Source organism: Cryptomeria japonica, chromosome 2 (genome assembly GCF_030272615.1).
Source record: "Cryptomeria japonica chromosome 2, Sugi_1.0, whole genome shotgun sequence".
Taxonomy (NCBI): Eukaryota; Viridiplantae; Streptophyta; class Pinopsida; order Cupressales; family Cupressaceae; genus Cryptomeria; species Cryptomeria japonica.
Window position 1 is genome coordinate 66189486 of NC_081406.1, and position 144179 is coordinate 66333664.

The following is a 144179-nucleotide window of genomic DNA, read 5'->3' on the forward strand; positions in this document are numbered from 1 at the left end:
ATTGTGGCCCAAGGTGTCATTTTTGGCATTGCAACTTTAATAAATTGTTCGGGATCATAGAATCTAGACACAACATTAACCAACCTATATTTTTTAAGGAAATTTTTTACTTCATCAAAGGAACTCCTACCAATGGTAAAATCAGATGCAACCCAAAGCCTAGGAAGAAGAGAACCCTTCCTGTGTTTATCAAGGTATTATTTTTCAACTAGGGTCAACTGCCAGATAAACTCCATAAAAGAAATCCTAACTGGAACAAATTTTGGTAAAATATGGGGAGGCTGAGGACACCCATAGACTCTCATCACAGTAAAGTTATCAAAAAAATAAGTCCCCCCAGTTATGTGAAATACACTAGTTTGGAACAAACTGGTAAGGTCTCAAAACTCTCCTAACATTAATTGATAATCATTCCCTATTTATTCCTAGCATTTCCATAATTGGCGAAACAATCCAATTTTCAAAGAAAAGGAAAGAAGAATGGGGAGAACTACTATCCCAAACCTGGGTCCATCTTTGTATTGGCATTAAGACACCCAATTATTCTTTGAAAAACTCCAATTCTTTATCCATGAACTCAACATTATAGAAGAAGATTAAATGCATTAGCAATGAATAATGCTTGAATGTAGGGCTGGGTGCACCACCACTCTGAATTTCAAATAGAGCATTATGAATGTGTTCAACCACATAGCCCACATAATTGTAATCTTTGTTAACATCTGGGTGTTGAATGTCCATGGCCATAGTCAGTAATTCAGCTGACACTGTTGAATGTCCATCAAAACCCAACACTCTGCATAATCCATAGATTGTACAATGCATATAATGGTGGAAAGGTGTGATGTCAAATGGTGGTTTGATACTCTTTGGAATTATAACCAACTTCCTATTCACCCTAGGCATGTATCTAGGCATTGCATGCTTCTTGATAACACCTTTGTTTGTCATAAACCTCTGCAATCCACTCCAAATCTATATCTGTACATGCAACACTAGTAATTTGGAAAGCTTCAACAAAGCTAGCTCTGTTAATTGAAACTAGGGTAGACTGGTTCTTTCTTCTGATTACCCTAGATATTGGGTGATAGCGTTTGGCCAACTCTTTGATCAAATCCACATCAACATACACATCTGGCACAATTAACTTTGCCATATTTAAATCCCAAGGGATTGACATCGGGACACCCTTAACCCTATTTTTCCAAAAATAATGAAACAAAGTAGAACCAGTCATATTAAGCGTGGTAGGGTTTCTGCATTGGCTCCATAAATCTCTCCATGCCAAATGATTTGTATTCAAAGCAACGGAAGTCCCTAGCATCAAATCTACAAATTCTTCTTTGTATTTCTTAACCATCATTTCCTCATTAGCACTGGCCTTGGAACCTCCAGGTCCTCTTGCTCCACTTGTCATGGCCTTGGGCTTGGAACCTCCAGTACCACTCGTCGCCTGGCTCATTTTAGCTGTAGGAGAAAAACTTAACTAATTTTTTGAAATTTTCTCACACCCAACACTCTGAATTCTCCAATGTTGTTGTAGAGCTCAATTCACTGGATTACCTCAAAGATAGAATGCATTAATGCAATTATACAAAACCTCGACTCAATCATGCAATTTATGGTATTTACTATTTGGGTGCCGTCACTTCTCTCAAGTCTCAAGTCTCATTAATTGCCACACTTGCATGAACTAGCTACTGTGGCATTAATTCAAACTTCAAACTAAAGTACTCAAGCGAAATTTGAATTCATGTCCTTCTATTTGATTGGCAATTGGCATTCAAAACTTTTACAGAACCCGACAAACAAGTCCACGTGTTAGCGAGTTAGCGACAATGCTACCAAATCCTCTTAATTGCAAGCTTGCAACCCCTTTTACGAATCCTCAAAGAATCTCATGAGTGAGTGACAACCGTTGATCTAACAAAACAACTTATTTCATCGCAAGCTCGCAACTAGAAACTTAACTTGACTTAAACCCTTGCGATCCCATGACAACAAGACACTTAAACACCATCGCATGCTCGCAACACTTTTTGAATTAAGACTTACAAACTCGTGAGCATGTGATGACCACAAAATCAGACCAAAACTTACCTGTCACAAGATCGCAACTTAAAATGCTAAACAACTTCAAAACCTGCAAGCAAGAAACTTAACTGCATCACATGATCGCAAATTAAAATGACTTAACCGTGAACACCTCGCGACCTTGCGATAACATAAAATCACACCCATTCACAACCTCGCAACATAAAATGGTATTTGGGCATCGTCACTTCTCTCAAGTCTCATTAATTGCCACACTTGCATGAACTAGCTAGTGTGGCATTAATTCAATTAAATTGATAGAATGCATTAATGCAATTGTACAAATGTCAAAATCTCGGCTCAATCATGCAATTTATGGAATTTGGGCACCGTCACTTTTCTCAAGTCTCATTAATTTCCACACTTGCATGAACTAGCTACTATGGCATTTGATTGGTGATTTCCATTCAAAAAATTTACAAAACTTGACAAACAAGTCCACGTGTCAATCCCCATATTTAATCGCACACTCTCAACCAGTTACAACAATTAGGAAAGGAACCAACGAGTTAGCGACAATGCTACCAAATCCTCTTAATCACAAGCTCACAACCCCTTTTATGAATCCTCAAAGAATCTCGTGAGTGAGCGACAACAGTTGATCTTCATCAATCCCTTCAGTCACAACCTTGCAACAACATTTGTAAGATTCTTTCTTTACCTGCGAGCTGACAACCATTGCAAATCTAACAAAATAACTTATTTCATCACAAGCTCGCAACTAGAAACTTAACTTGACTTAAACCCTTGCGATCTCATGAAAACAAGGCACTTAACCGCCATCACATGCTCGCAACACTTTTTGACTTAAGACTTACAAACCCGCGAGCATGCGATGACCACAAAATCAAACCAAAACTTACCTGTCACCAAATCCCACCTTAAAATGCTAAACAACTTCAAAACCTGCAAGCAAGTGATGAAACCAACTAAGCTGCGATACTAACTACATCGCATAATCACAAATTAAAATGACTTAACCACGAACACCTTGCGATCGTGCGACAACATAAAATCACACCCAGTCGCAACCTCGCAACATAAAATGGTCAAGTGCAAAACATCTTGCAAGGTAGTGACAACTAAAATCTCCCAGTACTCGCAAGCTAACGACTTAAATTGACTTGATGATAAAGGACCTGTGAGCTAGCGATAACCATAAAATCTAAAAACTGTTTATCGATGTCTTATGTTAATTACTGTCATAAACAAGCGCGAGCAGTGGCACACAGACCATTAATGACTTAGTACTTACTCGCTAACTCTTGTGGCTAATGGCTATAATGCATGACATCAAACCAATTCGAGACCTCGTGAACAAAGTGATTTCATTAACAATCTCCACCTCACTAACATAAAATGCTAACAGTCAAAAAACTAGAGACCTTGTGATTTAAACCCAAACCAACAGGTCCAACACTTGCTAACTCGCCACTTAAATTGTTAAACATGAAATTTATTTGTGAGTTAGAGATGAAACATTAAACATGTTTGACCAACCATTTGACCACACTTGACATTGACATGGACAAACTCAGATTTTCAACACACGACAACTTTGGTTTACTAGCCAACAAAGACAAAAAACAAACACAAAGCCCTAATCGCCATGAACATCATTTTAATCATTTAATGTAGAATAGTAGAAAGGTTCTAGCAGTAACGGTTATGCAATATGAATAATTTTATGGATCTTGTGACACAAATTATTGCATTTCATGTTCAATATAATGTGGAACCAAATACCAATTTACTAATAATTCAATTGTTTAGTAATAATTCAAATTCACAATTAAAAATATGAAATAATTATCTGTTCTACTTCTGATTGACAAATTCAAGGAATACAATATCAAGATTCAAAAATCATCAATGACAACTATCAATTGACTCAAGAACTGTAGTATAATTATAAATACCTATAAACTGACTGCTAATTCACTTCAGTGACTTAGTCCGACTATCCGAGGCTTCTATATCCCAAATGGACTCAAGATCCGGAAACTGACTAGTACTAACAGGGTCATCTTCATTCTAAGTTAGGTATTCAAAAATGTCTGTGTCTTCATGCTGACTCTGAGTCTGTGATCCATCATATTCATTTGTTTCAGCAGTAGCACCACCAGCTTTTAAAGTGTTGCACACCCCTTGTCTTTCATGCATGGAATTCCAGATTGCCAGTGCCCTATCATATGGAAAATCTCTAACATTATACTGGGTTATAAACAACCTCAAGCAAGTTTCCAAATTCTTGTCTAATTTGTTTTTGATCTTTGATTTCAAAAGCCCTAATGCACTGAAAACTCTCTCATCTTCCACCAACCCCAATATCATTGTTTGACATAAATTAGCAAGTTTCAAATATTCTGGTATTGCAATACGCAATGCTTCACTTTGATCTATCCTTTTCCAAAGCCTTGTGATTGATCCAAGTTCAAATGGATTCTCCAAGTTAACCAACTACTATTTCATAACCAATGCAAATTGTTTACATTGTTTTCTAAGATGATCTGAATTTAAAATTCCTTCTATTTGCTATCCATTGCAATATGCATCTTTTGAAAATGTCAATATCAATTCCTCTAGTTTTTTATGAAACATCTTTGTGTCATTTGGATTATCTCCAGTTGAATGCCAAAATTGAGGATACACACAACCCATGGCTTCAAGTATTTCTTCTCAAGGGAATCTTTCACGAATCTCAGTTGAAAGTTCATATGCAATAGACTTCAAATTATCACTAACAAATTTAACAATCTTGTCAAAATCTTCCTTTTTAACTGGTAGTGCTCTGACTCGCTTGCCCGTCTTAGATTGGTGCATTGGTATATGAAATCCTTTTACAAAGACACATAACTCATTTTTTGTATTGAAATGTAAAAAAAATTCAGCATGATTCAAATTTGTAATTATCTGCCACCTAAAAAAATTTGGGCTTCGCCCTGTTAGATCTGAATATAGACCATCCAGGCTCAAGCATATCATTTTGCGTAGAGTGCTATACTCATTGATATACATAGTTCTATCTTGGGCTTTCTTAACAAGTTTGTTCATTGAATCTAGCATGGGGAGAAGACTAGCTAAAGTTAACAGAGTCTCTATATCACTTAACTTATGTAAGAGATCAGGAGCTTTGTCTAGTGTGAGGTGTTGCTCATACATTAGTCTGATCAAGGATTGATATTTTGTTAGAAATTGTTCTACTAGTCCATGCAAGGAGATCCAACTAGTCTCAACATCCCTGAGAAGCTTGTTTCCTCTTGTTACTCCCTCAACAAAAATCTAAAATTTTGCAAAATATTTAGGACTTCGGCAGAAGTATGAGTGGAGCTCGTGGACCAGATCTTCAACTTTTGACACTGTAGGGAAATTGCTTACAATTCTATATGCTAAATTCATTCGATGGGCCATTTAGTGAATGCCAACCATGTATGGTGCAATACTAGTTTGTAATATTGTGCAAAGACCGGTCCTTTGACCTTGCATTACTGCAGCTCCATCAGCTCCAACACACACCAACTTCTTGGAAATTGTAAAGTCATCCATACCAGCAATTTCATTCAATTCTTTCTTAACTTCCAAATATAAATTTTCTGTTGTTGAATTGCCCCTCATTTTACGAACACAAAGTAGATGAGCTCGGCGGACGTGTTCTTTTATGGTATACACATGCATACAAACCCAAGCAGTGTTATCTACTATAGTAACTTCATCTATGGATAATGAAATGAAATTTGACTCTTTTACACTCTCTTGTAAATTTTTCTTTTCCACCTCAGTGAGATAGTTTGCCATTTCCCATCTAGCATTTATTAACCAATGTGACATAATAAATTACTAAATTCTAGGAAATCTTTCATAGGGTGCCCTCTCGACATAATATGAAAAACAACACTCATCTGAACAGTCTTTGCCAAGTTTGCATCTTTCACTGCATGTTCAAGCCCAACCTTGATTGTATTTCCAAATCCACTATTACGAATCAGTGTCATTTTGTGGTTATGCTCTTCATATTCCGCGACATACTTAACATGAAGACATTCTTCCTTTGATTTCCATCTTACTACTCGTGTTTCCTTTCCATCTATGATCTATTTTTCATAAACCTTACCAATATGCTTTTCTATGGTGTCAAGCTTTAGCTGCATCTTATTCTCTCTTTTAGTTTTCCAGCTACAAATCTTACACCTGCATTCTATTGGTTGTTCATCATTATTTGGGACCAGTTCAATGAATGGGTACTTTGCTACCCAGTCAATCTTAAAACTCCTTGTCATCTCCCACTCTCGCCCCAGTTTTACTTTCCTTTTTCTTTTCTTCCTACCAACATCATCTTCAGTACTAGCATTTGCATCTGAGTGAATTATCTCATTATGTGTATCCCTTAGAACATCTTCTGCCATGTCGGTATTGTCATCCTCATTTGATGCATTTAACTCAATGAAAATTCCACCTTGTGGTGGTGGTGAGCTACTGTGAATGGGTTCTGCAACTGCAGAGGTTGATGGACCAGAAACTTTGCCAATTCCAAAAAAAGACTTTATGGTACTATCTTTAAGTTTAAGTTTTGGGTGTTTTGATGGCCTCCCAATCCCTTCAGTTTCACTTCCCTGAGGAGTCTTACCCTTGTCTAACATCCCAATCCCTTCACCACACTGAGGAGTCTCACCCATGTCTGACTATGACATCTTGAGTCTTGACCTCTCACTACGAATTAAAAGTTAAAACTAATACTATCAAGTATGAAGAAATGATTACTCACCTTTATGCCATCTCAATTTTCTGAATTAGGAATCAGGAATGAATGCCTGGGCCTATGTTGCAGGATTGTAACTCTAGCCCTCTACCCTACAATGAACTTCGACTTTCCAACTCAATTTGTGGAATGCGAATCAAGACTTGAGACTCCGAGAGATCCCAATTTACTAATCAAACATGAACAAATTGTAAGAAAGAGTGTAAGAAATAGTGTATTTATAGCAATCCATGATTGCATTTTTGGTGAATTGCATGGGCATGCAATGAATATTTAATTTAAGCGGGGTGAAATGGGTCCTCGAATGCTTAAATCTTTTAATTGATATTGGTGAATTCGGCTGATGCATGCAATGAACATTTAATTTACCATTGGCGAATTAGGTCCTGGGTACGTGGTCATTTTACTATTGTTGGCTAATAGTGGAGGTGATCTAATACCCATACGAGTGATTCCAGGCAAATATTACGAGCATTCACATCAATGGTGTGTGGTCAATGGCAAAACCAGATTACAAATATTTGCACTATTCTTCAAAATTCTGGGCGATTTGACCATGATTGTGCCCCTCACTATTTGTGTGGAATTCGCTAATTGGCAAAGATTTGCCACTAAAAAACTCTCTAGAACCAAGGTGTCACAAGAGCGACTGAAGGATATGTACAAGCTAAAGCAAAGATGTAGGAAAGCGGGAAATAAAGTACAAAATGCCAGATTTGCATTGATAGATGGAGTAGTTTAGTACAAGAGGTGCCTGTTTACCAGGTTTTCACCTTCTTGGCAAAGATTTTTTTTTTTTTATCAGGAGTTTTTAGCTGTAGAATTTCTTCAAGTGGATGGTGTTGATCGATTCATAGAGTTTTTGTCCTTTCGATGTTGAGAGTTGGTAAGGGATAGAGTCAAAAAATGTGGTAACAATGTAGGGACCCAACCAATTTGGTTCAAACTTCCCTTTTTATTCCCGATACTGTTGATTTTTTAGGATTCTCAAAACAAGGTCACAAACCTGAAATTCTCTATGTCAAACTTTCTTGTTATAGCCTCTAGACATTCTCTTCTGGTAAGCTCTCAAATGATCAAACGTCAGTTGCCAACATTCATCCAACAACTTGAGTTCTTGCAATCTAGATATTCTGCAATCTTCATCAGTGATAAGACCTTGCAAAGAAACTCTCAAAGAAGGAATTTCAACCTCAATAGGAAAGACTGCTTCGGCCTCATACACCAAAGCTAAAGGTGTAGCCCTAGTAGGTGTTTTGATGCTTTTTCTATAAGCCCATAGTACTGAATTGAGCTACAGATGCCAATCCTTTCCAGATTTGTTGATTGTTCTATGCATGATGGCTAGCAGAGTTTTGTTAGACGCTTCATCTTGTCCATTACCTTGAGGGTAGTATATGGAAGACCAATGTTGTTTGATTTTGAACTTGTCACAGAGCTCATCTATATCCTTGTTTTTGAACTGCCCCCCATTGTCAGTTACAATTGAGGAGGGGATTCCATACCTGCAGATGATGTACTTAAAAATGAACATAGCCGCTTGTTTGTCGGTTTCTTTGATTATTGGAACTACTTCAACCCACTTAGTGAAGTATTTGGTGGTAGTTATGATAAACTTATGTCCATTGGATGATGAATGATAGATTTTGCCAATGAGGTCACACACCCAATGTTGAAAAGGCCAATGTGTGATAAATGGTATGAGCTCCCTTGTTGGAGCATGTATGAGATTGCCATGTAGCTGACATTTCTGACAAGTTTAAGCAAATTTTACAACATCTTTTTCTATATCTAGCCAATAGTAGCCAGCCCTTAGTAGTTTCTGAGCTAGAGTTAGACTGTTTGAGTGAGATCCACAAATACCTTCATGGACTTCAGATAACTTACATTTAGACTCTTCAAGTTCTAGAAACCTAAGCAAAGTACCATCTAATCCTTTCTTATATAGATCGTTAGCGATAATGGCATACCGTGAAGCATTACGGATCAAGTTTATTTTCTCATTGTGAGTAAGGTTATCAGGGATGACTTGGTCATGTAAGTAGGTATAGATATGGTTATAGCGAGATGAGTCATGCCCAATGACAGAACAGACCATGTGGGAATTAGGGGAATCATAAGAAGGATAGTGAAGCTCTTCCACCAGGAACTCATAGCGGAATTGTGTTTCTTGTAGTTATGGTATAGATGCTAATGTAGCCATAACATCTGCTGCTTTGTTCGCTGATCTAGGATTCTGCTGAAATGAAACTAAGATAAAGTATTTCTTAAAGTCATCATCCATTCTTTTATAGGGCATTAGTTTTTTTATCTCGAGTTTGATACATATCATTAATCTGGTTGATTATCAGCTGAGAGTCACCATAGATGTATATATCAACAACTTTCCATTCAATAGCCAGTTTGATTCCATTCACCAAGTCTTTATATTATACAATATTGTTAGTATAAGGAAATAGGATCTTGTACGCCTTTGGAATTGAGTATCTCTGAGGAGTGATAAAAAGGATCCAAGCACCAGAACCATGTTGAGTAAAAGATCCATCAAAGAACATTTTCAAGTATCGCTGAGTAAGATGCATTATGGATTCATCTGGAAATTCTATGTTTAGAGGTTGATTATCTTCAAGCGGAGTGCCAACAAGTTGATCTACAATGACTTGTCCTTTTATAGCTTTGCATTCTATATACTCAATGTCAAATTTTGTGAGTATCATAACCCATTTAGCCAATCTCCCTATGAGTGTTGCTTTGTTTAGAAGATATTTTAGAGGATAAATCTTAGCAAGCAATTTGATAGAATGTGCCAGCATGTAATGTCTCAATATCTAGGAAGCGAAGACCACTGCCAAACAAGCTTTCTCAATGATAGTGTAATTAATTTCATAGGACACCAACATCCTACTTATATAGTATATAGCCCATTCCTTGTTGTTCTCATCCTGTTGAGCCAAAAGTGCCCCTAGTGATGTGTCAGTAGCTGATATATAGAGTGTTACCCTCCTCATTTTTCTAAGGCATTTTTGTTCTCACATTATTTAAAATAAGGAGTGTTTATTTAGTCTGGGTTTGTGTAATTCTCAATTTTGGTCTTATTAATTTTGTCTTGAACTGAACCTTTCAGTTGAACCTTTTCAGAAGTTCAAGGTTCAAGTTCAAACAGAGCATGTTGTATTGCGGCTTTGTTCTAATTTAAAAAATGGTCTTAGTGTCAATTTTTATTGAACTTGAATTATTGAACCTTTTCAAAAGTTCAAGGTTCAAGTTCAAAATTGAGAAAGTCGAGTCTTGTCTAAGTACTGTCTTTGTAACACGTAAACCGTAGCCTTGTGGTGTCTTTGTCTTGGTTTGTCCTTGTTATGTTATTTTGAACTTGAACTTTTGAACTACTTCTCAGAGGGTTCAAAGTTTAAAGTTCAAGGATAGATTAACTTTGGACATAAAACTGGTGGGCATGAAAATGATGAAGCATCAACATGGAGCGAATATTCTAGATTTAAAAGCTGAACTTCGAGGGAATGAGTTGTGATAAAAATCCATACTTGAGAATAATTATTTCAGGTAAAGATTGGTGGGAAAAGACTTGTAATTAATGATTTGTCATAATTAAGTCTTTTCAAAATAATTTGGCACGGATAAGCATGCAGTTATGATTATATCAAATTGTGTGACCAGTTTCTAAGCCTACTCAAAAGATTTGCTTTATTTTAAAAAATCTGAAATACTTGCCTTCTTCATTTGCCTAATTTGGTAAGTAAGGGATTTGCATAGGTGATACTTTCTATTCTTGTCTCTTTGGATTCTAAGCTCTGCATGAAAGGTGAGTTCAAAATCTTCTTCTCATACCTATGATTTCTTAAATTGGAAGCTTTTCTTGGTTGTTCAATTGGTTCAGTAAGAAGCATTCCTTGGTTGTTTAGTTGGTTCAATTCGTCTTCCTTTCTATGTTTTCTTTCTGTTGGTAAATTCAAAATGAGACCTAAATTACCCAAGATAGACCAGAAGTCTTGGTTAGTTTGTACCTTACTGGGATTAGGAGACACTTTTCTGCCATCAGTAGACCTAGATGAATTCCATGAAAGGGCAAGGAATCCCACTGGCTCTCCCTTAATGCAGAGGATTCTGGATAGTGGGTTAATGGAAGCGACAACTTTCCCTTCAGTGGTGTCATGTCCTGAGATGGTTCTAGAATGCATGAATAGATATGACCTTGTTGAGAGATGTGCAAGAAGCGTATATGGTGAGGTTTTGCTTAGGGTTAGTCCGGAGGTTGTAGGTGTCATTATGAAAATACCTAAGAAGGAGCAATATGAGGATTGGACGGTGTGTAAGTCACAAAGGCTTTTCTCAAAAAAGAAATAATTTCATAGGAATGTTATTGGAAGGAACTAGTTGTTAAAGTATCAAAGAGGAGGTTCCCAACTCCCAAGTCCATTGACCCAGGAACATTCGATCAAAGAAGTCAGTGACCTAATAATTATGTTACATAGAGTGACAGGGAACCAAATTTCCTTTTATTGGGAAGATTGGATGTATTTCTTCATATAGGTTATTTTTGGTGAGAAAAGATATATTGATTGGATGGAATTAATTGTACACAGGTTGCATGAAGGTTTGAGTTGCTTTGGTAACAAAAACTTCTACATGTCATCATATCTTTTGTATTGTCTGGCATGTGTTAGACCATGGCCTGGTTTGTACCATGAAGAATGGGTGGATAATATGAGAATATTTGAATATCATCCGCATCTTCAAAAACAAAGGTTATGTGAAAATTATCATAAACTGCATGACATATTCCTAGGAAGGATGGTGTATGAACTGAAGGGAAAAATTCATAAAATATTTTCAGATGAAGCAAAGTAATTGATTGGCACTTATGGCAGCTTCTTCATATAGTTTCCCAATTTTACTTACCTAAGGGTAGGGGGTCTTGAAGGAGAACCATACAAGCTTCCTAGATATGCATTTGACAGACAGATTTTAATGGAGATATGTAGGCAACTAGCCTATATTGATACAAAGTACAAAGCTAGACATCAGTCAGGTATCTCATTTCCAATTGAATTAACTCATTTTATATATAGTAGTGTCTCTGATGCCTTGAAATTGGAGCTTGAATTTAAGAAATTGAATTTTCCATTATATGGTTTGCGAGGAAACTTTTATGCTAAAGGGTTTGCCACCGCCCATCTGACATTGAGAAAATATTTTGTTCATGTGTCAAATATTGAGGATTTTTGGGTTGATAGTTGCGATGAGTTTGAAGTTAGGAAGCGGACACACCAAAGGTTCACCCTGCAGCAGGTCATGGCCTTTGAGTTGAAAATGAACATTGCTAATGTCAAGGATGATGAGAGTGAGTTGATGGATCCTTAGTTTGTGGATGATAGGTAGAAGGGAGCCATTCCAAAAGTGGATTGAGAAAAATATGAGGACCAAATTCAAATAAGGACATTCCCAGTTATTAGAAGAACTGAAAGATGGCTAAGAGAGCGAAGAATGGGAAAGGCCTCAAAGAAAGTTTCAACCTCATTCTCTAAAGTCCCATTGGATAACTCCTGTGTTACATCTTGTGTTGCAAGATCATCTAGAACACAGACCAAAGTTAGTTAGAGTGCTAAGCCGATGGAAATCAAAAGAGAACTAGTTCCTACCAGGATTACTAGGACCAGAACTAGAAGTAAAGCTAACAAATCTCATGGGTATTCGATGGTAGTTGATTTAGAAGGCTCTCCTGATATGGAAGATCCTTTGACTCATCTAGACTTGGAGGTGCTAAATATTGATGATACAAATGACACTTAACAGATGGATATTTTGGCAAACACTACTACCACATTGGTAGTAAGAAATGAAAAAGAAACTATAGTCGACTCTGATGAAACCTCTGTGTGCACTGGCCTCTTTGGTTAGAAAATATCCTGAATAGCAAAAAAAGGAACGTAGTGCCAGTTTTGGTCCCTTTGGAAAAAATGGTGAGCAAATGCTTGGGGAAGACTCCCAAAGTGAAGAAATTCAAAACCATTTCAAAAATTGACTTCGATACCAACAATGGGAATTGGATTGTAGAGATAGCACATCCATTGATAGATGAGAAAATAGAGGACCCTACAGTCCAAGATTTTACTGTTAAAAAGGTGTATATTTGTACAACTTGCCGGCCATGAATGTTTTTCATCTTGAAGCTTCCACAAAAAATATCATAACGAGGATCTAGAAGGATGAAAAAGATAAAAAGGAACTGAAATAAACCATGAGACAAATGGTAGAATATATTGATGCAATTCATGGGCCAGATCCCCAGCCACTGTTTGCGAAACCAACACTCTTTGATCCTAAATCCCCTAGCAATCAGAAGCTACTCACAGAAGTTCAAAGGAACAAAATGGTGCATGGGGTGTTGCTTGAATAGTTAGATATGGTCAGGAAAGAGGGAAACTAATACATTGGGCATTTGAGAAAGGTGTATGATGACACTGCTAAAGTTATCCAAGAATTGGGAAAGGAAAACACAGCTTGGAAGAACAAAGAAGCCAAATGATCCCAAACAATAGCTCACATGGAAGAAGTTTAGAAGCATGGCATAGTGAAGTTCCTTGCAGAAAAGTGTTTACAGGGATTCGATGACAATTTTGTGTATATTTGCAAGAAGGACATTGAATGGAGAAATTTGGTAATAAAACAAGGCTATGAGGAATTTGTTAAACTTGGGCGAGAATTGTCTGAATTGATACAAAACATGCTTAATGATTTGAAATGCATTGGAATGAAATATATGAAGGAGGATGGACAAACCGTTGACATTGCTGACACCATAAGTAAATCTTATGAAGTACAAATTGGTATGGTTAGGAATGCAATGGTGGTCACAAAGAAAGATTTCTCCACCATTGCTAAAATCGAATCCTTACTATTTTTATGCATAGATCATTTGAACAACCATGTGGATAAAGTAAAACAGGTGCGACATGATAAAGAGGTTTGGCAATAATGAATTTTACACTTAGGCATTCCAAATGAACTTGTCATCCAACAATTCATGGAGGCATTCATAGAGTGGAAGAAGGATCAAACTGGTCACCCATTGCCATGAATTGGATAACTATTCTCATGTTTTATTTCCTTTCTGTTGTTTTTAGTCAAAAAATTGTTTTATAAGTTAGTTTCAAAAACAAACCGTTTAAACTTACCCTCGGGCAGAGCGGTGTAACTCTGTGGTTACCGAGTGGTTAGGGTAGAATTTTTAGCTATATATTTCTAGAAAAAGACTTAAAACAAGTCCGAGAAATTTTGACAAGATTGACAGACTTTGTTTTATATACTTGTGGATTTTCAACGAAGGCATTTTATCAATGAATAAAATCATTTTCAACAACTTTCAAATCTGTGTATTAGAATGCTGAAAAGAAAATCTCTTTTGGGATAAATCTGTTTGTGTTGAATCTATTGCTTCTTTGATTATCCACTTTCATACATCTATGAATGGATGTAGTAAGTAGTTCTTTTGTTAAATTTGTGTGGATCTAATTCCCCTTATCCTGTGACACATGAGAGAGACTCAATTAGAGTCCATGATTTTATCACTTCTTTAATTAAAATTTTTGAAGTAAAATTATTTTTAATTGTAAATCTGTGGGTTTACATATAGAGTTTTATCTTCCTCGCATTCATGTAGTGTTGACTGATGAATATGAAAAGCCTTTTCTCACTTTTTGGTTAAAAGTGAAGTTAATATTTGTGTGTGTTTAAAAATTCATTGAACATCATATGGGAAGTTGCACCCTTATGCAAGGCAAACAATTCATTGGATTACCCAACTATTGGTTCTATTTTTTTTTCACAAAACTAAGGGTATACATGAGTCATTTATTATAAAATTATGAAAGGCTATATCTGTCAACCAACAGATTTTTTGTGACTTTGCTAGGGAGTCAGATAATAAGACTGGAAGCTGAATCATAAGATCAATAAGGTCATATGTTTGAAGTGAGTGATGCATTATAAACAAGCTGGAGTCGAGAAGATATACGATATCTTAGAGGTGTGAAGGGGTGATTGATTCTTTTTTTTAGGAACTCCAAAGCTTCAAATTCTTAACCTCCTTTACACCTAGAAGAATAGCCAAGAGTAGACCTCCAATTCCATCTTCTATATCCCATGTATCTCCTACCTGTCAAGCCCTAACATTACATGGTGTTTCTTTCCCTAGTGTAATCAACCCTACACCTTTGAATATCATTTTACCTATGGCTGTTAACAATCCTTGGGGCCCTGCTGTAGGACCACTTGCACTTGGTGCAAATCTTAATCCTTTTCCCAAAGGAGCAAGAGATAATTTGCCTAAATTCAATGGTGACGGAAAGGTCTCAATAGGCAAGCATTTGAATGGATTTAATGTTTATTGTGGTGTTCTAGTTGCTCAACATGAAGATGTAGCTGTAAGATTATTTGTACAAACATTGATTGAGGTGGCAACATATTGGTTTAATCATTTACTGAATGGTGCAATTAGGAATTGGCAAGATCTTAAAACTAGCTTCGAGGCTAGGTTCAAATTAGCCGAAGATGAATATTCTCTTCTATCCCAATTATCCCAATTAAAGAAAGAGATTCTCGAGTCTATGAGAGATTTTATGGCTAAGTTTGATAAAATTGTTCATAAGATTCGAACAAACCAAAGGCCTTCTAATGATAATTTGAAATTCTTTTTCATCAATTCTATGCCCTCTGAGATTGGTTTCTTGATCTGTAGGCAAAGAGTAGCAGCCCTAGCTGATGTGAAAACATTGGCAGTAGAACTAGAAGATGATTTGATCACTGCAGGAAAGTGGAAGAGGGAAGTTCAAACCTCCACATCACAGGCATCAACTTCATCTAATCCTGTGATTCAATGATTACTGAATTACATGATAACCTTGAAGAGGCAAAAACTAATACGTCTTATCTGCAGCCATACCAAGATATTTCAAGGAAGGCACTTAATTAGTCAACAGGAGCCGGGAGTAGAGTTTTACAATTGCCTCCTACACAACAAAGACTAGCAATTGAGGCACCCCCATCTAAAGCCAACATGTGTATCTTTCATCTTACTGATGATCATGATGGAAATTCTTGCCCAGAAATGGTACATTATGGTCAACTGGTTGGTTCAAAGGAGACACTGCTGGAGTCAAGTGAAGAAGAATCTCCCAGGCACCCTAGCAACTCTAAAATCCACTTCCTAGAGTATGAGTTTGATTCAGAAAGAGGAGGTGATATTTTGGTTACCTTGGAGGATCCTTCCTGTGTTGTGCTGGCCAAAAATCAACCGAGTGTCAAACCTCAAGGTGCTCCTTCATCTTCTATTGTGAACCCCAAAGGTAAGGAGATCATTTCCCAGTTTCATAATAATGATTTCAGACCTCAAGAACCTCAGTTATTGAAACTTGTAGATACTAAGGGTTAATTTGATATTTTTGAATTTTATAAATCCTCTCGGATTCAAATTACGCTAGTTGAATATCTTAAATTAAACCCTAAAGAACTTGATAGGTTGGTTAAGTTTGTGAAAGGAAATAATGCATATGTATAAGCTGATATGATATAGCAATCAACTAATGATACATTTTCCTCCCATGGAGATGTGTCAACTTGTCCTGTTACTCATGAAGATTCCCCTAAAATAGTTGCCCATCAAGTTGATGACATGTTGTTTGTCCTTGAATCAAAACCTGAGCCTTTTTATATATCCCTGTTCATAAATGGTCATAAACTGAATAATTGTATTATAGACTCTGGTGCCTTAGATAACATCATGCCATCTTTTGTAGCCAAGTCCTTGGGATTATCCTTAACAAAAACCTTTGGTAGATGTTATTCCATGGACTCCAAAAAAATACCCTTGCTAGGACAGATTAAAGGTGCTCAAGTGGCCCTTGCCGCTCATCCTGATAAAAGAGTTAGGTTAAATATTTTGATAGCTGATATTCCTGCAAGTTATGACATGTTACTGAGCCATACATTTTATAGAGACCTAGGAGGCGATATTAAGATGGATTGGTCTTAGACCACCATTCACTTAGGGAAACAATAGGTCATTTTACAACCAGAGCCCAAATCTAAGTTCACCATTTTTCCTTTGGACGATCCAAAGGCACAAATATTGTACCATGAATGTGAATTTGGGAATTATATGATCTTATCTGATAATGAAGTTGTAGGAAATTTGTCTCAGCCTATGGCACTGGAGGACCTATGGATAATGGAGTTCGATGGAAGTTGTCCAACATTAGGTTCTGGAGTCGAAGTAGTTCTTATTCCTCCTTCTGGAAAACATATTCCTTTCTCTTTCAAGTTGGAATTTAAAAATACAAATACTATTGCTGAGTATGAGGTCTTACTATTGGGAATAGCAGAAGCAAAGAAATTGGGAGTGAAACTGTTACAGGTAAAAGGAGATGTTGGGTTGATTCTAAAACAAGTAAGAGGGTTATTCACTGTAAAGAATGAAAGATTAAAGCACTACCAAAACATGGTATGGGATGGAATTGAAGGATTTGATGCTTTTTCTATTGAAGCCATCCCATGTGAATTAAATTCTAAAGCTGATTCTTTATCCATGTTGGCTTCTCTCTTGATTCCCCATCCTGAGTTCATAGTAGATAGTTACTAGGTGGAGTTAGTATATAGACCAAGTGTCCCTAATAACTCAAAATTTTGGCAGGTCTTTGAAAATGATAAGCACATCAAAAAATTTCTACATTGTGCAGAAATGTTCATAACAACATTCTTTGAAGGTTCTAAAATAGAATGTAAGGAATTCTCCCCAAATCTAGGAGAGAATCCATGAGATGAAATTATTCTGTTAAAAGGAAACAAAATTCCTAGAGGGTTAGTGTCTTTAGAGCACCTTTTTGATGGGCAAGATGCTTCCATCAAGAGGAAGGATGAACGATTGCCAGCAACTCATGATTTTGGTGATTATTAGAGGATAAATTTTGGCAATGAAGAAGATTCTAAGTTCGTCAATTTGGGAAAGTGTTGTACCCTTGAGGAAAAAAGAAGATTCATTAATTTTCTAATAGAATACAGAGATGTGTTCGCCTGGTGCTATGATGACTTGAATTTTTTTAGAGATGGGCAGTTTCAATACCATATTCCTATGAAACCAGGAACAAGTCCATTCAGGCAGAAGTTGAGAAACCTTAATCCCAAGGTTGCAGAGGCCATCTTCAAGGAGGTGGATAAAATGTTAAAGGCAAAAAATATATATTGTATTCATCATTCCACTTGGATAGCTAATATAGTTCCAGTTCATAAAAAGAATGGAGAAATAAGGATTTGTGTAGATTTTAGAAATTTGAACCTAGCTAGTTTGAAGGATAATTATTCGCTGCCTGCTATGGATCATATTTTGCAAACAGTCTCGAGTTCTGAAATGATGTCAATGTTAGATGGGTTTTCAGGCTATAATCAGATTAGTGTCTCAGAAAAGGATCAACATAAAACAACTTTCATTACTCCTTGGGGTACCTTTGCATATAACCGGATATTGTTTGGTCTAATAAATGCTGGAGCAACCTTCCAGAGGGATATGGACTTGTCTTTTGGTCACTTGAAAGATAAAATAATTGTTGTGTACCTAGATGATTTCACTATTTTCTCAAAAAGGAGAAAGCATCATTTGAGAGATTTAAGGAAAGTTTTGTAGAGGTGCAGAGAGCATGGAGTATCTTTGAATCCAAAGAAGTCAGTGTTTGGTGTTACTAAAGGTAAACTGACTAGTCACATTGTGTCCAAAGGAGGTGTCAAGGTAGATCCGGAGAGGGTAAAGGCAATTCGGCAGATAAGCTTACCATCAAATAGAAATGGAGTTAGGTCCTTCTTTGGTCAAGTGAATTTTTTGAGAAGGTTTGTTCTTGATTTTTTAGAAATTACTCGATACATAGTAAATTTGATGAGCGAAAAACAAGTGTTCAGATGGAATGATGAAGGGAAGAAAGAATTTGAGGCAGTAAAAGAAGCTATAGCGTAGGCTCCTATGCTCATCAATCTAAATTTTATGAAGGATTTCATCATCTACTGTTATGCTTCTGAGCATACTATGTCAAGAACTTTATTGCAAAAAAATAAGGAAAATGAGGAAGTTCCAATTGCCTTCATGAGTGTACCACTCAAGAAGCATGAAATGAAATATTCACTGATGGAGAAGCAAGCATTTGTAGTGGTAAAAGTTGTTCAACACTTTGGGTATTATATTCTTCATTCTCATGCAATAGTGTATGTGCCACACTCGGCTGTTAAAAGTATTTTGACATAGCAAGATCTGGGAATGAATAGTAGAGCTACATCGGTATCAAAAATATAGGAGTTCAATCTAGATATTAAACCAAACAAGTTGGTAAGGGGACAAGGCTTGTGTAAATTGATTGCAGAAAGTAAAGATGAAGTGCAAGAAGAGTTACATCTGGTTCTATTTGTGGGTCTTCAAGATTCTTGGTTTATAGATGTTGCATTTTACCTAACTTATGGAGAATGTCTTGAGCATTTATCACCTAAGGAGAAACCCAATTTGAGATTAAAGGCTGCTAAGTATGTCATCTCTGGTGATGTTTTGTACAAGAAGGGATTGGATGAGACTTTCTTACATTGTGTCGATAAGGAACATCAGGAGGCTCTTCTAAAAACATTCCATAATGAAGCTTGCGGCGGAAATTTTTCTTCAATAGTGACTGCCTATAAAATTTTGAGAAACTACTACTATTGGCCAAGCATGTTCAAGGATGCTTACACCTGGGTGGCAAATTGTGAAAAATGCAAGTTGTTCATAGGAAAACCACAGCTTGCGGAATTACCCCTAAGACTTGTTGTTATTGATGAACCATTTAAACAATGGGGGTTGGATTTCATAGGTCCATTGTCACCCGTTTCAAGTGTTGTACATACACATATACTCAATGCAACTGATTATTTTACCAAATGGGTGGAAGTTGTTCTTGTGTGAAAGACTACATCTGAAGTGGTTTGTGATTTCTAAATAAAAAATATTTAGGTTCTCTTTGGAGTTCCTCAGAAGATAGTGACTGATAACGCTATGAATTTCTCTATGAAAATCTTTATGTTTTGTTATGATCATGGGATTTCTCTTGTCCACTCATCAGATTACTATCTGCAAGGCAATGGTCAGGCATAATCCAACAATAAGAATTTGATAAACATTATGAAAAAACTGGTGTGTGAGAACTCGAAGGACTGGCACAAGAAATTGTATGAGGCTCTCTAGGTGGATAGGATGTCTCCTAAAAGGGAAATAGGGATGTATCCATTTGACTTGGTGTATGGTGTGGGGGTGCAGTTATCTTTGCCTCTGGAACTGGCAGCTGCAAAATTCCAAACAATGGTTGAGGATGCATATTTTCAATATTCCTTAGAAAAAAGAATCATGCATTTGATGAGGATAGAGGAGGAGAGGGATGAACTCATTGAACAGATCACTGAGCATCAACTATGTGTCAAGAAATTTTTTGACAACAGAGCCAGACCCAAGAGATTTATGTAGGGAGATCAGGTCTTACTCTGGGATAGAAGAAGAGAACCTAAAGGAGCACATGGTAAATTTGAATCACTGTGGAAAGGTCCATTCTTGATTCATGAGGTAAAAGGACCTAATTATTTCAAGCTTGCCTATATTGATGGTACTGTTCTTCCCCTATCTAATAATGGATAGGATCTTAAGTTTTATAAGTTGTAAGAAGGTGTCCCCTATGTGTTTTGTAGGTTAGTTTTCTTTTCTTTTTGGTTGTGTCAATTTTGTTGGTCTCGATCTTATTTTCTGTCTTTTTGTGTGAAACCAAAGATTCAAAATTCCTCCCTAGTCCTTTACAGTCCTAGTCCCCAGTCAAAGCCGATGTTACCCTCATTTTTTTGAGGCATTTTTGTTCTCACGTTATTTAAAATAAGGAGTGTTTATTTAGTCTGGGTTTGTGTAATTATCGGTTTTGGTCTTATTAATTTTGTCTTGAGTTGAACCATTCAGTTGAATCTTTTCAGAAGTTCAAGGTTCAAGTTCAAACGAAGCATGTTGTATCGCGACTTTGTTCTAATTTAAAATTTAATAGTCAATGTCAATTGTTATTGAACTTGAACTATTAACCCTTTTCAAAAGTTCAAGCTTCAAGTTCAAACTTGAGAAAGTCGAGTCTTGTCTAAGTCATGTCTTTGTAACACATAAGTCACGGCCTTGTGGTGTGTTTGTCCTAGTTTGTCCTTGTTTTGTTCTTTTGAACTTGAACTTTTGAACTACTTCTCGGAGGGTTCAAAGTTCAAAGTTCAAGGATTGATTAACTTTGGACATAAAATTGTCGGACATGAAAACGATGAAGCATTAGCATGGAGGGAATATTCCAGATTTAAAAGCTAGACTTCGAGGGAATGAGTCATGATGAAGAGCCATACTTGAGAATAATTATTTCAATGAAGGATTGGTGGGAAAAGACTTGTAATTAATGATTTGTCAGAATTGTCTTTTCAGAATAATTTGGCATGGATAAGCATCTAGTTATGATTATATCAAATCATGTGACTAATTTTTAAGCTTGTTCACAAGATTTGCTTTATTTAAAAAAAATAAAATACTTGCCTTCTTCATTTGACTAATATGGTAAGTAAAGGATTTGCACAGGCGATATTTTTTGTTCTTGTCTCTTTGGATTCCGAGCCTTGCATTAAAGGTGAGTTCAAAATCCTCTTCTCATACCTGTGATTTCTTAAATTGGAATCTTTGTTTGGTTATTCAGTTGGTTCAGTTCAAAGGTTTTCTTCATTGTTCAATTGGTTCAATTCATCTTCCTTGTAATGTTTTCTTTCTATTGGTAAATTCAAAATGAGATCTAAATTACCCAAGATAGACCAGAAGTCTTGGTTAGTTTGTACCTTGCTGGAATTAGGAGACACTTTTCTGCCATTAGTAGACCTAGACATATTCCATGGAAGGGAAAGGAATCCCACTGGCACTCCCTTAATGCAGAGGATTCTAGATAGTGGGTTAGTGGAAGTGGCAACTTTCCCTTCAGCGGTGTCATGTCTTGAGCTGGTTCTAGAATGCATGAATAGATATGACCCTGTTGAGAGATGTGTAAAAAGCATAGATGGTGATGTTTTTCTGAGGGTTAGTCGAGAGGTTGTTGCTTCCCTTATGAAAATACCTGAGAAGGATAAATATGAGGATTGGATGGTGTGTAAGTCACAAGGGCTTTTCTTAGAAAAAAATTCATTCTATAGGAATGTTAATGCAAGGAATTGGTTGTTAAAGTTTCAAAGAGGAGGTTCCCAACTCCCAAGTCCATTGACCTGACAACATCTGATCAAAGGTGTCAGGGACATAATCATTTTGTTGCATAGAGTGAGAGGGAACCGAATTGCCTTTTATTGGGAAGATTGGATGTATATCTTCATACATGTGTTTTTTGGTGAGAAAAGATATATTGACTGGGCAGAATTAATTGCAGACAGGTTGCATGAAGGTTTGAGTTGCTTCAGTAAAAAAATCTTCTACATGTCATCATATCTTTTGTATTGTCTAGCATGCATTAGACCATTGCCTAGTTTGTACCATGAAGCATGGGTGGATAATATGAGAATATTTGAATATCATCCGCATCTTCAACAACTAAGGTCTTGTGAAAATTATCGTAAACTGCATGACATATTCCTAGGTAGGATGGTGTATGAACTAAAGGAAAACATTCATAAAAGATTGTAAGATGAAGCAATGTAATTGATTGGTACTTATGGCAGCTTCTTCATATAGTTGCCCAAGTTTAGTTACCTAAGGGTAGGGGTTTTTGAAGGAGAACCATACAGGATTCCTAGATATGCATTTGATAGACAGATTTTAATGGAGATATGTAGGCAACTAGCCTATATTGATACAAAGTACAAAGCTAGACATTAGTCAGGTGTCTCATTTCCAATTGAATTAACTGATTTTATTTGTAGTAGTGTCTCTGATGCTTTGAACTTGGAACTTGAATTTAAGAAACTAGATTTTCCATTATATGGTCCGCGAGCAAATTTTGATGCTAAAGGGTTTGCTGCCGCCCATCTGACATTGAGAAAAGATTTTGTTCGTGTGCCAAATATTGAGGATTTTTGGGCTGATAGTTGCAATGAGTTTGAAGTTAGGAAGAGGACACACCAAATTTTTACCCTGTAGTAGGTCATGGCCTTTGAGTTGAAAATGAACATTGTTAATGTCAAGGATGATGAGAGTGAATTGATGGATCCTCAGTTTGTGGATGATAGGCAGAAGGGAGCCATTCTAGAAGTGGACTAGGAAAAAGATGAGGAGGACCAGATTCAAATAAGGACATTACCAGTAATTAGAAGAACTGAAAGATGGCTAAGAGAGCGAAGAATGGGAAAGGGCTCAAAGAAAGGTTCAACCTTATCCTCTGAAGTCCCATTCGCTAACTCCTGTGTTACATCTTGTGTTGCAGGATCATCCAGAACACAGACTAAAGTTAATTAGAGTGTCAGGCCAGTGGAAATCAAAAGAGAAGTAGTTCCTACCAGGGTTACTAGGGCTAGAACCAGAAGCGGAGCTAAGAAATCTCCTGTGTATTCAGTGGTAGTTGATTTAGAAGCCTCTCTTGATATCAAAGATCCTTTGACTCATCTAGACTTGGAGGTGCTAAATGTTGATGATACAAATGACACTTAGTAGGTGGATATTTTGCCAAACACTACTACCACATTGGTAGTAAGAAATGAAAAAGAAACCATAGTCGGCTCTGATGAAACCTCTGTGCGTATTGGGCCTCTTTGGTTAGAAAATACCCTGAATAGAAAAAAAAGGAACGTAGTGCCAATTTTAGTCCCTTTGGAAGATATGGTGAGCAAATGCTTGGGGAAGACTCCCAAAGTGAAGAAATTGAAAGACATTTCAAAAATTGACTTTGATGCAGACAGTGGGAATTGGACTACAAAGATAGCACGTCCATTGACAGATGAGAAAATAGAGGACCCTACAGTCCAAGATTTAAATGTTGAAAAGGTGAATATTGGTACAAATTCCCGGGTGATGGATGTTCATCATCTTGAAGCTTCCACGAAAAAGATCATAACGAGGACCTGGAAGGATAGAAAGGAACTGAAAGAAACCTTGAGACAAATGGAAAAATATATTGATGCAATTAATTGGTCAGATTCCCAACCACTTTCTGTGCAACCAACACTCTTTGATCCTAAATCCCCTAGCAATCAAAAGTTGCTTGCAGAAGTTCAAAGGAACAAAATGGTGCATGGGGTGTTCCTTGAATGGTTAGATATGGTCAGGAAAGAGGGAAAATAATACATTGGGCATTTGAGCAAGGTGTATGATGCTACTGCTAAAGTTATTCAAGAATTGGGATAGGAAAACACAGCCTGGAAGAACAAAGAAGCCAAATGGCCCTGAACAATAGCTCACATGGAAGAAGTTTAGAAGCATGGCTTAATGAAGTTCCTTGCAGAAAAGTCTTTACAAGGATTCGATGACAATGTTCAGTACATTTGCAAGAACATTGAATGGAGAAATTTGGTAATAAAACAAGGCTATGAGGAATTTGTTAAACTTGGGGGAGAAGTGTCTAAATTGATACAAAACATGCTTAATGATCTGAAATGCATTGGAGTGAAATATATAAAGGAGAATGGACAATCCATTGAGACCACTGACGCCATAAGCAAATCTTATGAAGTACAAATTGATATGGTCAGGAATGCAATAGTGGTCACAAAGAAATATTTCTCCACCATTGCTAAAATTGAATCCTTACTGTTTTTATGCATAGATCATTTGAACAACCATGTGGATAAAGTAAAATAGGTGTCCCATGATAAAGAGGTTTAGCAACAACGGATTTTACACGTAGGCATTCCAAATAAACCTGTCATCCAGGTGTAGACGTATAAATCTGACCACTTTCTTAAATAAATATTTAATATTTATTTTAACCCCATTCCTCCTATTAATTAAATTTTAATTAATTAATTTCTTCACATTAATCTATTTGACTAAATGAATTACTCAATTTATTTAATTAAATTCACCTAAACCTTTTCTATCCTTTAATTAAATAAATCACTTTATTTATTTAATTCCCCTTTCTCCCTTTTTAATTAAATTTACATTTAATTAAGTTGATCCTTGCAAATAAATAAATCTAATTTATTTATTAAAATCCCCCACTTGTATTTATGCAATTTGCATCTATTTTGGTTGAAATAAATCAATTTATTTTTAATTAAAATCCTTTTCCTCCATCCACTTGCATTTTCCTACATCTCCCACTTTCTTCCTAAGCATTCTTCTAGAACCCATCTAATCTTAATCAATTAGCCTTAATCCCTCTTATTCTACCATTTCCCTAAGTTTGAGGAGGTCACTTCTCCAATTTGGAAGAAAGTCTTCTAAATGCATTAAAGGATTTATTTCTTCAGCAAGCTAACTTGTTGAGTTCCCCCAAATTTGGAAGGACTCTTACAAATTTGTCCCCAAAGTCTTCCTAACCATTAATGGTTAACTCAACCTTCTTGCATGGTTAGAGAATTTCTCTCTAACTTAACCCTCAGCTAACCCAAGGGTCTCATCAAGCATTCATGGCTTTAACCCTTGCACAAGAGTTTACCCCTTGGGTAAAAGCTTTATCCATTGGATAACCCTAACCTAACCTTAACCCTTACCTCCTAGGGTAACCTTCATGTCTTCTCAAGCATTTAATGCTTCTTGCATCTCCTCTCAAGCAACCCTTTATTGACAATTGTCACCATTTCATTGGTGAGAATTGTAAACATGGATTGATTAACTTTCAAACCTGGCCCTTGTTAAGATTATTCAATCTTGACCATCCATTGCCCTATTTTCCCTATAAATAGAGCTCTCATTCCTTATTTTCATATCAACAATCTTTCATTTGTAACAAAGTTAGAAAAATTAGGCTTGTGCAAGCCCACCTAAAATTTTGATTTTTCACTAACTTCTTTTTTTTGCAAGTTACTAATCATTTCTTGCGGGTTGGAGGAGTTAGATAAAGGAATTTTGATTTCTTTCTAGATTTTAAAATTGGATTAAAAAGAACTCATTTCCCTTTGGTTGAAAAGAATCTCATTTTATCTTGGGCTTAAAACAAATCAAATTTTATTTTATACTTAAAAAGAAACTCATTGCAAGGTAAAAAGAACAACAATTCAAACACATTTACTTTCTTGCAAGATTAGGGAAAAGACTTCACTTGGGCTATAAAAAAAAATAGAACAACAAATTTTCATTTTATTGCAAAGGTAAAAAACAATCAATCTTTAAGTTTATTTTGCAAAGCGATTTCCATTTCAAGTAAACGTGCTTTATTTTTTTTGGTTGACTAGGATTTCAATTTCCTAGTTAGACAAAAAATTGCTTTGTGGGGTAAAAAGAACAACATCTCCAAATAGATCTTAGCTAATCATTGCCTTGAAAGTTAAAAATAACATTGTTTGCCTTGTCTCGAAAGTGGAAGGTATATGCTCTCCCCTTAATTGGGTGACCAAAAAAACCAAACCACTCTTTCCTGATTTCTTTTAATTCAAATACTTAAATCCTTTAGAAGGCCTACGCTCCCAAGTTTCCCTTAGGGAACCATTAATGGCCGGTGAGAGGGGAATGACCTAAGTGGGAAATGACTTTATTGGCAAGTGTTCCAACCCACTATAATCAAATGTGGAAGCTAAAGAAAGTCCCCTTCAATGGTTTTGCTCAGTGATTAGCCTTCCCCCAGTATCTTTAAGATACGTAAAGCCTTTTTTCTAAAGGTTGGGAAGCCTCTCGAGGGATTTTATCACTAAAGACCGAATGAAAGCCTAATTACAAACCTTAGAATTAGAAGCTTTGAGCCAAGTCTATTGCCAAACATTGGCAATATCATAGTGCAAGGGTGGGGAAGAATCTATCCCCAAGATCACTCACCATATATCTCCCAAGATAACTACTCAACTTGTGAAGCAATTCACTTTGGGTTAATTTCTAGAAAAAGGCAAAAAAATGGGCACCGCCTAGGGGGTGACAAGGTTGTTTGAGCTGATGGAGTATCGAGACTAGTGGGCTATGATATTGTCAATGAACTTTGAATAAAGAGTCTACTTGATCTGTCTTTTTGTAATCCAAACCAATGAAAACATCGAGGATTTGAAAACATCCTCAAAAGAACATACACTATTTGTTTAGCATAGACAAGCTATTATCTCTTCTATCTTCTATTTTTTCAAGGCACTTTCAGAAAAATCATCCATCAAGTCACAAAAGTTATATTTTAACATCACAACAAAAACACCAAAAATAGAGAAATCAAGACAGTTAGCTCATGGGAGCAACATCCTAGCGCATCTCAACCATCCAATAGCATATTTTAACCAACAGTTAGTGCTTTCATCACTCACATTAGCACATGATCAATATCATACTAATAAGAATCCAGATAGCGCTTGTCAACATCACTATAGTGCATACAAGCATCAGCCTAGTGCGTTCAAACCATATTATAGCACTTCCATACCAAATATCAGTGCGTTACAGGGACATATTAGCGCATAACCTATCCAACAAATTTATTGTCAAATATTCTAAAATAGCGCATCGGAGAGGCAGCATAGCGCATCGAAAACATTTTGTAGTGCGTTGAGAACATCCTTTAGTGCATTAGGTCTTTGTCTTAGCACATGGTCAAAATTAGTGAAAAATAGGGAGCAAATCAGACACTTTGGAAAATTTTCATCAATAGTTTCAGATACCCTTTTGGGTCCTCTGACAAATCCAACAACAAAACTTCAAAAAAGAAATCATAAGTGAGAAAATTTTGAATCCAACAAAGCAATCTTAGAAAGAGTTTTCCAGAGTTTTCCAAAATCTTAAAATTAGCTTGAGATCGGATTTCATCCAACAAAATTAAGGAGTATCAGAATAGTGATCAAAGTTCTACCATCCAATGAATCATATCAAAACAATACCTAGTTGGGTCCTCAAGTTGTGAAATTAAGTTTCTACATCAAGGAAACTTTACTCATATCATTTGATGCACTTTGTCGTGGAGGTGAATTGAACTAAACCTCTACTTGATAAAGTAAACTTGAGTTTTCAAATAAAGTATCCATATCCAACATCAACATCAATATCAACATTTGATCATTTGTGTATGACCACTCCTCATATTTTGAGAAGAAGAAGTCTTCATCAAAAGATTAAGTTGAAGAAGAGACAACCTAGTTTTAAGGAACTAATCAAAAGGAATAAATTTCTCTATATCAACCGTAAACTCTTTACTTCACATCAAACATTCTTGCATCATATGTAGTTATATATCCAAGGAAAAACCAACGAATTTGACAAAGAGCCTTTGAGAAGTAGGGCTTACATTCAGAAAGCGGTATTCAACCAATGCCTAAATAGTGGAGGAACGATTAACCCCACTTTGTTCCCAAAATTCCTTATCACTTATAACAAAGCTCAGCCCAAGCCACCAACTCCACCAAGAACCCCAATAGAAGAAGAAGAATTCATTATGGTAGAGATATATTAATGCCCACTGTCACTCGATCTTAGAAAAACAAGAGGAAGGAATCACAACCTGAATCAAGTATGAGTCATAGATTTTCCAATCCTTTTGATGAATATGCAAATATGGGAGAAACAAAAATCACTGAAGAACTTCTCCAAGAATGTCAAGAGAACGCGTCTTTCCAAAAAATTGTAGAAAGACTTATAGAAGCAGATAAGGAAAAATATCTACTCATGATAACTAGCAAAGGAGTCAACATTCTTGAGGATTTCGATATAGAAAACTTAAGGAATATAGATGAGATAATTTCAAGAACAAGAGCAAGAAACTATGCTTATCAAGAACAACAAAGAGAAGAAGAGGCACATGATCAAGAAAACATACGCAACCAAGATCACACCCATGAAGAAGACAACACTCACAAACAAAACCATGCCCACAATTGGGACAATCTTAATGAATGAGGGGAAGATCCCCATCGAAGGATAAATACACCCATGGTTTCTCTTATACAACAACTCCAAACACTTCAAAGACAAATGAAGGACATGCAACAAGGAACCACGGTATAATATTCCTTGGACGAAATATGTCCTTATCCTTTTGATAGGATATTGAACATGGTACCTTTTCCCCCAAATTCAGATATACAAAAGTATGACAAATACGATGGTAAGAGTGATCCTCGTGATCACGTTTGGGAATTTTGTACCATGAGCTTGTATTTTGCTCACGATGACACATACTTAATGAGATTATTCCCAAGAAGTTTGGGAGGGTAAACAATGGAGTGGTTGTCTAAACTTACACCTCTCATCAGATCATTTGATGAGTTGGTAAACAAATTCATAACACAATACTCCTATAACATCCAACACGCGATCACCAAGCTGGATTTGTGTAACACAAAATATAAGAGCAATGAAACATTCATGGTGTTTCTACAACAGTGGAGGCGCATGGTTTCCAGATTTCCCCAAGATGTGCCTAAGAAGGAAAAGATGGAAATCTTCATCGACAATTTGAATAGTGAGATGAGTTATCAACTCAAACTACAAAGCATACCATCTTTCACAAAATTGATAGAAAACGGTATACAAGTAGAGGAAGCTTCCATCAAGAAAGGAACACTGAAGCTCTTGAAGGAAGGTATTAATTCATCAAACAATAACACCTTTAACAATCCAAACAATAACAACAATTTAGACAAATCTAGATTTTGGACAAGGAACAAAAATATTGTTAATGATGGGGTAATCGATGCCAACAATGTGAAGTCTAAACAACCCGTGCTAACTTTATCAAGCACCCCACCACCAATAATGATCAAAAGAGTGCTAATCAAGGCACTATCACTTATCAGTGAAATACCAACCAAGGAGCTTCTACGTCAAACACCAACAAAAATCATCAAGACAACAACACCAACCAAGGAAACAAAACAAACCAAAGAGGCAACTCTAATACTTTCCTATATTGACGCATATACACGCCATTAGGACAAACCTTAGAATCAGTGTTTTGAGAGCTATTGGTGAATAAGATCATCACATTGCTAGCCACAAGCAACTTTAAACCCCAAGTCAAACTACCCTGGTGGAATGACTCATATTATTGTGATTTTCATTTAAACAAAGGGCATAACACAAATGATTGCATGAGGCTGGAGAACATAGTTAAGGACATGATAGAAAGGGGCAATTTAATAGTTGATGGTCACAAAACAAATGGTGACCATGAAGCCTTCAAAAATCCTCTTCCAACTTACGACAAAGGAGGAGCATCAACATCAAACAATACCAAGGGATCTTGTATTAATCACATATACAAAAACACTATCAATCACATATCGACATATGACAACCAAGTGAATGTCATAAAAATTAAAGACAAGCAAGAACATGCATCGGTAAAAGTGACAACCAAAGCACAAAAATATGTCTTGAGAGGGAACACATCAACATCGACAAATCTCCCCAAGACTCAATATAACTTGGTTGATAAACTATGGAGAACTCCCGCTCAGAGATCTATACTTGAGTTGCTCAAACTTTCGCCAAAGCACAAGGACATCTTGGAGCAAGAACTTATTGAAACAACTATTCCAAATAATCTGGATATTGATCAATTCCAAGCCATGGTGGCCCATATGACGGTGCCGCACAACATATCCTTTTCTGAACATGATGATGTCTCCTTGAATCATTCGCATAACACCCCGCTCCATATCAAAGTCTTAGTCTATAAACATCGAGTAAAACAAGTGTTAATAGATGGAGGAGATAGTCTCAATATCTTTACTTTAAAGCTTATCTGTGCATTGGGCTTCTCTGAGAATTCTATTGATCCAAAAAAGAAAATCACCATCAAAGCCTATGATGATAAAGAAAGATCATCTCAAGGACCTATAATACTACCCATTCAGGTAGGTCCTATATAAAGAGACAATGTGTGCAAAGTCTTGGACATAGACTTGACATACAATATACTATTAGGTCATCCATGGATCCATGAAATATAAGAGATACCTTCTACATACCATGAATGTATCAAGTTCCCCTACAATAGATAGGAAATCTCAATATTTGCAGATAATAATGTTAGGTCCCGAGGACAACTAAGAGGGGGGGGGTGAATCAGTTGTCAAATAAATTCAAACCAAAATAACTTAACCAACTTAAATGCTTAATATCGGTAAACCAAACTTTTATGCCGGTAGACAGGTTTATCAGTTAATTATAGTACTGATAGAGAGTAATGCATGAAACAAAAAGACAATAACGTCCACAACACATAACACCAATATTTGTATGTGGAAACCCTGTAAGGGGAAAAACCACGGTGGGAAACCTTACCTATAATCAGATGATAATACTATAGATAGTATGTGTATACAAATGGGGTTTGCACATGCAGAAAGGCCAAGCACCTAGAGCTCACTGCTCAAACACAAATAGGAGTCACACTGACTATAATTGGATGGTTAAAACCAATAAGGATGTACTACTCAAAATAACATCTTACTATGCTGGATTCAATACCAGTGTAGTTTTGATTGTCTTCACAAAAACCTTGCTTCACCTTCAAATGATGTATGTGTGTAAATCTCTGCTTATTCTTGCATATACTAAATTATTCCTTCCTTTGCATTCCACACTTGATCTTACAAATAAGATCTTACATTTATATCATAACCTAAGACAATTTTTAGTAGGTTGGCTCTAAAGGATATTACAATAAAATCAATTTACAAATAAAACAATATCTGATGCAATAACTGATTCAACATGTCGGCTTGATGCATTTACAACAATAATAAAACATCTCTATAGTGTGATGTGTTGATCTGGAATAGATAAGCCTATCGGTGAATGACCTGGACCTATTTGCTGGTAACAATAAATATGCAAATACGAATATGCCAATGAACAAATCTCCAAGACAAAGTGTCCAAACAATGTCTTCAACATAACCAGGTGTTTTTCATGCCATTCCAAGTGCCGGTGAACATTATATCCAGTCGGTGTACCAGATACCAGTGACTGTGCATAAGTCATTTGCTTGCCGGTGAACATTGCCAATTCTTCAAAGTGCTAGAGTTGATAAGTGATAGTAGGTGTTGACATCAATGACAAAACCATACCAAAATACCAACAATCTCCCCCTTTGGCATTGATGGCAACACAAGATGGAAAAACCATCAAAGTGCCAAGAAAGAAATGCCAAACACCAAAAACCAACAATCTCCCAAAAAGAGATCATAACTAGAAATCAAAATATAGATACAGAGAATAATCAGTTTCTCTAAAAATAATAATCTCTCCCCAAATGAATAATCTCTTTCTAGAAGATAAAGTGTTTTTCCATAGATATCTCTCCCCCTTTGACATCAAATGCCAAAGCCAATACAAAACTAGATGTAAATACAAAATACCAACTGTAGTCACACAAATCTATCCAACTTAATGAAATAAATATTCACTATTTATTTGATTAAAAATCCACTAGCCACTAGTTAATTAAATTAATATTTAATTAATTCATCTTCAAACATTCTTCTATTAATTAAATAAATTATTTAATTTATTTTAATTAATTCATTAAATCAAATACAAATCAATTAAATAAATAAAATCTATTTATTTAATTAAATCCCCCTATTCCTCTTTTAAATAAATTAAATAAAACATTTATTTAAATCATTATCCCCCCCCACTTGTATTTTCCTACAAATGCAACTTGCACACATTTATTGAAATAAATGAATTTTTATTTTAATAAAATCATATTTTCCCTCACCCACCAAATCCACTTGCAAAATCTAATCCCCTTCTAGATTCTTCTAACCCCTTCCTAATTAGCCTAATCCATCCCCTAATTATTGTCACATTCCTAAGCAAAATGGAGTCACTTATCAAAGACTTCAAAAGTCTTTGAAAAGCATTTAATGCTTTGTGTGTTCAACAAATTAACCCCCAAAGTCTTCTAAGACCACTAATGGCTCTTATATGACCATTTATGGCTCTTACATAACCATTTATGGTTATTTCAAACTTGTCCCCCCAAACATTTATTGTTTTGACCATATCCATCCATTTCACATTTGCACAAGAATTTATCCATTGGATAAAAGCTTTATTCTTTGAATAAAGAGTTTATTCATTCAACCAACCTTGACTTTAACTCCCAAAGTCATATCAAGCATTTAATGCTTATTCCCTCCCCTCTCAACCTATCTCACATTGACACTTGTCATCTTGGGATTGGGTTGAAAGCCCTCACATGGATTTGAAATCATTCAATCCTGACCCTTGTTGAGATTACTCAATCTCAACCATCCATTGCTCCATTTTTTCTATAAATAGAGCCCATTTCTTCATAATCCAGATCCTGAAAACTTGTATGCATTTAAGCTATAGGCATTTTAAGAGAGCATTTTAGCATAATTAACTCATGTATTGTTATTTTGGTTAAAAATAAATCATTTTAGCATCAATAGCATAGTATTAGCTTTTCATTTCACATTTAGAGCACAATACTACAATCTCAATCCTCCATAAGCATCCATAGTGCAAAAAGCTACTGAGAGCTACACTATTTTGGAACTTGGAGAGGAGAAGAACAAGGGAGAAGAAGTCAAGAGCATGTTAGGAGGCATTTGGAGATGCCTCATCATATTTACCTTCCTAGTTAGATATTCTATCATGCTTTTGGTATCTCTTTTGATATGCTTGTGTAGGAAAGTATTTTGTTTATGATTTCTAACACTAACAACTTGGCTTTTCTTCTTGTTTGTGTTTTGTTATCATTCACTAACCTTCCCTTTTTGCAGAGCATCATTTGGTGAACCTGACGTGAATCCAAGCACCAAAAAAAAATACCATTTTTTTTGTAAACTAACATGTTTGATTGTTGAATTTGTCACACAGGTTGCGCTTTAGCGCTATTGAACACGTTTTAGCACTACTGACACTTGTTATTTTAGCGCTATTGTTCTTACAATAGCGCTATTGTCCAAATTCCAACGCTTTTGGGTTTGTTTTGGCGCGTTTGTTGTTCTTTTGGTGCTATTGAAAATCTTTTGGCGCTTTCGCGTCTCTGGTTTTACCCTTCTTTCAGTGCTTCTGTGTTAAATAGCACTTCTATTTAAACGCAGACTAGCACTATTGCAACAGAATGTTGTAAAACACACCTTGTAACTGAAAAATTGAAAATCTTAGGCTTGTGGAAGCCCCCCCTTGGACATAGATTTTACTAAAAAATTGTGGTTTGTGCAGGTTAAAACTCATCATTAAAAAAATCACAAATTTTCCTTTGGTGCTTTTTAAAAAACTTGAAAACAAACATTTACTTCCATTACAAGTTAGGATTCATCTTCATTTTGGTGCTTAAAATCAACAAACAAATTTTCTTTCTTGCATCAAACTTAAAAATCACAATACACACTTCAATTTTTGGGCAAGTAAAAAGAACAATCCACTTGTTTTGATTTTTTGCAAACAGATTTTATTTCAAGCAAACGTGTTTTTCATTAAGTTGACCAGGATTTTCAAATTCTAGATTACAAAATACATTACCTTAGAAGTTAAAAAGAACATCATGACTGTTGGAGCAACATCTCCAAATAGTTAGATCACATTGCAATGATGGATTAAAAAGAACAAGTGTCTTTTGTGCTTGGCACACTTGTGCAAAAAGTCAGTCGAGTGGTCCTACCACTAACACACACTATCCTCTCCCTTGGCTTTTGTGGTCCTAGGTGCAAGAGAAAAGTGTTATTAACACTCAAATTTTGTCTTTTTAAGAGAGGCCTGCCAAGAGACACATCACTCTTGGGAACGACCTCGAGTGGTAAATCCTTCGAGCTGCTATAGAAATCAGGTGAGAGTGAAAGTTGTAGCCTTGGGTATAGCTGTTCCTACAGTGTAACTAGCCGAAAGGACAAATGGGCCCCACCACCAGTTACAAGGCTCTTAAGTGAGTCATTGCAGAATGAACTTATGTCCAAAAACATCGAACATGACTAAACACCTTTTAGTAGTATCCCACCCGTTCTATTGATTGAGGATATTTGCGATATAATTTAGTGCAAGAGCCTAGATGGTTTTGCTCCCAAGATACTCACCATACATATTTCCTTGAGTAGAAACATAGCTTTTTGAAAAGTCACTTGTGGCTTGATAAAAGTGGTGACTCCCCCATCATAGGGATCATCTATTTGTTATGCTCATGCAAGACTTAGTATATCACATCCTTACCTGCCACAGCGGGATTCATAAGGTATGTAGTACCAAAGTTGAAGAAATATCAAGATGTGGGCTAAATTTATCACAACTGGCCATTTGACCTTAGGGATAAAAAGTGTTTGAAGTGTGTTCGTTTTAAAGACCAAATACAAATTGAGCCGACTTCAGGCTTTAGAAATACACCTTAAAATACATCTAAAAGGAAGGATCATATACAAGTCCAAGGATTGGGTTGATCTAGACCCATACTCATTTGTGCCTTTTAGGCAACATTCTTGTGTTTGTGTGCTTGCTTTGTTTTCTTGTCAAAGAAACATCAAATCAGAAAATCAATCCCAAAAACAAAGTATTCATCCAACCAAACATTTTTCAAAACAAACAAACACATCAAAAACAAAGTGCAAACAACAAAGAGTCAAATTTTATGACCATTCTTCACATCTTGCGAAAGAAGAAGCAGCATCAGAATATCAACTTGAAAAGAAGACCATTGAGCTCAAAGGCTTTGATCAAAAGGAGGAAATTATTCTATATTAATAGACAAATCTTTGTCTCACATAGAGTCTTTCTACATCGTATGCGTCTCTACCTTCAAGGCAAAACAAATGAATTTGATTCAGAATCATTGAACCGCAGAGCTTTTATGCAATATAGAGCTCTGAGTTATCACAAAAACCAAGGAGGTAAGATTAATCCCAACTTTTTCCCAAACATCTGTATCACATACAACACAGCTCGAGAAACACCACCAACACCTGAAAGGGAAGAGGTAGAGTTTGTCCCATTTGTAACACAAAGCTTTTATTGAAGTTGAAAACATTTCATTCATCATCTTATTCATACATCATCACTTCATCATCAATCCGTTCCAACTCTCAAAACATTGAGAGGTTCTTGTCCCAAAGTTCTCTTTTAGATATTGCTTGAATCAAACACTTCACATCACTTTTTAGATTGTTTCTACATCTAGGATAAGCTCATCCTAAGAGACACATCTACGTAGGTTAAAACTAGTTCATGAGTGAATCCTCTCATTACTAGGTAGTTAAATCTGTAACACGTCTCAGATTTCTCTACACCTGATCACATCAAAATCTTATCAAACAAGCAAGCAATTCAAAGAAGGAATTTCAGTTACATCTACCTTAAAAGTGCTAGAGATCCACATGCAACACAATTCACCAACCATCAATCTCTCATTTCAACAAAAACTCATCATCATTTTCACACAACTTCAACAAAAAGCTTATAAACAAAATGGCCCAAACCCGATCATAGTCCAGGCAACGAGAAATAGAAAGGGAAGAAGAAGAAGAGGAAAATCTCAATGAATTTCAAGAAGCACTTGAAGGAAATGCAGATGATGAAAACCCAAGTACTCCCACTCCTGCAACAATAGAAAGGGCTCAGCATAACCCTCTCTTTAATAGACTTTTTGATGAAATACTGAGGAGCAATGCGGATGCTCACATCTTAAGACTTGCTCAAGAAGGAGCAAAACTCCCCTCTGACTTTGATCTTGCCCAATTAAGACAAGCATCAAAAAGACAAAGTCACCATGAAGAGGAAAGAGGTAGAGATCCCATCAGATATAACATTCCTCGAGGTAACCCACCACCTCCTCCTCCAAATGAAATGGAGATGTTGCGGCAACAAGTCGAGAATCTCGCCCAACAGCTTCATAGTGGTGTCAAGACTAACCAATTCTCACTTAATGACATCTATCCCTATCCTTTTGATAGGAATCTTTACATGCCACCATTTCCATGAGGATTCAAAACACCCAAATTTGAAAAATATAGAGGAAAGAGAGATCCTCGTGATCATGTCAGAGAATTTCATTCCGCTTGTCTCGAAGTGGCATATGAAGACACATACCTAATGCACCCTTTTCCCCAAAGCTTGGGAGGAACAACCACATCATGGTTTTCCTGACTACCAGGTGGCATTAGAACATTTGAGAAACTCATCCAGAAGTTCCTAGCTCATTACTCTCATAACATTGAACGCGACATCACCATGGCTGATCTGTGCAACACCAAATAGAAACCAGGTGAACTTTTCTCAGTATTCCTGCAACGATGGCGCCAAATGTCTAGCAGACATTCTCTTCAGTTACCTGAACAAGAACTAGTGGAAATATTCATTTCCAACTTAAACGAAGAAATGGAATTTCACCTGGATGTCAAAGACACAGACTCTTTTAATGATATGATCACCAAGGGTTTGAAATGTGAAAGGGCACTTATCAAGAAAGGACTCATCAAAATCTTTAATGAACCAAAAGATGGTCCTCGCCCACGCTTCAATAGCGATAAACCAAACTTATGGAATAAAAACAAGAATATTGTTAACGATGGGGTTGTGGATGCCAGGACTATACAAAATGCACAGCCTGTGGTTCAGTTTGCAGGACAAAATCCTCCACCACAGAAAAACACAAATGTTCCTTCCAATCAAGGTTGCATCACATCTCATGATGAACCAAGACCTCGTCAGCAAAAATAGAAACGCACATACACTCCCTTAGGGGAACCCATTGAAACAGTATTGCAAAAACTCATTTCTCAAAATTTGGTCACTCTACCTAAACAATCAAACTATGAGGCTCAGGTCAAACCGGCATGCTGGAGAGATACTAAACACTGTGAATTCCATCAAGGAAGAGGACACAAGACAAGTAATTGTCACCGATTGAAAGATCTCATTCAAGATCTTATTGACCGAGAAGAAATTGAAATAGAAGGACATGACCCAAAAACAACCAACAATGATCATCTGATGTTCAAAAATCCACTTCCATCACAAGATCAAAGGGGTCCTTCCACTTCTAGGCGAGGCACTGTTACCACTGATTATACATAGGCTGCGTATAATTACACTGTAAATCATCTGTATGATGCTAGTGAACAAGTTGCAACCATAACCTTCAAAAATCCCAACTCAAATTGCAATGTTGTTACACGTCGCGGTAAGGTTACCATAAAGGCAGCTCCACAAGGCACCATCTCCATCCCAAAGTAGTACAATCTTGTGGAACAATTAGATAAAACGCCTAGCCTTATATCCATTTTAGAGCTATTGTGCCTATCGCCCTCTCATAAAACTATCTTAGATCAAGCACTCCAAGAGGCGTTAGTCCCTACAAATCTGAATACAGACCAATTTCAAGCCATGGTTGGAAGTCTAAAGTCATCACCTTGTCTCACTTTTTCCGAAAGTGACAACTCTTCCTTCCAGCAACCTCATAATGCCTCACTCCACATTGAAGGATTTATTAACCAGCATAGGATCAAGCGAGTCTTGATAGATAATGGAGCAGGCCTGAATATTTGTACACTACAGTTGGTCATAGCATTGGGATATGCAGTAGAATCAGTGGATCCTCGTAAGAAGATCACAATCAAAGCCTATGACGATGCAGAGCGGTCATCCAAACGAGCTGTGGTACTACCAATCCGAGTGGGCTTCGTGGTAAAGCACATCATTTATCAGGTTCTGGACCTTCCTCTGCCATACAATCTATTGTTAGGAAGACCTTGGATACATGCCATGCAAGCCGTTCCATCTACCTACCATCAATGTATCAAGTTCCCACATAACGGTGTAGAGATCACAATCCTGGGCGATGCAAATCCCTTTGCATATTGCCATAATATCAGCCATCAACCAGAGATTACCATTCCTAATAATAGAGAAGCCATTTCTTCCACATCATATATAAGTCTCGCCTCTCTTGCCAGTTCAAACACTACTATACCCAAGCAAGAAAAGCTTAAAATGAAGATAGCAGAGGAAGGCCTTGGGGAATACAACTTGAGTCAACTCTTTTGTGTGGGACAAATGCCCACTTCTCCTAGAACACATGGTAAACCATAGCAGGTACTCCAGCAACCACTAGTCACGCAAGCATGTGATTTAACACCTTTCATCCTTGGAAAGAGTCAAGAAGAAGAAACCCAAGATGAGGACTTAGTGGACTGGATCTATAAAGATCCCATCACCATTGATATACCACAAGTTAGACTTCCTACGGATCAGTATGGCAAAGGCCTCCTCATTATGCAAAGAATGGGGTATGATGGTTAGAGTGCTTTAGGATATTGCAAACAAGGATGACATGAACCTCTGCTACTAGAATTAAAGCCCAAAGGTAATACAGGCCTAGGCTTTGAAAAAGGGATCTTTCCTAAACTCAAATTCAAAGGAAAACCCGGCAAACCATTATGTTAGCCTATTGCAAAGAGGACACCTTTCATCATTAAAGTAGCATTGAGCACCATCATGACTACCCCATTGAGGCTCAGAATCCCAACACAACCATCACCAATGCCACTCATCCCACCAAACAAACCAATAATCCCATCGGCAGCACCATTAGCAGCAGCAATTGTATCAGAACCCGCAGTAGCGTCCATAGCACCAGCAGTTCTAATAGAAGCCACAGAGTCAATATTATTGATACTCCCTATACCAGATCCTTTAATCCCCATCAATCTTCCTGCAACACCAATTACTACAAAGGTACATCAACCAATCACACCTGCAGTATTTAACTCCAAAGACATCCCAGTATGGTATAGTAATCGGATGCTGGAAAGTGACTCAGAGACTGACTCACATGAGTGGGAATTTGATTCTGTACAGCTTAACACTTTAGATGAGGAAGACACATCACTACCTCCACCACGCAAAGATATCCTTGTTTACGGAGAAGCACAGATAAAGACTTCTTGGGTTTCTAAGCTGGAAACATCTTCCACAGACCCTACATCTCATCCTACGCCTGATTCTAACAGGGAGAGTACCATTAATGACCTTCACTATAACGTCCTAACCCTCATTGATACATCTAATGCACTTAACCTAATCGATGAAGTAATGCCCATTATTCACCCTGAACTCATCAAATGGAACCAACCAAATCCCCCATGCCTTGACTTTTTCCAAAATGATGAGGCCATCATTGACTTTTTGGAATTAAGGGATAACCTACCAAGTGGGGATCACAAAGCTGGATTCACCATTGAACTTAATAGCGTAGCATACTTTGGGGTGGATGCCAAACCTTTCAGTTGCAAAAATATAACAATAAAACATGGATCTTCCAGTGAAAACCACACTGTGGCACTGTTTGATCCGACAAAAGTAAAAAGAAAGAGCATATCCAATGGTGAAAACCTCTCTGAGGTGCCTAAGGATGAAGGGTTTGACATTCTCCCTGATAGTACACAACAGGAACGATCAACGATTCTCATCGAGGAAACCAAAGAGTACAATGTGGGGACTCCTGAAATATCCTCATATCATACATCTGGCATCTCTTCTCACTCCAGAGGAATAGCCTAAATTTATAAAGTTCTTCCAGAAGCGTTAGATCAACTTTGCATGGTCATATGCAGACATGCCTGGGCTTGATCCTGATTTAGTCATGCATCACCTCACCATAGTAGAAGGAGCCAAACCTGTCAAGCAGAAGCTTCGTAAGATGCATCCTCAAATTGCAGTACTAGTCAAAATAGAACTCAAGAAACTCCTAGATGTTGGTTTCATTAGACCAATTGATTATGCAGAATGGATCTCCAACATTGTTCCTATCGGCAAACCAAAAAGGGGCATCCGTATTTGTACTGACTTTAGAGATCTGAATAAGGATTGACATCATAGTGGATCTGACAGCAGGACATGCCATGCTTTCACTCATGGATGGCTTTTCAGGATACAATCAAATAAAGATCACACCAGAAGATCAACATAAGATAGCCTTCACATGTCCATGGGGCACATATTGCTGGAATATAATGCCTTTCGGTCTCAAGAATGCAGGAGTGACCTATCAAAGAGCAATGACCACCATCTTCCATGACATGATGCATACTATGATGGAAGATTATGTGGATGACTTACTAGCAAAATCACTCACTAGAGAAGGGCATCTCCACATCTTAGATAAAATATTTGATAGACTGGAACAATACCATGTTCTACTCAACCCAAAGAAATGTGTCTTTGGAGTAACCTCCGGGAAACTTCTAGGATACATTGTCTCAAGCAAAGGCATTGAGGTCGATCCAGCAAAGGTTAAGGCAATCATGGATATGCCACCACCAAAGAATATCAGTTAGCTAAGGACATTACAAGGGTGACTTCAATCCATCTGAAGATTCATTGCACAATTGGCTGATAAGTGTCACCCATTCACACACCTACTACACAAGAACATCCACTTTCAATGGGATGCCAAATGTCAACAAGCATTTCAGACTCTCAAAGACTATCTCATGAATCCACCATTGCCGATGCCACCAGATCCAAGTAGATTGTTGTTACTCTATATCTCAGCAACAAGTACAGCATTGGGGGTACTACTGGCACAACATAATGTAGAAGGAAAAGAGTGTGTTGTTTACTACATCTCTCGCACACTGGTTGGCTATGAACTCAATTACACCCCTATTGAGCGAGCTTGCCTAGTAGTAATCTTAGCAATCACTAAATTGAGGCACTATCTGTTAACCCACAAAGTACAACTCATTGCAAAGATTGATCCACTCAAGTATTTACTCAGCAAACAACAACATCTATACATTCGCACATAAGGATACAAACATCCTTACAACAAGGTATTAGTACTTATTTTACATTACAGACATTTACATTTAAAGCATTTCTCATTTCTTGGTTAATTCCAAAATCGAGGTTTGACCTAAAGGCAAACCCCTAATCCCTAACCCCCCAATCATCTTCACTTTTTTGTGTGTAGGTTGCAGGTACGTGGCTGAAATTGAAGATCTGGAATCCTTGTGCAGAGACGAACAAATCCCCCTTCGTTTCGCAGATTTTTCGGAGGACCGTGTGCACGCCGGGCGCCATCGTCCCGTCAAATTTTGCTCAAATTTGCAGGACAGCGCCGTCTCAACATTTTACTACTAATTCCAGGTCCACAGCCTCATATCATATCCCTATCTCAGTTTATAAGAGAATCTTTCTCACTTTCTATGCATTCCTAGTTCAATCATTCTATCTACATTCTTTACAAAAGAGGGTAGCCTTGCTATCTTAACCCTTGAAACTCATATAGAATCCAATCTTGCATTGCATGGGATTGGATCTTGTGGGTTTCAACCCCTCTTTTGAATGTAAAGTCCCTCCTAAGTGAAAACCATCAACCCTAGTGACTCTCCCTTCTCTCTCCTTGGAGTTGGGGAGGGGAGAACGACTAGGGTTCGATTTTTCCACTTTACATTTTGGTGAACCCGACGTGAACATCCTTTCTGATTATTCATAGTTAGATTTGAAAATTGGATTCCTTGATTACATTTCCATGTTTGATCTTTGGCAAAATTTTAGAGGTTAATTGCATAAAAACCCTAAATTTTCTTTTTAAGTAATTAAACTTGTGAAATGTTTAATTGTTAATGCTTGTTTCAGATCTGCCCTTTTATTACAAATTATCAATTCGTATTTGTGCTTTGATTTTGAAAATTAAGTGGTTAGGTGTCAAAACCCTAATTTTTGAAACCTTCTTGATTCAACCTTTGTCCGACAATTTCACTGATCAAAACATCTCCAAATCGGCTGTAACTTTGGATTCCGCAATAAAATCACAATATCTTTCATCCCTAAAAATTTGGAAAAAAGTTGCGAGGACCATGTGCACTCCGAGCGCCATCGTCCCCGACATTTTTTCTGAAATTTCGGGAGCGAGATCTTACTGTATTTTCCTGCTAAAATCCAAAATTTTGGCTGATTTTATCAATTTTAACACCTTCAAAATTACAGTCAAAGTTGGTCTAGTGATTGCTTGGATTGAGGCTTCTAATCATTCAAAAAATTGTTGAAATTGAAATTTGTGTCAAAATTGTGTTTCTTACAGTCCTAAATCTGAAAAGTGTGTTAGCATTCATTCGAAATTTTAGTGATTTATTCAAATTTTTGCAATTTGTGACTTTTGAAATTAAGTGCTTAATTACAACAACTTTGATTTCTGCTTTCAGAATTGAATTTTGCGTGAAATTGAGTCAACTTTCAAATTTCAAAACTTGCATTGCTTTTGGTATTCCCTCTAAAATCATAAAATTCAAAATTTCAGTTTCCCTCTCTTTTTCAAAATTCAAATTTTGCATTTTTCGACAATCTTGGTAGGGTTCAATTTTGAGATTGCAACTTTAATTTGGCCTATCTACAGATCGTAAAATCACTCAATTTTTTCAGGTTAGCTGTAAAATCATCATAACTTTTATCCCTACAAATTTCAAAAAAAGTTGCGAGGACCGTGTGCACCCCAAGCGCCACGGTCCCGGACATTTTTTTCGAAATTTCGAGAGATTGTGTGCTCTCCATGAGGTTTCTATAGAACAACTTTCAAAATTGGATAACCAATTTGATGATTTTCGACAGTGGATGTCTCAAGAATACCCTGATAGTCAAGCTCTTCCTTTAATTGAGGGTCTAAAACGTATGCTTCAAAGTGATAAGAATGGAATTGATATTTTGCGTGGTATTGCACACATTGTGGATTCAAATGTGATGCCTATGAAAAGTTGTGCCGAAACCTTAGGTTATACACAACCTCCTACTCAAGAAAATCATTCTATTCCTTTGACGACTTCTATTGCTAGTATACCTACTTTTACATCAAACATAATGACTACTTCAATACAAGACATTCCACCTATGATCACTAGTCATGGGGGCAATCCCTCTTCTTCAATCAACCCTCTTCCTTCATTCAATCCAACTTCTTCATTCATTCCTTCAATGAGTGTTCCTATTATATCACCACAAATGAACATGACGCAAGGGGGCAACTCGTTTAATCATTCCACTCCTCCTTGTAGTGTTCCTCCTGTCCAATCATCTCCTATGACTAACTATCATAGTGTCCCACCACCTTACTCTCTACCTTCTTTCAATAACATAACACCTCCATCACAATCTAACACGTCTAATATGAACTCTTCGACTGAAGCGACCATTAACAATCTTGCACAAACTGTCTCTTCTTTACAGCAACAAATTGCCTCTATGAATCAATCTAAGTTTAGTGTGCCCACATTTGATGTTGCGAGTCCACTTTCTCTTGACATTGTTCGAGCTATTCCCCCTAAACATGTTGAAATTCTGCATCTGGAGCTTTATAATGGTAAGGGTGATCCTCTAACACATGTTAAGACCTTTCAAACAATATGTACTGATTTTGCTTATGACCAAAGGTTGCTCGCAAAATTGTTTACTAGAACATTAAGAGACAAAGCCCTACAATGGTATTGCTCGTTGCCTTCCTATTCTATTACTTCTTTTGAACAACTTGCAAATGCTTTCATTCAACAATTTCAAAACAATATAAGTCCTAAAGTTACTTTGATTGATTTAATGCATTGTAAACAAGGTGTTAAAGAAAAAGTGACTAATTTCATTGGTAGATATAAGCATTTGTATGCTCAAATTTCCTTTCCAGTGCCTGACAATGATATTCAAAGAATCTTTATTTCTAATTTACAAAAAGATATTAGAGAAAAACTCCTGTTTTCTGAGTTTACTTCTTTCCAATAGTTGTGCACAACTCTTCACAATTATCAACTGACTGTGAGTCAAATGGAACAATCACATCCTATGACTCCGAGTGATAAGGGTGATAGTAGTCAACAACCATTTGGGAAGTTTAAACCGAATAGAGAGTCCATTAAATTCAATGAAAACATCATCAACAACAATGTGAATGCAGCATCAGGTGTGTCTCCTATTTCTAAGTTTTTCAAGAAAGAAAGAAAGTTTACTCCTTTGAATGAATCATTGCATGGTATTATGAATAAGTTATTGGAACAAAATGTGCTTACTCTTCCTCCTATAAGGCAAATTGATCCTGCAAAGATTAATTCACCCTATTTTGATAACAAATCTTTTTGTCAATTTCATCGTCAACCTGGGCATGATACTGAAAATTTTTTTGCTTTAAAGGGGAAGATTCAAGATTTGATTGATAATAATACTATCTCTATTTCTGGTGTGAATGATAAAGGCAATACATCTATAGCTCCTCCTAACCAAAATCTTTAGATTTTTACTGATCCATTACCTTCTCATACCTCTAATGCGATTGATACTACTGATTCCTCTGTCTCACCTGATGATCTTGTGTCCATGACTCCGAATGTGATTAACTTTGTAGAGCAGCAGAAAATCCCTAAAGAACCTTCCATCACATTTGATTCCAGTGAAACTATCAGGGCACCTAATGGTCCTTTATATATAGTTGCAAAAGTCAAGAACAAACCTTGCCGTGGAGTGCTTATTGATCCTTCTTGTATGGTTAATGTCATTACTGAAGAACTTCTTTTTACTTTGCAATTGAATCAAGTGATCTATGACAAAACAGATGTGGTTGTGAAACTATTTGATGCATTTTCTTCTCCTACAATTGGTTCTATTACATTACCTATTGAGGTCCGTAACAAATCCCTTGATGTGAACTTTGCTATTATTCCATCTTCCGAACAATTTCATGTGAAGCTTGGCTATCCTTGGCTATCTTCCATGAAAGCTATTGCTTCTCCTAGTCACAAGTGTTTGAAATTTCCCCATAATGGCGAAGTTGTTACTATCAATCATAGTCTCTTTAAACCAGTTGAAAGAACTTCTAGCGTTCCTCTTGATTACTTTTGGCCTAAACAATTCCAATCTCTTCCTCCACGAAGTGATCATCTTTTCAAATCTTATCAAAAGTGGAAAATAGATATGATCCTATCTCTAAGTGAACCTAGAACACCCAAACTTGACATTCCTATCATTCTTGAGAAGGAAGTTCTTCCTTTGAAAGATAAAACTAATGTCTTTCCTCAAGAAGATTCCCAACCTATCCCTATGCATGTGACTATGCCTATGATTAATAAACTTCCTAAAAGTAGATCTATCCCTCCTCGTCATGATGGACTTGGTCTCCTTCCAAAACCAAATAATCCTCCTTTATATGGAGCAATTCCTCCTCCTTTCTCTTATGGAGAGAAGAGACCTTCCTCTTCTCCTATTGTTCAGCCTAAGAGACCACAACCTAAACACCCAAGTGATAAGGATGAGAACATTCCTCCTCCTCAATCTTCTCAACTTCCTACTAAGACTAGACGAAATCGTTCTGCACGTGAACGCCGGCGAAAGCGTCGTCTTAGAGCTCAAACTTTGCAATCCCCAAAAACACCTTCAACAAGCATTATTCCATTTTCTCCTCAGCCGACGATTTAGCCGAAATCTCCTAAACATAAGATGCATGATGGTCTTGATCCTGTGCGAGTTAAAGATCCTATTTTTATAAATCTTGATGATAATATAGATGAAAATGTTATTCATGATGAAAATGCTACTTCTCCTGTTCATTCTGATAGTGAATATGAACTTGTTGATATTGATAACCATTTATCTAACGAATTTTCTAAAGCACTTATCCTAGCTCCTAGACAAGAACACTGTGGCTTGGGATATGAACATAGCCCTTGTTTGGATCTTGTGATAGCTCCATCTGCTATGTTGGATGTTCCTCCTCTAGCGTGTTCCCTGCCTTCCCGAAACATTGATCAGCAAGATCGGGGGGTAGATGACGTGCTAGACTAGTTTCATTAGCATAGCAGATTCTCTCCTCCTCTCTTTTGTTACTTCTTCTATGTGTTATTCTCATTCTTCTATTTGTTGTCCTTAGTGTTGTCTACTTGAGGACGATGCAAAGCATTGAGATCTCTCGATCTCTCTCATGTTGACTCAAAAGACACATGTGTTCCCTTCTTCTAGGTGACCTTCCTTGATTGGGGAATGAAGAACAATTATGCATACATACATATGATATACATGAATTATCATATAGCATACTGACCCCGAGGAAAGCGAAGTCACCTCGTGCTTTGTGTTTTGTGTCTATTATCCTTGGGCTTATCTCACACTTGGGGGCTAAATCCTTGTGATAACGTGCTCCTTTCCCTTTTTCATTTTCTTATATGTATCACTACCTTAAAGCAATCACCCCCGGTGAGGCGTGTGTGATCGCTTTAACATAGGGGGGCATACATCCCGTTCATATCTTTTCAAGATACTTGAAAATTTCTTGACAAATTTAGCTTTGCCTTGAAAATTTTTGATATCTTTCTTGCATGACTCATAGTGAGGGAACCTTGCTACTGACAGTCATGGTTCTCCCTCGTGATCTTCCCTTTTACCTTGTCAATCGAAGTCGTAAGATCCTTAGTCCACTGGGGGCTTGGTGTATCTTGTCTCCTTGACGTGGTGAAAGTTTTTCAATGTTGTTTCCTTGTACTTAACCGGAAGTATGAGCGTACGCTTATACTCCCGCTAATGTGGGGGCTAAATGTAGCGTCCTAAAATTGCGACACTTGCAATTTCGACCGCATTTGGGTCTTCACGATGGTGACACAACACTAAACTTGAATGGAGACCCCGAAACTTGCTCATGACACCAAAAACTGCATTTTCAAGCACCCTGGCCTGAACCTCCTTTGCACCCTGCTGTCCTGGGAGGTGGGACCAGAGCGCCCAGCGCCCTAGTCCTTCAGGACTAGGGTGCCCAGTGCCCTGGTCCCCTAGGACCATGGCGCCCAGCACCCTGGTCCCTGGCCCTATTTTGGGCCCGGTCTCCTATGGGACTTCGAGCCTTTTTGTTTGCAAATTGGAAAATAACATTTCCTGGTCGGCCTAAGGTCGGGAAAATCGGTCTTTTAACCCTAATTGACAAGTATATAAACTACTTTTCCTCTCTCATTTGGAAGGAGGAGGAGAAAAAAAAGGTGAAAACGATATTCAAACATTCAAGCATTCAAGCATTCAAGCAATTGATCATTCTAAGTCTCCATTCAAGGCTAAGTGTTGCATTCAAGACAAGGATTCAACCATTGAAGAGGAGATCACTTACAAGACATTACATGCTACAACATACAACATACAACAAACAACAACATCTATACCTTCGCATATAAGGATACAAACATCCTTACAACAAGGTATTAGTACTTGTTTTACATGACATTTATAGCATTTCTCATTTCTTGGTTAATTCCAAAACCGGGGTTTGACCTAAGGGCAAACCCCTAATCCCTAACCCCCCAATCGTCTTCACTTTTCTGTGTGTAGGTTGCAGGTGCGTGGCTGAAATTGAAGATCTGGAATCCTTGTGTAGAGACGAAAAGATCCCCCTTCGTTTCGCGGATTTTTCGGAGGACCGTGTGCACGCCGGGTGCCATCGTCCCGTCAACTTTTGCTCAAATTTGAAGGACAGCGCCGTCTCAACATTTTACTGCTAATTCCAGGTCTGCAGCTTCATATCATATCCCTATCTTAGTTTATAAGCAAATCTTTCTCACTTTCTATGCATTCCTAGTTCAATCATTCTATCTACATTCTTTACAAAAGAGGGTAGCCTTGTTGTCTTAACCCTTGAAACTCATATAGAATCCAATCTTGCATTGCGTGGGATTGGATCTTGTGGGTTTCAACCCCTCTTTTGAATGTAAAGTCCCTCCTAAGTGAAAACCATCAACCCTAGTGACTCTCCCTTCTCCCTCCTCGGAGTTGGGGAGGGGAGAACGACTAGGGTTCGATTTTTCTGCTTTACACAAAGTAGCATTGACAGGTCGCTTGGCCAAATGGGTGATGATTCTAAGTGAATTTGATATCGAGTATGTAGACTATAAAGCTATCAAAGGTCAAGTTATTGCCGATCAGTTGGCTGATGCACCTCTCATAGGTGATCATCCTCTCATTTCCAATTTTCCAAACAAAGAGATATTCATGATCACAATAATACCACCATGGAAATTATACTTTGATGGTTCATACACTAGGCACGGCTCAGGGGTAGGCATTCTGTTTATCACACCTCAAGGTGATAGCATCCCAAAGTCTTACAGGCTCACATTTCCATGCACCAACAACATCACAGAGTATGAGGCCTTGATCACAGGACTCAGGTTAGCCGTACAATGGAAATTATAAGAACTGCAAGTATATGGCGATTCCCAACTAGTCATTCGACAAGCAACAGATGAATATTAGACCAAAGATGATAAGCTCATGCCATATAAGCAAATGGTGGACACTCTAAAGACATCATTTACTACTATCACTTTTGAGCAGATACCAAGAGATCAGAATTAAGCTACTGACGCTATGGCTACCATCACATCTCTCCTAGATCTTCCACAAAATTCAACATGCTACGAGTTCTTGGTAGAACAGCTTTGGATCCCCGCTTATGATATCCCTGAATCCGAGATGATATGTCGCCTTCTCGGTTCTGAATCCCCATGGTACGGTGAGTTCTACACCTATCTCCGTGATCACACCCTTCCTCCCAACCAATCAAATAACCAATGTAAAACCTTCATTCGCCAAACTGCTCGATATACCATTATTGCCGAAACCCTATACCGACGTGGTTTTGATGGTACTCTCCTTCGATGTCTAGAACAAGATGAGGTAACAAAGGCTTTGGAAGAAGTCCATTAAGGCATTTGCGGGACTCACTCAAGTGGCCTGTCACTCGCCAAGAAACTCCTCCGCAATGGATACTATTGGCCATCTATGGAAAAGGATTCCTACTACTTTGTCAGAAAATGCAAGAAATGTCAAGTTCATGGCGACCTGATACTTGCACCAGCCCAGGAACTGTAACCAATCATGACACCATGGCCTTTTTGTCAATGGGGCCTTGACCTTGTGGGTAAGATTCATCCATCTTCATCCAATGGCCATAAATTCATTATTACCGCCACCGAATATTTCACAAAGTGGATCGAAGCTATTCCACTTACCCAAGTCACCGGCAAGCAGATCGCCTCATTCATCCTCAACTACATCATCTGCCGGTATGGTGTGCCCATGTCCATCATCACAGATAACGGTCTTCCTTTCAAAAATCAGGATGTTCGTGAACTTTGTGAGAAATTTCACATCCAACATCGCTTTTCCACTCCCTATTACCCACAAGGAAATGGTCAGGCCGAAGCATCTAATAAAAACATATTAAGAATCCTCAAGAAGATAGTCAATGATGCTGGCTGTTACTGGCATGTTCAACTAAATCCAGCGCTATGGGCATATCGAACTAGCATTCGAACCCCTACAGGAGCAACGCCTTATTCGTTGGTCTATGGTGCAGAAACTATCTTGCCTATTGAGGTCGAGATAACATCACTACGGGTTTCCTTGCATAATCTAATAGATGATGAAGCCTATAGAGTATCCCGTCTTTAGGACTTATAATTACTTGATGAGAAGTGACAAGCTGCATACAATCATCTCAAAGCCTATCAGTAGTGCATGAGCAGAAGCTACAATCACCGAGTTAAACCTCATACATTTGAGGTAGGTGATCTTGTTCTATGAGAGAATCCTCGCAACCAACCAAATAGAGAACATTAGGGCAAGTTTGAATCAAACTGGCTGGGCCCATATGTTGTCACTGCTGTGTTCGGGTCTGGGGCATATCAGTTGGCTACATCAGAAGGAGAACCGCTTGCAGATCCAATCAACAGCATGCACCTCAAACGGTTTTATACCTAAGGTGTATAGAGAATCAGGCTCCCCCACATACCAGAAAATACCAAAAACATTCAAAAAAAATGTCTTGAAGAAATACAAAAACATTCAAAAAAGTAAAGAAAAAATCATGCATCCAAACGGTGAACAACCACTCCAGTGGCACCTTGGGTAAGTACGATGGTGAAAACCTAGCAAACAGGTGCCACTTGTAACGACTATGGCTCCATTATCTTTCAGACTTGTTGCGATTACATCTACTTCATACATACATCCATCCATCTGAAACCATGGCTTGTTATTTATTTGCAATTCTGATAGTACTTCATGCGTCTTGCATCCCACTTTTGCATAGTCATGTCTAAAAACTGGGGGCAATGCCCTTAACCTATTGATGGAAGTGTATTCTACATTACTGGTGATTCATTGACAAAAACATTCAAAAAGGTCTCACAAAATCCAAAAATATTCAAAAAAACATCAGAAAACACCAAAAATCACACAAAAACATGACAACACTTTGTACATACTCATCCATGCAGATACCAAAACAAACATTGACAAAATACTCACACAATGACCATTTACCAATCGACCACACAATCCACATCAACAATCAAACTGTCTTCAACAAGGATGCATCCTTCCTTACCAAAACAAAGACAAGATGACATTTTCTTTGACAAGAAAATTATGTAAGCTATCAAATACTTGGTTGGTTTGTGAGTACAATCATTCGTTTATCTGTATCAGGATCTTTTAGCATTGTTTTGTATCATTTGTGCATTATTTCTGATGAAGTTCTGGGGCATGTGCTAATGGTGTCTACATGTGAAGTTCACCAAGCTATGTGATCTTATACCAAAAATACAGTCATAGATCACTACGATTTGTTGACTACAGTGTATACCTCGACCATATGAGCATGAACCATTACCAAGGATCCTTATTCTTTATTCTTTATGTATATACTATTTGTTTGCAGGTACCATGCTCATTCTTTGGTTCCTCCTCATCCAAATTGGATAAAGGTTTTTATCTCTTAGTACGGTATGCACTTGTCTTAGGATATGATCAGCCTAAGATCAAGGAGGATGATCCAAGTCATGCATGAATGGAGATAATCCTTGTCTGTTCCGCAAGTAATACTCTGGTCGACTTGACCCTTATATCAAGTCATTTGTATTAACTTGCTATATTAAAATCCATGTAAATGTAAGGAATACTCAGGTCATCTTGAATCATTATGTCAAGATGCTTGTATTTTCTTCCAACATTTTAAAGCTCAATGATGAAAATAGAGCACTATGGATCGTCATTTCATCTCATCTATTTATATATTGCATTCCATTGCATATCACCCATCCATTCACTCATTCATGTCTAGGATTTTTATGCAAAAAATGACCATTCAAAAGCTGGTCTTGGATACAATCACGACCGAGTACTTTGATACATCATCAATGTATCATGCAAAGTCTCAAAAACCTTGCATTCCTCATGGTCATATCATCATCGCATTTAGTTGCATCTTGCATTAACTACATTCATGTCATTTTCACTTAAACATTGCATATAGTTCATTTTTGACATTAGTTTTCATTAAATCATTTACATCATTGCATCAATCATAAATAATTAGATTCATTCATGGGATCAAATTGTCTTTGATTATATTAAGCCATTTACTATGCATTCCTTTAATGTCAGTTATCCATTATCATTTTATTATCCTTTATCATTTATTATTTGCATACATTCATTTATAGTTAAAAGGTGCATTCATTCATTACTAAGTATCTTATTATGCTCATTTTAGGATTCATTCACATTGCATTCATTATCCTTTTTTAATTACATTAAGGTGCAGTTATTAAACCCATAAGTTATAATATCATCATCACATTATCATTCTTACTTAAATCATATTTAAGCATTTAGAATCATAAATCCATTTGTTTCCAAAACACATTGGTTCATATCCATTATACATAAAGCATTCATTTAACACATTATCATATAAACATTTGTACTTTACATTTTGTTTATCCATATTGCATTTATTTAAACATCTAGATACATATCCATACATAACATCATTCATTCGACCATTGCATCATTCATCATTATATTGCAAATAGGAAGCACCAAAATCCTGTTCATAAAACATCATAAGCATACATCATCATCATGGCATTACATACATAAAGCATTACATCAATCAAACAAATCATACATATATAAACCTGCATTCATCTATCAGTATCCTCATAAAAACATGCATATAAGAAACATCTCATCAAATGCATACATATACACATATCCATCTAAGCAATAACTCATCATCCTGCATAAACATCCATACATATCAAATTGCATATCATCTAAATATGGGATCTCCTCATATATATCTCATCTCATATATCAGAGTGCAATGAAGTCTACAAAAATCGGCTACCAAGAGCCATCCAAGATACATTCCAAAAAATAAACAATGATACAAATACATATATGCATGAATGCTCTCTCAAATGCCACTCTAGCCAGATGTTGTCCCAACACCTCCACCTACTCCACTGGTGCCTGCACCACCTGATCCATCTCTCTGTGGAGGCCTCATCGAACCACCACTCCCTCCTACATCCCCTGATCTCTCCCTCCTCAAAGGACCCATCACACCCCCACTGCTTTGCACCCTTTACGATCACTCTGATCTGGCCTACCGCATCTGCGAATAGCTAAGAGCTCGCTGACTGACTAGCACCACCTGCTCATATAAACCCTGCCAATACTCTATCTCTACCTGTGCTCATCGCATCTCCCTCATCACCTCCCCTGTAGGCCCTTGTGCTCCTACTCCAATCTGCACTCTCTCCTACAGCTCTGCCAATCTCTCCACTGCACTATCTCTCTCCTGTAGCACCACCGTCAGCTCTGACTTCCGAGCAAATAGCTGCACATCCCAAGCTGCCACCTCTGCCTCCAAATCCTCTATCCGCGTCTGCAAGCGTACTATGATGTGATCCCACAGATCTCCAGTGGCTCCCTCCTTGGTATCCATAGCTGCCTCCCGTGCACCACCCTCTCCAGTAGTCCCCTTCCCTCTGCCCATTAGGATCTCTCTCTCCATCCCCCTCCCACTCAGCTGAACTCCTCTCGGTATCAATGGTCCCTGTGATATCTGTAAAGGTAGTCCACCTCTCCCTCTCCGCTGACTCTGCATCCCCAATCCTCCTCCACCTCCTCCATCTCCTCCACCACCTCCACCTCCTCCTCCTCCACCTCCACCTCCTCCATCTCCGTCCCCTCTCATCCTCAAAAGCTAGGATCGGCTCTGCTGAATCCAATATCCATGGGATCGGGTGCGTTGCCTGGTACTGCGTGTACTCATCTATCACCCCTGCATCAATGACCCTTGGTCGTATGTCCCATGGTCTCTCCTACAGTGTCTGGAACTCTGCCAGTGCCTGATCATAAGGTAACACTGGACCCCATGCATACCTCTCTCGAATAACCCGCGCATACTCTCCAGATCCACTGGGCAGTCCTTGCTGCCGTCCAAACTGCCTCATCACTCTCCTGGGCACCTGTCTCTCTACATGGTATGAGGTCCTCCCAATGAAGAATCGGGTCATGAAGACATACGGCAGTGCCTCTGTGTCATCATCCCATGGCTCACACTCCAAGTATGGCCGCCATATAACTGCATCTAGATCATCTAATGCCCACCACCACCACTCTAACTTCCCCAGGTGGGGCTGACTCATCATGACACTATACATAAACATATACGACTGGTCTACTGCACAGAATCTAAGACTCATCGGTCGAGTCACTGGTAGATGCTCCCATGCCCAAATATGTAGCAGCGTCATGCCTACTGCTAAGGAACCCCTCCCTCGGTAAACCACCTCATGGAGCTCCTAGTACATGTGCACCAGCACGCACGACCCCCACGTAAAACGGGTCCCCTCGGTCATCATCATCTTGATAACCTGCCCCCATCCCACCACCAAACCATGTGAATACCTGTCTGGACATAGCAGTCCTCCCACAATACCTGACAAAACTGCTGGAAGAGGCTCACATAAAGCTGCTATATCCTCCTAAGCAATGGAGCCATCATCAATAAATACATCCTCATCAAAAATCCTTGGCAATGCCATAGTCCCCCAAGATCTATCATATGTGACCAGCTCCCCTCGAATCGGAATCCGCAGGATGCGTCACACATCCTCTAGAGTCACGGTCATCTCCCCCTGTGCCAAATGGAAGGTGCACATCTCACTGTGCCACCGCTCTGCTAATGTTGTGATCAATCCGTGATTCATATGAATCACGGGTATGTGCATCACCTCGTATAGACCAGTCGCGACAATGCAGTCTATCTTCGCCTATGTCAATCGATCCCACAACCCCTGTGTCGCAGGATGACACTCGCGTAACTGCAACATGCACAACTCCTCCTGCACATGGACATTCATCAATCACCATCAGTTGTTTTGTTTTCAAACTTTCTTAAGTTTAAACCTAGACTATCAACAGATACTTTGATCAAGTATCTTTGGGTCTCAATAGGTAAGCAATCATGGCCACCTAGACTTCAACAGGCATTTATCCTAACAAATGACCTAAGTCTTATCAGGCTGCTATGGTTCAAAACAACTCCCACTTCATCTCGCCATCCATCAATCATTGGCATCGGGAGATTTTTTTTCATCCAAATTGGGGCATCTCTTTATCCTAAGGCAAAAGCACTATTTTACTAACAAAAGTGCTAGTTCGTCAATAATAGCGCTACAACCCTAGCAAAAGCGTTCAATCAGCTATCCCATAGTGCTAAAACTACAAAAGCGCTAAATCAATTACGCAGTAGCGCTACTTGACATCAATAGCGCTCAATTAAGCCCTCAATAGCACTAAAACTTGTATACAATAGCGCTAATACTGAGCAAAAGCGCTCAAACAATGGAACAATAGCGCCATTGCGGCACAATAGCGCTAGTTTATGGAGAAAAAGCGCCAAAACCGTAGTTCCAGCGCTCTTGCTCTGAATTGACTTGGACTCAACTAAAAACCTATCAAAAATACATAAAAATTAAGTTTTCGAATTTGCGTACTGCTGGTCCATAGTCATCTGGACGTTGGAACCGACGGACTCGCTCGAATCTGTGCTCGGTGATTGGAATCAGCATCCTGACTACTACTCGCTCCTCCAAATGTTCCTATTAGAGCTCTGATTTCTAAATGGTCGCGATCACAAATGATCCTGCTTTCACCCCTTTCACCCCATTTATACCCTTCGCCATCACTGTAACTCCCCCCGCTCACCGTCGTGGTCCCCGTGAACTTCCCCAGCCTCCCACTTTTCCATGTTTCCCCCATTTTCTTCTATTTTTCACCTGTATGCCTAATTTCTTCTCTTCTACCACCATGCCAATTTTCATTCTTTTTCGAGAGATCGCTTGATTTTTTAAAAAATTTCGGCCCATCTCTCGAGGGAGCATACCGCCCATTAAATTTATATTTTATGGAGCATTTTCTTCACACCAGTTTTAGTTTCTTTGAAAATACGCGATAAACCACACCGTCTCAAAGAGGGGCAAATGTAGTCACACAAATCTGTCCAGCTTAATTAAATAAATATTCACTATTTATTTGATTAAAAATCCACTAGCCACTAGTTAATTAAATTAATATTTAATTAATTCATCTTCAAACATTCTTCTATTAATTAAATAAATTATTTAATTTATTTTAATTAATTCATTAAATCAAATACAAATCAATTAAATAAATAAAATCTATTTATTTAATTAAATCCCCCTATTCCTCTTTTAAATAAATTAAATAAAACATTTATTTAAATCATTATCCCCCCCACTTGCATTTTCCTACAAATGCAACTTGCACACATTTATTGAAATAAATGAATTTTTATTTTAATAAAATCCTATTTTCCCTCACCCACCAAATCCACTTGCAAAATCTAATCCCCTTCTAGATTCTTCTAACCCCTTCCTAATTAGCCTAATCCATCCCCTAATTATTGTCACATTCCTAAGCAAAATGGAGTCACTTCTCAAAGACTTCAAAAGTCTTTAAAAAACATTTAATGCTTTGTGTGTTCAACAAATTAACCCCCAAAGTCTTCTAAAACCACTAATGGCTCTTACATGACCATTTATGGCTCTTACATAACCTTTTATGGTTATTTCAAACTTGTCCCCCCAAATATTTATTGTTTTGATCATATCCATCCATTTCACATTTGCACAAGAATTTATCCATTGGATAAAAGCTTTATTCTTTGAATAAAGAGTTTATTCATTCAACCAACCTTGACTTTAACTCCCAAAGTCATATCAAGCATTTAATGCTTATTCCCTCCCCTTTCAACCTATCTCACATTGACACTTGTCATCTTGGGATTGGGTTGAAAGCCCTCACATGGATTTGAAATCATTCAATCCTGACCCTTGTTGAGATTACTCAATCTCAACCATCCATTGCTCCATTTTTCCTATAAATAGAGCCCATTTTTTCATAATCCAGATCCTGAAAACTTGTATGCATTTAAGCTATAGGCATTTTAAGAGAGCATTTTAGCATAATTAACTCATGTATTGTTATTTTGGTTAAAAATAAATCATTTTAGCATTAATAGCATAGTATTAGCTTTTCATTTCACATTTAGAGCACAATACTACAATCTCAATCCTCCATAAGCATCCATAGTGCAAAAAGCTGCTGAGAGCTACACTATTTTGGAACTTGGAGAGGAGAGGAACAAGAGAGAAGAAGTCAAGAGCATGTCAGGAGGCATTTGGAGATGCCTCATCATATTTACCTTCCTAGTTAGATATTCTATCATGCTTTTGGTATCTCTTTTGATATGCTTGTGTAGGAAAGTATTTTGTTTATGATTTCTAACACTAACAACTTGGCTTTTCTTCTTGTTTGTGTTTTGTTATCATTCACTAACCTTCCCTTTTTGCAGAGCATCACCAAGCAATTAAGTATACCAACTACTCCCCCTGAGAAGTAGCTTCCTCATCAAAACTGGAGTAAAAGATTTCTCTGTTAATTTTTCTAGTTGATGACAAACATCAACTGTCTAAGTCTCTACCGGTGGGGGTATGACCCCAAGCTGATCTCTAAGATATTCAAAGGTTTCCTTAGGAAGAGGTTTAGTGAAAATATTTGCAATCTGCTCTTTAGTATTCACATAAACCAGTTTTACTTCTTTTGCTTTAACATTCTCTTTCAGAAAATTTAGTTTGATAGAAACATGTTTAGTTTTAGAATGTAGTACCAGATTCTTAGATATATCAATTGCTGCAATGTTATCATAATAGATAGTTATGGGTTCCTTGCATTTTACCTTTATGTCCTTCAACATTTGCTTAAGCCATAATACCTGTGTACAGTTAGTTGTTGATGCAACATATTCTGATTCAGCTATTGATAAAGATGTACAACTTTGTTTCTTACTCAACCAAGAAATTAATCTGCTGCCAAGAAAAAATGCTCCACTAGTGGTGTTTTTTCTATCATCCACATCTCCTGCCCATTTTGCATCTGTGTATGCACATAATTCAAAGTTTTTATCTCTAGTATACCATAAGCCAGGATTTGTAGTGCCTTGTAAGTACCAGAAAATCTTTTTTACTACTGATTCATGATTTTCTCTAGGATTACTCTAAAATCTTGAAACAATACATACTGCATTCATAATATCAGGTCTTGTTTGTGTTAAATACAATAAGCCTCCTATCATAGATTTGTACCTAGTCAGATTAACAGGTGTAGATTCATCCCTTAGTGATAATGTGTCATTTGTAGTCATAGGTGTGCTTACCGGTTTAGAGTTTTCCATCCCAAATTTTTTTAGTAACTCTTTCAAGTACTTGGATTGACTTAAGAATATACCTTTATCAATCTATGAAATCTACAATCCTAAAAAGAATTTTATCTCTTTAATCATAGACATTTCAAATTATTGTTGCATTTCAATAGAAAAGTTTTTACATAATCCATCTTCTCCTCCAAATATTATATCATCAACAAAAACTTCTATAAACAAGATGTCATCATTAGTCACTTTGTAGTATAAGTTGCTGTCAGCATTACCTTTAGAAAAACCAATCTTTAAAAGATACTTATCCAATCTTGCATACCAAGCTCTTGGAGCTTGTTTTAACCCATATAAAGCTTTTCTTAACCTACAAACCATATCTTTGTTATCTATCAAAGAAAATCCATCAGGTTGTTCAATGTAAACTTCTTCAAGATCTCCATTCAGAAATGCACATTTAATATCCATTTGATATACTTTGTAGTTCTTATGTGCTGTAAAAGCCAAGAATAATCTAACTGCCTCAATTCTAGCTACCGGTGCAAAGGTTTCATTATAATCAATTCCTTCTTTTTGAGAATATCCCTTACACACTAGTCTTGCTTTATTCCTGATTACCTTACCATCTTCATTAAGTTTGTTTCTGAATACCCATTTTGTTTCAATCATATTTTTGTCTTTAGGCCAGGGAACTAATGTCCATGTGTTATTCTTCTCAATTTGTTCTAGTTCCTCTTCCAAGTTTTAATCCAGTGTTTATCTTCACATGTCTCATTAATTGATGATGGTTCAATTTGAGAAATAAGACATACCTCTTCATTTTCTAGTCTTCCTCTTGTCATAACTCCTTTATACTTGTTTCCAATTATCTGATCTTCAGAGTGATTCAGTCTTACATACCAAGGTGTCTTTGTTTTTTGTTGTTCCTTAGTTACAGTGGAATTTTCAGATGATACCGGTGTAACTGGATATTCATTCTGTACCGGTGGGTTTAATGTAGATTCATTTGTCAGAATCTTTGTTGTCAGTTTAGAGTCTATATACCTTGAAGTTCCTCTAAATTGTACATCAATCTTCACATTTGTACTCTCAACAATTTTCTCCAATCTTTTGTTAAAACATCTATATGCCTTGCTCTTAGATGAATAACCAAGAAATATTCCTTCATCACTTCTAGGATCAAAATTTCCAATATACGCATCTCTTCTAATATAGAATTTACTTCCAAATATTCTAAAATATTTAAGAGTAGGAGTAATAACAAACCATAGTTCATGAGGGGTCTTACCGGTTTCTCCTTTGATGTGAACTTTGTTGAATGTATAGACCGCTATGCTTACTGCCTCTCTCCAATATACATGTGGTAAGTTTTCTTCAGATAACATACTTCTAGCTGCATCCAAGATAGTTCTATTTTTCTTTCAACAACTCCATTCTGTTGTGGTGTCCAGGGTGCTGATAACTATCTTCTAATTCCATTCACTTCATAGAATGCATTAAATTCCTTAGATGTAAATTCTCCTCCTTGATTTGATCTCAGACATTTGATTTTCTTACCTGTTTCATTCTCTACCATTGCTTTGAATAGTTTGAATTTTACAAGTGCTTCTCATTTTTCTCTGAGAAAAGTAACCCAACACATTCTAGAATAGTCATCAATGATTAGCATGAAATATCTATCACCTTGTAAAATTTTAGTTCTAGCTGGACCACATAAATCAGTATGAATTAAGTCAAGAGAATTATTGGATTTTTCTAGAATACTTTTAAAAGTTGCTCTAACTTGTTTTCCAAATTGACATTCCTTACATACTAGATTGTGAGGTTTAACAATCTTAGGTAAATCTCTATCTGCTTTAGTAGTACTGGTTTTTACTATGCAATCAAAATTTACATGACAAAATATTTTATGCCATAGCCAACTTTCATCAATATGTGCAATCAAGCATGTCTTTTCACTGTTATTCAAATGAAAGATATTGCCTCTAGGTTGATTACCGGTTGCAATTTCCAAACCAGTTCTGTTCATAATTTTGCATTTACCATTTTTGAATTGTAACTGAAATCCTTTCTCAACTAATTGACCAACACTTACAAGATTATTCTCTAAACCTTCCACATAGTAAACATTGTCTATATTATGATTACAATCAAGAGGTATTGTACCTTTCCCTTTGATCAAACAAACTTTATCATCTCCAAATCTTACTAGACCTCCATTATATTCCTGAAAGTTCAAGAATTTACCTTTATCACCAGTCATATGATGTGAGCATCCTGAATCAATGATCCATTCATCCTTAACTTCAACTTTAGCTACCAGGGCTTGCTCTATTGGTTGAACAGTAGGTTTCGGTTGATATTTTGTTATAGCAACAAAAACCCATCTATTGTCTCTCAGATCTTCATTAGAATCATCAGTGACTCATTCATCAACAAGATAACAAGATTTATCTTTATTCTTCTTAAATCTATATCTCTGATATTTAGGGTTAGGCTTGTATGTTCTCCTAGCTTCTTCTCTTAGTCTAGCATGTTTATCAGGGCATCTAGAAGCCATATGACCAATCTTATTACAGTTAAAGCATTTAAAGGGTGCTTTACCTTCATACTTACTTCCAACTTGACCTTTAGGCATTTTCCTTGCAAATAGTGCTTCAAGTTCTTTATTTTCTCTCTTGCTTTCCTCAAGTTCTCTTGCATAAAAGGATTTCCAATCAGACTTGTCAAATGATGGTGCAGATGATGTTGATGCCTTAAAAGCTAAATCTGTCTTTATAGTAGCAATGGGACCAAATTTCTCAATTTCAAAAGCTGAAATTTTTCCAATCAATGTATCCCTAGTTACTGATGTATTAGGCATTTTTCTTAACTCATTTATAGTAGTAACCTTCATTTGATATGCTGGTGGCAATCCTCTTAAAACTTTTGAAACAATTTCATCTTCACTTAAGGTTCCTCCACAACATTTAATACCCAAAACAATTTCATTTACTCTTTCCATAAAAGCAGAAATCCTTTCATCTTCTTCCATTTTCAGATTTTCATACCTGACCTGGAAACTTTCAAGTTTTGCAATTTTGACTATGGAATCTCCTTCATTCAATGTTTCCAAGTGATCTCAAATAGCTTTAGCAGTTGATCTATCTGATAATACCATGATTTGTTGATCTGATAATACGCTCAAAAGTGCTTCTCTAGCTTTACAATCATTTTCCTCATCTTTTCCTAAGGTAGGTGGATGAGGCTGACTGAGAGTAGGAGCAATATATCCATTCTTTGTAACTTCCTAGATGTCCTTTCCAATGCAATTAAAATGTGTCTCCATCTTGATCTTCCATATGCCATAGTTGGTTCCATCAAGTTTAGGATTGTCCTTCCTGAAATAGTTAGTAGACATTGGATCTCCTCAAGTTGTTAAACTTCTACAAAAAGAGGACTAGGCTCTGATACCAATTGTTAGGTCTCGGGGACAACTAAGAGGGGGGGCGGGGTGAATAAGTTGTCAAATGAATTCAAACCAAAACAACTTAACCAACTTAAATACTTAATACCAGTAAACCAAACTTTTATGTCGGTGGACAATTTTATCAGTTAATTATAGTACCGATAAAGATTAATGCATGAAATAGAAAGACGATAACATCCACAACACATAACACCAATATTTGTATGTGGAAACCTTGTAAGAAGAAAAACCACGATGGGAAACCTTACCCATAATCAGATGATACTACTATAGATAGTATGTGTATACAAATGGGGTCTGCACATGTAGAAAGGCCAAGTGCCTAGAGCTCACTGCTCAAACACAAATAGGAGTCACACTGACTACAATTGGATGGTTAAATCCAATAACGATGTACAACTCAAAATAGCATCTTACTATGCTGGATTCAGTACCGGTATAGTTCTGATTGTCTTCACAAAAACCTTGCTTCACCTTCAAATTATGTCTACGTGTAAATCTTTGCTTATTCTCGCATATACCAAATTATTCCTTCCTTCACATTCCACACTTGATCTTACAAATAATATCTTACATTTATACCATAACCTAAGACCAATTTTAGTAGGTTGGCTCTAAAGGATATTACAATAAAATCAATTTACAAATAAAACAATATTCGATGCAATAATCGATTCAACATGTCGGCTTGATGCATTTACAATAATAATAAAACATCTCCATAGCTTGTTATGCTAATCTGGAATAAATAAGCCTGTCGGTGAATGACCTGAACCTATTTGTAGGTAATAGCAAATATGCAAATATGAATATGCCAATGAACAAATCTCCAAGACAAAGTGTCCAAATGATGTCTTCAACATAACCAGGTGTTTTTCATGACATTCCAAGTGTCGATAAACATTATATCCTGTCGGTGTACCAGATACAAGTGACTGTGCATGAGTCATTTGCTTGCCGGTGAACATTGCCAATTCTTAAAAGTGTTAGAGTTGATAAGTGATAGTAGGTGTTGACATCAATGAAAAAACCATACCAAAATACCAACAAATAACCCTTTTCAGTATTGCAATGCTATGGGGGCAACTCAAGATAGCTTGGTTCCACACAATAGGGAAGCCCAAGTTTCCTTAGGATCTAATCATCAAGAAGAACTTAAGTCCTTATCCATAGACTTCAAGAAAAAGATGAAAATCAAGGACCAAGGCATGGGGGAGTACTCTTTTGAACCCTTATTTCTATCTAAATTGCCAACTTCACCAAAATATTATGGACAAACTTCCACATCAAGACATCAGGAAACACAACCCATAACCAAGTTTGATGGTAAATTTATCCAACTGGGCACACTGGCTGATGAATCAGAAGAGAAAGACATCCTTAGTTGGCTATACAAAGATGAGGAATAAATCATAGCTACTACCATAGAAGTGATCGTACCAACAAAACAATATGGAAATAGGTTCCAGATCATGCAACAAATGGGATACAAAGGAAATGGACCTATTGGCAATTGTCAAGAAGGCATCATAGAACCCTTGCAACTTCCTTCACAATTTGCAAGAGACAAAATAGGACTTGGGTATGGACAACATGTTCCACCTAGGCATAAGCAAAATTACCAGCAAAAACCTCAGTGGAGAGCAAAGAAAGAATATAATGAAGACTCATGGCAAGATGCACTACATCAAGCAATAGAAACAACAAGGAAGGAGAAAAGGCATCAAGAAAATGAAAGATGCCAAGAAGAACTCGCCATTCAAAGAGAGGAAGCTTCTTATAAAAAAGTAAATCATGTACAAGAACTTGATCAAACCAAGGTAGAGCCACCACCTAAATAAATTCCTACTTATGGAAGGGAAACAATGTATGAACAAATGCAAAGATTACAAGAAAGGACCGATCCCAAATCAGAATAAGCTACAAAACTAGTGTCCATCATTAGTGATCTTATCTCACCATACAACATACCTGTCAGATACAGCGAGGTAACCTAGGACATTGATTTTGAAACTAATTCCAATGAATATGAGTGTGATAGTTGTTCTGATATTACTGAAGACATTGAGGTGGATACAATCAACACATACACACCCATTTCTCAAGAGGGGCGAGGTTAAAGATCTAGATCATTTGAATTCGGACCACACCATATCTACGAAGATAGTGAGCATGAGAAATGACAATATGAACAAGACAATATCGAAGATGTTGGTATTTTGATGATGTTTTGATTGTCATTGATGGACACACACTTAATTGATGTATGATTTATGCTCAACCGGTATTGTATGTCATTGAATGTGTAGTCTTTAGACTATTGGTATTTAGCAGAAGATGCTTGACCGGTCATAGATTGACTGAAGACCCCAAGAGGTATGAAGACCCCAAGTGGTACAAGGATCTCAAGTGGAACAAAGGACCTGAGCAGTAGTCAACTTTTTATCAGAACACTATGATATTCCAGTCTTCCTTTCTAACAACCAGTTATTGATATATTATATTAACCGATATATATCTATGATGAGTTACCAACCGGTATTATTGTAATGTGTGATGAGTTATCATCCACCGACACTTTGGTAGTGTTTTTGTGTCATGTTACCAAATGTGTCTAGATGCACTGTAACTAGGAACGTGTAGTCTAATCTTATTGGACCAATATGAAATCTGATTCCTTTATAAGGACATCATGTCTAGGTTTTGTACATGATATAGAGAAGAAAAGGTTATTATGTGTGATCATTGAAGAGAAGGTTAGGTCTATGTGAAGAGATAGAGTGTGCAGATATAGAAGATTGAAGTAATGCTGAAATGCATTAACAAGGAGCTGTCAAGGATCTAATTAAGCATACTATGCTATTATCTAGATCATTCAGTTGTTGATTACTCACAACTTTGACAAGTCTGAAGCCCTTAACCGAGTAGGCTTAGCAAAGCCTTTGTAAATCCTCTAACAAGGTGGTTCACAACTGTGGATCTTAAATCCTCTAATGGGTAGTCTTTAATAGGATTTATCTCCTAACAGAGATCTAAATTCCTAACAGGATTTGTTCTGGTGAAGAACATTGTATGACCTTAACCGGTCTGGTTACTATTTTGCAAATAGTTACTTGTGAGTTTCTGCTCATTGTGGTTTTTCCCATTTGGGTTTCCATGTAAAATATCTTGTGTTATGGTGATTGTGCTTTTGTGGGTGAATGCTTTGTTTGCTATTTGGTTTGCATTTATCTTAACCGGTTTATTAGTGAATCTGCTTCACCGATTATTTGCTAAACTATTTAAGAGTTTGCTTACAATAATTTTTGGCATACTAATTCACACCCCCCCTCTAAGTATTCATCAGTTGGTATCAGAGCCAACCTTTCTATAAGTCTAACCACTTGGAAGGGGATATGGGGGAATACAGTGTGAGGGGACTTACTCATTGTCTCACTCAGACTAAGAGAGCCTATGATGAAGTCAAAGTCAAGTATAAAGCCTCTTTGGCCAAGAGAAGAGAGCATGCTAAGAAACTAATGGAACTTACTGAAAATAGCTCTTCTTATGAAGAAGACATAGATGCCCTATGATTTATTCACTATCTATGGACAAAGTATTCATCATTTTCAGCATCAAATTGCCAAGATGGACTTAGAAATCAGCAACCAGACTCAAGATCTATAGGAGCTTCAACTGCTCCTATTGCCAACACTACAGGTTCTTCATAGATGCTTTCTCAACTTGGAAGTTATCACAATAACTCAAGAGATGAGTACCATCGGTGCAATGGAAGAATTGGCATTTCAGATGAAGACTGAAAGCGAGATTGCTACCTCACTACTTGAGTCATGGACATCGGACATGAAGACTTTTGTGCAGACCTTTAAATCTGTTTTTGAGAAATTTCATTCCTTATTGTAATAAACATCTACAAGTAAATGCATTTCATTCCTTAGGGAATAGTAATCCGTCAGAGGTTGTCCCAGTTATTATGCCAGATGAGAATCTGGTTCAGCAAGTAAATGATATTTTTAACAATCATGCACATCAGATGCATGAGGGTATTACTGATAGAGTTGTTTATTCAATTGAGAATGATTTGGGGGGTATAAACTCGACCCTTCCAATTTTGGAATCTGCTAATCCTTTTGCGGTTTTGGCTACAACAAAATTGGGTTTTCAAGATAATCCAATTATGCTGGCTTCTCCAAAGTCATGCAAGAGTTTACCGATTGTCCAAACAACTCTGGTTTTTTCACCATCAGTGGTTTTTCCTGGGAGAGGTAGGCCTCCAAATAATCTTAAGACTCAAATGGAAATTGATGCTAGAATTCAAAACACTTTGTCCCTTTCTCCTGCTAGTGGACAAGGGAGGTGTTCGGTCTCTCTTGGTAGGCCTAAGAAAACATGCCTAACTCCTGTAAGTGTAAAAAGAAAGAGGAGTAAAAGATCTATGACTAGTCCTCCTGTGACAAGGTCAGGGGCTGTGAAACGTAATTTGCAAGGTTGCTTTGGGGAAAGCAAAAATTCCCTGACTAATGGGAAGAGGGGAGCTTCGGCCTCCCCTTGAGGACAATGAGAATTATTTCTTGGAATGTTAGGGGCTTAAATTCCCCTAACAAGAGACACTTAATTAAATTCCAGATGGACTTATTTAAGTGTGATATTTTTATGTTGCAAGTGTTAGAGTATTCGGGTATTTACTTGATTAATTAAACATTCTTTGTTTAATTATTTAAGTTCCCTTTATCTCTTTTACACTTAAGCTAACTTTAGGTGCATATAATTAATTATTTTAATTAATTATTATGTGCAAACCTAGTTTTTCCTTTTTAGGGTTTCTTGACCTATTAAAGGTTGAGTTCTTTCTTTTCATTGTAAGAATCACATTACATATTTTTGTGAATATTGAGCTCTCTCTTTTTGAGCATATTCTCTGTGTTTTGTATGTTCTTTAGATTTTGCTTCATTGCTTCTCCTTGTAACAGGTTATTCGGCTTGCAAAAGATCTTTAGGCTCCTGTGGTGTTGTATTTTCTCAACTCCTATATGGTATCAGAGCTTCAAATCTGTAGCTACCTGTTCTTGTTTTGAGAATTTTTGGCTTTGGAAGCAAATCTAGGGTTTCAAGAATTTTTTATGTACCTAGGGTTTGAGCTTTTTTTCTGAGCACTTTGGGCCTAAACGGACCTCACCATCGTGCTCAGAAGGCTTGAAAACCCCTATGGTCATATAAAATTCAACCTATTTTGGTTCCTAAGCCTCTGGGTGAATTTTTTTCTCAAATCCAGACCGTACAACCCTGGCATGCAGATCGAGAAAAAATTAAAAAATATATATATTTTTTGCCTTTTTACGGCATGCAGGCCGAAATATTTTTTCGGGGGAGGTTCCCATGGTACGCAAGGTACCATGGACCCCTACCCCTGCCGCTGTCAATACGCCCACGCACATTGATCTGTAGGCTCGGGCCCCATGCCTTTGTTTCTCCCACTGGCTACAGATTCCGGCCACCGCCGGTCGTTCCCTCCGACTTCCCCACTAGCCGCTGCAGGTCCCCAGCTTCCGTTCCCACCGGCCACTGCATGCTCCTCCGGCCACCGCTCGGCTCGTCGGCCACCACCCACAGCTCCTCTCCCCGGCCGTGCTCCGCCCCGGCCCTCCGCCAGCTCCCCGCTCAGCTCTCTGCGCTCAGCTTCGGCCGCTGGCCTGCCCGGCCCTTTTTCCCGACCGGCCACCGCTCCGCCACCGGGCTGCCACCTGATTGCCGCCCTGCCACCTGGCCACCACCGGTGCACCATCGGAGCTCCGCCCACTGGCCACCAGACCCCATTTTTTGGCTTTTTCAGGGGGGGTTTGGTTTTTTGGCCCTATCTTGGGCATACGAAGTCATTTTTTTGAGAATGAATAGTTGTCAGAAAGCTGGTTCCGAGGCTGACCTCATGGTGTTGGTAATTTTTTCCAATTTTTTTGTTTGACTATGTTTTTTTACAGTCAAAGTGAGATCTCTTTTTTGCACTTCAGGAGACGTAGAATGAGCATCCGACCTCCATTTTTTGAAAACTTTATATTTTCGGAAAGCGTGTTTTGTGTACTTTCCAGAAATATGAGTTTTTTTTCCAGATTCTTCTCCATGCATATTTTATTTAGTTTTTTTCTTTTTAGCACTCTGGTGGATATCGTGGTTGTTTCAGATCCTAGGATCTCTTTTCTGAGTAGGGTCTCTTTGTTTTGATTCTTGTTTCTATTTCCAGTCTTCTTATCATTGTAGCTTGTAATTATGCAAATGCACTGAGATAAAGTGCCATCATGCATTTTTTACTTGGAATCTTGCATATATTGTGTCTTGTTGTACATGCACTGTTGATCAAGTGCCATGAGGGGGTTGATGTTTGCCTTTGTTTGTCATCTTCCTTTGTCAAGTGAGTGTTCCTTCCATGACATTCACCTCATGATGATGTGTCTCAGCACCTTTGATGTTCTTGGTTCTTCGTCATGTAGTTGTTTTTGGCTATCCTTTTTAGTGTTCCAGTCCCTCTCCCACTTTTGCATTATGGGGAGGTTTATCCTGTTGGTTCTAATGCTTCCGTGGTTCAATTGATCAGCTCTTCAGGCTTTGGTTTCTCATGCCATCTATATCTTCGATTTCAATTGTTTTACCTTGTTTGCCTCCTGATTCAAGTAGTGTCATTTGAGGGCACTCATGCAGATTACAGTCTTCTCTACCTAGTCATGTTCTAATTCAGTGGATGTTCTTCAGATCAGCAGTTATTCTTTGACAGAGTTTGCAGGGTCTTCATGCTTCAGTGATATTTTTTCCATCTCTTTTTGGAGTAGAGTTTTGTTCACACGTGGTTTTCTCTATTTCTCCAGTTCATAGAGATTTCATTGTATTTGGGTACCTGATCAGGCCTTGTTGCCAGGACCCATCTTTATTGCTTTCAGTAGTTGTTCTAGGTTTTAGCTTCTCCCTAAGTCTAGCTTAAGGGGGGGTGTTAGAGTATTCGGGTATTTACTTGATTAATTAAACATTCTTTGTTTAATTATTTAAGTTCCCTTTATCTCTTTTACAGTTAAGCTAACTTTAGGTGCATATAATTAATTATTTTAATTAATTATTATGTGCAAACCTAGTTTTTCCCTTTTAGGGTTTCTTGACCTATTAAAGGTTGAGTTCTTTCTTTTCATTGTAAGAATCACATTACATATTTTTGTGAATATTGAGCTCTCTTTTTTTGAGCATATTCTCTGTGTTTTGTATGTTCTTCAGATTTTGCTTCATTGCTTCTCCTTGTAACAGGTTATTCGGCTTGCAGAAGATCTTCAGGCTCTTGTGGTGTTGTATTTTCTCAACTCCTATAGCAAGAAACAAAGTTGTCAAAGGAGTCTGCTAATTCAATTTTTTCATCTTGGAGAAGGTGGAATTTTCTTTCTTCTCCTTCTTGTGGTGCTTCAGGAGGTTTGACACTGCTTTGGAATAATTATAATATTGAGGTACAGTTAGTGGCATTTGCTACAAATTGGATGTTGACTTTAGTTATAAGCAAGATTTCGAAAGTTAAATTTTGGCTTTTTAATATTTATGCCCCATTAGGAATTCAAGGGAAGAGTAAGTTATGGGGTGAATTAAAGCAGATTTCTTCTCCCTTAAGACATGGTTCCTTTATTATCTTTGGGGGTGATTTTAATGCTATCACTGATTTAGATGAGAAAAGAGGAGGTGTTTTCCCTAATAAAAAGGTTATGGATGACTTTGGGGATTTCATTTATGATATGAGCCTTTTTTATTGTAAGTCTCAGAATGGGGTTTTCACATGGACAAACATGAGAAGGGATTTTTCTCAGATTGCTGAGAGATTAGATCAATTTTTGTTATCTGAGAATTGGATTGATTCAGATTTTGAATTCTTTTCCTCTATTCTATCGGTCTCAGGTTCTGATCACTTTCCAATTTCCCTATCAGTTATTGAGGATAGGGCTTCTTTTAAGTCTCCATTTAAATTTGAGCCCATGTGGTTTAGGGATTCTTCCTTTTTGCCTCTACTTATGAAATGGTGGAATTCTACTCCTTTCTGTTTTGGGTCCCGTATGTTTCAGATTTCTAAGAAGTTAAGTTATTTGAAATTGAATATTAGGGAATGAAATATCTTGCATTTTAAGAACATTTTTCAGGAGAAACAAAGGATTCAAGATATGATTGAGTGTCTTAATACTCATGTGCTTCAACATGGTATGGTGCCACAAGTTTTTGATGAATTGAAGTCACTAAAGTTATAGCTTGAGGAGGTGTTAGCTAGAGAGGAAATCTATTGGAGGCAAAAATCTAGAGAGTTATGGCTTTCAGATGGTGATAAGAACACAAAAATTTTTCATTCTTCAACTAAGATTAAAAGATATAAGAATAGGATATCTTGTATTCAGTGTCAGAATGAGAATTTATTGACAGAGCCAAAGGATATTGCTTTAGAGGCAGTTAGGTTTTTTAAGTCATTATTATCTTCGAAAAATGGAAATCTCAGCAATGATATTATATCTAATATTCCTCCTTTAGTATCTTTGGAAGACAATAAGATGTTGATGTCTCCCTTTTACTTAGAGGAAGTTAAGAGTGTTGTCTTTACCATCAATCCAAGTAAAGCTCCGGGACCAGATGGTTTTACTCCTTTATTTTTTCAGAAATGTTGGGATTTTGTGGGAAATGATGTTTTATTGGCTCTCGAGGAAGCTACGAGAAATAGGTCTATTTTAAAAGAACTTAATACTACAATGATTGCAATTATTCCTAAAAAAGAGGATACTAAGACTTTTGCTGACTTCTACCCCATTTCTTTATGTAACACTTTGTACAAGATATTTACGAAGGCAATTTCCCTTAGGTTGGCAAAAATTCTACCTAGGATCATTTCATTGGAGCAAGGTGGTTTTGTTCCTGGAAGGGAGACAACAGAGGGTGCAATTGTAGCACATGAGGTGCTTCATTCTATTTCCACCCAAAGAACACTGGCCATGATACTTAAACTAGACATGATGAAGGCTTATGATAGAGTAGAGTGGGGGGCTTTATGTGTTGTTCTTGAGAAGTTAGGTTTTTCCAAATCCTGGGTCAAATGGATTCGTGCATGTATTTCTTCTGCAAGATTCTCAGTTTTAATTAATGGTTCTCCTTGTGGTTTTTTCTCTTCCACAAGGGGTTTGAGACAGGGAGATCCCCTTTCTCCCTTTTTGTTTATTCTCCTAGCTAAAACCTTTAGTTGGGCTATTAGGGCTGCTAAAGTGGGGGGGCTTTGGAAAGGTATAAGGATTCATAATATTCCCCAAAGTATTTCTCATTGTCTCTTTGCAGATGATACTTTGTTATTTGGACATGCTTCGTTAGTTGAGGCAAAAGTGATTAAAAGAATAATACAAAATATGCATCATTTTCTAGTCAGAAAGTGAATGGTGATAAATCAAAGATTTTCTTGCTTGATACATCACAACTGGTTCAGCATAGGTTGCAATCCTTTTGGGGATTTGAGACTAGAAATCTTTCATGTACTTACCTTGGGATTCCTTTCTTTGTTAAAAAGGATAAGATTGGTTTTTGGGATAAGATTATTTCGGTCATTTCTAAAAGAATTCTCTCATGGAACCATAGATGGTTAACTTTGGTGAGTAAAATTGTTCTCATCAAGTTTGTTTTGAATGTTGTTCCCATATAACCCTTAGATATTTTCTTTGGAACAATAATAAAGATGGCAAGAAAAAATTCCCTTTAGTTGCATGGGATAAGGTATGCTTGCCTAAGGAACTTAGGGGAACAGGAATTCGGAGTCTAGAGAATCAAAATTTAGCCTTATGTGCTAAGTTCATTTGGAATTTATATGACAAGCCTAACTCCTTATGGGCACATATTATGTTTGCCAAATATTTAAATAATGGACCAAGAGAGTACATTTTTAAAGTCTCAAATTTGCCTTCAGGTTCTACCATTTGGAATTTCCTTTGTAAATGTAGATCAGTTATTTTGCCTCATCTCTCATGGATTGTTCACAATGGCAGAAAGGTCAGAATTTGGGATGAAGTATGGAATGGATACACACCTTTGGTGAATATTAGGGATTGGTCTCCTCTGATCACTATTCGTTCCTCCCTTTGGGGTATTTTTGTAGCAGATTATTTTGAAATTGTGACTAGTGGACCCCTTAAGCTAACTAGATGGAAGTCGATTGATTTCTTAGATGTTGATCAAAGTATGAAATTAGATTTTGAGAAGATTTTGGGGGATAGAATTGTATTTCTTTCTAATTTTGAGGATGAACTTATTTGGACAAAGAATATTTCTAGTAAGTACACTGTTAAAGATGGTTACAACTCTCTTATGGTTGCTAAAGATTTGTCATCCTGGCCTTATAAGTTGTTTTGGCATTCGGCTTGTCTTCCTAAAGCTGGAGCCTTTGCTTGGTTGGAAGTTCAGGATAGAGTCCTTACAGGTATGGGACTTGATAGGCTTGGTATTAGTATTATTTTCCCTTGTGTCCTTTGTAACAAAAAATTGGAATCTTCTTCACACTTGTTCCTACATTGTGATTATGCTTATGAATGTTGGCAGTGGTTGTTTGAGAAGTTAAATATATTCTTTGTTATTGGTAAGGATCTCATTTCCCATTTTAGATCTTGGCCCTTTATGTTTGCCTCATCTTTTTATGCATGCCTTTGGATCATATCTCCATCTATTGTGATTTGGAATATTTGGCTAGAGCGAAACAATAGGATATTTAAAAAAACAAGTTCTCCTATGTCTGAGGTTCTATTAAAAATTGAGTCTTCAATCTCTGAGGTTTCTTTGTCATTTATTTATAAGAATTTGACAATCTTACTTCTTTTTCACACTAGGATAGTAGAGTTACTAGAGCTTGGAAGATGTTGTCGGTTTTACCCTCTCATGGTTCAATTTTAAAAAAGAATGATGCAATAGGTAAGAGATGCTCTACTAGATGGAAACCTCCTCCGAAGGGGCACTTTAAACTAAATTTTGATGGGGCCTCTCGTGGTAACCCTGGGTCGGCTGGGGTAGGTATGGTAATTTATGATCACAATGCAAATTTTATTTGAGCTAAGTGTCATGGTATTGGTTCTAAAACTAACGATTATGCGGAATTTCATGCTTTGTCTTTTGGATTGGATATAGCAATCTCTTTGGGAATTAAGGACTTAATAATTGAAGGTGATTCTATGGTGATTATTCAATGTGTTATGAAAAAGAAATCAAATTGTTGGAATTTGTAGTATATATTTGATCTAATTTTACAAAAATTAGAATTGTTTGAATCTTTTTTGTTATCCCATTGTTACAGAGAAGTTAATAAGATTGCAGATTATTTGGCAAATTTAGCCATTGATAGCAATGCTAATCAGTGAGAGGTGGGTTTTGAGGAAATTCCTTCTAGGGTATGGGAAGGTTTGCAACAATAGTTATGTGATTTTCTTGAGTAATGTTGATGTAAAATTTTATGATGATAATTATTCCCGCTTTCCCCTTTCATTTCAAGTATTCATGTTCGTTGTCTGGAGGAGTGTTCGAGCTCATGGTTTTTGATACAATAGTGTTTTTCCAAAGGTTTTTTGATACTTTCTTTTTTGGCAGGAAGGTTTTTGGCTCATGGGATTTGGCACAGGGCTTTGGAAAATCCTGTCTTCTTCCATTGAAAGAAACTGTGGAGTCTACATTTGAAAATTATATGGGCTCTATGTAAAACTGATATTATATGTGTTGTGACCGCATTTTGTATGTGGTTTTGCACGGGGTGTATAAATTGATCTGCTAGATACTATAGGTTTATTTTATGAGCTGTGACCAGAGGTTTTCTTCCCAAGGTTCTTTCCTCTGGTATGCTCTTTGAATCCTGTGTAAAAAATAAAATAAAAAAATATTAATAAAAAAGTTTAGTGGAATAATCCACTTTTATTGAAAAAAAAAAACATCTACTCCATTTTATTTTATAAAAGGGACACTTTGCATAAATTTGTCATTGTTGGCAAAGGGGGAGTAGTGTACATTAAAATTTTGGTGAATGTTACCATTTTATGCACTTACTTGTAATTTTTGCAAAGGAAGGAGTATATATGCTTAGGGGGAGTAATTTTGATTTTGGCATCATTTTTTTTGTAAAACACTTAGATGTCAAAATTTTCCTAAGTGTTGCCATCAATGCCAAAGGGGGAGATTGTTGGTATTTTGATGATGTTTTGATTGTCATTGATGGACACACACTTACTTGATGTATAAGTTATGCTCAACTGGTATTGTATGTCATTGAATGTGTAGTCTTTAGACTATCGGTATTGTGCAGAAGATGGTTTACCGGTCACAGATTGACTGAAAACCCCAAGCAGTACAAGGATCTCAAGTGAAACGAAGGACTTGAGCAACAGTCAATTTTTTATCAGAACACTATGATATTCCAATCTTCATTTCTAACAATTGGTAATTGGTATCTTGTATTAACCGATATATATCTGTGATGAGTTACCAACCGGTATTATTGTAATGTGTGATGAGTTATCATCCACCAACACTTTGGCAATGTTTTTGTGCCATGTTACCAAATGTGTCTAGATGCATTGTACCTGGGAACTTGTAGTCTAATCTTATTGGACCAACATGAAATATGATTCCTTTATAAGGACATCATGTCTAGGTTTTGTACATGATATAGAGAAGAAAAGGTTATTATGTGTGATCATTGAAGAGAAGGTTAGGTCTATGTGAAGAGATAGAGTGTGTAGATATAGAAGACTGAAGTAATGCTGAAATGCATTAACAAGGAGCTATCAAGGATCTAATTAAGTATACTATGTTATTATCTAGATTATTCACTTGTTGATTACTGTGAGGCCCTACCCCGACTCAGTCTAGCATTTCAGTGACTTTTATGTTGAGACGATTATGGATGCTTTATTTTTATGCATTATGGATTTAGAACTTATATGATTTCATGATTTGGATAACATTGATATATATGGATGCTTTATTTATATGCTTTATGATATAGAACTCTATATGATTCTAGAATGGGATAAATTTGAGATGATATATGTCATTATTGGATTTGTAGGACTTTACTATGATGATAGAAATAGGATGCATGTTTTATGTATGCATTAAAATTATGAGAATTATGATAATTGCTTATGTGAGTTATTTGGATGTAAGATGTATTGAATTGTTTAAATATTATATTGTATGCAGAGTGTTTGATGTGTATTCTTATTCATGTGTTTTATATTATATGAGGTTATTTGAAATTACTAATGTGTAATTGAGATGCACAGGAAAATTATCCATGTGACCATGAAAATATTATGGAGAACCAAACCTAGACGTATGTACATTTGTAAAACCAGGGTTTGTCTATTTGGAGAGACAACACCCCGTTTGTAGTGTATTTTATTTGTGAAAGTAAATGTGTATGTGTGTTAAATTGAATTTTGTTAATTTGTGTAAATCCAACAAGAGACAAAATTTCATGTGTAATTTTGTAAAAGTATTTTTATTGTGTCACTTGACACGTGTTGATTTATGTTTTGATTTTTGAATTGTCTCTTGGAGGGAGTTGTTTAACCATAACTTTTTCAATTAATTTAATGTGGTTCTATATTTTTCTAGGGTAGAAAATCTTTGGGGTGGTCAAGTTAGGTTTGACCCGAAAATTAACTTCAGATGGGTTTAAAAAGGGTTAAATGGACTCCTAGGGGTAGTTTAAAAGTGTTTCCTAAATCCCATAAGGTATACCTAAGGGTTAGGAGTAATTTTAGGCATTTAACAACTCCCATGTGGCTCTTTAGTCACCCTAAAAAGTGAGTTTTCTAAGATGTGCGAAAATTGGATTTAGAAGGCATCATCTAGGTTAGTTAACTTTCCTTTTTGGTGAGAGATCCCTTTTGATCTTTTTGGACTTTTTCCTTCTTCAATTTTAGAAACCTGTGAGAACTCTCACTGAGGTCTTCTTAGGCAAGAATGTGAGATTTTGCGGGTAATCACCCACTCTCCATTTTTGGAGACAATGCAATTTTGAAAAGAGAGAATTGGTTTTAAGAAATTGGCTAAGTGTAAAGAAGAAAGGAATTTGTGGAATTGGGCTGCTCATCCTTGACTAGACTAGCATAGCTTTGGGCAGTTGAAGGTTGGTTAAATGTCTCTTTGTATTGTTTTTATATTGCATGTTATGTTGAAAAGATTTGCTTGTGTGAAAAGGCTAGTTTCTTGTATTTTTCCCCTATGAAAATTTATTTTGTGTTCTACATTTTACTCTTGTGTACATTCTGTGTTTTGGGAGTAACCAAGACCTCCTACTCTTGGGAGAGAGGAGGTTCTTGTGGGTGGTATAAGTATGACAGCCCTCAAGTGAGAGGCTCTCATTTTGAGAGTGATCTCAAGGGATATTCATGTGACCCTTGTTGCATGGCTTGTTTATGCATTTGGGGGCCATAAGGAGGGAAATAAGGCATGAATGCCTTGGGGGGCATAAGGATGCGGGGATTATTATACTTAAGATATATCTTGTTTGCCATGAGGTGGCTATGTGTTTTACCAGACTTGTAGTCTCCTCAGGGTATTTGGTCCACTACCACCCGTGTAAAGACATCACAATGTGTGGTGAAGTGTAGCCTTGGTTGGAATATGTTTGTGATTGTTTTCCCTTGTTTATTGTGTTTGTATGTGTGTAATCTTGTCTAGGGCTTGGTTCTCCAAGCTCGGGGTAGCTACTAGTTAACCTAGGCTAGGAGGTGAGCACACCGTGGTCATAGCTTTTGATTTATTATAGGTTGTTGGAAGAAAGAAATAGGACAAGTAGAAGTGGCTGGAGTTATTTAATGTAGAAAAATATTTGTAAATGTAATTATTATTCTTTGAAAGTCCTCATTTATTAGAAATGAGAGAACTATTTGTAAAGTGACGATAGTGTCTTTTAAATGTACTTTAAAGAAATGAAATATTTTATTATGCTATACTATAGAAATGAAATGAATATTTTTGGATTAGTTCCTAAAGTTTTGAAAAATAATATCTGATGTGTTTATGATAATTTGAAAAGCAAGAAGTTTACTTTATTCTTTATGCATTTAAAATGAAATAAAATAGGAAAGGAATGAAATAGCTTCGCATGCATGTAGTAGGCTGGAAATAAAATCTAAAATTTAGATCAGTATATGGAAGTGCATATTTAGTTTTATTTAAATCTGTCATTTATTTAATTGTAGAAAATAAAATCTAAAAAAAAATATTATAGTCATCTCTAAGGATTCATTTTAATATTTTCTAGATTTAAATAGTTATTGTTTGAACTTATTTACTTTTGTCAAAAATTAATTACTTGTAGAAAATAAATCTAAGGATTAAGTGAACTATCTTATTTTAGTTTTAGCTACAAGGCATTTAAAATAAAAGGAAATATATGTACATGGATTTTTTTAAACCGATGACTTTAACTTAACTGTTAAAATGGTATTAAAATAAAAAAAAATATCAGAATAGATTTTCATTAAAAAAAAAGATACATGCCCTAGATTTAATACATAGTTAAAATATATATATATATATATATATATATATAAAAAAATAATATATTATATTTTTAATAAACAAAAATAAAAATTAATCTAAGCAATTAAAAATATATTTAAAAAGAAAAAAAAAATTTAAAAAAGGAGAAGAAGGGTTTCGGGCCAAACCACTGTGTTAAACACAGTGGTCGGCAGGGCCAAACCCACTGTGTTTAGCATAGTGGTCGATGCGGCCGGGGTGGGGGCGCCACTGTGAGCGACTACAGTGTCGGCATCGCCACTGTGGGCGACCACAGTGGTCGGCACCGCCACTATGGTTTCCCACAGTGAGCGGTGCCCCCGAAAACGTCTGCCGCCACCTTCACACAATACCCTTCCCCAAACCCTCCACCTCTTTAAAATATCTCAGCTGCTCCACCATGGCTGCATTCGGCCCCCCTGCGTAACACAAAGAAACAAGAAAACAATAAAACCCTAGCTCGGGTAGGGTTAGAGATTATAAAAGAAAAGAAGAGATTTAAAAAAAAAAGGGTATGTTATAATATATATTCTTAAACAGGGTTTGCATGGATATTTTATAAATATGAGAAAATTATTATAATATTTCAATATATATATATATATATATATATATATATATATAGAGAGAGAGAGAGAGAGAGAGAGAAAATATGAATGGATAGGGTAAATTTTAGATTAAATATTTTATAAAGTGTTTATAAATTATATATGTTTTTATAATCATGTGGGCAAATATTGGTTTTAATAAACCTAAGGGTATTTTAAAAGAATGGTGTTTAAAATTTAATTATTATATTTGGATATAGTTTTTTTTGGGATTAAACCTTATAGGATGATTTTTGTTATGGATTTAATTGACCATATAATCAATTTAGTTTAATCATATTTAACTAATGTTAAAATAAAACATAGACTTTTATAAAATAAGTGCTAGGGCTAATTTAATTAGATCCTAGAGATAATTTATGGTTTTCCTTTGGAGATTAATTTTATCTACGTCAATTAATTGATTTAATTTAGTTATTGATTAAAATTGATGAATTCATAAAATAATACTTTTAGTATTATGCATTTGATTTAAATTATTATCACTTACTTGAGTTAGTGGTTAGAGTTAACTCACACATAGTTAAGACAAACTTGCTAGTACAATTTCATAATTGCAAATTTATATGTTTTAAGTTGTGAATTTAAAAAAAAAAATTATCCCATTCTTCCCCAAAAGTTTGGGCATGACAATTACTCACAACTTTGACAAGTCTGAAGCCCTTAACCAGGTAGGCTCAGCAAAGCCTTTGTGAATCCTCTAACAAGGTGGTTCACAATTGTGGATCTTAAATCCTCTAATGGGTAGTCTTTAACAAGACTTATCTCCTAACAGAGATCTAGATTCCTAATAGGATCTATTCTGGTGAAGAAAATTGTATGACCTTAACCGGTCTGGTTACTATTCTACAAATAGTTACTTGTGAGTTTCTTCTCATCGTGGTTTTTCCCATTTGGGTTTCCACGTCAAATATCTTGTGTTATGGTGATTGTTCTTTTGTGGGTGAGTGTTTTATTTGCTATTTGGTTTGTATTTATCTTAATTGGTCTATTAGTGAGTCTACTTCACCGATTATCTGCTAAATTGTTTAAGAGTTTGCTTATAGTAATTTTTGGCATACTAATTCACCCCCCCCTCTTAGTATTCATCAGAAGATAATACCATCAAAGACCTCAAAAATATCATAGACCTCACCAATATCCCAAAATACTATAACGATGACTCTATCATGACACTTACAGCAACTAATCTTAACCCACCAAATGACTCCTTACCACTCATATATCCTGATCTCATAGACTGGGAAGAACCCAAACATCATGATATACCAATATTCCCAAACGATGAATCCATTGTCTAATACCTATGCTCAGTCAACCTGGAAACGTGCTCTACCAGTGAACAAAATAACAATATCTGCAATAAGGGGAATGCCAAGTCTCTTAGTTGCAAAAATGAAATAAACAATAGATCTAATGGTGAAAACCAATCAATGGTAGTACTAGATCACAAAAAAAGTAAAAATAAAGGACGTATCTGAAAGTGAAAACCTTTTTGAGGCACCTAAAGATGGGAGACTTGACACTCTTCCTAAACATTATCAAGAAAGGTCACCAATATTGATTGAGCCAACTCAATCAATAAACATCGATACTGAAGCAGCAGTCAAAACCATACATCTGGAAGAATCACTCACAGAAGAAGAACAACCAGATTTTATCAAATTCTTCAAGGAAAAGAAAATCAATTTTTCTTGGTCTTATGCTGACATGCCAGGGGTAGATCTGAATCTAATCATGCATCACTTATCCATTGCTCCTGGAGCTAAACCGGTCAAGCAAAAATTAAGAAAGATGAATCCACATGTGGCATTATTGGTCAAAACAGAACTAAAGAAGTTATTAGATGTTGGATTCATCTAACCCATAGACTATACTAAATGGATCTCAAACATTGTACCAGTTTCCAAACCAGATAAAAGTATCAAAATATGCACAGACTTTAGGGATGTCAACAAAGCATGTCCGAAGGAAGAATTTCCTTTGCCAAGAATTGACATTATTGTGGATCTAACATCAGGCCACACAATGTTATCATTAATGGATGGTTTATCTGGCTATAACCAAATCAAGATAGCCCCAGAGGATCAAGATAAAACTGCATTCCCCTATCCATGGGGAATGTATTGTTGGAATGTCATGCCTTTTTGCTTGAAAAATGCTAGTGCAACTTATCAAAGAGCCATGACAACAATCTTCCATGATATGATGCATACTTTCATGGAGGATTATGTAGATGATTTGCTAGCTAAATCATTCACCCGAGAAGAACACCTGGGCATACTAGATAAAATATTTCAATGATTGGAGCAATTCAAGGTCAAACTAAACCCTAAGAAGTGCGTCTTTGGGGTTACATCCGACAAACTGTTGGGCTACATTGTATCAGAAAAAGGGCATCAAAGTAGATCCAACAAAGGTACAGGCTATCATGGACGTGCCAACTCCTAAAAATGTCAGCCAACTCAGATCTATGCAGGGACGACTGCAATTTATCAGACGGTTCATTGCTCAACTAGCAGAAAAATGTCTCCCATTCAATCATCTACTTCATAAGAATATACCTTTCAGATGGGAGGACAAGTGTGCAAAATCATTCCACCAGCTCAAACAATATCTAATGAATCCACCAGTTTGGGTACCTCCGATAGCAGGCAAGCCACTCATTCTCTATATATCAACAACATAAGTATCATTGGGGGCACTGCTAGTAGAAGAAGATCTAGCGAGAAAAGAAAGGGCTATCTATTACATCAATAGAACATTGAATGGATATGAACTCAATTTTTTCATTCATTGAGAAGGATTTATTAGTAGTGGTGTTTACTTCTTAGAAGTTCTGCCACTATATGCTAGCTCACACAATCAAGCTGGTAGCAAAGATTGATCCTCTCAAATATCTACTCAGCAAGACAGATCTCATAGGAAGATTAGCTAAGTGGGTCATGAATCTCAGTGAGTTTGATATCTAATATATAGAACGATGGGCTATCAAAGGATAGGTAATTGCAAATCAATTGGCAAAAGCACCACTACTAGACAAACAACTACTACAGGTGGAATTTCTAGACAAGGATGTACTCATTGTCACACCCAATCAATGGACCCTATACTTTGATGGATCCTATACACAACATGGATCGGGTGTCAGCATCCTGTTCATCACTCCAGAGGGGCACACAATTCTAAGATCTTATAGACTATTGTTTCCATGCACCAACAACATTGTTGAATATGAAGCCCTAGTAACCAAAATCAAGGTGGTTGTGGAATGGAGAATCACAAAATTAAGAGTCTATGGGGATTATCAATTAGTTATCAACCAGATCAACGATGACTATTAGACAAAAGATGATAAACTAATGCCTTACAAGAGAATGGTGGATGATTTCAAAAAGTAGTTTATACACATCACCTTTGAGAAAATCCCAAGATTGGACAACAGAGTTGCCAATGCAATGGCCACCATTGCTTCACTTCTACAAATTCCAGATAAACAGAGTCATTATGAGTTCCTATTAAAGCAATTGTTTTCCCCAGCCTATGACAATTCTGTGTCCCAAGTCATTTATGCCCTAACCAGTTCTGATTCCCCTCTATACGAGAAGATCTATGATTATCTCAAAAACAATACTCTCCTCTTGACCTATCTTGCAATAAAAAAATGCATCTTCATCTGGCAAGTCGCCCGCTATACCTTAACTGTCGACACACTTTACCGTCGAGGTCTAGATGGTACTCTTCTTCAATGCCTTGATCATAATGAATCTGACTCTACCTTACACGAGCTTCATGAAGGTATCTATGGTACGCATTCAAGTGGTCCTACTCTCACCAAGAAAAATATGATAATGGGATATTACTGACTGATAATGGAAAGAGAGTCTTATCATTTTGCTAAGAAATGCCCTAAATGTCAAATCACGACAACCTTATCTATGCACTAGCACAAGAGCTACAACTGTTCACCACATCTTGGCCTTTCTGTCAATGGGGGCTTGATTTGGTAGGAAAGATTCATCCTTCCTCTTCAAATGGGCATAAATTCATTATCACCGCCACAAAGTACTTCACCAAATGGATTGAAGCAGTCCCAAAGACCACCGTAACTGGAAAACAGATCTCATCAATCATCCTCAACTATCTCATTTGCAGATATGACATTCCCAGTTCCATCATCACAGATAATGGACGTCCTTTCAAGAATCAAGATGTGCGAGAGCTATGCAAATGACTCAAAATCCAACATCACTTCTCCACACCATACTACCTGTAGGGGAACTATTAAGCAGAGGCATCAAACAAAACAATCTTGAAAATCCTCAAGAAAATAGTAAATGATGTTGGCAAGGATTGGCATGTACAACTCAATTCGACACTTTGGGCCTATAGAAAAAGAATATAGACACCTACAGGGGCAACACCATATTAATTGGTGTATGGTTCAGAGGAAATTCTACCTCTTGAGGTAGAAATCCCATCTCTCTGAGTATCATTGAAGAGCCTCATACTAGATGAGGAATATCGAGTCAACAGGTTGCAGGAACTAGAACTTCTTGATGAAAAATGACAATGTGCCTATGATCATCTCAAGGCATATCAACAACGAATCTGCAAAAGCTATAATCACAAATTCATCCCAAGGGCTTTCAAAGTTGGTGATCTCATACTAAAGGAAATCCTTGAAATCAACAAGATTGAGAGAAGAAGGGGAAGTTTGAACCTAACTGGTTGGGTCCCTTTGTCATCATATCAGTCTATGGATAAGGAGCATATCAGTTGTCAACTTTTGAAGGGGACGTGCTCAATGAACCAACCAACAACATCCATATGAAGAGGTTCTACACTTGAGTCATCCAATGCATGGATCAAGCAAAAAAGTATCAAAAATCATCACTATGGTGAAAAACTAGCAAAGAGACACTTTGTGACACAAAAAAATAAAAAAATCAGAAAAATACAAAAAAGATAAAAAAACAAATAAAAAAGTGCAATAAAAACAAGTGGTGAAAACCTGGTAATAGATGCTATTTGTGAGAGAACAACTCCTCTATATATCAGTACTCATATCTTTGATCTATCTAGTCTCAGCTAATAGCCATCGCCAAACACTTATTCACACAACATTATCCTGGACATACTTAGCGTAGTCACTGTCCTTGATTATCTGATCATTTATTCATATCATATCCCACCATGGCTTGGTGATCAACGTATATATCTACATCAACAAATATCCATGAGCCGGGGCAACTTTCCTCTCACTTTAGCATTCAGACAATAAACAAAGATCACAACATACTAGGAAACCATTGTCAAAACTGCTCATTGGACTAGAAAACAGGATCATTATCCAACTGCAACTTCAAACACACACACAATGGATGATTTTTCTAAATTATGATTTGTTTACATTTAGCATGAAGATTTGACTATTTGTATCTTGATTTTTGAATCATTTGATCTCCTGAGCTACTCAAGGATGCACTGAGCTAGAGAAGCAATGAAGAAATCATATATTTTTCTTTAGTTTTTTGTCTATGAGCCGATCATTCATATGGTGAAAATTTGTCTCGAGACATGATTGGAAACATATCATTGAAGACATTATCCACTTTGCACATAAAAATGGTTAACTCTTGTCTGTTTCATGCAAGCAACACTCAGGTCATCTTGGTTCAATTATACCTCGACACTTGTGTCATCTTGCAATATCAAACATCCATGTAAGTTTTACTCAGGTCATTATGGTTCAATTATACCATGATGCTTGTATTAAATTTCAACATATCAAAAGCTTAATGATGACAAAAAGAGCACAAACAAGTGACTAAACAGGAATGACAACGACATAATTAAAGTGATCATTTAGTTGGATATCATTTTAAAATTACATTTAGTTGCATATCATCTTAATCTTGCATTTAGTTGCATATCATTTTAATCTTGCATTTAGTTTCATATCATCTTAATCTTGCATTCAGTTGCATATCATCTTAATCTTGCATTTAGTTTCATATCATCTTAATATTGCATACATCTCACATCATTATCATTATCATACATCTCATTTTCAAGATACATCTCACATCATTATCATTATCATTATCATTATCATACATCATACATCATACATCATACATCTCATTTTCAAGATACATCTCACAAATCATAACATTCAAATAACACTACATCTCATATCAAAGTAATCAATACAATACATCATCACATTATCACACATTCCATCATAAATCATGCATTCACATCATAAAAAAAATCAAAAAATCAAGAGCATCATTATTATCTAAGCATATAATCATCCTCATAGTATCATCATATCAAAACATAATGCACATCATAAATCAATCATCATCAATAAGCACATCACATGTGGATCAGACAAATCGGTTCCATATATATATATATATATAAAATGGTCAAAATGTACAAGGGATATCATATCTGTCAAAATACAACAAAAGTGATAAAAAACAACAAAGACAGGTCTCTCAGGTATGACTATCTTCTGAGGCAGATGGTCTGACAGTAGATGTCCAAGCTCCTGGATCTCCACCAGGTGGATCATGTCGGGTAGGCCCCATAACACCTCTTCTCTCTATCCTCGTATGACTACGGCCAGATCAACTAGACGCCACTATAACATAACTAGGAGCTCTATGATCTCGAGGGACCACCTCCTCATATAAACGCCTATAATACTTGGCCTCCTTGGCCGAGTACTATACCTCTCTCAGTGTGTCCCAAACTGGGGCACCAGCTGTGGCTCTCTCTAACCTGTCAGCAAGGACCTTTGCCTGGCTGCGATGCTCTATCTCTATATCCCGCTCAACGATAACTTGCGTAATCTTTTGTTGCTATGCTAACACCTGTGCTTGCAGCTGCTGCACCAAGACCTATAGCGCTCTGATCTGAGAATCCTATCAATGGGTGGGCATCCTGATCTGAATGGGTACCTATGTCATGGTCCCACCCACACCTGTCCCTATCTGAGGCACAATAGGGGTATAACATCAGATCTCCTTCTCTAGGCAGGTCTCCTATCATCCTCTATCCCTCCCACTGCAGCTAACACCTCACCTACCCTACTACCCCCACCAACACCAAGAACGAGACCACCACCTCCTCCACCTCCTCTACCTCTATCTCCACCTCTATCTCCTCCTCTACCTCCTCCTTCTCCACCACCTCCATCTCCTCCACCACCACTTCCACCTCCCTCTCCTACCTCCTATCCCTCATCCTCCTCTCTCCATCTGGCTCCCCCTCGCCTCTATGGTTGCTCCTCCTCATCATCATCAAAAACTGGCAACAACTATGTCAGATTAGATATGCGTGCCACTGCATGTGCCATGAAGTAGGTGGAGAAATCCTCCGTCATCCTAGCATCCATAGCCCCGATCCCATAATCCTAGATTTGTCCCGCCAAGGACATGTACTCATCAAAAGTTGCTTCACTATCTAGGGTTGGTCCCCACTCAGGCACATCCTGTCATCGTCGAGCATACAAATAGGCTCCCTGTGGCATCCCCTGTTGTCTACCATACTGCCGATGAACACAGTTGTGCAAGAATCACTCAATAATAAAGGGTATCCACCCAATCAGGTACCTCGACATATATACATAGGGCATCTCTAGCCTGTCCTCTACCCATACCTCACAATCCATATACAGTCTCCAAATGACCGTATCAATATCATCTAGCACCCTCCACCAATGCTATAGTTTTCCCAACTTTTGCTGGACAACTACACATGTATACCCATAAACATATGCCTGAACAACTAGCCTATCCCTATCCGCAAGAAGCCTCAACATTGGTATATGCTCCCAGGCCCACACCTGTAACAATTTAACCCTAGATGATAAACTAGTATATCCCTGATATACTACCTGGTAAAGCTCTTTGTATAGATGGGCCAACATACACGATCCCCATGCAAACCTGTGTCCTTGTGTCACCATGTCCTCCAGCACCAATCCCCATCCAACAATTAGTCCCTTTGACCTATGGTTAGGACACAAGAACCCACCAATGAAACCTGCTAATACTGATGGTAGCGGAGCATAACCTAAATCTAAGAACTTCTACCACAAGATCTCATAGCCACTAATATCATCATCCTGAAAGATGCAGCAGAGAGCCTCTATGCTACCCTCCTCGATCTGCTCGTGAGGTAACAAAGCCCCAACCACATAAATCCGCATAATCTGATAATAGTCCTCTAGTGTGACTGTCATCTCACCAGTCACTAAGTAAAAGGTGTTCGTATCACTGTGCCACCTCTCGGTCAAAGCTATCAATAAACCTCGGTTAATGATATATCGAGGCATGTCTAATAAAGATGATAACCCACATCTCTCAATAACATCTCTTTCAGCTTATGACAAACATGGGATAAGCGTCAATGGTCTCAGAAATTGCTCTTGATATTGGAGAACACCAAGATCTGCTTGCAAATCAACAAATATCCATCATTAGTTCTCAATTCCATCAAATCTATCAACAATCAAAAGCAGATCAACTTGAAAAAGAAAAGCATCTCAAGAGCACATCAGAAACATATTCACATCAATCAGTGAACCAATGAGTGCATCATATCAAATCCATATCACAAATCAGACCCATATCGCAAATCAAGGATCCATATCGAAAATCAAAGACCCATATCGAAATCAGAATCAAAGACCCATATCACAAATCAAGGACCCATATCAAAAATCAAGGACCCATATCGAAAATCAAAGACCCATATCAAAAATCAAAGAGCCATATCAAAATCAGAATCAAAGACTCATATCGAAAATCAGCTCCATATTGAAAATCAAGGACATATATCAAAAATCAAAGACCCATATCAAAATCAAAATCAAAGACCCATATCGAAATCAAAATCAAAGATCCATATCGAAATCAGAATCAAAGACCCATATCGCAAATCAAGGACCCATATCGAAAATCAAGGACCCATATCAAAAATCAAAGACCCATATCGAAATCAGAATGAAAGACCCATATCACAAATCAAGGACCCATATCAAAAATCTAGGACCCATATTGAAAATCAAAGACCCATATCAAAATCAGAATCAAAGACTCATATCGAAAATCAGCTCCATATCAAAAATCAAGGACCCATATCGAAAATCAAAGACCCATATCGAAATCAGAATCAAAGACCCATATTGCAAATCAAGGACCCATATCAAAAATCAAACTCATATCGAAAATCAAACTCATATCAAGAATCAAACCCATATAAAAAATCAAAGACTCATATCGAAATCAAAGACTCGTATCAAAATCAAATTCATGGACCCATATCGAAAATCAAATCCATATTGAAATGAAGACTCAAATCAACTCAACAATCCATAGCGCAAAGCAATTCATATTGAACCAAAATCCATATAAAAAACAAACTCATATACAAATAGCACATCAAAATCAGACATCATCACAAAAAAGGACTCACATTGGATCATGAACCATATCAGAGCAATCGACAGACCCATATCGACATCTACACAACCTATCTAATCTGTTTGACTCACGACGCATTTTTCACAACACTTTTTTTTCCAACTTTGGACTCCATGCGCTAAATCAGGGCCCCGAAGCGCTAAGCTGCCACCTATGCGCTAACCTTTTCCATCAATGCGCTATAAAACACACTCAATGCGCTAAACCTATCCTACATGCTAACTAACACACCATTTGCGCTACCCTATTTACCCAAAGTGCTAAGTTATCCTACGCACTAACTGACCTACCCATTGCGCTTCTATGCATACCCTATGTGCTAAAACCATCCTACGTGCTAACCTACCCCCCGATCATGCTACCATTTTACCCTCAAACACTAAACCTACCTAGGGTTTTCTATGCACTAAAACTCCTATTGTATGCACTAGACAACCTACCTAATGCCCTAAACCGGCAAAATCCAACCCAAAATTTGAAAAACATGACCAAAATAAATAAAATTAATAAAAAAAGCAAGGATAGATTTTGGCCACTTACTGGTGGGCCATATGTGGCGGGTCTCCAGTGTTGCCTGACACGCTGAAATTGGTGTGAAGTGTATGGAATCAAGATCGTCGTCAGAGCTCCAAATATCACAATCACAAAGAGACAAGTGTGCAAATGATTTTTCAAATTCACTTTTTACCTTTTTATAGGGTAAAATAAAAAAGGTTAATAAGTGGGTCATGTATTTTACTCCTATGTTTTCATTTTTAACCTTATCAACATCATTTTTGGGAGATGAATCAACCATGTGCATTCAACGCAGTCAATATTCTCATATTGCAATTAATTCAAAAACGCTCATCAACTCGACAATTTTTTACTAAATCCTTGATTCATCTCCTGAGGGGGCATCATCAATATCATTCATCAAATCTACATCTGGGGCACCATATCGATCAAACTTTGGCAGCATATCCGGCAATTTTCTTTGAATCAACATGTGCACACACGCCACTTCAAAGAGGAGCAAAATATAGATGTATAAATCTGACCACTTTCTTCAATAAATATTTCATATTTATTTTAACCCCATTCCTCCTATTAATTAAATTTTATTTAATTGATTTCTTCGCATTCATCTATTTGACTGAATGAATTACTCAATTTATTTAATTAAATTCACCTAAACCTTTTCTATCCTTTAATTAAATAAATCACTTTATTTCCATGTTGATGCCCTCTAGGAGTGGATGATCCCTTGATATGTGTGGAAATGATATCCCAATTTGTGGATACAATCTAAGATCTCAAATTTTCATGACAAATCATTAAGAGCGTAAATAGGTTCACCTATAGTCCTGATAGGAGAGTTGAACACTTGGAATTGTGTTCCTTTGTTGCAACTAAATTGAGATTGTGAAGTGTGTGTATGAGATCTAGGATTAATGATAGAAAAATGATAGATTTCAACAATAACTATAAATTACTTAATTCCCCTTTCTCCCTTTTTAATTAAATTTACATTTAATTAAATTGGTCCTTGCAAATAAATAAATCTAATTTTTTTTATTAAAATCCCCCACTTGTATTTATGCAAGTTGCATCTATTGCCATTATACACTCAGATGAGAAAGGTAGATGTTGTCATTGATGGAAACAAGGTTCAACAAGGTTCTACAGGCTCAATTGGAAATAGACTTCACCTACTGACACTGGTAGATACAACAAGGTTTATTCACATCGACATCTAGGTTACACCGGCAGCAAATCATATCGACATTCTAGGCCGACTTGACAATAGTATTGTTTATGTGAAATAAATTGTAATGTAAATTATAATTGTATGGATGACATATTGTATTGTAAAGATTCATATATTTATGAGTTCTTGTAGATCATTTGGAATGTAATAAAAAAAGGAGTATGAAGTAAGTGATGATATGAGATGGGATAGAGATATGATAGCGAATAGTTGTATATGCATTTTGATGTGTTTATTTTGGAGCGAATAAAAAGCAGAGCAAAGTGAAGACTATTATGTGCAAGCATAATCATTTGACAACATACCGGCTAGGGTTTTTGGCAGAGGCAGAACCAGTATCAGAAAAAGCATAACAAAGAACTCATCCAACATTTTGATGCAAGTTGTAAGAGTTCAATTTTGTGTTTACATCAGTATTGTAGTAAATGTGACTTCATTTTTGTTCAGTAGTGAGCTCTAGGCAGTCGGCCTTCGTGCATGTGCAGGCCCCCTTTTGTACTAAGTAATATTTATTCATATGGCCAGTGAGTAAATATTGTGGGTCACAAATTCCACTGAGGTTTTTCCCTTACCGGGTTTCCTCGCCAAAATATTTGTGTTATGGTGTGCATTGATATTGATTCTTTTGTTTCTCCTTACTGCATTATTGTTTGCTTACCAATATAATAATTTCAGTTACAAAATTGCAAATAAGTTTAAATCTTTCATCTACTGGTCAGACACTGATTCAACCCCCCCTCTGAGTGTCTTTGGGATTAACCAAGTATATAACAATTGGTATCAAAGCTTGGTTCTCTATTTGCAGAAGCCTAACAGCTTGAGGAAGATTTTGAAACCAGTACCGATGGAAAGTTTGAGACAACAGTTGGAAGCAGCTCTTGAAGATTTTGATGTAGAAAAATTAAATAATATCAAACTGGAAGAAGAACTCAAATCTTCTCGATAATTCATCAAAGCACTTTAAGAAAAATTGGCCATGATACAGAATAAGAGAAAAGAATTACATGTACAACTACAAAACCAAGATGATGAAGAAAAAAAACTCTTAGAGATATTGCAAAGAAACTAAGACAAGAGAACAGTAACATGAAGAATGGGATGCAAGATTTAACCATGAGACTATGTAAGGATATTGAAGACAAAAAGAAGAATCAGGAAGATTTGGCTAGACGACTTTATGAAAAATCAGATGAATCTAAAAGGCTTAGTTATGAAAATGATATGCTTAAAATAGATTTGATTTAAAAGAAACATGACAAAGAGGAACGTATGAGACAAGTTAGCACTCTAGAAGGTGATTTGGTCGCTACAAATGAATACAAGGACAAATTCAAAAATATTTCAGACAAGCTTGATGATTTGCTGAAAAGTCAAAGACCTGATGGAGAAACAGTTGGACTTGGATTTGAACATGGAGAAATTTCTGGAATTGCAAATAATCATGATCATAGCAAACCGATAAGGCAACCCAATGCTTATAAATTCAATGGCAAATGTGTTAATTGCAACAAATTTGGTCACAGAGAAAATTAGTGTAGATATAGGAATAATTAGAATACAAACTCATTCACCGGTCAATGTTCTAAATGCAATAAACATTGTCATAACTCAAACAATTGTAGAATGAATGTAAAATGCTCTGCTTGTGGTAGATTTGGATATCTATCTAATCAATGTAGAACTCAAACCGGGTAAGGTTATGGAAAAGGTATTCAAAGAAACAATGTAACCTGTTATGCATGCAACAAGATTGGGCATATTGCAAGATTTTGCAGAAGCAAAAATGTACCGACAAACAAAAGAGGATCTAATGACAAAGGCAAGGAAAATGTGAATGAAATCAAGCAAGAATTCTCTAAACAATGGGTCAAGAAGAGAGATTAGAGAAATGATGAATCTGGCTCTGCACCAGCAGAACAGAGCAATCCTACACCGGTAGGAGATTCTTCATCTAACTAAGGAATAATCCTTAGGGGTAAGGTAACTAATTGAAGATCATGTTTTTTACTCTTAGATGGTGGTAAGAAGTCATAATTTTTCTTTACCGGCACATTAGTTGAGTTGCATAACTGATGAAGCATTTAATGCGGTTGTTAGTTAACTTTTTTTGGTTATAAAGCATTGAAATTTCTCATTTCGATTCACCAAGCATTCAATTATTTGAAAAGCACAGAAGTAGAGCATCGACATTCAAGAAGTGAAGCAACAAAGATTTTCAGGGCATCCAAGGTTTTCACTTAAAAGGTATTTATTTTACGACATGGCTTCTTCATCTTCCGTTCTTGAATTCATTGCAAACCCTAGTGTTATGGATAATATCAAACGTCCTAGACCCGTCTTTAAGATAATCCATAAGATAGCTAAGATGGATAACTCTATTGTTGCATTTTTAAAAATTTTGAAGGGAGTTGCATTTCCAGAAGACCCTAGGGCATACATTCAATGTAATATTGAAGATTTAGGGTCTAAGGATATAAAGAACATGTTCATGAATGTCATCACAAACAAACAAGGTGTAATCAAACCTGAACATAAGATTGTGGAAGATTTAGGGTTCATAGACATCCTTCATATGCCTAAATTTTAAGATAAAACTGTCTGATATGTTCTCAGCAGAGTTCACAGTGAATTTTTATGGCTAGACTCAGTTTACAAAATCACCAAGGAATATATTAAAGTTGTTATAGGTTTACCCTCTACCGATACAAGGCCTAAGAAGAAGAATAAAATTCTAAACAAAGATGTTATGGATCTAACTGACGCTACATCTGATAACAGATCACTCAGGGTAAGTGACATAATTGATGACAATGTTAAATATGCTAGTATGGTTATTGGATATAAGGTTGCACATACAAATAGGCTAAATTCTATTTCTAGCCTATGCATTCACAGTGCTTATGAGATGATAAAGAACAATGCTAAAATTGACATTTGTGAGTGGTTGAAAGATGAACTGATAGAAAATTTGGACAAAATCAAAGGTGACAAAAAGGGAACATTCAAATTTGGATATTTGATTGTATGTTTAATGCTATACTTCTCAAAGGAGATTCCTGGTATAGGCCACAAAGACTTTGCCTATGATATTTCAATTGTAAAACAAATTAAGGAGGCAATTACCGGCATGGGTTCAGAACATAAAAAGCAAGTAAAGGAATATTTCAAAAACTTTCAAGCTAAAATGAAGCAAAGGGAAAGAATCCCTCAGAATATTGTTGATAAATATGACAAATAGATATGCTTTGTTATTAAGAGAGATGAAATATGGATTGAGGTAGTTAAACCTAGAACTGTATGGGTAACTAAGATGGGATATGAAGTGGACTCAAACATTTTGGAATCTTATGTCAAGATGCTTCTAGATGCACCACTGGAACCTAGTGAAAAGATCTTTGGCACTACTGAGACCACATAAAAATATGTTGATATTCAGAAGCAAAGGAAGAAAAGAGAAAATATTAAAAGATGCTTCGAAGTTTGTTGAAGATGTTACAAAGAGATTGTTGAAACTTGATCAGATGAGTAGTGTTGCTGCAAAAGAAAGAAAATCTGAACAACAACTGGTAACACATGTTTCCCTTGTTGTTACCTCATCCGTCTCTGATAGTGACAAGGATGTAGAATTTAAAAGGGTGGATAGGAAGAAGAGAAAATCCTCACCAGCACCTACTTCATCACCTAAGAAGACAAGGACACTTAGAAAGAAAGATAAGACTATGAGAGAGCCTAGCAGCCTGAAGAAGAAGGTTACATAGAAGAAACTGGAACAAAAGGTATCTAATACTCTTTCCCCAGAAGAGCTTGTTAATGAAATAACTTTGGATGGAAATCTCAGTAATGTTAGTAAGTTTTATCATTCTTTTAAAGATTTAGATAAAGACACTATTGAAGAGAGCATAATTTTGTACTTAGATATATTTAAGAAAGTTCTTATTGGAGTCATTGATGTTCTCCCTAATGACTTATATTTGAGACTTGAATCTAAAAGAATGTCTATTATGGTATTGGATAAGAAATTGAAGGTTGAAGCACTGTTGGCTACTCATCTAACTAAGTCTAGACAAGAAATAGATGAATTGATAGCAGAAGCTAATAGAACTATTTTTACAAGTGGTCACCGATAAGTAAGACTCATGGCCAACAGAATAAAGGAAATAGCAGATGAGACAATAGATAAATGGGATATTTTTTTTGTGGAGAAAGAGAAAATAGAATAATAAGAAAGATAAAAGGTTGACAAATATTTTACTAAGGTATACCAAAAAGGAGATAAAGGAAAGAATAAGGTTGGCAGTGTACCTGAATTCACAATAAAAGATAACTTACCACCACTGGCTCAAGACACCCCACTGACAGTAGCAGAGACACCGGAAGATGTGCAGAATCAGCCTGAAGAAAATATATTAGAGGAAGTAAAAAAAGATGATGTTGATCCTAAGTCAAACATTCTATTTACAATTAATGTTGACACTTGGGACATCAATATTGTAATGGATAATACCTCTATTTTAGAAAGTTTTGAGGAGAAGAAAACTGAATCTGTAAATGTTGAGATCTTTGACTCACCAGTCAAGGTAGTTGACACTTAGCAGAATGTTGAGATACCGACAAAAAAAGAACAAGAATAGATAGCATCTGAACCGATAGAGAATAAGAGTGATAATGAGGATAAGGAAGTGGTTAAGGTAGCTGAACAGATAACAGGAGAAGAGAAGAAACTTAATGTAGAACCTAGCACTTCTCTCAGTACTTCCACTGTGGATTTTAGACCAACAACTGTCACTGATGTATTATTGGATTCCATAAAGAAAATAACTGAGTGTAATGCCTTAGCATTCGAGGCTATAGATGATTCTCTACTGATTTTGTAGATGATTGCACCAAAATGCAAGGTAGATCACATTGTTGGCTCAATAAGTAAATTGGACACATTGTCTAAATTCATTTCTACTAAAATTCAAACATTAGACAAAATAAATGAGAAGACTATTCAAGAAAGAGTTAATAAAGAAAAGGAACAATTCTTTGGTAAAACTATAAAGGATTGTACTCAGCAAATTGATTCATTGCTATCGGCATTGAATTCCACTATTTTGGAATATAAGGAATTATACCGGGAAGCTTGTAAACCACATCAACTAACATAATATATTGATGATCAGATAAGAAAAACTCAAAAGGAAATTGATGATATTGCGGATAACATAATTGGTTCTTCAGAATTAACATCAGTTTTAGATTAGGAAATGGCTATTGATGAAGAAAAGATTGAAAATCTAGAAAAAGAAAAGGCTAGATTGAAAATAAAAACCCGGGAGTTGAAGAATAAGATTGGTCCAAGACTGGACAATCTACTAACTCACCGGAATGAACTATCCAAGGCAACAATTAAAGGAGATAGATCAGCGAAACAACAAATGCCCTATCTTACCAAGATGATCAGGCAAATTGAAGCAATAATTAATGATAGTAAAAAGTTCCTGTAGGGTCTTAACTTAGTTCTTGCAAATATTTTTTAGATTGTACATAACAAACTTCAGGTATCTAGGTAATTTTTAAATTTTTTATACTTTTGACATCCTTTGTCATTGATGTCAAAGGGGGAGTGGTATAGTGAGAAAAATGTATAGAGTAAGGCATGGTGAAAAGTGAACAGAAGGAGATCATTTGCTCATGGGGAGCACTCTCAGTTTTTGGTTTTTGATTATTTCTCATGAGTGTTGCCATCAATGCCAAAGGGGGTGTTTGTTGGCATTATACACTCAGATGAGAAAGGTAGATGTTGTCATTGATGGAAAGAAGGTTCAACAAGGTTCAACAAGGTTCAAAAAGGTTCTACAGGTTCAACAGGCAATAGACCTCACCTACCGGCACCAACAGATACAATAAGGTTTATTCACACTGACATCTAGGTTACACCGGCAGCAGATCATACCGGCATTCCAGGCCGACTTGAGAATAGTATTGTTTATGCAAAATACATTGTAATGTAAATTATAATTGTATGGCCAAGATATTGTATTGTAAAGATTCATATATTTATGAGTTCTTGTAGGTCATTTGGAATGTAATAAAAAAGGAGTATGAAGTAAGCGATGATATGAGATAGGATAGAGATATGATAGCGAATAGTTATATATGCATTTTGATGTGTTTATTTTGGAGCGAATAAGAATAAGAGAAGAGCGAAGACTATTCTATGTAAGAAGAATCATTTGACAGCATACCGGCTAGGGTTTTTGGTAGAGGCATAACTGGTATCAGACAGAGCATAACAGAGAACTCATCCAACATTTTGATGTAAGTTGTAAGAGTTCAATTTTATGTTTACATCAGTATTGTAGTCCGCGTGACTCCATTTTTGTTGATCAGTGAGATCTAGGCAGTTGGCCTTTCCACATGTGTAGGCCCCCTTTTGTATGAAGTAATATTTATTCATATGGCCAGTGAGTAAATATTGTGGGTCACAAATCCCACCGAGGTTTTTCCCTTACCTGGTTTCCTCACCAAAATATTTGTGTTATGGTGTGCTTTAATGTTGATTCTTTTGTTTCTCTTTACTGCATTATTGTTTGCTTACCAGTATATTAATTTTAGTTATAGAATTGCAAATAAGTTTAAATCTTTCATCTACTAGTCAGACACTGATTCACCCCCCCTTCTCAGTGTCTTTGGGATTAACCAAGTATCTAACAACATCTATTTTGGTTGAAATAAATCAATTTTATTTTAATTAAAATCCTTTTCCTCCATCCACTTGCATTTTCCTACATGTCCCACTTTCTTCCTAAGCATTCTTCTTGAACCCATCTAATCTTAATTAATTAGCCTTAATCCCTCTTATTCTACCATTTCCCTAAGTTTGAGGAGGCCACTTCTCAAATTTGGAAGAAAGTCTTCTAAATGCATTAAAGGATTTATTTCTTCAACAAGCTAACTTGTTGAGTTCCCCTAAATTTGGAAGGACTCTTACAAATTTGTCCCCAAAGTCTTCCTAACCATTAATGGTTAACTCAACCTTCTTGCATGGTTAGAGACTTTCTCTCTAACTTAACCCTCAGCTAACCCAAGGCTCTCATCAAGCATTCATGGCTTTAACCCTGGTTATCCTATTAACCCTTGCACAAGAGTTTACCCCTTGGGAAAAAGTTTTATCCATTGGATACCCCTAACCTGACCTTAACCCTTACCTCCTAGGGTAACCTTCATGTCTTCTTAGGCATTTAATGCTTTTTGCATCTCCTCTCAAGCAACCCTTTGTTGACAATTGTCACCATTTCATTGCTTAGAATTGTAAACATGGATTGATTAACTTTCAATCCTAGCCTTTGTTAAGATTATTCAATCTTGACCATCCATTGCCCTATTTTCCCTATAAATAGAGCTCTCATTCCTCATTTTCATATCAACAATCTTTCATGCATCTACATTATAGTCTAATTTACTAAGCATTTTAGCCTCCCTTTGTTTAGAATATCAACATAGCATTTAGGAGTATTTTTCATATCATATAATATTCATGCTAGGATAGTATATCACACTAGGATAATTTGCTAATATTTTATCATATCATGATCTTCATACTAGCCTAATAATCATAGTTCTAATATCATATATATCTTAGAATGCATTCATGCATATAAATCAAATATCACTCATTCTTGGAGTTCTCATTCCTAAGTCACTTGCTCAATGATCTGAGAGAAAAACATTGGCTTTAGGAATCCTATGAGATAGAGAACAATGGGACACCCCTTGGGAAGTTGAACTACTTCAATTAGTTCATATACTTGCACCAAGAGTCTCATTAGTGTGTGGGTATTTTGGAATCAATTTATTTGTTTTGGTCACTACATTTTCCAACATACACCAACAATTCACGGAGTGGAAGAAGGATCAAACCGGTCACCCGTTGCCATGAATTGGATAAATGATCCCGTATTTTCTTGCCTTTTTTCTATTTTTAGTCAAAAAATGGTTTTATAAGTTAGTTTCAAAAATAGAGTGTTTAAACTTACCCTCAGGCAGAGTGGTGTAACTTTGTGGTTACTGAGTGGTTAGGGTAGAAAGTTTAGCTATATATTTCTAGAAAAAGACTTAAAACAAGTCTTAGAAATTTTGAGAAGATCGACATACTTTGTTTTAGATAACTTTGTTTTATATACTTGTGTATTTTCAATGAAGGTATTTTATCAATGAATAAAATTAGACATTTTTAGCAACTTTCAAATCTATGTATTAGAATGCAGAAAAGAAAATCTCTATCGGGATAAATCTATTTGTGTTGAATCTGTTGCTTCTTTGATTATCCACTTTCATACGTCTGTGAATGGATGTAGTAAGTAATTCTTTTGTTAACTTTGTGTGGATCTGATTCCCCTTGTCCTATGAGACACGAGAGAGACTCAATTAGAGCCCATGATTTGATCTCTTCTTTAATTAAAATTTCTGAAGTAAAATTATTTTTAATTGTAAATATGTGGGTATACATACAGAGTTTTATCTTCCTGGCATTCATGTGGTGTTGACTGATGAATGTGAAAAGCCTTTTCTTGCTTTCTAGTTAAAAGTGAAATTAATATTTGTGTGTTTAAATATTCATTTAACATCATACAAGTGCTAAGCATGCTCTTTCAATAGGGGTATAATTGATCTCATACCCTACTAATATGTGACTGATATAGTATATAGCATGCTCATTTCCCTGATCATCTATCTTTGCCAATAATGCTCCCAATGCCACTACAGTAGTAGATATGTACAAAAGAAGTGGCTTCTCTAGAATAGGAGACATAAGAACTGGAGGTGATACAAGATATTCCTTAAGTTTCTCAAAAGCCTTCTAACATAGGTAGTCCCATTTGAATTTGGTATCCTTGCATAATAGATGAGAAAATGGGTGACATTTGTCTGCAAGCTGTGAGATGAAGTGTTTGATAGATTGGAGCTTTCCTTGGAGGCTATGCAGTTGTCTAAGGGTCTTTTGGGGAGGCATTTCCATGATAGCTTTCACCTTTGCAGGATCAACCTATATGCCTCTACATGAAACAATGAATCCTAACAGTTTCCCTTATGTGACATCAAAGATGCATTTCTTGGGATTGAGGTGCAATTTATATTTTTTCAATCTCTGAAAAATTTGCCTTAGGATAGGGATGTGCTCATGTCTTGCCTTGGATTTTCCTAGAAGATCATCCATATAATCCTCCATGATTTTATATAAAAGGTCATGGATAATTGTTTTCATTGCTCATTGGTATGTAGCTCCGACATTCTTGAGACCAAAAGGCATGAATTGATAACAAAAGGTACCCCATGGTGCTGTGAATGTCATTTTGTGTTGGTCTTCCTCTATGATCATGATCTAATTGTATCCAAAATATCTATCCATAAGTGATAACATTTCATGTCCGGTTGTTAGGTCTACAATCATGTCTATGTTGGGGAGCGATAAATCATCCTTAGGGCAAGATTTATTCAAATCTCAAAAATCTGTGTAAATGCGGATGCCCCTAATAGGTTTTTCGATAGTGTAAAGAGGAAAATCATGGTCGAACCCTAGTTGGTCTCCCCTCTTCTAACTCCGAGGAGAGAGAAGGGAGGTTCGCTAGGATTCGATGGGTTTTCACTTAGGGGGAAGACTTTACATTCAAAAGAGGGGTTGAAACTCATAAGATCCAATCCCACACGATGTAAGATTGGATGCTAAATGAATTTCAAGGGTTCGGAAAGAAAGGCTACCCTCTTTTGTAAAGAATGTTGATTAAGGAAATTAAGCTAAGGATGCATAGAAAGTCATAAAGATTCGCTTATAAACTGAGTTCGGGTTATAGGATGAAGCTGCGGACCTGGAATTAGCAGTAAAATGTCGATACGGCGCTGTCCTGCAAATTTGAGCAAAAGTTGTCAGGACGATGGCACCCGGCGCCACGGTCCTCCGAAAAATCCGCAAAACAAAGGGGGATCTGTTCGTCTCTGCACAAGGATTCCAGATCTTCAATCTCAGCCACGTACCTGCAACCTACACACAAAAAAGCAAAGATGATGGGGGGTTAGGGATTAGGGGTTTGCCTTTAGGTCAAACCCCGGTTTTGGAATTAACCAAGAAATGAGCAAGAGTTGTAAATGTAAATGACTGTAATGTAAAACAAGTACTAATACCTTGTTCTAAGAATGTTTGTATCCTTATGTGCGAAGGTTTAGATGTTGTATGTTGTAGTATGTAGCATGTAATAAGTGATCTCCTCTTCAATGGTTGAATCCTTGACTTGAATGCAACACTTAGCCTTGAATGGAGACTTGAAATGATCAATTGCTTGAAGGAATGCTTGAATGCTTGAATGCTTGAGTATAATTTCCATGCCTTTTCCATCACATCGAATGAAAGAGGAAAATGTCATTTATATACTTGTCAATTAGGGCTGATAGACTGATTTTCCCGACCTTAGGCCGACCAGGGAAGTATATTTCCAAATTGCAATCAAAAAGACCCGATATCACTTAGGAAACCGGGCCCAAAATAGGACCCAGGGACCAGGGCGCTGGGCGCTCTGGTCCCACCTCCCGAGACATCAGGGTGCAAGGAGGTTCAGGCCAGGGTGCTTGAAAAATGCAGTTTTCAGTGTCGTGAGCGAGTTTTGGGGTCTCCATTCAGGTTGCGTGTTGCGTCGCCATCGTGAAGACCGAAATGCAGTCGAAATTGCAAGTGTCGCAATTTTAGGACGCTACATTTAGCCCCCACTTTAGCGGGAGTATGTATGCTCATACTTCCGGTAAAGTACAAGGAAACAATGTTGAAAGACTTTCACCACGTCAAGGAGGCAAGATACACCAAGCCCCCAGTGGACTAAGGATCTTACGACTTCGATTGACAAAGTAAAAGGGAAGATCACGAGGGAGAACCATGACTGTCAGTAGTAAGGTTCCCTCACTATGAGTCATGCAAAAGAAATACCAAAAATCTTCAAGACAAAGCTAAGTTTGCCAAGAAATTTTCAAGTATCTTTGAAAGGATAGACAGGGTGTATGCCCCCCTACGTTAAAGCGATCGCACACGCCTCAACGGGGGTGATTGTTTTAACGTAGTGATACACATAAGAAATGAGAAAGGAAAAAGGAGCACGTTATCGCAAAGATTTAGCCCCCAAGTGTGAGATAAACCCAAGGATAATAGACACAAAACACAAAGCACGAGGTGACTTCGCTTTCCTTGGGGTCAGTATGCTGTATGATAAGTCATGTATATATATCATATGTATGTATGCATAATTGTTCTTCATTCCCCAATCAAGGAAGGTCACCTAGAAGAAGGGAACACATTAGTCTTTTGAGTCAACATGAGAGAGATCGAGAGATCTCAATGCTTTGCATCGTCCTCAAGTAGACAATACTAAGGACGACAAATAGAAGAATGAGAATAACATATAGAAGAAGTAACAAAAGAGAGGGGGATAGAGTCTGCTATGCTAATGTAACTAGTCTAGCATGTCATCTACCCCCCGATCTTGCTGATCAATGTTTCGGGAAGGCAGGGAACACGCTAGAGGAGGAACATCCAACATAGCAGATGGAGCTATCACAAGATCCAAACAAGGGCTATGTTCATGTTCCAAGCCACATTGTTCTTGTCTAGGAGCTAGGATAAGTGCTTTAGAAAATTCATTAGATAAATGGTTATCAACATCAACAAGTTCATATTCACTATCAGAAGCAAGAGGAGTAACATTTTCATCATGCATAACATTTTCATCTATATCATCATCAAGATTTATAAAAATAGGATCTTTAACTCGCACAGGATCAAGACCATCATGCATCTTATGTTTAGGAGATTTAGGCTCAATATCCGGCTGAGGAGAAAATGGAATAATGCTTGTTGAAGGTGTTTTTGGAGATTGTAAAGTTTGAGGAGCAACTGCTTGAGCCCTAAGATGACGCTTTCGTCGACGTTCCTGTGCAGAACGATTACGTCTAGTCTTAGTAGGAAGTGTAGAAGATAGAGGAGGAGGAATGTTCTCATCCTTATCACTTGGATGTTTAGGTTGTGGTCTCTTAGGCTGGATAATAGGAGAAGAAGAAGGTCTCTTCTCTCTATAAAAGGAAGGAGGAGGAACCGCGCCATATAAAGGAGGAGTTTTTGGTTTAGGAAGAAGACCAAGTCCATCATGACGAGGAGGTATAGGTCTATTGTTAGAAGATTTATTAGGCGTAGACATAGTCGCATCCATAGGGATGGGTTGGGAATCTTCTTGGGGAAAAACATTAGTTTTGTCTTTCAAAGGAAGAATTTCCTTCTCAAGAATGATAGGAATGTCAAGTTTAGGTGCTCTAGGTTCACTTAGAGATAGGATCATATCTGTTTTCCACTTTTGATAAGATTTGAAAAGATGATCACTTCGCGGAGGAAGAGATTGGAATTGTTTAGGCCAAAAGTAATCAATAGGAACACTAGAGGTTCTTTCAGCTGGTTTAAAGAGACTATGATTGACAGTAACAACTTCACCATTATGGGGAAATTTCAAACACTTATGAATAGGAGAAGCAATAGCTTTCATGGAAGATAGCCAAGGATAGCCAAGCTTCACACAAAATTGTTCGGAAGAAGGAATAATAGCAAAGTTCACATCAAGGGATTTGTTATGGACCTCAATAGGCAATGTAATAGAACCAATTGCAGGAGAAGAAAATGCATCAAATAATTTCACAATCACATCTATTTTGTCATAGATCACTTGATTCAATTGCAAAGTAAAAAGAAATTCTTCAGTAATAACATTAACCATGCATGAAGGATCAATAAGCACTCCACGGCAAGGCATATTCTTGACTTTTGCAACTATGTATAAAGGACCATCAGGTGCCCTAATGGTTTCACTAGAATCAAATGTGATGGAAGGTTCTTTAGGGTTTTCTTGCTTCTCTACAAAGTTAATCACATTCGGAGTCATAGACACAAGACCATCAGATGAGAAAGAGGAATCATTAGCCTCAATCACATTAGAGGTATGAGAAGTATGAGAAGGTAATGGATCAGTAAAAATCTAAAGATTTTGGTTAGGAGGAGCTACAGATGTGTTGCCTTTATCATTCACTCCAGAAACAGAAATAGTATTATTATCAATCAAATCTTGAATTTTACCCTTTAAAGAAAAACATTTTTCAGTATCATGCCCAGGCTGACGATGAAAGTGACAAAAAGCTTTGTGATCAAAATAAGGTGAAGTAATCTTTGCAGGATCAATTTGTCTTATAGGAGGAAGGGTAAGCACATTTTGTTCCAATAAATTATTCATAATATCATGCAATGATTCATTCAAAGGAGTATACTTTCTTTCTTTCCTGAAAAATTTAGAAATAGGAGGCACACCTGATGCTGCATTCACATTGTTGTTGATGATGTTTTCATTGAATTTGATAGAATCTCTGTTCGGTTTAAACTTCCCAAATGGTTGTTGACTGCTATCACCCTTATCACTCGGAGCCATAGGATGTGATTGTTCCATTTGACTCACAGTCAGTTGATAATTGTGAAGAGTGGCACACAACTGTTGGAAAGAAGTAAACTCAGAAAACAGAAGTTTGTCTCGAATATCTTTTTGCAAATTAGAAATAAAGATTCTTTGAATATCATTATCAAGCACTGGAAAAGAAATTTGAGCATACAAATGCTTATATCTACCAATGAAATCAGTCACTTTTTCTTTAACACCTTGTTTACAATGCATTAAATCAATCAAAGTAACTTTAGGACTTATATTGTTTTGAAATTGTTGAATGAAAGCATTTGCAAGTTGTTCGAAAGAAGTAATAGAATAAGAAGGCAACGAGCAATACCATTGTAGGGATTTGTCTCTTAATGTTCTAGTGAATAGTTTTGCAAGCAACCTTGGGTCGTAAGCAAAATCAGTACAAATTGTTTGAAAAGTCTTAACATGTGTTAGAGGATCTCCTTTACCATTATAAAGCTCCAGATGCGGGATTTCAACATGCTTAGGAGGAATAGCTCGAACAATGTCAAGAGAAAGTGGGCTCGCAACATCAAATGTGGGCACACTAAACTTAGATTGATTCATAGAGGCAATTTGTTGCTGTAAAGAAGAGACAGTTTGTGCAAGATTATTAATGGTAGCTTCAGTCGAAGAGTTCATATTAGGTGTGTTAGATTGAGATGGAGGTGTGATGTTATTGAAAGATGGTAAAGAGTAAGGTGGTGGGACCCTATGATAGTCAACCATAGGGGATGATTGGATAGGAGGAACACTACAAGGAGGAATGGAATGGTTAAATGAATTGCCCCCTTGCGTCATGTTCATTTGTGAAGATGTAATAGGAACACTTATTGAAGGAATGAATGAAGAAGTCGGATTAAATGAAGGAATAGGGTTAATTGAAAAAGGAGGATTTCCCCCATGATTGGTAATCACAGGAGGAATGTCTTGTATAGAGGTAGCCATGATGTTTGATGTAAAGGTAGGTAAACTAGCAATAGAAGTGGTCAAAGGAATAGAATGATTGACTTGTGTAGGAGGTTGTGTATAACCTAAAGATTCAGCACAACTCTTCATAGGCATCACATTCGAATCCACAATATGTGCGATACCACGTAAAACATCCATTCCATTCTTATCACTTTGAAGCATGCGTTTTAGACCCTCAATTAAAGGAAGAGCTTGACTATCGGGATACTCATGAGACATCCATTGGTGAAAATCGTCAAATTGGTTATCCAATTTGGAAAGTTGTTCAACAGAAACTTCATGGGGAGCTTCTTCATCATTAGGAGGATTAGAGGAATTACCCATGTCCTCGTTAAAAAGACTACTCAAATTAGGTTCCATCTCCTCAGTAGTTAAACCTCGGAAAGACTTAATTCTACGGCTTCGTCTAACGGGAATAGTGTAAGTAGGGCTTATTGTTGTAAAACTCATGCACTAGAGAGAGAGAGAAGATTTTGATTTTAGAGGTAGCAATTTTCAGTAAAAATAGCCAATCTTCCAGATTTAAGCTGTTAAATGCAATCACAACAGTCTCCCGAAATTTCAGAAAAAATGTTCAGGACCGTGGCGCTCGGAGTGCAACACGGTCCTTGCAACTTTTTTCGAAATTTGCAGGGATAAAAGGTATGATGATTTTAGAGCTAATCTGAAAAAATTGAGTGATTTCATGATCTGTAGATAGGCCAAATTAAAGTTGCAAATTCAAAATTGAACCCTATCAAGATTGTCGAAAAATGCAAAATTTGAATTTTGAAAAAGAGAGGGAGACTAAAATTTTGAATTTTATGATTTTAGAGGGAATGTCAAGAGCAATGCAAATTTTGAAATTTAAAAATTGATTCAATTTCATGCAAAATTCAATTTTGAAAGCGGAAATCAAAGTTGTTGTAATTAAGCACTTAATTTCAAAAGTCACAAAATGCAAATATTTGAATAAAGCACTGAAATTTCGAATGAATGCAAATACAATTTTCAGATCTAAGACAGTAAGAACACAATTTTGACACAAAATTTCAGTTTCGATAATTTTTGAATGATTAGGAGCCTTAGACCAAGCAATCACAAGACCAACTTTGACTGTAATTTTGAAAGTGTTATAATTGACAAAATCAGCCAAAATTCTGGATTTTAGCAGGAAAATACAGCAAGATCTCGCTCCCGAAATTTTGGAAAAAATGTCGGGGACGATGGCGCTTGGAGTGCAACACGGTCCTCGCAACTTTTTTCCAAATTTTCAGGGATGAAAGATATTGTGATTTTATTGCAGAATCCAAAGTTACAGCTGATTTGGAGATGTTTTGATCGGTCAAATTGTCGGACAAAGGTTGAATCAAGAGGGTTTCAAAAATTAGGGTTTTGACTTTTAACCACTTAATTTTCAGAATTAAAGCACAAATATGAATTGATAATTTGTAATAGAAGGACAGATCTGAAACTAGCATTAACATTTAGACATTTCGCAAGTTTAATTACTAAAAAGAAATTTTAGGGTTTTAATGCAATCACCTCTAAAACTTTGCAAAAGATCAAACATGGAAATGTAATCAATTTTTTTAGATCTAAGCATGAAAAATCAGAAAGGATGTTCACGTCGGGTTCACCAAAATGTAAAGCGGAAAATCGCGGTCGAACCCTAGTTGGTCTCCCCTCTTCTAACTCCGAGGAGAGAGAAGGGAGGTTCGCTAGGATTCGATGGGTTTTCACTTAGGGGGAAGACTTTACATTCAAAAGAGGGGTTGAAACTCATAAGATCCAATCCCACATGATGTAAGATTGGATGCTAAATGAATTTCAAGGGTTCGGAAAGCAAGGCTACCCTCTTTTGTAAAGAATGTTGATTAAGGAAATTAAGCTAAGGATGCATAGAAAGTCATAAAGATTCGCTTATAAACTGAGTTCGGGTTATAGGATGAAGCTGCAGACCTGGAATTAGCAGTAAAATGTCGATACGGCGCTGTCCTGCAAATTTGAGCAAAAGTTGTCGGGACGATGGCGCCCGGCGCCACGGTCCTCCGAAAAATTCGCGAAACAAAGGGGGATCTGTTCGTCTCTGCACAAGGATTCCAGATCTTCAATCTCAGCCGCGTACCTGCAACCTACACACAGAAAAGCGAAGATGATGGGGGGTTAGGGATTAGGGGTTTGCCTTTAGGTCAAACCCCGGTTTTGGAATTAACCAAGAAATGAGCAAGAGCTGTAAATGTAAATGACTGTAATGTAAAACAAGTACTAATACCTTGTTCTAAGGATGTTTGTATCCTTATGTGCGAAGGTTTAGATGTTGTATGTTGTAGTATGTAGCATGTAATAAGTGATCTCCTCTTCAATGGTTGAATCCTTGACTTGAATGCAACACTTAGCCTTGAATGGAGACTTGAAATGATCAATTGCTTGAAGGAATGCTTGAATGCTTGAGTATAATTTCCACGCCTTTTCCATCACATCGAATGAAAGAGGAAAATGTCATTTATATACTTGTCAATTAGGGCTGATAGACTGATTTTCCCGACCTTAGGCCGACCAGGGAAGTATATTTCCAAATTGCAATCAAAAAGACCCGATATCACTTAGGAAACCGGGACCAAAATAGGACCCAGGGACCAGGGCGCTGGGCGCTCTGGTCCCACCTCCCGGGACATCAGGGTGCAAGGAGGTTCAGGCCAGGGTGCTTGAAAAATGCAGTTTTCAGTGTCGTGAGCGAGTTTTGGGGTCTCCATTCAGGTTGCGTGTTGCGTCGCCATCGTGAAGACCGAAATGCAGTCGAAATTGCAAGTGTCATAATTTTAGGACGCTATAGATAGGTACAATGTTGGACACCAATTCAAGATAGTCTATTGGTTTTATGAATCTAGCATCCAAGATCTTTTGAAGTTCTTCTTTGACAAGGAATGCAATGTGTGGATGCATGTTTCGTAACTTTTTCTTTACTTGTTTTGCATCTAGATGAACAACAAGTTTGTGAACTACCAAGTCAGGATATAGGCCTAGTATATCAGCATAGGACCAGACACAATTGATTTTTGTTTCTATGAGGAAATTGATAAAGTCCTATCCCTCTTGATCTGTCAAGGACTTGGCAATGAGCATGTTCTTTGGAGTGTCTTTGATGCCCATATTGATAGTGTCTATTTCCTCTATCAGTAAAAATGACCTGTCCTGTTGAGGAGGAACAATGGTAGGGAGGTCAAGTCCCTCATCCTCAAGTGCTTGATCCAGGTTTTCACTTTTGGATACGCCCTTTGTTTTTACTTTTTCATCATCCAAAGGTGCCTCAAAGAGGGTTTTACTTAGGGAATCATGATTTTTCTTTTTATTATCTTTTTTGCGACTAAGAGCATTGACCTGACTACCAAAGTATCCTTTTTCATGTAATTGAATCCCATGAATTATGTTGCAATTTTCTAAATTGCGTATAGTCAAGAGAGTCATGAGAGCATTGTCATTATCACAGATGTCTAAAGTGGGTTTATCTTGTTGGTCCCAATCTATAAGCTCGAGATGAACATGTTGTTGTTCATACGTGGTGGAAGGGGTTATGGGGGTGATGGGGTTGATGTGGGTGTCAAAGAAGATTCCTCTTCATATTTAAAAGGCATTTCATGGAACTCCTCTTCATCAGAGTCTTTGACATCCAAAGAAGGACTTGAAGGGGCACTAGTGATAGTGATCTTAGGCACTGGAGCATAACCCAAGACCCTGTTATACTTGTATGAGATGGGATTTATTGGTTTTTTGATTCCTTTCTCTTCTGACCCCAAGCTATGTCCTTTATAACCCATCTTCTCCACTATGGCTAACACTTTTGGATACATCTTCTTGGGTATTTTTGCTAGATCTTCATCTTCTTCCTAGTACAACCATGAAGAAACATCTGTCTCAAGACTTTCCTCATCAAGTGGACCCCATTGTTTGAAGGTAGTATCTTGATATTGTATAATGGGTTTCTTTATCTTTCTGTATTTCTTTCGGCTTACCAAATGATTTAGAAGATAAGGGGAGATTGCATATTAGTAAGAAATCCTCAAGTTAGTATTCTCCACAACCATTATCTAGGATCTTGACTTTGGGCTCTGTTTGAGATGAGGTGGAGGCGACTTTAGATGCATCCGATGGGGGGTTGGAGCAGGTTTGTTTAATGGGAAATGATATGGATGTTTCCCCTCTAGGAGCTTGCAATACTCAAAGGGTTGTGGATCACCTATGATAGTGATCTCTCTACCATTGAAGGGAAATTTAATGCATTGATGGTAAGTGGAAGGAAAAACTTGAAGGGAATGAATCCATGGGTGATTGAGGAGGATTTTATAGGGAAGATCAAGATCCAGAACTTGGCAAGGGGTCTCAATTGTAATAAGGCCCACTTGAAGAGGAAAAGTGATTATTCCTTTGGAAACCCTTTCTACGTCATCATAGGATTTGATTGTGATTCTTCCTGAGGTATCAACCAGGTCCTCAAAAAGTTCCAATTGCTTTATTAACTTATATTTACAAAGATTGAGTCCAGATCCACCATCTATCAAGATGTGTTTAACTTTGTGTTTATGGATAAGGGATTCAATATGAAATGGTTTTCTCTGGTCCTCATCTGCAGGAGCGTCATTGGAGATGAAAACAAGGTGTTGCTGGGTAGCAAGATTTCCAATGAGGGATTGGAATTGGGCATCATTGATGTTGTTGGGGACACATGACTCAAGGAGGGCTTGTTCCAAAATCTCCTTGTGGATAGGGGCGGTCTTGAGGAGCTCTAGGATGGAGATCTATGTGGGGGTGTTCCCAAGATGCTCAAGGAGATCATATCGGTGGGTGGATTTGGCGAAGGGGCTCCTTGGACAGTTACTCTCCCTTGGCAAGTAGTTACATTGCAGTCATTCTAAGAGTAGGAAATGGAAGGTGTGGTGCCTTGAGTGACTATCTTAGTGGGGTTAGGTCTACTTGTTGGTTGAGATGGATTGGGATCACCCTAAACAGTGATCCTAGGTCTACTTTGGGAAGGGGAGGGTTAGCTCCTTGGACAATGATGACATTGATGTGGTTATCTACAGACTCAATGCGACCCACTAAAAAGTCAAAGCTTGATATATGATTGGTATAATCATAATTCATGGCATTAAATGATGAGCTCTTACATATGTCATGCTCTAGGAAAGGTTCCTGGTACATCTTGAGTTTGTCATTATTGTTACCATGTTTTACTATTGCTACCTCAATATCACCCTTATCAATGAGCTCTTGTATGTAGTTCTTCAGTTTCATACACTTTCCTGTATCATGCCCCTTGATACAATGATAATCACAATACTCATTCTCATTGTACCACCTAGTTTTAGGTTGATTTAAATCAAATGGGCGAGTTATCGAAAAGATGACCACACCCGCTTGGATAAGCTTTTGGAACACAACCTCAATGGTCGATTAAGGATAGGGTGTGTATACAAGATGAGATACTAAGTGATGGTTGTGGGTAAATTTGACTATAGTTTGGGTGCTTATATGATTGCTTTGGCTCAAATGGGAATCATGAACTTACTTAATTTGGAGATGGGAAATGGAGTCGAGTCTCCAATTTATAGAAGAAGAGGAGGAGAAATTGAGGGCTAGGAGTGATCCAAGATGGAGGTTCAAGATTGCATGTGAGCCCTCTTGGCATTATGGATGAATTGATTATGTGTTACATTGATGTTTTGTCATTGATGTCAACACTAGTTGTTATGGTTGGTTACCAATTGGTTACCGGTAGAAGATCTAGTGTTACCGGCAAAAAAGACTATCTATTAAACACTTCCAACATGTTTGGATCAATGGAGTAAGTTTGATTTTATGTGTTACATGTTCCCAAAGCATGTTTTGGTCAGTTGGTATTGACTTGGTAATCAGATGCTATCATACACTTTTGTAAACCCTTACCGACATTGGTTTAAGGTTTAACCGGTAGAGCTTTCATTGAGAAATCTTGATAGGATGCATAAGTGGTGTTGGTGCGGCTTCTAGATGGATTTCAAGATGCTGAAGATGTTCTTTGATTGTGCTTCAATTGCTTGAAGACATTGCTTTGGCATGGTGGACCCAGAATAGGCCCGATGCCTATCTAGGTTATGGATCAGTATCATGTTAACATGTACTCTACATGTTAACGAGATATTTCAAGATGTTCTATGGATTGGTTATTGTTGTTTTGGTCTTAAGCCGACATGGAATATCATTTTAATATGGATTTATGTAATGATCTTATTGTAATATCTTTTAGGTGGCTGACCTAATTGGTTTAGGCCTTAGGGTTGGTATAAAATGATGTAAGATCTCATTGTAGATTATGGGGATTATGTGTCATGGTCTTGGAATGCAATATCATATGTGAAGGAGATTTGGTTGATCATAGGTGATTGAATTGGGGTTAAGGAAGAGGTCAAAGGCCTCCAGTATTGAGCTTAACCAGGACAATAATCAGACATGATAGATGCTATCTCTAGCAATTCATTATTCTGGATTATTGTCCATTTATCTTGAGGTGGTAATAACCTCTCTATAGTCAGTGAGTCTCTTTTGTAAATAGCAGTACACTCTAGGCAGTGTGCCTTCCTGCATGAGCAAGTGCCTCATTGCATCACATACTTTCTACAGAAGTATCATCTGACTGTGGGTAGTCTTCCCACCATGGTTTTTCCACATACAAATCATGGTTTTATGTGGTATGGTTGCATTGTGTTTATTATCTATTTCATTGTTAAGTTTCATTGCTTACCGGTATCTATTTCTGCTCTTCTGCTACTTAATGTTTATGTGATCTAGTTTAAGGTTATTAAGTGGATTAATTGATATAATTTGTTAACAACTGATTCAACCCCTTCCCTCTTAGTTGTTCACTAGTTATCCTAGCAATTGGTATCAGAGATTTGGTCCTCTTTTGTAGAAGCTTAACCGCTTGAGGTAGATCCTATGGCAGCTAACACTTCAAATCCATCGACAACTATTTTCAAAAGAGAAATCTCTAAGCTTGATGGAACAAATTATGGGAAATAGAAAATTCGAATGGAGACTCATCTTAGATGTCTTAGCAAGGATATTTGGTAGATCACTAAGAAAGGATAAACACCTTATGATCTGGCATCTGGAAATCCTACTCCTGCAGACTTGGATAAGAATATTGAAAATGATTGCAAAGCTAGAGAAGCCCTCTTGTGTGTATTTACTAATCAGCAAATCATGGGATTAACCGATAAATCATCAGCAAAGGTTATGTGGGATAAATTGCAAACTCTGAATGAAGGTGATCCTACTGTCAAAATTGCTAAACTTTATGGTTACTAGGTAAGATATGAAAACTTAAAGATGGAAGATAATGAAAGAATTGTTGTGTTTATGGAAAGAGTAAATGAGATTGTTATGGGAATTCAATGTTGTGGAGGATTTCTGAGTGAAGATGAAATAGTTTCCAAAGTATTGAGAGCCCTTAAATCATCTTACAAGATGAAGGCAACTACAATTAATGAGCTGAGAACAATGGCTAACTCTTCAGTTAACAGAGACATTCTGATTGGGAAATTATCTGCTTTTGAGCTTGAAGAATTTGGATCTTCTAGAGCTATAAAGTCTGAACCTTCTTTTCATGAATCATCATCATCATCTACCGTAAAAGTGATTGGAAAGCCTTATATGCAAAAGAGTTGGAAGATATGAGGAAAGAAGATGAAGAATTTGAGCAACTTGAAGCCTTATTTGCTAGAAGAGTACCTAAAGGACAGACAAGAAGTAAGTATGAAGGAAAAGCACATTTTAAATGTTTTGCATGTAATAAGATTGGTCATTTTGCATCTAGATGTCCTGAAAGGAATGCAAGATTTAAGGAAAGAGTTATGAAATCATTTAAGCCTAACCAGAACAGATATAGATTCAAGAAAAGTAAACAATGCTACATAGCAGATGAGGAAGGAGTAAGTGATGACTCTGGAGATGAACCGGTAGAAGACTCTGCTAGTGGATCCGACAGTGGAAAGGAATGGGTGTTCTATGCTTTAAAGGAAGATGAACCGGAACCGGCTATCATAAATGAAGAGAAGGCCTTGGTAGAAAAAGTTGAAGATAAGGATGAATGGGTAATTGTTAGTAGATGCTCACATCATATGACTAGAGGTAAAGGGAAATTTCTATCCCTGCAAGAATACAATGGCGGTCAAGTCAGATTTGGAGATGACAAAGCATGTATGATCAAAGGTAGAGGTATTATTTCTCTAGATGGCAAGAATAATATTGATAATGTATATTATATAGAAGGTTTAAAGCATAATATTTTGAGTGTTGGTCAATTGGTGGACAAGGGTTTCCAACTTCAGTTTAAAGATAGAAAATGCAAAATCATTAACAAAACTGGTTTGGAGATTGCAACCAGTATTCAGACTGGAGGTAATATCTTCCACTTGAACACTGGTAATAAGACATGTTTGATTGCTCATATTGATGAGAGTTGGATATGGCATAAGAGATTGTGTCATGTTAATTTTGATTGTATTGTTAAGATCAGCTCAACTAAGGCAGTTAGAGATATACCTAAGATTATGAAGCCTCATAATCCGGTATGTAAGGAATGTCAATTGGGAAAGCAAGTTAGAACTTCTTTTAAGAGCATACATGATAAATCTAATGATGTACTTAATTTGATTCACACTGACTTATGTGGTCCAGCAAGGACTAGAAGCTTTCAAGGTGATAGGTATTTCATGTTGATTATTGATGACTATTCTAGAATGATGTGGGTGAATTTTCTAAGGGAGAAGTCTGAAGCCTTTGAGAAGTTCGAGATCTTTAAAGAAAAAGTTGAAACAAAAACTAGATTGAACATCAAATGTCTAAGATCAGATCAAGGTGGTGAGTTCACTTCTCATGAATTTAATAGTTACTATGAGACAAATGGAATTAGGAGACAATTATTTGCACCTCAGACTCCTTAGCAGAATGGAGTAGTGGAAATAAAGAACATAACCATTTTGGATGCAGCAAGATCTATGATGATGGAATCCAAATTTCTTCACATCTACTAGAGAGAAGCAGTGAGTACATCAGCCTACACATTCAATAGAGTTCACATCAAAGGTGAAACCGGTAAGACCCCTTTTGAATTATGGTTTGGACATACACCTACTGTTAAATATTTCAAAAAAATTGGAAGTAAATGCTATATCAAAAGAGATGATTCAATTGGAAAGTTTGATCCTAGATGTGATGACGGGATCTTTCTTGGTTATTCAATTCAAAGAAAAGCATATAGATGTTATATAAAGATTGCAGAAAATTATGGAGAGTGCTAATGTGAAAGTGGATGAGCAGTATAGAAATCAATCTATATCATATGATAGGGAAACGATAGTGGAAATAATCATAACTAAACCTGAAATGCCTCAATCGATATAGGAAACTTAGACAATTATACTGACACAAGCATAAAATTCAATTGTGACTGATGATCAGAGTAGTGAACCTGAAGTTCAGAAGACACCAAGGTATGTAAGATTAAATCATTCTAAAGATCAAATAATTGGAGATAGGAACAAGGGAGTTATGAAAAGAAGAAGATTGGTAAATGAAGAGGTATGTCTTATTTCTCAAATTGAACTGGCATTTGTTATTGAAGCTTGTAAAGATAAACATTGGTAAAAGGCTGTGGAAGATGAATTAGATCAGATAGAGAAGAATGGGACTTGGACTTTAGTTCCCGAGCCTAAAAATAAGAATGTTATTGGAACTAAATGGGTTTTTAGGAATGAACTAAATGAGGATGGTAAATTTTTAAGAAACAAGGCTAGATTGGTTTGTAAAGGATATTCTCAAATGGAAGGAATTGATTATGGTGAGACATTTGCACCTATAGCTAGAATTGAAGTTGTTAGACTATTTCTTGCCTATGCATCTTATAAGAACTATAAGGTTTATCAAATGGATGTTAAATGTGCATTTTTGAATGGTGAACTTGAGGAAGAAGTATACATTGAGAAACCTAATGGATTTTCACTGACAAATGATAAAGATATGGTTTGCAGATTGAAGAAAGCTTTATATGTAATAAAACAAGCTCCTAGAGCTTGGTATGCAAGGCTGGATAAATATCTTTTGAAGCTTGGTTTTACTAAAGGTAGTGCTAATAGTAATTTATATTATAAGATCATTAATGATGATATTCTGATTATTGAAGTATTTGTTAATGATATCATTTTTGGAGGAGAAGATAAATTGTGCATGGAATTTGTTAATAATATGAAGAATGAATTTGAAATGTCCATGATTGGTGAGATGACATTTTTATTAGGTTTGCAGATTACTCAAACTGACAAAGGCATTTTTATCTGTCAAACTAAATATCTAAGGGAATTGTTGAAGAAGTTTGGTATGGATAATTCCAAACCGGTAAGTACTTCTATGGTGACAAGTGAGAAATTATCTATCAAGGATACTTCTACACCGGTAAATCCAACAAGGTATAAGTCTATGATTGGTGGTCTATTATATTTAACTCAGACTAGACCGGACATTATGAATGTAGTAAGTATTGTTTCAAGATATCAAAGTAATCCTAAAGAAAATCATGAATGTGCAGTAAAGAGGATATTTCAGTATTTGCAAGGAACAATGAAATATGGCTTATGGTATTCTAAAAATGATGATTTCACTTTATGTGCATATACTGACTCGGATTGGGAAGGAGATATTGATGACAGGAAGAGCATTCTGGTGGACCTTTCTTTCTTGGAAATAAATTGGTTTCATGGATCAGCAAAAAAATAGTCACGAATTTCTTTATCTACTGCAAAAGTTAAGTATGTTGCAACAGAAACTAATTGCACTCAAGTCTTGTGGATGAAGCAAATGTTGAAGGATATCAAGGTAAATTGTAGTGAACTGGTAGCTATCTACTGTGATAACTCTGCAGCTAGTGACATGTCTAAGAATCCAGTATTTCACTCTAAGACTAAGCATATATCAATAAAGTATAACTTTCTGAAGCACAAGGTAGAAGGAAAGGATGTCAAATTGGTTTATGTGAACACTAAAAAACAAATTGCAGATATATTCACTAAACCACTGTCTAAGGAATCATTTTAGTATTTTGAGAGATACGTTAGGAGTTTCTGCCCCTCCGGAAAAGACTTGATTGATGCAGTTTGTCATCAGTCTGGAATGCATTATCAGAGATATTATTCATTCTGGCACTGATGAGTGGTGCTACTACTCAGGGGGAGTAGTTAGCTTTGAGATTGAGAGGTTTATATTCTTTCTTTGATATTTTTGTCAGATTTCTGGCATTCATGTCAAAGGGGGAGAGATAGTGATGTGAAAAATAAATTCAGAACTCTACAAAGATACCATTCACAGGGGGAGAGTTATTGATATTAATGAGATTGTTGGTCATATTCCACAGGGGAGACTTGTTTGGCATTTCTTGGTACTTAGATGATTTTCACATCTAGTGTTGCCATCAATGCCAAAGGGGGAGATTGTTGGCATTATTGATGAATTGATTATGTGCTGCATTGATTTTTTGTCATTGATGTCAACACTAGCTGTTATGGTTGGTTACCGGTTGGTTACCAATAGAAGATCTAGTGTTACCAGTAGAAGAGACTATCTGTTGGACACTTTTGGCATGTTTGGATTAATGGAGCATGTTTGATTTTATGTGTTAAATGTTCCTGAAGCATGTTTGGTCAGTTGGTATTGACTTGGTAATTGGATGCTATCATACTCTTTTGTAAACCCTTATCGGTATTGGTTTAAGGTTTAACTGATAAAGCTTTCACTGAGAAATCTTGACAGGATGCATAAGTGGTGTTGGTGTGGCTTCTAGATGGATTTTAGGATGCTGAAGATGTTCTTTGTTCGTGCTTCAACTGCTTGAAGATATTTCTTTGGCATGGTGGACCCAGAATAGGTCCAGTGCCTATCTAGGTAATGGATCGGTATCATGTTAACGTGTATTCTACACATTATTGAGTTGTTTCAGGATGTTCTATGGATTGGTTATTGTTGTTTTGGTCTTACGCCGACATGGCATATCATTGTAATATGGATTTATGTAATGATCTTCTTGTAATATATTTTAGGTGCCCAACCTAATTGGTTTAGGCCTTAGGGTTGATATAAAATGATGTCAGATCTCATTGTAGATTATGGGGATTATGTGTCATGGTCTTGGAATGCAATATCATATGCAAAGGAGATTTGGTCAATAATAGGTGATTGAATTGGGATTAAGAGTTCAAAAGCCTCCAGTATTGAGCTTAATCAGGACTGTAATCAAGCATGGTAGATGCTATCTCTGGCAATTCATTATTCTAGATTATTGTCCATTTATCTTGAGGTGGTTATCAAGAGAAGTTGACAAGACAAGTGTGGAGTCCAAGAGATATGCCATAAAGGAATTTCTTGTCTCCACACTCCTCAAGGTTCATTGGGAAGGCTTCCTAATGCACCTAGGGAAGACAAAATGAATAAAAATATTCCTTAGATGATGAGAACGAGAATTTAAAAATTATCTAAAAAGGGGAGCATGGGAATTGGAGGAATAAAAAGGAATTAAAAATTCCTTGGGTGGAGGGATACCTAGAGGAATGTGAGATTTTTCAAAATCTCGCATTCACCTAGGAAAAGAGAATTTAAGGAAGGTAGTTGGATGGGGGGATGCATAGAGAGATGTGAGGAGATCATTTAAGGAAAGTGATTAAGTGAGGGGACAAGGACTTGACTTTGTGGCTAATCATGAGGATTAGCCACTAGCAACTCATTAGAAGAGAGGTTAGAAGAGGGATTAGGTGGGATTAGAGAAAGTGGGATTTGTAAAAGGATTTGACTAGGAGAGATAATGAGTGGAGGTAGTTAAAAATTAGGAAATAATGGTAAGTGGGATTAAGAGGACTTATAGAAGAACTAATTAGGCTAATGATGGGTTAAAAAAGGTGATTTGTAGGAATCACAAGGGTTAATTAATTAATTGAGATTAATTAGTTAAAGGGGAGATTTGAGAAGAATTAATTTTGGATACCTTAGAAGAATGGGGGAGAATTGATTTATTAAATAAATCAATCATTGGACTATAGTGACAATATTAATTAAATTAAATTTAATTAATATTGGGAAGAATGAGGATTAACATAATTAAATAAATTAACTATGTGGGAGAGTTAAATTAATTAAAATAATTAATTTAAGTGTCTACATTTTACCCCTCTTTTACACAACGACAAAATTTGGTGATGGGTAATACAAGAAAGAGGATGTCCCAGTGTAAAGCGTAGGTGGTGTATGCCTGCTCGAGAATTTTTTGGAATTTTCAAAGAAAAAGTAGTGGAAAATTCTCAAAAAGAAGAAGGGAGGAAAAATGATGACGAGTGAATGAGAAAGCGAGAGATAAATGATTGAGGAAATACAAAAAAGAGATAGAAGAAGGAAGGAGATGACGAGAGTGGGCCCGTGAGGGGGCCCATATAAGCCACACAGAGCCCAATGAAGGGTCAATGTCACGCATAAGCATTGGAGCATATAAGAGCTTAGAGAGTAGAAGAAAAGATGGACCACGTTTCAACACACAAGCACCGCACCAAGAGGGTTTGTTGTTATGAGAGGCCCACCCACTATGGACCACCAGTACATACTGCTAACCTCCTTTATGATTTGATAGGTTTAGGGTAGATTTAGGGATAGATATAGGCTTAGAAGTCTCACGGGGTGGACACACTGACTGTTGTTTTGGTGCGCATTCCCCAAGGGTGGTGCGAGCATTGGTGACTAGCACTAGTGCATGCAGGGAATAGAGATCTTTGGGTGTTCTAGGGCAGACAAGCATGCTTGGTGTGAGCACCTATGCTAATGTAGGTTAGGGTTAGGTCCAGGGGGAAAAAGGGGGTGCATGGCACAAGCACCCACACCGATTAGGGCTAGGGTCCCAAAATCAAGGTGGTTTAGTGATGAGAATTGTGCCATAGCACGAGCACCATGGGTTTGGTGCGAGTGCTAGATGAATCGGCACGAGCACTAGGGAGCAGGTAAAATGAAGAATTTAATGTGTAAAGGTATAGAAAATGGCTTAGGGGGGATCATGAATGTCTCGAGAATAGAATAGGGTCTAGAATGTCATGAGATAATGAAGTGGTTTGCATGGATGTAGGCGGATTTGGGGCCATTGGCATCGAGGGAGCACCAGCCAAGGACCATGAGACATTTTAGGCAGTTGGGGGTGGATGAGTGATGCTAGATGAGGCAAGGATAGGGACCATCATTGGGGAGCTGCAGAGTGCTTTACGACAGCTAGATCAAGAGCTTGAGGCGCTGCAAGAGAGGGTACACTGGGCAGAGGCAGATGTTACTCGCCTGCTAGGGGAGAGGGACACAACATGATGAATGTTGGTCCCATAGGGCTTGGACACATGTATTCTGACATGATGCAACAACATGAGAGGGAGAAGAGAGAAGGTTGGGAGGTTTCCTATTATAGAGGGTTATACCATGGGCTGGTACTAGCGGATTAGAGAGCAACATCATTCACCAAGAGTGTATGCTCCCATAAGACCCACAACCAGCATCCCACTCAGAGCCAACAGATAGGTGGATTGGTGGGTTTCTGACCACCTAGGATAGGGGGAGCAGGAGGATCTAGAGGAGGAGGAGGTGATGAGGAGGGGGCTAGAGAGACAGGCAGAGAGAGCTAGCTCCATTTTGACTTATGTGTTATTTTTTACCCTTCGAGGTGATCATTGTACTATGACAGACATATTCATTTTTGAGATATATATGTATATGATTTTGGTGGTGGTTATGCATGCATGTATTTTATTATGGACATTATGATGGACATTATTTATTATTTTATGATGTGATGCATGGATGATGAGTATAGATGTATTGTGCTGACCTATTTGTGATGCAGGATGGATGCTTATATATGCCTATGCTTATGATGTGTTACTAACATTTTGATGGATGCAGGATGGATGCTTATGCATGTGTCTATGATATGTTACTGACACTTTGATAGATGCAGGATGGTTGATTACATGGATGCATATGTTTTTGAGATTTTATGATGCGAATATATGTATAATGTATTGTTTTGAGACTTTTTCTAACGATTTGAGGATGTATAATGTGATTTAATGGATTAATCTGAACTAAATATGCAATGCAATCTATAATGAAATGAACATTTACACCTATAAAATGAGAAGTGCAAAAAAAATTGTAACCTAAATGATGGATAAAAATTTGGGATGCAACCTAAATGAATAATGAAATTTGAGATGCAACTTAAATGAATAACAAAATTTGAGATGCAACCTAAATGATTAATGCAATAAATAAAAGTGCACCTATATGAATAATGCAACATCTATTTGTGAATATGCTAATCATAATACAATGACCTTAGATAGGATAGAATAATAGGAGGAAAATTGAAGACTCCATGGGGATGTTAGATGGGGAGAATTGAGGACTTGATGCTAATACAAAATGGAAGTGATGGGGGGAAATTGTGCATAAAAGATGTGGAGAGCCAGCCTAGTTTGCTATTTCCCTAGGTAACCTACACCACTAATTATAGGAACTAGGATGCCATGAGAAACCCAAGGCGTGGAATGACTCACAGACAAGCGGGAATTCCTTACACACATCTATGCAAGTGTTGAAGAACACTAATACAAAGTTGTGGATACATGCAAGGAAACCCTCAAGCACACAGATATCCCTTGTACATGACAAGGTAAGTGTTGATAAACACTAGTACCAAGTCGCCGGTTCATACAAGAGAGATCCAAAACATGCCATACCATGAAAACATGCTCAAGTATACACCCATTGTAAACATACCTAGATATGGAGGATCCAGGTAGTCGTAGATAGGAGTAGTTGTAGGGAAAAAGATGCAAGTCAAAAATGAAAATCCAAAAAATCAAACAAGTCATCCATACATGACCAACTGTCATCTATTGCCAAGAGTAGGATTAGGATAAAAGATTAAACTATCAGGCGAGGGAAGGATTCATACAAAGGGAAAAGGATAAGGTGGATAAGATTGACTAGGGAAATAACTAGATGACCATGAGCACTGACCTGTGGATGTAGGATTGACACTAGGACTTGATGAAGCTCACAAGGAGGCAGAAGCTCAGGAAGCAGGACAAAGCTCAGTTTGACGGTATAAAGCTCAGTTTGATGGGGTAAATCTCAGTTTGATGGGGTGATCCTTATTCATGATTCAAGCAAAACTCATCATCATGCAAGTGACCATTCTGTGGAATGTAGGTGAGTAGGTGATAGAAGGATTAGGTGGTAGCAAAAATGGATATTTGATGGGTAGGTGATGGGGAGCGAATCTGACCTGATAGACGATGGATCTAGATTATTTACCTTGATGCCTACATGTAGGTTTTCACTAAGATACTTTACCATAGCACCACAACATGGTTTTCACTAATGGACGATTATTTTTCTTTACTTCTTGCCTTTTTTCATTCTTTTTTTCTTGATTTTTTTATTTTTTTGAATTTTGATATTTTGAGACAATTGGTGACCTTCTAAGGACTAGGCATAGAATCTCTTCAGGTTCATGATGTTCATCAGCTCATCCAAGGGATCTCCTTCAAGAGTAGCTAACTGATATGCCCCTGACCCATATTTTCATGTGATCACATAGGGTCCAAGTGAAATAGGCTCAAACTTTCCTTTCTTCTCTCTTTCTTGAAGGTTTCTTTGATTTTCCATAAGGACAATATCACCAACTTTGAATTACTAGGTTCTAAATTTCTTGTTGTAGCTCAAGCATAGGTGATTCTGATATACCCTAAGATGGTTTAAGGCCTTGAGGCCCCTTTCATCCAGCAATTCTAGCTCTTGTAGCCTGGTAACTCTGTATTCCTCATCCAGGAGGTTGTTTTGCAACGACACCCTTAGGGAGGGGATCTTGATCTCAAGAGGGAGGACAACTTTAGAGCCAAAGATGAGGGAATATGGAGTGGTGCCTATGGGTGTGTGGATGGAGGTGCGGTAAGCCCACAAAGTAGGATGGAGTTGGAGATGCCAATCATGACCAACTTCATTAACTATATTTTAAAGAATTTTGATTAAGGTCTTATTAGAAGCCCCAGCTTGACCATTACCTTGCGGGTAATAGGGGGTGGAGAAGTGGTGTTGGAAATCAAACTTCTGACAGAGTTCTTTAACATCCTAATTTTTGAAAGGTCTGCCATTAATTGTGATGATAAATTTGGGGATTCCATATCAACAGATTAAATAAGTCAGAATGAATTTAGAGATTTGTTTGCTAGTGGTGAAGGTAAAAGGGATAGCCTCCACCCACTTGGTGAAGTATTTAGTGGTGGTAATGATTAATTTATGACCATTGGAGGATACAGGGTGGATTTTCCCAATGAGATCAAGCCCCCACTATGAGAAGGGCTAGGGTGTGATAAAAGGCTACAGATCTTGTGATGGAGCATGAATCTTGTCGCCATGCTTCTGACAAGGGATACATTTCTTCACATAATTGTATGCATATACTTCTATTATAGGCCAATAGTATCCCATTCGCAATATTTTCTTAGCTAAAGTGAGACCACTTGAGTGTGCCCCACAGATACCTTCATACACTTAACGTAGTGCCCATTCAACCTCTTGTTTATCTAAACACCTTAGGAGGGAACCATCAAAATGTCTTCTGAATAGGGTGTCACCAAGGATAGTATAACATGCACATCGATGGATAAAGGTTTTTTGTTGGGTTTTGGTGAGGTGTGGGGGAATGGTGTTATCTCTTAGGTAAGTGAAGGTCTCTTGATACCAGGGGGATTCGGGACCAATGAGTACACACACCATTTCAGACTCTGGTAGGTCATATGCTGGTATGAAGAGTTGCTCAACCAAAAGCTCACATTTTTTACTATGTGCCAACATATGAAGGAGGGAACCAATGATGGCCATTGCATCTGCAGCTCTATTGTTGGTGCATGGAATCTAATCAAACTTTATTGATCTAAAATGTTGCTTGAGGTCCTCAACCATAATGCGATAAGGATGAAGCTTGTCATCTTTTGTTTGCTACTGATCATTGACTTCTTTGATGACAAGTTGGGAATCACCATAGGCATGTAATTCCAATATCTTCCATTGGATAGTCAGGCATAGGCCAATGATTAGTGCTTCATATTCTGGAATGTTGTTGGTTCATGCAAAGGCTATCTTGTATGATTTACGGATGCACTCTTCTTGAGGTGTGATCAACAATATTCCTGCCCCCAATCCATTTTGGGTGTAAGAACTATGAAAGTATAACTCCCATGTAAAGTATGTAGTGACAGTCATTATAAATTCATCTAGAAATTCTATGAGGATCGGATGATCGCCTAGAAGCAGAGCATCAACCAGCTGGTCTGCTATTACTTTTCCTTTGATTTCCTTTCTATCCACATATTCGATGTCAAATTCACTTAACAACATGAGCCATTTAGTAGTTCTGCCAGTTAGAGAAGCCTTTAACAAGAGGTACTTGAGAGGGTCGATCTTAGCAATCAATTTTGTTTTGTTGTTGAGCATGTAGTGTCAGAGCTTTTGTGTGCTGAAGACAAGTGCTAAGCATGCTCTTTCAATAGGGGTATAATTGATCTCATACCCTACTAATATACGACTGATATAGTATATAGAATGCTCCTTTCCTTGATCATCTATATGTGCCAATAATGCCCCCAATGCCACTGTAGTAGCAAATATATACAAAAGAAGTGGCTTCTTTGAAATAAGAGACATAAGAACCAGAGATGATGCAAGATATTCCTTAAGTTTCTCAAAAGCCTTCTAACATAGGTAGTCCCATTTGAATTTAGTATCCTTGTGTAATAGATGAGAAAATAGGTGACATTTGTCTACAAGTTGTGAGATGATGCATTTGATAGATTGGAGCTTTCATTGGGGGTTGCATAGTTGTCTAAGGGTCTTTTGGGGAGGCATTTCCATGATAGATTTCACCTTTGCAGGATCAACCTATATGTCTCTGCGCAAAACAATGAATCCTAACAGTTTCCTTAATGTGACATCAAAGATGCATTTCTTGGGATTGAGGTGAAATTTATATTTTTCCAATCTCTCAAAAATTTGCCTTAGGATAGGGATGTGCTCATGTCTTGTCTTGGATTTTCCTAGAAGATCATCCATATAATCCTCCATGATTATGTACAAAAGGTCATGGATAATTGTTGTCATTGCTCATTGGTATGTAGCTTCGACATTCTTGAGACCAAAAGGCATGAATTGATAACAAAAGGTACCCCATGGTGTTGTGAATGTCATTTTGTGTTGGTCTTCCTCTGCGATCCTGATTTGATTGTTTCCAAAATATTTGTCCATAAATGATAACATTTCATGTCCCATTGTTAGGTCTACAATCATGTCTATGTTGGGGAGCGATAATTCATCCTTAGGGAAAGATTTATTCAAATCTCAAAAATCTGTGCAAATATGGATGCCCCTAATAGGTTTTCCAATAGGTACAATGTTGGACACCCATTCAAGTGAGTCTATTGGTTTTATGAATCTAGCATCCAAGATCTTTTGAAGTTCTACTTTGACGAGGAATGCAATGTGTGGATGCATGTTGCATAACTTTTTCTTTACTTGTTTTGCATCTAGACGAACAACAAGATTGTGAACTACCAAGTCGGGATATAGGCCTAGCATATCAGCATAGGACTAGACACAATTGATTTTTGTTTCTGTGAGGAAATTGATAAAGTCCTATCTCTCTTGGTCCATCAAGGACTTGGCAATGAGCACGTTCTTTGGAGTGTCTTCGATGCCCATATTGATAGTGTCTATTTCCTCTATTAGTAAAGTTGACCTATCTTGCTGAGGAGGAACAATGGTAGGGAGGTCAAGTCCCTCATCCTCAAGTGCCTGATCCAGGTTTTCACTTTCAGATACACCCTTTGTTTTTGCTTTTTCATCATCCAAAGATGCCTCGGAGAGGTCTTCACTTGGGGAATCATGATTTTTCTTTTTATTATCTTTTTTGTGACTCAGGGCATTGACCTGACTACAAAAGTATCCTTTTTCATGTAATTGAATCCCATGAACTATGTTGCAGTCTTCTAAATTGCACATAGTCAAGAGAGTCATGAGAGCATTGTCATTAGCACAGATGTCTAAAGTGGCTTTATCTCATTGGTCCCAATCTATAAGCTCAAGGTGAACAAGTTGCAGTTCATATGGGGTGGAAGGGGTTATGGGGGTGATGGTGTTAATGTGGGTGTCAAAGAAGATTCCTCTTCATATTTAAAAGGCATTTCATGGAACTCCTCTTCATCAGAGTCTTTGACATCCAAAGAAGGGCTTGAAGGGGCACTAGTGATAGTGATCTTAGGCACTAGAGTATAACTCAAGCCCCTATTATACTTGTATGAGATGGGATTTATTGGTGTTTTGATTCCTTTCTCTTCCGGCCCTAGGCCATGTCCTTTATAACCCATCTTCTCCACTATAGCTGACACTTTTGGATACATCTTCTTTGGTATTTTTGATAGATTTTCATCTTCTTCTTGGTACAACCATGAAGAAACATCTATCTCAAGACTTTCCTCACCATTGTTTGAAGGTAGTATCTTTAAATTGTATAATGGATTTTTGATCTTTTTTTATTTCTTTGGGCTTACCAAATGACTTAGAAGATAAGGGGAGATTGCCTATTAGTAAGACATCCTCAAGTTTGTATTCTACACAACCATCATCTAGGATCTTGACTTTGGGCTCTTTTTGAGATGAGGTGGAGGCGACTTTAGATGCATCAGATGGGGGGTTGGAGCATGTCTGTTTAACGGGAAATGATATGGATGTTTCCCCTCTAGGAGCTTGCAATACTGAAAGGGTTGTGGATCACCTATGATAGTGATCTCTCTACCATTAAAGGGAAATTTAATGCATTTATGGTAAGTGGAAGGAACAACTTGAAGGGAATGTATCCATGGGTGACTAAGGAGGATGTTATAGGGAAGATCAAGATCCAGAACTTGGCAAGGGGTCTCAATTGTAATAGGGCCCACTTGAAGAGGCAAAGTGATCATTCCTTTGGAAACCCTTTCTGCATCATCATAGGATTTGATTGTGATTCTTCCTGAGGTATCAACCAGGTCCTCAGAAAGTTCCAATTACTTTATTAACTTATATTTACAAAGATTGAGCCCAGATCCACCATCTATCAAGATGCGTTTAACCTTGTGTTTCTAGATAAGGGCTTCAATATGAAATTTTTTTCTATGGTCCTCATATGTAGGAGCATCATTGGAGGTGAAAACAAGGTGTTGCTGGGTAGCAAGATTTCCAATGAGGGATTGGAATTGGGAAGCATTGATGTTGTTGGGGACACGTGACTCAAGGAGGGCTTGTTCCAAAATCTCCTTGTGGACAGGGGAGGTCTTGAGGAGCTCTAGGATGGAGATCTATGTGGGGGTGTTCCCAAGATTCTCAAGGAGATAATATCGGTGGGTGGATGACATGGGGGCTGGATTCAATAGAGGAGGGGCTCCTTGGACAGTTACTCTCCCTTGGCAAGTAGTTACATTGCAATCATTCTAAGAGTGGGAAGTGGAAGGTGTGGTCCCTTGAATGACTATCTTAGCGGGGTTAGGTCTACTTGTTTTTTCAGATGGATTGGGATCACCCTGAATAATGATCCTAGGTCTACTTTGGGAAGGGGGAGGGTTAGCTCCTTGGACAATGATGACATTGATGTGGTTATCTATAGATTCAATGTGACCCTCTAAAAAGTCAAAGCTTGCTATATGATTGGTATAATCATAATTCATGCCATTAAATGATGAGCCCTTACATTTGTCATGATTTGGGAAAGGTTCTCGGTACATCTTGAGTTTGTCATTATTGTTACCACATTTTATTATTGCTACCTCAATATCACCCTTATCAATGAGCTCTTGTATGTAGTTCTTCAGTTTTATACACTTTCTTGTATCATGCCCCTTGATACAATGATAATCGCAATACTCATTCTCATTGTACCACCTAGTTTTAGGTTGATTTAAATCAAATGGGTGTGTTATCAGAAAGATGACCACACCCGCTTGGACAAGCTTTTGGAACACAACCTCAATGGGCTCAGCAAGGGGTGTATACTCTCTTGGAACCTGATTGTTAGATCGAGGTGGTCGCCCCTGAACTGAAACATTGTTGGGAGGCCTTTGAGATTGATTTTTATTGTTTTGATGAGTATTTAATTGGCGATTAGTGGTGGTGGACTTTGGAGGAGTGGCCATAGTCTGAACATGCTTTGCATCAGTAACACCAGCATGGGCTATGTTCTTGTTTTTAGACCAAAACTTTGTTTTGTCATTGTGATAAGAGGAGGAATTATGACTTTATTTTTGATAATTCTTTAGGGTACCTTCCTCTAACAAGACATGTTCAAGGAATAGGCTTGTCAGTCAACTTCTGGAAAGACTTTATGCATTGAGATGTCAAGGGTTTTGATAGTTCATGCACCAGATTTTTCTGAAATAATTCAATTTGATGCTGTTCAGGCATATCCCATTGGAATTTCTTGATAAGGTTCTGCCACCTCTGTAAGAAGTTAGCAAAAGTTTCTCTAGGCCTCTGTTTTGTGTTACAAAGGTCCATCATAAAAACATCATTGATAATGTTATAAGCATAATGGGCCACAAACTTTTCTGCTAAGTCCAGGAAAGAGGTGATAGAACCTTGAGGCAAGGACAAGAACCATGCAAGAGTGTCTCCCGTGAGACTCTTAGGGAAGAGCCTTTAAAGATACAAATCATATAGAATACTTCTTGGCATAGGATATGAAACTCATAGACATGATCTTGGGGGTCCCCTTAGCCCTCATACTTTGTGAACTTAGGAATCTCAAACCCTGGTAAATAAGATGCAACCGATATCGACGGGTCATAAGGACAAGGACAAAATTCCTCAAATGAATATAGTTTTCTCTTGTTAGTCCCTTCCTTCATGTTTTTGATGATGTTTTTCATGTCCTAGATTTCCTTGATGATATCTTGTTGCGGATTTTGGACATGATGGATTGTGTTTGCCCCTAATATCAGATGATTCATGGAAGGTGTACCACCACCACTAATATATTGATATGATGAAGAAGAGGGGATGTGAGATGTGAGGACCGATGTAATGGGGACTTGAGTGGTAATAGGTTGCAACCCACGAATTGTTGTGATGAGAGAAAGAGAAGCATGGATGAAATTAGTATCAATATTGAAAGAAATGGAGGACTATGGAATAGAGACATGTGGTTGGGTAGAAGAAGATGGCATAGAGGAATGTTGGAGAATAGATGTGATTGGATTGGATATTGGCATGAATGTTAAGAAGGAAGAAGGTGGGATGGAAACCACGAGGATGAATACCATGGGCACTATTGATTAGGGTTGAATAATAGGTGGGGATGCAATTGATTGAGGTTGAAGGATAGGTGTGACGATGTGAGCACGAGAAAAGTCTCCTTGTGGTTGTTGATCAAGAATGGATCTATCAAAATCAGGGGGAAGGCAAGCTCCATTTTCAACAAGAGTCTTTAGAAGACCACTAGGATTATGTCAGATGAATTTCTCCATCATTTCTTGATTGTATAAATCTTCTAGGAACATTCACACTTCCAGGGAGAGGTCATCTTGATCAACCATGTTAGGATCCCCTTGTGGTTGGGGTTCTTGAATGTCGGGTTGCACACTTTGCATGGGATCTTGTGTAGGGTTTTGATATAGGAAACTAATGTTTGGCATGCCATATTGTTGTTTGGCCATCTTTTTCTTTTGGGATTGAGTTGTGACCATGTAAGAATAACCTTAGAAATATTTGTTGTAAGAAAAGTTTCGATGAAAGGACTTAGAAAAAATTTTGGATTTTGGATTTGATTTGGATTTGATGAAACCAAGTAGATTTATTGATGGGGTCCTTGGATTAGGATATGATTTTGATTACGATTGCACCTTAGTCCTTGGATGAGGATTTTAGGTGGGAGGTGTTGATGAAACCACAAGCAAGGTAACAATTGAGTTGGGTAAAATTTAGACCTTAGGATAATGATCTAAGTCTCTTTTCTACTAAGGATTGACTAATGATCCAAAGAAAAATAAAGACGTAGGATAAGAGTCTTGATCGTCTCAAAGGATGAGGCAAAGGTACTTGGGGGATATTATTTCCCAAGCACAAAGGCCAAATGATTAATTGATTAAGGATGAGGTCTAAATAGAACTTCACAAGGCATAAAACCTTAGCGTGAGGTTGATTTGATTAAAGGATGATTGATTGAGGATGATTGATTGAGGATTGATTTGATCAAAGATGATTGATTAAAGATTGATTGATGTGCTAAGTCCTTAGAAAAGGTTGATGATGAAAGATCAAAGAAGGGTGATAATGATGATTAGAAGAACTTGATGAGTAGATTATCCTTGATATGGAAGTGACTCAATAAGCGATAGGTTTGGATGGCAAATTGTATCAAGGTATGCGAACACCCTGATTCTGACGATAGTTGGTGTTGAAAGACAAGTCAGATCCTTGGTGTAAATCTCAGACTCTTAGTTCATCACTAGCATCAAACTCATTGCTATGACCATGGATATAATCATGATATTGGTGCAAAAAGGTCCTATGTTTGAGAAAGAGTTTGCAGTTGGTATACCAAAACTTTTGGTGTCTAATGAGTTGCACTTGTGTGAGCTTCCTCTTCTTGATTGGATGATGGATTGACTTCTTAGGATGCTTGTACAACTTAGGCTTATGAAACATGAGGTGGGCAAAGTTTCGACGTAGTTTTTGACTTGTTGGAAAATTTGGACTTGAATGTGACTTGGGCTTGGCTAAGGTTGATTCAAAATTTGGACTAGGATATGACTAGGACAAAACTAGGACATGACTTGGGTATGACTAGGAAATGACTTAAGGATGACTAGGGACTATGACTTGGATTATGCTTAACTTGGATGTTGACTTGGATACACTAATTATACTCTTCGCAAGAAGACATAGAAAACACATTAGCCATTGACTCAAATAGGGACATCAAACACAACATTCTACCCTAGGAAGTTGGTTGAGGAGGAAAATCTTTGCTTGCTGACTCAGGTACACACCCAATAGCTAATCAGAATATGGTTGTTGAGTCTCATGCAATAGATTCTCAATGTCGTATTAGCTGACTCCAAATGCTAATGAGGGCATGATATGACAAGTCTCTTGGGGGAGTTACTATCTCCCTTGCACAAAGATTATCCACCTTTCAGAGGTGAACTCGGTGGCCTCTATTCCTAGGGTTCTTAGTAAGGGTTTTCATTTGAAGACTACCCTTTGTAGTCATGCAAGCGTGATTGAGGCCTATAGCCCTACAAAGTACCAAGCAATATGTAGTCACACAAGCATGATTGAAACCTAAAGGCCCTACAAATGCTCGATATGAGAGAAAACGCTTAGATAACTCCGTCCTCTGACATTTTCATCCCAAGAGGCCTATTTATTATAGTGAGTTGGAATGCTTGGGTTTTAGCTGTACTTACTTGGGTGGTTCCCCTCTCACCAATGCCTGTGCGAGTGTGCCAGACAAATCAGGAAGGCAGGCTTGCTAAGGGTAAAAAACATGCAAGCAAATTAGAAAAGTTTCAAGGGTCTAGATTTCTGATTGTCTATATAGACAAGAGCATACTCTTCTACCTCTATGCTTTTCTCAAACACATAAAACAAGTAGTTCTTTTACCTAATTATATTTAGTGCCTAAGAAAACAATTAAAAAGACACAATGTTTGCTTGTATCTCCTTAGGCAACCTACAAAAACCAATGAATTAGTAGTCCTATGGTTTGACCAACAAATTATTTGACAAGAAAAATCTTGGACTATTGTTCTCTAAAAACACAGGTTAGTAGTCTAAAATTGTGTCTTGGACCAATCGGGTAAAACCTACAAAACTCCAAAATATGATCAATACACAAAATTCTGCAGAAACACCACTCATGTTGTTCTACAGACGGTCGCGCTGAAGCGCTGAAGCACTTGTGCAGGCATTGAAATGCTTTTGTACGTGGTGCAGTAGGGGTCTGAAAATGTAAAATCGAAAATGCAGAAAAATAAAAAAAATTGTTATGAAAAGAGGTTATACACATAAGCGGCTGCGCTTTTCTATCACCGGTCGCGCCAAAAAAAAGAAAATGGTTAATGGCTAACAAAATTTGAAAAGTCAAATTTTTGAAAGTAAGCAAGATTCTGACAGAGCACCAGTGCTATTCGTAGAGTGCTCGCTCTAAAGAGGCGTTTCTAAAAATTAAAAAAAACCAGATAAAAAAGATTAACTAATTTATTTTTTATTTTTAAGCTTTTTCCTTTTTATGTGTGTTTCTAGTGACTGATTATAGAACAAAAAACAGAGGGTGCAAAAACAAAAATATGAAAGTGGATGAAATATGCTATAAGTGAATGCGTTGTTCTCGCAGTGCTTGCACTAATTGACAGACCTAGAGAAAAGATGGGTTAGGAAGATTTAAATTTAAATTGCACGCGCTTCAAAGAACCTTTCTCCCGCGCTGAACTTGTATTGCTCGCGCCAAATTGTAGTCACTCTCGCTATTCTGACACTTACGGCTAAAAACTCACAAAAACCTCTAGAAAATCATTAAATTAAGGACATGGGTCCCATCGAGCATGCCAAAATGAAGCAATGAAAAAATAGGATGAAGATAAATGGATAGTTAAAACACAAATAAACTCAACAAAACACCATTATACCTTTATAAGTCTCCACTTGTTCCTCAAATTGAGCGTAATGAGGTTGGAATAGCACCCTTCTCCAACCTGATTGGATTTTCTCTTTGATTAGATGTGATTGGCACTCCAAATGTGCACAAGATGATGATAAAATGGATGGATTAAAGATAGGGTGTGTATGGAAGATGAGTGACTAAGTGATGGTTGGGGGGAAATTTGACTATAGTTTGGGTGCTTGGATGATTTCTTGGGATCAAATGGGCAACATGAACTTAATTTGGAGATGGGAAATGAAGGAGTGGAGTCTCTAATTTATAGAAGAAGAGGAGGAGAAATGAAGGGCAAGAATTGATTCAAGATGGAGGATCAAGATTGCATCTGAGCCCACACATGGATCAAGAGAAGTTGACAAGACAAGTGTGGAGTCCAAGAAATATGCCATAAAGGCATTTCTTGTCTCCACACTCCTCAAGGTTCATTGGGAAGGCTTCACAATGCACCTAGGGAAGACAAAAGGAATTTAAATATTCCTTGGATGATGACAAGGAGAATTTAAAAATTCTCTAAAAAGGGGAGCATGGGGATTGGAGGAATAAAAAGGAATTAAAAATTCCTTGGGTGGAGGGATACCTAGGGGAATGTGAGATTTTTTTAAATCTCACATTCACCTAGGAAAAGAGAATTTAAGGAAGGTAGTTGGATGGGGAGATGCATAGAGAGATGCGAGGAGATCATTTAAGGAAAGTGGTTGAGTGAGAGGACAAGGAGTTGACTTTGTGGCTAATCATGAGGATTAGCCACTAGAAACTCATTAGAAGAGAGGTTAGAAGAGGGATTAGGTGGGATTAGAGCAAGTGGGATTTGTAGGAGGATTTGACTAGGAGAGATAATGAGTGGAGGTAATTAAAAATTAGGAAATAATGGTAAGTGGGATCAAGATGACTTCTAGAATAATTAATTAGGCTACTGATGGGTTAAAAAAGGTGATTTGTAGGAATCACAAGGGTTAATTAATTAATTGAGATTAATTAATTAAAGGGGAGATTTGAGAAGAATTAATTTTGGATACCTTAGAAGAATGGGGGAGAATTGATTTATTAAATAAATCGATCATTGGACTATAGTGACAATATTAATTAAATTAAATTAAATTAATATTGGGAAGAATAAGTATTAACATAATTAAATAAATTAACTATGTGGGAGAGTTAAATTAATTAAAATAATTAATTTAAGTGTCTACACACAGTATTGTCATCACAATCTTGGACCATCAAGTTGAGTTCTAGAAGACTACCTTGTGTTAGCTTCTTAAGATGGGAAGAGTCATAACATGATTATCGAAGCCTACGTTAGTGTTTATAGAATCTAACTCAGTAGACCTACCACAAGACCCTTCTCCTACTTTAGGCTAGACTATGTATTGTGGTTCAATAGCAATAGCTTCTTTAGACAGAGTTTCAACATTCATGACAAAGTAGTCATAGTTTGGTGTTGAATAGGTAATATTGTAGATGGAGCTCATTTCAGGCTGGTCAAAGTTAGAAGATGAAGCATCTGACCCCTCTTCAAGAGACTCAATAAAAGCATGTATGGAATCAATATGAACATCTTTTATGCTGCAAGTTCCTTCTTGTTCTGGTTCAGTGATAACCTATAGTTGACATACTTGTTCACATAGTCTTGATGACTGCGTATTTTTGTCTTCTTTCCCATTCAACTTCTTCTGGACTGATGACCGGTCTTGCTTGACTAACCTCTGGTTCTTTAGTTGTGTTCCCATACCTGATTTGTTTTGTCTCATTAGATGGAGATATAGTAGGTGAGTGATTTTCTCGTGCTTTCTCTTTTCTTAACTATTTCTCATAAGCTTCTTGTCTTTTTAGTATAACTTCCTCTAGTTCTCATTGTAGCTTCATGTGTGCTATTTCTTGTGCTTCATCTATAGCATCATTGGATTCTTCAGGATTTTATTTAGTAGATGCATCTAAAATTAGGTTATGGACCCCATTCATACTCATTTGAGTTTGTTTCTAAATCTTCTTCTAGCATCATTCATGTATATGTGATAGTAATGTTTAATGGTGCAAACATTTCTTTGATTCTTTCCACTTGTTTTCTTCTTCTGGAATTTCTACTTCTGGCCTTTTTCTTGCTGGTACCTTTGCAACTTGGTTATAAGCTTCTTATTCTCTTTTGATCACTAGCTCTTCTTGTTATTTCTCATATTCTTCCCAAGTTTGCTGTCTGTTTACTTCCTCTGGTGTTTGATGTGGCTAATAAGATTGTCTCTTTTGACTTGATGGTTTATCTAGATGGTACCCAAGTTCGGTTTCATCCTTCGTAGACTTGGTTTGTAGCTTGATGGGTTTGGTAATTCCTTCTTGATGTTTTCCCAAAGGACCTATACCTGAATACCCCATGCATTGGATTATCTTATAGCCTTTACCATATTGTTCAAGATCGTAAATTTCACAACATTGCACTTCTCTATCTTTAGTTTCCCCTCTGTAAATCCATTCGAGAACAACTGCCTCTTTTGTTTCATTTGAAAAGTAGATGATTGCACAAAAGTACCATAATAGATGATGTTTGTAGGTGAAGTTTGTGGTTTCATAGCTTCAGATGGTTTTCCATACTCTCTAGGTGATGGGGGAAGAGACATCAGTGAAAGTACATGTTCTATCTTGTATCCGCCCATGCTGGCATTCATGATTTTCAGTTTCTTGTCTAAGTCCTTCATCATAGCTTTTGAACTCTTAGATATAGAGGTTTATCTATTGTGAGGAATAAGAGTATCGACACATTGTTTTAATGTGTTGCAAGCGTAGCTGGTATCAATAGGAACATTGACCTCAACTCCATTATAGGGAAGCTTCAATCACTGATGGTATGTAGATGGCACCGCTTGCATATCATGAACCCATGGTCTACCCAATAAAATGTTGTAAGATAGAGGAAAGTCAAGCACCTGATAGATAACATCTCTTTCCATGGGTCCTACCCTGATTGGTAATAGCACTAGACCCTTAGAGGTTCTCTCTTCTTCATCATCAACTTTTATTTTTATCTTCTTTCTTGGATCTATAACATTCTCAAAAAATACCAATTGTATGAGTATATTGTAAGTACAAATGTTCAGCCCAACACCTCCATCTATCAAAACATGTTTGACTCAGTGTTTATGGATCATGGCTTCAATGTGTAATGTCTAATTATGTGGATGAGTCAAGGAATTATCATCTTCTTCAGAGAAGGAAAGGTAGTGAGGTGAGTTTAGGTGACCCACCATAGATTGAAATCGATCCATATCTAAGTCTTTAGGGACATTAGTAGTGAGCAAATATTTGTCCAGGATCTCTTTATGAGTAGGAGAGATCTTAAGCAGTTCGAGAATAGAGATTTGAGCAGTAGTTCATTTTAGTTGTTCAACAATGCTATAACCATAAGAAGATGGTGAATCCAGCTATTTAGATGGGGAAGGCTTAGCAGTGATTGTAGCTAGTTGTTTGTTTGAAGATTTTGGTAGTTGTGATGATGTTGATGGATTTGATGAAGATGTTTGATCAAAATTTGAGGAACCAACTCCTTTAAGAGTAACTTTTCCTTGAGCAAGGTCACAAAGTTTGCAACTCTTAGTTTGTTTTGCTCTTCTTTGACTATGATTGCATTGCAATGCTCTGATTGAGAAGGTTCAAGCATGTTGATGATGTTATCATCATTGGTATAGTTGTAATTTATCTTGGCACCTCCTTTGGATTTAGAGGAATCTCCTTTCTCATAAGTAGGCAAGGGATCTTTGAAAGCTTTGTGATCAGAGTTGGTTGCATGATTCCCCAAAAAAAATTGCCATTATCAATAAGGTCTTGAGTCTCATGTTTGAGTTTCATGCAGTTATTAGCTTTGTGACCCTTGTTTTGGTGATATTCATAATAATCATTTTCCCTCCACTATTTGGGTTTGACTTCAGTATCATATGGTTTGGAGTTGTTAGGCAATGTGATCAGATCATTTGCCACCAAATTCTTAAGAGTTGTTTCATAGGATTCTCCCAATGGAGTGAAATAATTTTTAGGCTCTGAAATCCAAGGCTTATCTTTAAATCACTCTTTCTATTTCTTAGGAGGGTTGGAGGACCTATGTGCCACTAGTTAGATTAAATACTGCTAGTTTTGGTTTTGGTTTTAATAGTATCAACTACTCCATCATGTTTTGGTTTTGGTTTTAATAGTATCAACTACTCCATTGTTCACAACATTTATATTATTATTTTCCCCATATTTCCAGTATTTGTTTTTCTCTTTAGAACTAGAGCCATGTTGTGTTTCCTTATAAAGTGAGATTTCTCCTTTCTTCACAAGCACATCTTCTATTTTGAGAGCACTGTCCACCATCTTATTAAATGAAGGATGTACGTATATTTGAATATTATATTGTAACTCAAGAATCTGATTGTTAACAAATATGCCCATCTTTTCAGAATCAGGAATGGTTTGTGAATATCTAGAGAAAATCTTTCTCCAACGTTGAAGAAAAGTAAGGAAAGGTTATCCTGTTCTTTTTTTTGTATTTCACAAGTCAATCATGGTGATGGGATGATGGATGTTGTAGGAGTATTGTTGGAGAAATAGTTTGACCAGCTCCTCAAAAGATTTAATTCTTGTAGGTAGTTTTGAAAACCACTCCATAGCTTGTCCTCCTAGACTTCTTGGGAAAAGACACATAAGATATGTTTGTCCATGCATAAATTCCATACATAGAGCACATAATTCTTGGACATGGTCTTGAGGATCCGAGTTGCCATCATATTTGTCAAATTTTGGAATTTCTATTCTCGAAGGAAATGGAGGCATTGGAAGATTCTTGTCGAATGGGAACAGGCAGATTGTGTCCAAGGAATACTGTACAAAAGATTTATCTTTGCCTTTCATTTCTTTGATCCCAATTTGCAATGCTTGCAATTGTGTGGTTACGAATGATAGTGGTGTCTCTTCTTTTTTAATGATAAGATTTCCAATGTTGTAGTTAGCAGGAAGTTTGGCTCCTTGTTTAGCTAATTCTAGAAAATGTTCTTCTTTTTCTCGGGCCATGATAATTTTCATCATTTTTCTGAAATCCTTGTCCTTTTAACATTTAACTATAGTATCTTTTTCAGGTTTAGAAGGTTCAAAATCACTAAATGAGGTGTCACTATCAGTAGCGTGAGTGCTAATGTTATCACGAGCACTGCATTTAGAAGCCTCTCTTTCTTGTCTTTCCCCAGACATATTGGAAAATAAAGGTTGATAAAAAATTGGTTGGCTTGAGGACGAAGGTTTGTCAAAGATTGGTTTTTCTTGAAAGAATGGATTAGTTTTCAATGAGAAAGACTACCTCTTACTTTCATCAGAATTATTGTAAGAGCTCCTAGTTCGAACAAACATTTACAATTGATGTGACCGAGAGCAAGAAGTGATACAGATGTCAAGTTCAAATCGAAGCTAGATGTTTGTTTGAGATGATGATTGGATGAAGAGATTGAGACAAAGTCTGGTTTCAGGAATGATCTATCTTGTATAAGACATGATCTAAGCGAATCAGATTGATCAGATCAATGGATGATTGATTGAACCAACTAGGATATAATCAATAAAATCATGTAACACAATAGCTAGGGCATACTATCAAGATGCTATGCTCAGGATGAAAAAGACCACGTATATGTTGTCCTGTTATGTATTAGGATGAAAAAGACCAGGTATATGTTGTCTTGTGATGTATCAGGACTGACCAAGAAAGTATGACATAGGTCTGTTAAAGATATTGGAATCATGCAAGAAAAGTTTTCTAGACTCAGGAAGATAGATTTTCGTACGACAAAATGCCTAAGACCATACGACAAACTAAAGGTAACCAGATGAAAAAATATGTTACTCGTATAAGATGTTGTTATAAGTGTTCAAAGCAAATAGTGAAAGTTGTAGGATTGTACGATAATTCTTAGAGGATCATATGACAATTCTTAGATATCAGTATGACAAATTGGGCAATTGAGGTTTTGACTTGTACAAAATAGGATCAGATAGGAAACACGTTTTGATAGGAAACAGGGTTTTGACCACTGAGTTTGATGCTTCAGTTGATTATTCAATTTTTCCAGTTTCAGTTTTAGGTTGTTTAGTGATAGTTTCAGATATTTCAAGGATAAAGACATGACAGACATGCAAGATATAAAGTGAATTCACGCACATCACTCTAATCTTAAAGAAGTTGGCTGGGAGAGAAAACCTTTGCTTACAAACTTAGGTACACAAACAATAGCTAATCAAAATACGGTCACTGAGTCTCACATAATGGATTCTCAATGCCTTATTAGCTAACTCCAAATGCTAATGGGGGCACGATATGGAAAGTATCTTGGGAGAGTTACTATCTCTCTTGCACAAAGATTATCCCCCTTTCGGAGGCGAACTGAGTAGATTCTATCCTAGAGTTATTAGTAAGGGTTTCCATTCAAAATTACCCCTTGAAGTCACGCAAGTACAATTGAGGCATATACCCCAATAAGGTACTAAGAAAGATGTAGTCACGCAAGTGTGATTAAGCCCACGAGGCCCTACAAAAAGCCCAATGTGAGAAATCTCAAAGAGAAAACTCAAATAACTCCATCCTCTGAAACTTTAATCTCAAAGAGGCCTATTTATTATAAAAGTCAGAATGCTTGGGTCTAGCTGTACTCACTTGGGTCATTCTTGTAGGGTGAGTACTTTTTCCCATTGTGATAGGCCCTCTAAAAGGTACACATGCAATAAAGCAGAAAAGTTTTAAGGGTCTGGATTTTCGATTGTCTATACAGACTAAAGCATACTCTCCTACCTCTATGCTTTCCTCAAACACATCATGGACACATGTTCTTTACCAAATTGAATTTAAGTGCCTAAGAAAATAATTAGGAAAACATGATGTTTGTTTATATCTCCTTAGGCAACCTACAAAAATGATGTATCAGTAGTCATATCATTTGAGCACTAGATTCTTTAACAAGCGTAAGTTTGAGTGATAGATTCTTTGACAAGTGAAATCTTCGATTAACGTTCTGAAAAAAAAAACTTGTCTGGTTGTCCAAAACATCAGATAAATAGAGAACATAGAAGGGTTAGCATTAGCATAAGCAAATTCATGTTAGAAAACCCCTAAAAACATCTTGTTTTTCATACGAGAAAACAATAATTCGTACGATTCTTATCACTATAGCATACAACAATTATCACAAGCCCATACGAAAAAACATAAATACTCATACGAAACCAAATATAAATTCATATGAACTTTTACAGAGAATTGTATGGACATAATCCTAGAAATGAAAATAAAATGATATGCAAGGCCAAAAATTGAATTTCTCGGCCCCACGATGGGTGCCAAAAAATATGTGTGAAATTTGGAATTTGTATCTGAAACACAAACACTCAATAAGTAATTGCATGCATGGTTAGTTGATCAAAATCAATGAATGTAAAACCATAACAATTTGACCTATTTCCTCCTAAAAGATACGAGCATAGATTTGCTCTCGAATTTATCTAAGCAATACCAGTTACTAGACTACAGCAAGACAAAGGATTTTAATCTATATGAATACAATATTAAGCAAATTAAGCTAGATGGATGCAAACTATAGTATCAAGTTATATGATTCTATCAAGCTAACATGATTAAGCTAATATGCAATAAGCTAAGATGCAATATTCTCAATGATTCTAGAGAAAAACCAGCATGATAACAATAAAATCTCTAGCCTTCTTGATTGAGAGATGAGAGCCCGAATTTATAGAAAATTCAGAGAGAAAGCGACGGTTGAGATTGATTGTTGATGAGCAGTCAAGATTCTCCCAGAAGTAGCACAATCTAGGTGATTTGATGTAATTGGCTACTTTCTTTAGATTTGAAGGCGATAAGGTTGAGCTAAAATTGAGATAAAATCAAAAAAACTGATTTATTCCATTTTCCTTTCTTAAAGAAAGCTTTCTTTGATTTATTCCCTTTTATTCAATTTTGCTCCTTTTTTGAAATTTCTTTTTCAAATTATCTCATATTAATTCCTCTTTCAAAATAATTCCTTTCTTTTTAAATTTAAATGGCAAATTAATTTATTAATTAAATAAATAGGATAATTGATTAAAGATATTTTGATGATTTATTTAATTGAAAAGATTATTTTGCCATGTGACATTGATGATTTAGGAATTAATTAATTAGGTGCTCAAAATTGATTTAATTGCCTTTGGTTAGACCTTGGTGATGTAGTCGAGATTGGGGGCCCATGGTTTAGATGACCATTTTTAGGGTATTACACCTATATCCTCATCTCTTTTGATATAACACTTGCTTCCAAAAACTTTGAAATATCTAACTGTAGGAACATGACCAAACCATAGTTCATAAGGATTCTTACCAGAATCACCTTTAATATGCACCTGGTTGAATGTGTAAACAGTAGTGCTAGCAACTTCTCTCCAAAATGTCAGTGCAACATTTCCTTCAATTAGCATAGTCCTGGCAACATCCAAGATAGTTTTTTTCTTTATTTCAACAACTTCATTCTGATGAGGGGTTCTAGGAGAAAAAAATTGTCTATTAATGCCATTCCTCTCATAGAATGTATCAAATTAACCTGATGTAAATTCTCCCCCTCTATCAAATCTTAGGCACTTCAACTTCAACCCTATTTCAGTCTCCACTCTATCCTTGAATATCTTGAATTTCTCCAACGCTTCTGATTTCTCTCTTAGAAAGGCAACCCACATCATCCTAGAATAGTCATCAATCAACAACATGAAGTATTTGTCACCTTGCATGCTTCACACTCTTATTGGACCACATAATTCGGTATGAACTAGATCTAACAATCCACTATATGAATACAATTTACTCTTAAATGAAGTTCTTATTTTCTTTCCCATCTAACATTCCTTACATACCAGATTAGCAGGCTTCACAATCTTAGGTAAATCTCTAGTAGCTTGAGTAGAGTTTATCCTTACCATGCAGTCAAAATTAACATTACACATTCTCGTATGCCATAACCAACTTTTCTCACCAACATTCAAGTGAAAGATATTACCTTTAGTCTTAGTCCCTGATGCAATCTCTATACCAGAGGCATTTAGGATCTTACATTTACCATTCTTGAATTGCAAATCATATCCCCTTGTCAACCATATGTCCAACACTCAAAAGATTATGCCTCGAGCCTTCAACATATAAGACATTATCAATATTATGCTTACCATTGAAAGATATAGAACATCTACCATGAATCACACAAGCTTTGTCATCTCCAAATCTCACTATACCACCATCATACCTTTCCATACAAATTTTCTTTTATCACTTTTCATATGATGTGAACACTCGTTGTCAATCACCCATTCATCTTTCTCTTCAACCTTAGCAGCTAAAGCTTTCTCCTCAACAATGCAACTTGTAGGATTCACTGGTACTAGATCATCTTCCCTGTTAGCAATGAACACAAATTCATCTTTTGACTTCCCATTCTCTAATTCCTAATCTGTTACATCTTCACCAGTAGCATAATAGCATCTCTTCTAATTTCTGAACTTTCGGTAGGGCTTATAGGGTTTATCATTCTTATCATGCTTCTCATATCTATCATACTTATTAGATCTATCATTCCTTTCAAATTTATCATGCTTATCATATCTAGACATTCTCTTAGGACACCTAGAAGCAAAATGTCCTATCTTATTACAAGAGAAACATTTCAAGGGTAACTTTCCATCATACTTACAAACTCCTTCAGGAAATCTCTAAGAAATAAGGGATTCAAGCTCATCCAATTCTCTTTCTTGCTCTTCCAACTCTCTCTTTGCTCTTTCATATCCGGATACCTGACGCAGTCAAGGTAGGGAGACCCAATGAAGGACATCCTTGCCTTGCAGCCCATAACACAAAACACCATGCAAGATACTAGCAACTGGTAACACAACATAATGATATACTTATAAAACACTGTGAGGGGGGTGAATCAGTGATAGCAAAAAGAATAACACTTTAAACACAGATCAGTAAAAACAATTAACCGGTTTACTTAAAAATTTGCATGCAATCCAAAGTGTTATAAAAGAATCCACAACAAGTAAAACATCCACCATAACACAAGTGTTTATACGTGGAAAATCCAACTGGGAAAAACCACAGTGAGATGGGACTCACAAGTTAACTATCTACAGAAATAGGTAACTGATAGGTTAAGGTCTACAAAGTGCTCTGCTAGGAGTGAATTCTATTAAAGATCCCAAATCCCTATTAGGAGCTATACCCGGTTAAAGGTAGTACCCTATTAGGAGTAACCTCGGTAGAGGATTTGTACAATGAAGCTTGTTAGAGCTTACCCAATTAGGGGATTTAACTGTTGTAGTGATTAGAAAACAACAGGTGGTATGATCTAGAAATAACACATCTTGCTTGTATAGATCCTCTTCTGCTCACTCAATATTGTATCATCGACATACTCTATAATTCCTTCAATAAATCACATCAACTCATCACTTGTATCTCACATTAAAAAATAGTTTATCACAATGTCTTTTTATAGACATTAGATTTCATGTTGGCTTAAGAACCTCATCACAATTTCCTAGGTTTAGTGTCTCTAAACAATATTTAATAACACATCATAGATTATCACCAAATCTATCGCTTATAGGTAACTCATCACACAAATAGAAAAATCAGTTGGAACACCGATACCAGTGTTGGTTCCCAAAAATGGATGGGTTTACACTGCTACTGGGTAGATACCAAGCTAATTCCTCTAGATATCTATCAAGAGCCACCTCCAACTATCAATATCCATCAGGCTTGGACCAACATTGACAAGGATGCAAAATCCTTCTACACTTCGGGCTCTGCAAGGCCCGGAAGGGCGACCCCTTCAATGAATCTCCTGCTCTCTGCAATGATACTCAAGAATTAACTGAAAACAAAGAAGATTATAACATGAAAGGACTCAACATAAAGGGAGAATGCTCAAGGATGGCATATCCTTTTGTGATCCTCAACCTTAAGCTAGAGTATGAGAAAGAGCGGGATAACTTTCAGAAAATACATAGAACTTAACAAATGATATTTTGATATTTATGAAATCTGTAGAGATTCATCAGTTGAAAACAAAACAAGGTTGATAAACAAAACCGATTACAAGCATTGATTAGTGCCTTATCCATTAGGCACCTAAAAGATGTGAAACATAAACTTGAAAGCGCGACAAAATTTGATTTGATAACATAAAATCTGAGATAATATTGCCTTACAATATATCCCATTTGTAACCCTAACCCAGAACTACTTACAAAATTTCTTGCATAAGTCCTATCATTCTACAACTCCATTTAAGCGATTTAATTGACCTCTTGGTCCAAAGCATAAATATAAAGCTACATGCATCATAACAATGCACTAAATGAAAAAAACCCTTGATTCGTTTCATTTAAAAATTGATAGAATCATGCAATGGAGAGAAAATGGTTGGAATTCTATTTTTCTTTAAACAAAATACTATCTCTATCACAAGATAAAATTTATGCATAACTCCTTCAAGAACCTATACAAAGTTTGACACTAAGCATTTTTTTATTTTCTCTCTAAAAGATTTTACAACTTGTTTGCTTCACTTTGACTCGCTATTGGAAACAGACTAGGAAAAACCTAAGGAACCGAAAAAACTGAACCTACAAGATATTTCCAACAAATTTGAACCCTTCTTCTGGCCACGATTTCACTTTTTATAGAATAAAGGGAGCGACAAGCTTCTAGCTAGAAGACACATGTTAACAACAGATTCATTCTTAACAATTAGCCCTAAAAGGCCATATGTAATTCTATTTAAAAAAGGTTTACATGTCCATGTACTGGCACCTTTGAATAATCGATCTTAACTGAAAATTGGTAGGGGAAAAGTTGTTTGATCCATGTCGTTATTGCCCTGACACCTTCAGATGGAGTGTGAGATGTCATGCTTTTGTCCTATTGAGTGTTTCCCTTCTAGGAAATGAAACGGGGGTCCCAACAAGAAGAAAAGTCGCCTCTAAACTAGAGGAGGAGCTTCAACCTTCATGCCCAGTATCAGAGGCAATGGGAGGGGAAGTTAGAGGGTAAACATAATATGTTGGGGAGGGGTCGCATCTTGTATGCAGCTACATCGATGGATTGTTGCCACTCCCTACCCAGGCATGTTCCCTTTTCACTCCTCTACGGGCTTTCTCTCAGAACCCTCTGCCATCCAATGATAGAGTAGGAGCAAAGGCTATGCTATGCATGGTCTTTCTTCATAAGAAAAGGCTTTCACACCCCCTCTGGAAATCCTCCCCACTTTCACATCCCCTATGGCAATAGACATACTCACACATGAGAGAAAAAATCCATCCAGTATCATAGAGTATATTGCAACTCCATCTACAAGCTTGCTCAAACATCATTCCCTTTGTAGAAGGAAAAACTGCATTCAGAAAATGAAAAGGCTTCATACTCTCCAACCAATTTGATCACCACCTTGTTGTATTTATAGTTAAACCATACTTCATCAAGTAGTGTTTGTTCATGAAACATCATCACTATGGTGCTCTTAATTAAATCTTCTAGCTATGGACACTAGAATTCATGCATATCACATCCACTGCATTCTTCTGTCAAGGTTCATCCGATGCGAGTGATTTTATCTTGATTTTATTCTTCCATGGGTGTACATTCTTCTGCTTTAGGATCACTGCCAACAAGCAAAACTCTAAATTCATCAGAGAACTCATGATCCATCACACTTGAACTGGAAGCTTATCCAAATCCTTTCACATCTTTGAGATATTGTCCTTGCCTTGTCGAATCAGTCCTGAGTTGACAATTTTGTATCCATGTTCATCTTGCTTCTTCCCCATGGGCTATGATTGATGCCTCCAAAATCCCTCCTAATTTCTCATTTGAAACTCAGCTGCATATCTCACCCAACATGGCAAATCTAACGGTCATTGTTTGTCGACTCAGCATGTGTCCTTCCATCTATATTCGTGGACCCAGCAAATCCTGACTAAATAGTGCCATATCATCTTTCAATCAAACTCTGTCAGTGGCCCCACCATAGGTCTTCTTGGTCACCCTGGGACATGTGGCATCATCTCATGATGCTACGGTCTGTAATATCCTTGCAACTTCCATCATGGGGATATAGGGGCCGTCAAATCTATTCAAACTTTATCGCTTTGCATAATGCCCATTAATTCCCCCCAGAATTAAAAATCGAGCACCTTTTACCTCAAGATAAAACATCTTCATTCATTTTGAACATGTGCCAATTGATAGGACTATTATTAAACCAACCTTTATCACCTTAGAACTGGTAGCACAATGCTTTGACCAGTTGTACTGCCAACCTTGTCGATTTCCGCTGAGAACATGTGGCACACTCTCATGATACTGCGGTCTTTATAATCCTCACATCTTTGATCACGGGGAAGCG